This window comes from Acipenser ruthenus, chromosome 7, assembly GCF_902713425.1.
Source record: "Acipenser ruthenus chromosome 7, fAciRut3.2 maternal haplotype, whole genome shotgun sequence".
Classification (NCBI taxonomy): Eukaryota; Metazoa; Chordata; class Actinopteri; order Acipenseriformes; family Acipenseridae; genus Acipenser; species Acipenser ruthenus.
Window position 1 is genome coordinate 43,366,116 of NC_081195.1, and position 144,179 is coordinate 43,510,294.

The 144,179-nt window shown below is 37.5% G+C and overlaps 8 protein-coding genes across 21 annotated transcripts in view; 5 read left to right on the top strand and 3 right to left on the bottom strand.

Moving 5' to 3' along the window:
* The first annotated feature begins 2,455 nt into the window (after window positions 1-2,455).
* LOC117414927 (insulin-like growth factor I) lies at window positions 2,456-21,435 on the top strand. The gene is made up of 5 exons (XM_034024781.3): window positions 2,456-2,883; window positions 4,660-4,810; window positions 13,559-13,740; window positions 14,153-14,188; window positions 15,188-21,435. Exons 1-5 carry the CDS (start codon window positions 2,776-2,778, stop codon window positions 15,245-15,247), a joined length of 537 nt encoding a protein of 178 aa, XP_033880672.1. The 5' UTR covers window positions 2,456-2,775; the 3' UTR covers window positions 15,248-21,435.
* Window positions 21,436-24,205: 2,770 nt separating this feature from the next.
* pmch (pro-melanin-concentrating hormone) lies at window positions 24,206-27,689 on the top strand. Of its 2 annotated transcripts, XM_059027003.1 has the most exons (4): window positions 24,206-24,378; window positions 26,205-26,413; window positions 26,817-27,048; window positions 27,440-27,689. In XM_059027003.1, the coding sequence occupies exons 2-4, from the start codon at window positions 26,270-26,272 to the stop codon at window positions 27,487-27,489; spliced, it is 426 nt and encodes a 141-aa protein (XP_058882986.1). In that variant the 5' UTR covers window positions 24,206-24,378; window positions 26,205-26,269; the 3' UTR covers window positions 27,490-27,689. The 2 variants fall into 2 exon arrangements, with proteins under 2 accessions (XP_058882986.1, XP_033880593.1); XM_034024702.2 differs by lacking the exon at window positions 24,206-24,378 and having other exon boundaries at window positions 26,022-26,413.
* parpbp (PARP1 binding protein) lies at window positions 27,653-46,401 on the bottom strand. Its single transcript, XM_034026691.3, has 11 exons — window positions 46,285-46,401; window positions 44,313-44,470; window positions 43,317-43,550; window positions 42,619-42,732; window positions 41,421-41,582; window positions 40,439-40,593; window positions 34,803-34,986; window positions 32,243-32,424; window positions 31,711-31,792; window positions 29,050-29,221; window positions 27,653-28,558 (listed from the first exon to the last, which is right to left on the bottom strand). Exons 2-11 carry the CDS (start codon window positions 44,463-44,465, stop codon window positions 28,200-28,202), a joined length of 1,797 nt encoding a protein of 598 aa, XP_033882582.2. The 5' UTR covers window positions 44,466-44,470; window positions 46,285-46,401; the 3' UTR covers window positions 27,653-28,199.
* Window positions 46,402-46,448: 47 nt separating this feature from the next.
* On the top strand, window positions 46,449-72,210 carry nup37 (nucleoporin 37). Its single transcript, XM_034026692.3, has 10 exons — window positions 46,449-46,601; window positions 52,311-52,494; window positions 52,926-53,050; window positions 53,143-53,215; window positions 55,113-55,207; window positions 67,624-67,714; window positions 70,707-70,888; window positions 71,022-71,072; window positions 71,480-71,573; window positions 72,000-72,210. Exons 2-10 carry the CDS (start codon window positions 52,339-52,341, stop codon window positions 72,111-72,113), a joined length of 981 nt encoding a protein of 326 aa, XP_033882583.2. The 5' UTR covers window positions 46,449-46,601; window positions 52,311-52,338; the 3' UTR covers window positions 72,114-72,210.
* A 2,260-nt stretch (window positions 72,211-74,470) lies between these two features.
* On the top strand, window positions 74,471-81,232 carry LOC117414803 (WASH complex subunit 3). The gene is made up of 7 exons (XM_059027004.1): window positions 74,471-74,639; window positions 74,792-74,890; window positions 75,390-75,455; window positions 75,678-75,803; window positions 78,297-78,413; window positions 78,528-78,592; window positions 79,992-81,232. The coding sequence occupies exons 1-7, from the start codon at window positions 74,589-74,591 to the stop codon at window positions 80,080-80,082; spliced, it is 615 nt and encodes a 204-aa protein (XP_058882987.1). The 5' UTR covers window positions 74,471-74,588; the 3' UTR covers window positions 80,083-81,232.
* A 24,366-nt stretch (window positions 81,233-105,598) lies between these two features.
* sycp3 (synaptonemal complex protein 3) lies at window positions 105,599-118,123 on the top strand. Its single transcript, XM_034024339.3, has 9 exons — window positions 105,599-105,815; window positions 111,731-111,879; window positions 112,421-112,511; window positions 112,649-112,683; window positions 113,411-113,528; window positions 113,975-114,074; window positions 114,519-114,617; window positions 115,313-115,417; window positions 117,734-118,123. The coding sequence occupies exons 2-9, from the start codon at window positions 111,744-111,746 to the stop codon at window positions 117,785-117,787; spliced, it is 738 nt and encodes a 245-aa protein (XP_033880230.2). The 5' UTR covers window positions 105,599-105,815; window positions 111,731-111,743; the 3' UTR covers window positions 117,788-118,123.
* Window positions 118,124-121,076: 2,953 nt separating this feature from the next.
* Window positions 121,077-140,976, bottom strand: LOC117415823 (cholinephosphotransferase 1-like). The gene is made up of 9 exons (XM_034026667.3): window positions 140,504-140,976; window positions 130,242-130,389; window positions 129,594-129,735; window positions 128,522-128,606; window positions 126,315-126,446; window positions 124,026-124,184; window positions 123,005-123,130; window positions 122,694-122,801; window positions 121,077-121,347 (listed from the first exon to the last, which is right to left on the bottom strand). Exons 1-9 carry the CDS (start codon window positions 140,741-140,743, stop codon window positions 121,309-121,311), a joined length of 1,179 nt encoding a protein of 392 aa, XP_033882558.1. The 5' UTR covers window positions 140,744-140,976; the 3' UTR covers window positions 121,077-121,308.
* Window positions 140,977-143,935: 2,959 nt separating this feature from the next.
* Window positions 143,936-144,179, bottom strand: part of LOC117415822 (myosin-binding protein C, slow-type-like) — a 46,873-nt gene continuing 46,629 nt past the window's right edge. For all 13 annotated transcript variants that reach the window (XM_059027015.1, XM_059027014.1, XM_059027009.1 and 10 more), the window contains one exon: window positions 143,936-144,179. This exon is cut by the window's right edge and continues 1,874 nt beyond it. The gene's annotated coding sequence lies outside the window, so the exon portion shown is untranslated.

A 144,179-nucleotide genomic window follows, 5' to 3' on the forward strand; every position in this document is an offset into this window, starting at 1 on the left:
CTTTAAATGAAGTACAATGTTTCTTGCTTCTGCCCCTAAAACACCATCAATCTCTGTCTCATGTCATTCTAAAGCATGGAGGCTTACATCACCACATCATATTCTCCCCAGCAAGAGGGGAACTAAGCATTTTATCCCATATGGCACCTTTTGTTGTTCAGTTAGAATAACAGACTCTAAGCCACAGTATAAGGTCTGGTTGTTAGTTCTGCTAACCCTTTGATGGAATCTTGTAGCTATGAATGTACCAATATGTGTGTTTCTGTTGAGGTTTAAATGATATCCCTTTCCCACCCAGCTTCATGGTCCTATGGTATTCTGTGTGGGGAAGTGTGACGATGATATCACTTATAAAAATACAAGGGACAAGAGATCAATTTTTTCTTTGTTCACACACACACACACACACACACACACACACATATATATATAGCTCATACACTTTTTTTAAATCTCATTCGGATTTAAAAGATGACATGCATTTTGTTACAGGATTTCAAGAATCCTGCATTTAAAAATAGTGCCGACATCTGTATTTCTAGCTATGGACTGATCCCATATTTTATGTCTGTATGAGCTACTTCTATTTCCGAATTTCCGAATCAAGGGAGCAGTCAGTTTATGCATCTAGATGGTGTGGTAATGCTGCTCTTGTTTATTTTAACTGCATTCTAGATGATGATGATAAGAGTTCAAAACAAAGGCTGTCTAAAATATATATGAGCCTTGTACAATACTATAGCTACTCACAATTCCCCTGCGTGTTGACCCACTTTTTGTCAAAAGGTCTTGACTTCGTATTTCATCACCGGCAGCTGGCTGGGAAATCTGAACATGCTAGTGATGCAGCAAAACTAGCAGATCATGAGCAGATAAATGCTGATCCCCTGCTTCTGCAGCTCCTCTGACGCATACATCTGATGGCGAGAAATCCTCTGCTTCAAGCACCAGTTACATGGAAATCATCTCTCAAACAGATTCCAACAGCAGCACCTCTGACAGTTTTGGTTAAAAAAAAAATGCTACATTAGAATACCAATTTTAACACAATGCAAAAAAAAAAAATCTGCATTTTGTGTTGTCAAAAGCTGGTTTCTTTATATGGCAACATCAATGTAGGTTAACATCATTATTTTTTCATTGACTCATCGTTTGAAAGGATTTTTTTTTTTTTTTTTTTTTTTACAAAAATAGGGTTAATTAAAGTTAATTACTTAGAGTTAATTAAAGACTTGAATAATCGCTTTAAAATGTGTTTAGCATTATTGGTACCTCCTAATGGAAGGCACTGTAAATAAAAATAACCTACATGTTATTATAATATATCAGCTATAACAGCAGGGCTACCGAGTGCACAATTATCTAGTTTAAATCAGGCTCTCTGGCTTTATGTATTGTTATGTTGATGAAAAAACAAACATTATTTGGGTACATACTGCCCTGCCATCTATGGATGCTGGACCTGCCAACCTCCACCCTCCCCCATGTACCATCTGGCCCTCATTGATATCTTCCCCATGTTCTTTAGTCAGTGATGGCAGGCACTCAGTGCTATCAGTGGCACAGTGGTGTTCTACTCTCCTGTGCCTACGGCTAGCACAGAACAAATGAGATGATTCAAAGCTTACCACATGATCCTCTTATCGCATGCTGATCAGTACAAAGAAAATCAGAAATTAGTTCTGAGCCTCTTGTCCCACACATAGAAAGCATACAACCATGTAGAGTAGTCGTGAGGTAAGAAGTTCATCTGGTTAGAAAAAATTGAAACAAGAACACAGCCTGATACTGACTGAAAAGATGGCAAGAAGCCACTGAAGAGAATGTGCTAGTGCAGCCTTTTCCTCACTGTAGGTCATCTTGACCTGTTTTGCAAAGCCTCAAAGTCTAGTGTTATTGAGCCCTAGCAACGCCTAAAGCAAAGAACAAGTGTTGTCAGGATTTTAATTGAAAACATTATTCAGCAACTATTTTCTCTTTTCTCCAGCGCTAACCCAAGTATAATACACACCTTTTGGATGCGATTAGCATGCAATGCCCTTAAGATGTCATATTTATTTTGTTGTTGTGATGTGATCACACCTAAAATAGCAAACATAGTGTATGTTATCAATTATTTGTTTATGTTAAAATATTAGCTGCTTAAAATGACTAATAAAAGCAAGTTGCAGATTTATAAGAACTTTTTGGGGAAATATGTATTTATTACTGTTTATTTTTTGTTAACTGTATTTCTTTAGTTCAGTATTATAAACCTGCGTTCAAGTGTTTTGAAAGTTCAAAGAAACAAAATCAAGAGTTTTAATGGACGTTTGGTAAACAGTTTTTAAATGTGTTACATTTTTTCTGTGATCTAATATAAAAATGCAATAGTTATTCGTAGCCCGCTCTGGCAAACCTTACACGGAAATAAGTAGTTGCGGAGGAGCAGTGCGTTACCTTGAGCTCACTAAGATTAGTCTTTTACGAGATCAAAATTCAATCCCATTTTAGAAATGCGCTATGACGTTATTTGTAATTGTGCCCAAAAGTCCTTAATGAATAACTTTGCCAGAGGAGAAAGCAAATGTTCCCCCAGCTGTTTCCTGTCGAAAATGTCTGTGTAATGTAGATAAATGTGAGGATTTTCTCTAAATCCCTCTTCTGTTTGCTAAATCTCGCTTCCCTCTACAAAAAACAGAGTAGAAGAGTCTGCGCAATTGAACAAAGTCTGAATATTGAAATGTGACATTGCACTTCACATCTCATCCTATTTCGCGTTGGATTTTTTTTTTAATGACTTCAAACACATTTATTTTGCTGGTCTTTGTAGTTCTGGGATCCATGGGGATGTCCCGCAGGCATTCCGTCTTCCCTCAGTGGCACTTGTGTGATGTCTTCAAGGTAACACAACAGTTTGCTGTCTCTGACCTGTTAACGTTTTATTTTATTTATTTATTTTTTGTTTGTTGTGCTTTCAAATCTTTTTTGTTTGTGAAAAAAAGGCTGACTGTGTACAAATGTCGAGAAACCACAATTCCTATTTAGTGGGGTTTTAAGATTATTCAATAGCTGCAAAAGTTGTTAATTGTATGGCAATATTTGTTTTTATTATTTTACAGTATTTGTGTTATTGTTTGACTAGCATACATAAATAAAGCTAAAATATCACTAATTATGTGCATTTATATCGCAGGCATAAAAAAGTGAGTGAGTATGCATATTATAAATTGAGAAGATTTCACTTTATGTCATGTAACAAATTAATTATATGCAACAGTATTTTATCTTGTATTTCAAATGTGAGTTTTGACTTTGCCGTCTGCAGCATTACCTAATGAAGTACATTTCTGAGGTAATGAATTAAGAATCGCTTTAGTTGCAGGACTACAGGTTTTCATATGAAATAGCTGAGAGTGCATAATGACAAATAACACATTAACTTTTAAACAAAAAATAAAACGTTTATTTATTTATTTATTTATTTATTTATTTATTTTTACCTCAGATGCCCTTGCAAAGCTGGTTTGAAGTTCCAATTTATAACACTAATGTAGGCGGGCGCTAGTGTACATTTTCTTTATTATGTAAATTTGGCCAGTAGAGATTCCCTGGCTGCTGCTGGTGGGTTTGGCAGGTTTGCAACTTTCCATTCATGTAGCTCACATTTAAGCCTGCAAGACCGCCGTTCATCAGATTATGAGCAGTTTGGTGCTGTGAACCTAAAGTGATTGCTTTCTTATGTCACAGTTTATATTCCAGATCCCCCCCCCCCCCCCCCCCCAAACAGAAGTTAGCCACCTTTTGCAGATTAAAATCAAATATTGCTGTGAGAATAAGTATGGAATTCAAAAAGAAAAAGAAAAAACATCTATCATAATTAGTTCAGCAAAAAATTATATTTTGTATTTATCAAATTATTGAATTTATAAAATGCTACTTTGATCATATAAAGTGATTTGTATATATTTATTTACTTAGGTATTATTTGCACTCAAGCATAGTTGATATTTTTAATATCATTATATATTTGGCTTTCCATCTCTTTAATGCTCTTCTCCCTTTTTTGCAACTGATGCCAGAGGTTGGTGATGGAAAAGGTGGAGACATGTTTCAACTAATGATCCCTTAATAATTTTGCCATTTAGAGAATAATAAAATAAAGAGAATGATAATGAATGCATTTCAAGTTTTAAGAATAAAAAATTCAACTGGGCAGCTACATTAACACATCACAGCTGGGATAAAACACCTGTGGTGCCATCAAGCCTAATGTTTGGTCAGTTTCAAAGAAGATGCATTGGCTGTCAGTTGTAAGAAACACACTTTTTCCTATGGACTTGTGTATGACTTTCTCCACTACATACAACTTTATAGTTTGGGGGTGGGGGCAGTTTCATATTTTGGGGTGTTAAAAAGTTGATATGAAAGACTTGGTTGGTTGTTCACACATTCTGTTTCATTTATTAATATTTATCATCTGTGTATCTGTACACATATTCATTCAAAGTTTATAAACTATATTGACAGACATATCCAGCTGACAGATACAGAATACAAATAATGATAAAAAGACGGTATGTGTCACAAGTGTGCTCAAGGCTATAGTCCGAGTTGCACTCTACAAAGTTTTGGTGGTGTGCTATTAAAAGGCTTATCTCTCTTTCTTATTGGTTGCAGTTTAAGATGTGCTCTTTGTCCTGTACCCATTACTTGCTCCTGTGTGTTCTATGCCTGACTCAGGCTGCTGCAGCCGGCTCGGAGACTCTGTGCGGAGCTGAGCTTGTGGACACTCTTCAGTTTGTGTGTGGGGAGAGAGGCTTCTATTTCAGTAAGTTTGCTTTTTATTGTTTTGTTATACTTATTATGTTTCCCATCTTTAATGGCTTTCTGAGTTATTTTCTTTGCTGAATTGCAGTCCCGGGTCTGAATAGCCAAGCATTTTAAAAGCATCAGAATAACAATACATAGTAACACACAGTATCTTATTTCTGTAGCGTTTCCATACTATATCTTAAATTTGACACAGCTGAAGTCCATTTAAACTTTAGATTCTCTTCATGTGCAGCAGGACCTCATTAATGTAGCAAAGTGACGGTAAAGCTCATGATGCCTGCAATACGTGCAGTGTGAGATTTTGACACCTGCAGGTGAGATAAAGTTAGAAGTTTTGTGTGTGGTTGCTGGTTCGCTCCTAGCCTCTGCCCTGCTACACATATCAAATGAATCTGTAGTGCACTTGCAGGATAACTGAGCAAATGATTAAAGTGATGAAGGAATTGTGAGGAAGAAGTTATACTTGTTATTACCCAAAGCAAGTGAGATTGAGCCAGTACAAAAACAGGTAGAGCAGTGGAATGGTGCAACGTTTCCTTACAATGTAGTCAGTAACACACCAGTTACATCAGTGTCACATTGGTTTGTCTGTTTTACTGTGTATGGCATGCAGATGTGTTATTTGTGGCAGCAGTGTGGAGTAGTGGTTAGGGCTCTGGACTCTTGACCAGCGGGTTGTGGGTTCAATCCCAGGTGGGAGACACTGTTGCTGTACCCTTGAGCAAGGTACTTTATCTAGATTGCTCCAGTAAAAACCCAACTGTATAAATGAGTAATTGTATGTAAAAATAATGTGTAAAAAAAATAATGTAATTGTATGTAAAAATAATGTGATATTTGTAACAATTGTAAGTCGTCCTGGATAGGGGTGTCTGCTAAGAAATAAATAATAATAATCTTGGAGAAAGGAGATGGAAATGATAATCAATAGTGCATATCTTTTTTTTCTTCCTCTGTAAAAGAAAGTTTAAGAAAACTTTACTGATTTTAAGGTTTGGGTCACATATTTTCCATTAAAATCAGCCGTGCCAGACCAACATTTGAAATTCAGATGAATAAACCTCCCTCTTTAAACAGTACAGCAGTGTGTGTGACCAGTAGTGTATGGTTTAGGCAATCCGCCACAGTTGACAAGCATCCCACACCTTCCATCCCACAGCACTTAAAGTTAATTTGCTCTTAATATTATCTGGCCTCTCTTGTTTTAGTTTTGTGCCAAATAAAGATGATTAGATTATTCGTGCTGTTCCTCTTTATCTCAATCCTGGGCAAAAGCTCAAGATTCGAGTAGAAGGACTAATAGAAGATTTGCCAAACCAAAACGCTGCAATTTGTCATTTTATTTTTTAATCACTCAGATTATGCATTTTAATGGCTTGTCTACTGTTACAGTGGATAGAACAATAGGCACATAAAGGAGCATTTGGCCGCACCTGCCACTTTTACTTTTTCACTGAACCTTAAATACCAAGAAAAACCCTTGAGTGACGCCACTTTTGGCACAGCCCGTCTATTGGCCATTATGTTGCATGTTCCTATGTATATGCCTTGACATAATTATTTGCAGTTCAGTATTTGATTAACTTTGGCAATCGCAAATGTATGCTTCTGAGAGAGACCACACGAATGGACTAAAAAAGCGATTTTATTGAGACCTCCGGGCATTGATGCATATTATTATTCTTTAGTTACTTAACAAGCATCGTGGTGGTGTTTTGTAGTTAAGAGAAAAACTATTCTTCCTTTAAGATACTAGGATTAAATGAGTGCAAGCCTTGAGTGTCAAGGGTGTTGAAAACTTTCAGGCAGATGTTTTAGTGCTTGTTAAAGCTGATGGGTTAAAGGCACTAGAGACTACAGAACAGAGAAAGCGCTGATAAAGTGTGGGAAGCTACAGTGTGTGCGTTGCCAATCTGCCCCACCAGTGTGCTTCAGTCCTGCCCTGGAGGAACCACTCTCTTAAGGAGGTGAGAGTGTGATTCAGTCTCCATGTCCTGAACTGGGTTCAGATATAAAGTATAATGCTGTATAATAACTACAATTAAAACTATTCTGTAAAGTCTGCTTTTGTGTAGTGCACAATGCTCATCCATGTTCACACTGAGAAAACAAACAGAACACAGAATACCTTTCACTTAGGCCTCCTAACAACCTCCGTATTGAATTTTACAATCAGTTACAACATTGACTTGATTAGAAACTACTGGTGAAAGGTGTCACATCACCACAGTCAGCCCATTGAGCCACTGCTCCCTGTGCTGTGGCTTACCATAAGTTCTTGTATCAGAATGTTGTAACAGATTTATCATTCTGCTGCTATTTTTAAATTACATTTTTTGGGGGGGGGGGGGGGGGATTTTAGAGAACCAGGTACTAATAATCATGGAAAAATACAAAACAGCAATACATTGGAACCTTTGTTGCCACCTTATCCCTGATTCATGCTGAAAGAGGAAATCAGAGTATGCAATGGGAGTCCAGAAAGCTTCCTGCTGAAGTTTTCTCAGCGTATATTGCCAGAATGTCATTATGGTGGATTGTAGAGTTGAACTTTCCCTTTGAATAATGCCCTAATCAACTCCTGAGTTCTCGAACACAGGATGCCTGTGCTCTTATATACTTCCAGCAGTCAGACTGAGGAAATGTACTTTTTTGATTATAGCCCACAAATGTTTCAGGGCCAGGTTTATACAGGACAATATAAATGTACTGAATTAAAAAAAAAGAAGAACAAAAACCTACTCCAAAACATAATTTGATAGTTCCATTTCTTCATGTTTAAACAGGATGTGTCCTTTCACATAAAAACATCAGAATGGGCCTAAAATTGACATTTATTGAATTCCCATGTAATGTGAGAGTTCTTTTAGGATGTAAAATAATATTATATTTCTCTGACATAAAGTGAAACATTTTAAACAAGCATTTAGGATAGCAAAACCACTTTATGGTCACAATTTAATTAGTATCTTCAGGCAATCGTAGACACTATACTATATATTTTTTTAAACAATTAGACAATGTATCATGTTGAACAAAACAATTTCTGTCTTTTCCTGTTTTGCTTTGGGGTCATGGCATGGTTGAGGTATAAAGTACATGCTTGTGAGCTGCAATGTTATGACCTCTCATTACAACCACCTTAATGTTTTTGTGGTACCAAGAGTTGAATAAATGTGGTTTTCATATGGTGTGAAGGAATTGAGATTCATGGCTTCCATTTGTTACTTACACAAAGAGACCTTTTATTGGACTAACTAAACAAAAATTAATCACAAGCTTTCAAGACCTCAAAGGTCTCTTTCCTACTTTCACCTGAAGAAGAGACCTTTGAGGTCTTGAAAGCTTGTGATTAATTATTGTTTAGTTAGTCCCATAAAATCACCTTCTCTTTGTCTATCAACTACAGTCTTCTAGAGTATTGCACTTGTCTGTTTGTCCACTATATGACTGTCAGTACCAAGTTACTTCAGTGCACATATAAATAGACGATGTAGCCCATTGCAAATTATACAAATCACATTTTTTAAATCTAACATATTTTTGACATATTTCTGGTTTCAAATATGTAATGTTAACAGGCCTAGAACATACGTAATAATACAAGGGTTAATGCCTTAACATTATGCTGGGTGCACAGTTGTTTTTCTCTAATCACACACAAACAAAGTCAAAGCAGGTACAGTAGTGCACCCGTGCTGGGGGTGGTTAACCTGTGCTAAAGTGGATAACTCACTAGCTTTCTATACCTTCCACTTCTGGAGACTTGGGTTCGAATCCCAAAGTGAAATCAGTTATATGATTTCAACATCACAAAACCACTGCACAATTGATCATAATTCAATACTATTGGTCGTCTTGTTTGAGACTTAATGGCAGAGGGTGCTTAGGTTATGACTGAGAAACTTAGCAACTGCATGTGACTTGGCTTTGGCCTACAAGGATGCTGTTCATGCAAGGTCTCTGCTGCACGGCAAACTCTTTACCCATGAATTGCATACCTGAACAACTCTGTACAGTTTGTGTCCTTGTTCACCATGGCTGCTTGTAAACCTTGAAACAAAAAACCATGACATGGCCTGTAATTATGACTTTTACCTACAAAGCTTTGTCTGTGAATCACTCTGTGTAATATGTAAGAAGAACTGTGCAATAGGCAAGCTGCACAACAAGCCATCTGTTCTGGAGTTGGAAGAAATCCAGTTTAGTTAAAAATCCATGTCTATTAGAATAGTTTATTTTCAGGTCTATAGCTCTTTCATTGCCCCAACAGCCTATAAAAACAATGTGTATTCTAGATGTGATAACAGTAAACTAGGAGCACAGTTTTGCAGAGGAAAACACAATTACATCCTAGGTATTATGCTTAGGTAAATAGTTCCAGGTAGAACTCTCATTTACCTTATGATATCTCAGACCTTGACAGCATACATAAAAATAAAAATAAAAAAAATCTGTACAACAAAGCATTTCTTCTGCCAACAATGGGATTTTATTAGAAGGGACAATGACTTTCCAGCACTGGATTCAGACGCAGACCTGTAAATTGTGCTGTGCTGGCAAGGTGCTCACCGTCTTGAGCATTGTATTGGTCCCAGAGAATACATTCAATCATTTCCCAGATGTATTAGTGTGTTACTCAGTTAGGATGCTAACCCCAGACTGGAGCACATTTCTTTCCAGTTGCCTCCCATGACAGGACTCTCCTGTTTTACAGATGTCACCCTGGGCCTTGCAGAAATGCTTTCCATTCCTTCTCTACACTACCTAGACCGTTTCCATCTCATCACACACTTTCCACAGCCTCCATAGCATCTTAAACTAATTAGTTCCATTTGAACAGGAAGGGCCCCATCCTGACACGATGAAAGCTTGAATGACAGCTTGGAAAGATTCACTGGTATTATACATTATATATAAATTAAATTAAATACTCAGTGGGAGGTGGCCTGTGATTAAAACCGCAGATCATTCAGTTCAGAATCTGCAGACGTGTCAAGTCTTTACCCTTGAAACACGGTTTTTCACAATTTTGAGGGTCTACGTCCGTGCAAAGGATTCTTACGTTTTTTGTTGCCTACCCGGTTTCGGTATGTGAAAGGGCGAATGACGCGAGCGAGCGAACAAATAAAAAATAATTAAAACTATTGTTTTAAATGGAGTAATGCACACCACAAGCAAAGCGAGCGAATATAGAAATACATTTGTTTTATTTCTATTCGCACTACGCGCTGTTCGTGTCGCAATGGACCAATCAGAAATAAGGTCATAGGTAGTGGCTGTCACACTGTCACGGAAAAATATAATGTTCTTTATGATGTCCGTGGTTATAAAGACAATAAAAAGAAAGACACCGGATGGCATGTCGTATGGCGTGTCGTGACGTTCGCGTCGCTGCCAGTGTGCACAGCCCTTAACTCTAGGTCAGTGGCGGAGCTGTAAGCCACCAGCACCACTCCCCCCCCCCCCCCCCCAACCAAAATGTAATGGTCTAGGTTTAAGGTTTTTCAGTAGGGGTCTCATTGGTGTCAGGTTAAGAGCTGAACAGTGGATTTGAGACGTCTTTACATTGTGTCATAATGACCTGTTTATGCCTGAGTTCTTCGTCCCGATTGATTTGGCTAATAATAGCTGTACTATCACAAACTTTGCGTGGGTGTTCAGCAGCCAGCCACCAGGGGGAGTTCATTGACTTTGAGGCAAAAGATTTATGATGAGGAAGGGTCACAGCAACTAGGGAAGAGAGAGTCTGATCCATAGAAGATGTGGCTGAATTGAATTGTAATGGATCTTATACAGGCTTATTACATATTTGGATGCCCTTTGTCTATCCTTGCAGATGACGACAATAACATTTTAAAAACAACCAACGGTGCTGGCAGCTTGATGGATAATTTTGTAAGGGAAGGGTCAAGGCAGTGTTTCTTACATTTTTGGCATTTCCTATTGTTCCATATCTGAATGTAGTGTGAAATTTAATTTTCTAATGCATTCCTGGTCATTTTTTTTTGTCTAATATATACTTATGCATATCATACACGTACAGTACAGGTGAACAGCTTGGTTGGATTTTTTGGTATTTTGAAATAAACTTAGAATTGGGATAAATAATAACATTAGCCCATCTCTTCGGTCTTTATCCTTGGTTTGTTCTGCTCAAACAGTATATCCTCATGTATACACAGAGCTTCTTCTGGACAGCAACAGTGTTTACAACCATTTACAAATATAAGCAACAATCAACACAGAATAATCCAGGCTCCTGTACATGAACAGCCAGGATTAGACAGTTGTGATGACAAGGGTTTAAAAATGAAAAGGCACAATGAGAGCTCTGCCCTGGAGCTGCATGCCAATTCCATTAAAGTATTTTTCCATGTTTGTTTACAAAGCTCACAGCCACTACCCTTTGTTTATAGAGATGAGAGGCACTAATCCTTCCGAATACACCATTTTCCAATCTGTTTTAGCTGATTATTTTCTTGACTCCAGCTGCTTGTTCAACAGAATTACAAGTTGTTTTGAAAAACAGTGGGTATGAGTTTGAGGGACAGGTAGCAATGACCTTGATTTGTTTCAAGATATGTGATCGCAAAATATGTCTTTTAGGATGTTAATGTTTTAACCTTATGGTTTTAAACAGGCACAGGTTTAGGGGTGGCAGTGCAGTGAGACAGGGGGAATGTGTGTGACTGGGACTGAAGAAGGACCTGTGCTGGACTAAAGCAAGCAGGCCAGTAACATACATCCACAGCTGAGAATACAAAATTAAAGCTATCATTGTAATGAAAAAGTAAAGCACTGATCTGCATATAGAGACAGGTGCCTCTAAATACCCCTAAATTCTGTTATAAGCAAGTTTCCTTACAGTTGGATAAGTGTTTCTATACAGATTAAAGTCTAACGTACAGACAGCTGCCGCCATTATATCCCCATTGTTGGAGATGTGTCACAGCCACTGTATGACTTTAATTTTGTATGTATTTTTAATCAAATATTCAATAGGAGGTTACTGTTATAGTTTAGAGTAGAAGTAATATAGAGATTCATTACAGTTGTCATCAATGTCTGCCCAGGGACTGTCAATGGAAATTAGCCTACTGGCTAAATTGAAAATGCAATGCATCTTGTGTCATGCAAGTGACACTTATGTAATAATTGTATGTGCCCCTGATAAATAAATACAATGAACAAATTAACAAACTTAGAAAGTAAAAGAATTGTATTTTATTTAAACACGTTTTGCTGACAGTGTCACATTGTCAGGATCGAAAATGCATGACGTACGCTAAAACAAAACACGTGAATATTCCCAAAACCATTTTTCCCAAAAAGACTTGCAGTATTCACGTGCATTCACTGTATGTGCAGCATGCCGAGATGTGGCTATAAAAGTGGAGGGTTCTCAGCTTGCATGTCTTACTGGTGTTCGCTGTAGACACATTTGAAGTTTTGCTTAGACTTACCGAGGCTCAACGCCTACATCCTTTAGATGACATGTTCACCACTGCAACCTCTACAACATCTGCAGTACCAGGAGTGCATAGAATTTCCGACCAGACTGTCAGAAACCACCTACGGGAGGCAGGTATCCGAGCAAGAAAGCCAGTTAGAGGGGTAATTCTTATGCCGCAACATCATCGACTACGACTTCAGTGGTGTCATAATCACATAGTATGGCCCATACAAATAGTATGGCCCATACGTTCAGTGATGATTCGATGTGCAGATGGAAGAGCCCAGGTATACAGGCGACGACATGGACATTTTGCGGCCAACTGTGTGTGACAGGTTGACAGATTTGGTGATGGGAGTGTCATGGTGTGGGCGGAAATCTCAGACAGTGGCAGAACCAACCTTGTTCATGTTCAAGGCAACCTGACAGCTCATTGTCATACAGCCTCATGTGATCCCATCGTAATGTCATTTTCCAGCATGACAATGCACGACCGCACACAGCCAGGGCCATCACAGCTTTCCTCACTCAGAACAATGTTCAAGTGCTTCCCTGGCCGTCTCGATCACCAGATCTGAACCCCATTGAGCATTTGTGGGGTAAGCTTGATTGACGTGTGCGACGACGTCACCCTGAGCCACAGACGTTACAAAGACTTTTCCAGGCACTTGAGCAAGAGTGGGTTGCCATTCCCCGGCATGTTATCCAGACTGATTCGATCCATGGGCAGGAGATGTCAGGCCATCATCGATGCCAGTGGTGGGCACACCTGTTACTGATTTCTGTTGACCTCGAACTTTGTTTGACCTTTGAAAGTGACTTTATTGAATGTCTTATTGATTTCTGTATAGGTTAAGGTTCTTTGGTCTATTTTACTATGAAAACTGCCATACTAATGCTATAAAAACTAAATTCAAAACACCTATACGTTTCTTTTTTTGAAGAGTATACTTTAGCCAGCATATTCACAGGAACCACTTACTTACCGACTTTAGATAAACTGTTATTACATCTACTAGGTGTGATAGAGGTTGGAAATTAATGAGTTTGCAAGGTGTTCAGGAAATCATCAGAAAAACGTCATGTAGCCTAATTTTATAGATGCCAAATAACTTTTAATTTGAAAATAACCTACAAGTATTTATTTGCTTTATGAATCAATGCAAAAAAAAAGATGTTAATGATCTAAAGGGAACAAAAGTTGCTATTTTACAGAAGACAATGTTAAGGCCTTAGTGGCTGTGATGCAGTGTGTGCTAGTAAAGCCCATCTCACTGTCCTTCACAGACAAACCAACAGGCTATGGAGCCAGCTCGAGGCGGCCACACCACAGGGGCATCGTGAATGAGTGCTGCTTCCAGAGCTGTGACCTGAGGCGACTGGAGATGTACTGTGCGCCTGTTAAGCCAGCCAAAGCCTCACGCTCTGTACGTGCCCAGCGCCATACCGATATGCCGAAAGCACAAAAGGTAGGACAGAGCCAATCTGATGTTGCTCTTTCCATTTTAGGGTGCTTTATTGAAAGAGCCTGCCAGTTTCCAATGAAGCCCGATTTAGATATTGAATAAATATACAAAATAGATTTGTTTTGGGGGTTTAGCTGGGGTAGGATGCTACTGTATATTGTGATATAGGAGCATGGAACTGGGGTTCAGATTTTAGTTGCTTATGGTGGAATTGTCATGGAATAGAAATGTGTTCAAAAAGTAGGGTTATCATGGCTCAAAGTGCTTCACGGTTTAAGGTGTGTTTTGTTTTCTTTGACTCCACCTGGATTGCTACTTAATGCAATACTACCAGTCTTTCTAAATTATTGTGTTTGTGCATCTCTGTTGCTGAGATAGTTGGAAAGTATAATATATATTTTTAATCTGTTTACAGAAACATATATCTGGTAATAGCCAGCCATCTTGCAAGGTATGTGTTTTCAAGTATGATGACCTTTCATTCAGTGTTGCACGTTTTGCTTGTGATATTTTATGCAATAAAGTATGGGATATTATTAGGAAATGGAAGTTTATGAGGGTTTGCTTCTGCACGTCTGTGGTCAAAATTTTTGCATAACCTAGAATTTTTGGATTGACACATAATTTAAAAATTATATATATATATATATATATATATATATATATAGAGAGAGAGAGAGAGAGAGAGAGAGAGAGAGAGAGAGAGAGAGAGAGAGAGAGAGAGAGAGAGAGAGAGAGAGAGAGAGAGAGAGAGATTTAGAAATGTCACATTTTTCAATTTTTACGTTAAGTACATGGAAAACTACCAACCGGTATGTAATTCAATATACTAACTTAACATTATTCAGCAGGTTTCATTCAACTTTCTGAAGCAAAATTAGTTAATTTTATAGGGTGATGCAAAGCTTTTGGCAACAGCTGTAGATGTCCACGCAAAAGGCATTTCTTAGGTTAACAATTGGGTATATCACACAAATCAAGAGTAAAGTTCAGTGCATGCACTGTTTACTGTTTGCTGACACAGAACAAACAAAACAGGTTGGTGTATTCAGGCTTTAAGGGAAGACCCAGCTTCCCCTGATACCAACACAGAATTTGTTTGTCATTAAATTCAGAATTTCTAAACTCTGCATTATTAAGTGTGTTTAATAGTTATGGATGATATTTTAAATACACATCACCTTTATCACTTTATCAGCTTTATCTGGAACTTACATCACTATTTGTCTCACAGACTAAGATACTTTTTAGCTTTATTTAAGGTACACACTAACTATCCTCTTCACGCAGTTGGGCATTTAAAAGCAAAAGTATGAAATCACTACTAAAAGACTCCTGAACTCAACTTAAACAGAAAAATGTTTGCAATGGAAATGCTGTTTATTTATATAAGTGTTTTTTTTTAGTACTGAGGAAGATTAATGAACCCATTCTTTCTTATCTGTTCTAGGAGGTACATTCGAAGAATTCCAGCCGCGGGAACACAGGCAACAGGAACTACCGGATTTAGAAGAGCAAAATCCAGAGTAAAATTAATTATAATAATAATAATAAAAATAATAACAATTAAAAGATGAGGTGAATTTGCCATTGCAGAATGGTTCACTGTATTGTTCATGCAAACTGGTGAAACGTAATATAAATGAGCTCAGTAGTGGAAATGCAGGTGGAGGGCTTTCTGCTGTTTAACAGTGCAATGTGTTATAGGTAGGAAAATCACTTTACTAAAAATGTATTGAACCAATATAGCCACGAAGATCTGGGCTGTGACGTATGACCCCATGGCTGTTGGTTTCATTTCTGTGCACTAAGCCTTTTCAAAGCAGCTTCTCAGTGTCCTGAAGTTCATGTGGCTCTGCTTGTGCAGACCTTGATCAAAGTAGATTGGCACCAGAGTAGCAGCAATGCTGAAACAATGGATAAATGGACTTGAGGACAAAGAGGTTCAAATACAGCAATGGACTTTAAGATTTTTTTTTATTTGAAACACATATTGACAACCGCTCCTTCAGGAAAACAAAAAAATAAAGACAGTGTGACACTTTAATTCTGTATTGTCGTTATGGTAGAGTACAGCAAGAGCTCTAGTTATACGATCTCAACTCATTTAGCCAAAGAAGAAACGCTTGTTAGCAGTGTATCCATTTTACCTTAAACGATTTAGTTTCTTTGTTTTGTTGTTGGAAAAAACTATTTGACCTATTTCTGTGGGATTTCCAAATTAATGATTAAGACGTAAGCATGTAGTGCTTCAAAGTGAATTTGCACCCTGGTTTAGACAAACGTTTTGATGAGAAGTCTTTATTGTGTTTAGTGTTTGACTAGTCAGTGCCATTCTCCCTTCCCTTTCATCGACGCTAAATTCACAACCACCAATTGAAACTAATCTTAATCTGAAATTGGTACCCAAAATGCAGCAGGCTTGTACATGAGTAATGTTTAAACTATAATGTGATTAATGAAGATTAATGATTAATGAGACCTGGATTGCATTTTGCATTTGTTATCAGTTTCGATAAGAACCTTGGCACCTGTGACAATGACTTTGGGCACACATATCCCGGAAAGGCAGGTGTGATGCATGTGTCTGAGACCATGCATCGGGCCTCATTTATGAAAGGGTGCTAAACATTATGGCGCACGATAATTGCAATTGCTGTGCACATTAATGATTTCCGTATTTACTATTGCAATTGTATTCATTATCGCGCAACATAGTGGACATGTTATGGTGCACACTAATTGTACCATAATATGGTAATCATAATGAATATGTGAGTTGTATGGTAATACATTGTAATCTATTTAAATGAGGCACCCTGCTCTGAATAATGAGATGAGCTTCATTCACACCGTATTTACTAAAGGGCGATAATTGTGCACATTAAAGTGAGCGATAATTAGTTTGTTTGGACACCAGGCTTTAACCACTGATAGGCGCACTATTTAAACCTATTTTTCTGGCCTGAAAACTAGTGATGTGTAGTTTGATTCTTTTTACGGACTCGATTAGTTTGATTTATTCACTTTAGTGAATCAATTCAACAGATTTGGTTGTTTGATTCACTAACGCGAAATAAATATGTCTTGCTGAATTACTTGGTTATGAAAATTTGTTTTAACGGAAAACTCTTGTCAGCAAGGGCCATTTAAGTTAAGACTGTTCACTTGCTGGGCCGCACCATAAAAAATATATACATATACATCGTAATGTACGTGAACATGTCTATATAAATTGCATGTAGACCAAAATACTCAAATATACTACTTTACACAAAACACATTAACTAGAAGCAGCTTTCCTAGAACACTGATAAAAAAACTCAATATCACAAATGTAATATAATGGAGGAAATAGAAAAGTATTTTACTTTCAATGGAAATCTCAAACAGTAAAAAAAAAAAAAAAAGATAGTGTATATTAGAGTATATAAGGCTAAGTCTCAATATTTAACTTATATTCCAAAATATAATGTTTTTAACACCACTGAAAAAAAAGATACTGACAAGCTGTGAAAATACAAAATAGTAAACAGCACCACTTTGAAATTGGTGGTCACGGGTAAGTCTCTGACATTATCGTGCACATTAAATTATCGCTCACAATACATGTAGTGTGCACGGTATGGTATGTAAATTAGCCAAATACTGTGCAAGTATTTTAATGTGTTCTCTGTTAGTAAATGGGGCACTGCATTTAGATTTATCAAGCAGGTTAGGCTCACTACTTTACGTGCTCACTAAATCCAAATTTAGTGCCCTTTCATAAATGAGGCCCTTCGTGTCCTATCGGATAGTAAATACTCTAGAATGTCCCAGCTCTGGATTCTGCTACAAAATGCTGCAGTGCACTCTGGTTAACTCAGGTTGCAAAAGACATCCTGGTGTCATCAGTTGCAATTTCTAAGAATTATAATGTTTGCACTTCTGTACAGACTGTTTATTTTAAAGTCTCTGATAACACAGTATGTTTGCCCTTCTCAGATCTGCACAGTGTGACATATATAGTTGAACCAGTTTCTGTGAGGAGGAATAAATATTCTCTATGATGATACGTCCACCACGGTTAAGTAGACTAATGAAATTCATATATTTTAAAAATAACAAAAAGTGTCTATTTTTTCAAATATTAATGAAACAGTTAGCTGAACAGTGATATGTTTTACAAATGCATTATTAATACATGTAAGCTTTCTGAATCGCACACAGACCATTTTTGTTCAGGTAATAAGTTCATGTTGTATCAGTGTAATCAACCATATCTCCATATATTTTATTCTATACATTGTTGTACTATCATTGTACATATATATTTCAAACCATATTAAGAAATCCTATCCACTGTATAATGGTGCTATTTTGTAGTTTGTTATATGCAAGGGATGGCTAAAAACAGTAAAAAAAAATAAAACTGTGCACGATATAAAGGTTTTGCCTATTGCACTGGCCACACATGTTATTTGTAAATTATCAAGTGATTATATGCATATGCTTATGAATATACCAGACCCAAACTGCCACAGGGATAGAAATAGACATGCAAGTATAGCAGTAGGGATCTGGCAGGTGACATATACTATGTTCTGTATGTACTGTACATTACTGGAAATAATTATGGAACCACACAAACAAGAGTCCACCTACTGGCAAGCTGAACATGGCAGTCGACCCCCACAACAGATTCGATGAACCTCAGGGTTGTTATGAGGTTGGAGACTGGTGTGGTGTGGAATGGAATCAAACAAAAATAAGGATCCGTTTCTTGCTTACAGTACTTCTGTTTTCTAAAAAGATGAAATAATGTACCTAGTCCTTCCTTCCAGTGTTTTCATAACTGATTCCAGTACTGTAAATTTCGGTGAAATCTGTTGATGTTTGAAAAGAACTAACAATCATTGTTAGGTGACCCCAGACAAGTGTAATACACAGTTGCTCTTGTGTTTCATTTTTTATTATTATGACATATACAACACCATACTAAATGACTTTAAAAAAAAAGCACTGTGAAATTGTACTTACCTTTTTTAAGCTATTGTAGTACTTACAAATTATAAGCAACAAATCCTTATTTCTGCAATGTGTTTACTTACTGGTAGCTGCGCAATTAATGTAGCCTGTTTGAATCATGATGTGGTTGGAACAGTAAACACATTGGAAGTGTTGCCCGAGGTGAACATGTGTGCACATGTGAATTTTGAAAACTGATCGCATGTGATGTTAATGTTTGCACTGACTCACAGAAATGTCAACTTGACCACTGCATCAAAATGTACAAAATTGAGGCATTCGCTGTTCACATTGTGGGGGTTTAAAGTAAAAACAAATAAACTAAATTGTGCATATGTTAGACCATTACTTTTCATTGCATTATACATTTGTCTGAGGTTCTAGGTGAAGATTTTTTTTTAAATAAATTACTTAAGGAAACAGAGTGACTACATATATTATGGTAAAGGTGCATTATGAAAGTATTTAGTGACTGCAAAAGGCAAAAACACTGGGCAAGTCGGCATGTTTTGTTTGCGGTTGCCTAAGGTGGTACCATCTAACTCCATAGGTTTACAATGGAGTTTAAGAACACCATCCAATTTCAGCATCCAGGCATTTCTGCAGCTACTGTACATGTAAATACAGGAACTAAATATAAGTCCAACTTGTGTGTCTAAGCTTTATGAGCGTGTGTTTTCTTGGGATCCAATACAATCAGATACAATCACATCCACAGATACAAACATTTGGTGTAAAGGGAAAATACATTTTGTAAAGAGTTTGTACTTTATGTTTCCTGTTTTTGTCCAGAGATACTGTAGTGGTGCTAATGACAAGTTTGTTTTTGTGAAAACCCAAGAGGAAAAGGTTAGAAGTAATCCTCAAAGAGTTGGTGCTGAGGTGAGATACAAACTAAAGAGGATTGGTAGCCTGAACTTTACCCTCTACAAAAAAACACCACAAAGCAACATTTCTCGAAGTGGAAAACTGGATATTTTTCCCCTCACATCCTGGGAAGCTTCTTTATTCACCCCTGGGCAAGCTAGGAATGCTCATGCTCGGGCTATCCCATCTCTGTGGATTCATGAGCACCAGCTAATACACTGCTGGGATTTACCAAAGCTTGATATTACAGCACTGCAGAATGACCTTGAATTTCAAGGGAGCAGTCCAGGTACTGGTACTGTAAAAAGCTCTAAAAAATCCAGCAGTGGCTTATTCTGGCAGGTTATAGGTTGATCAGATCACGCCTGGCTCAAGCTGACATTGATTAACACATTTTGTCGCAAGTATTTTTTTAAATAAAGTTTTACCACCTTTTTGTAAGAGGTACATGTTGAGCCCACTCATTTAGCCTGTGACTTCAGCTGCATTCAAACCCAAGCTCCCAGAGGTGAAAGGAATATAATTCATGTTCAGGTGTTCTTCCACTAGGGTGAATTTATGAAATGAAGGTAAAAAAAAATAATGTAATGTATTGACAAAATGCTTATTTAAGAAATAAATAAATGTAACAGTTTATACAGTAAAAAAAATAAAAATAAAAGCATTACAGACTCTTCTGAAGAGTGGTTATGATGTTTTGTAACTGGAAATTAACCCCCTGCTTTTTTAATAGATAAAAATATGCTGTTTCCACACATAACATTTGATGTTCTGTATTTTACAGTACGGCAAATGAATAAGTCACTGAAGACATAAAGAAAGAAAGGCATATCTTCTTTGCTATGTGACTTATACTTGTGAAGCAATTGTGATATTTCAATGACAGTGAATTAGTGAAGGGCCCTTATACATTACAGTAAAATACTGTTAACATTGCTGAACTGAGAATAAACCAAATTAGTGAATTATCATTTTGTGTAATAACTAAGAAACAATGTATTACTTTACTTCACTACAACTAAAGGTTGCATATGTTTTTATGAGCCTTTCATTTGTTTTGATGCAAATATTTTTATTTCAGGTGTTCAGTTAAATTATGTATTGTATTATTTTCAATGATCCCCCACCCCACATTAAAATTGAAATCAATATTAAAACGCCAGGTGTGCAGATATTATTTTGTGAATTGCTTAGCTGAACGGTGCTTCAAATGACAGTAAAGGTGCATTACCCCTTTACAGTATCTACACAATGCTTGAATCTGGAAAGAGCAGTTTAACAAGAGAGGCGGCCATTCTGTCCATCAAGGCACCTAGTAGCTGACAAATCATACTTCAGCACTTTTGAGAATGATTGACACCATCACAGCCATTTCCCAAAGCTCATATCTCACATAAAAATGATTTGTACCCAAAAATATTTGAATGTGTCACTGTCCCAATTTATTTAACAAGCAATTCTGAAACCACGTTCCAAACTAGCAATCACAGTGCAGTGTACATCCGTAAATGTGTAGCTGTTATTCTGTTTGTTTTTTGCCTAAAATGATCATGTATTGAACTTTTATTTAAAGGCGAAAGAGTGTTATTAGAAAAATATTTGACTGTCTAAAAGCTTCTTTGTGTTAAATCAAAACAATCAAAATGGGGTCTAGGGATAATGCATCTGTATGACTAATCACAAACTATAATGCATCATTTGGTTTTCTGCACTTGGTAACAGTAACTACCAAGAAATAGCAAAAAGAAATGTAATGCATTGCTGTAAAACGGTATCTTAAATGTAAAAATATGTATATTTTATACCTCTATGAGGTCTAATAAAGTGGAAAACTTCTCATCAGCATCTGTGTTTATTTATGTAGTGTGTTGTTTAACACTTCTGTAATTTGGCATGTTGCTTCCAATATTCAAACCAATGACGCATATTTTGACGCTCAAGGCATGTGAATAAAAAAAAACCCATTAATAATAAATAAAAATAAGCAAAATATTTTTACGCAGAGGATATTTTAAAAGGAAGTATATTCTCTTATCTGTTTAAAAAGAGTCTTTAAAGTTTGGTATAGAAGGCTTTTTCCAGTTAGCCCTACTGCTACCACAACATGAACATGGCAGTTGGTGGTTATATCTGGGTTTAGTGGGTTAACCACTCTGGCTGTTTGCAGGGTGTAAACAAGTTATGCATCATTATGGAAATCCCTGTTGAAAAGACCACTTACTGTACACACAGTTTATTAAAAATAAAAAATAAAAACATGATGTTTTGTTACATTTTAACTTTACTGTAGTGGCTGAAGGTGGGGTACAGCTTTGCATTCTCGAAGTGTCCTAGAAAGCGTCATTTCTTTGCTGCTGTAAATTTACAGAGGGATGGTTACAACACAGAGTATTGGTGGATGTTTTCCTTGGAGAGCTACTGATGATTTGGTGCAGCTGCATTGTTCTGGGAACAAGAGGTTTGTTATTTAATAAATATAACCTACTTTAGCTGTGTCCTCTTCAGCAGGAGTAACAACAACAACTTTTATGATCGATAGTTCAAGCACTATTGGAATAGTGTTTACAGACAAAAATTCCACTTAAGTGCATTGTAAATAATGGAAAGAAAGTCAGGGGATTGTGTTGCATTATAGTTAGTGTTCCAGGAAAACAAAAAACCTTGTGAACTTATGTCCACATGTGTCAATTCATGGTATAAGTTAATTTACCTAGGTGGAAGTTCTAGGTCATTACATTGAGTGAGCAGTTTTTGAAACTGTGGGAACAATTGAGTAGTTTCCCATTTTAGATATTGTTAGATATTTAGATAAGTTCGAAGAGATCAAGGATTTACTTATGAACACCAATACTAGACACAAGAAAAGTTCAATTAATAGCAGCAATAATTAGATACAGAAATAGAAAAGAACAGGAATCATAAATCAGACATAAATCTCAAACATGTAATAATTAACTTTTCGATTACTTATCAAGTTTCCTTAAAAGTTACTTATCAAAAGGTATGTAACTCTAGTTAAGTTTCTCCGATTATGTTTCATGTGGAGAATGTGAAACAGATTATACTCAACAGTCCTGGGCAACACTGACTCATTCGTCATTTGGTTGTGGAACTTTGATTAAGTCCTTTCCGTGATAATTCTTCAATCCCCATCGGGATCAACAGTCTTTATGTGTGGTCCTCTTCTTAAATGTTTCAACCACAACTATGGTTCAACACAGTGTTTAGTTTTTTTTGTAGTGCAGTAGATTTAGACTATGTCTCACTCTGTTATGGTCTCTCTGGTTCTTTCACCACAGTACTTGGTCTCGCAGGCTGTCACCACTTCTTCCCTATAAAGCATCTGTGGCTGAGGTTTACGTCATAGTTTTCTTCAGTTGTTTTTTGGAGTTTGAGAGCATAATGCTCTTTTTTGCCTTTTTAAAAAGTATTTTACTTGTAGGGATCTATGGTGCCAACACCATATAAAGTAATTCAAGTTTTAAGAGTCCTTGCTCTTGCATGTATCACTGTCTCTTATAAATATGTTTTGGTTCCCAGAAAAAAATAACAAAAAGTCAGTCTAATAATCGGTTTACCAGGAATACCTTGTACAAAACCTTAATTTACTAGAACAGCTAACTCTACAACCTGTGTATAAGGTGCTGTATATAAAGGTACATGATTGCCCTCTAGCAGTTTCCAAGCATACTGAGTTAAACCTGTTTAAAAGAACACTAGGGATTTCCTATGTCACAATATTTTTTAATCACATGTTCAGCCAGTTTTATCCACTGGAATTCATATGTTCTTTGAATGAACTGAAGCAGATGTTTTCAAAGAACTAATGACAGAGTTGAAAAGGCTGATTTATTCGCTCCAAATTATAGAAGTAAAGTTACATTTGACTATAACCACCTTCTATTAGAGTGAGCAATAAACCCAGGATCAACTGGGTGTTTTGCAGAAACACACTGCTTAAGCGGCCATATGTGTGGTCCAGTGGTTAAAGAAAAGGGCTTGTAATAAGGTGGTCCCCAGTTCAAATCCCACCTCAACCACTGACTGATTGTGTGACCTTGAGCAAGTCACTTAACCTCCTTGTGCTCCGTCTTTCGGGTGAGATGTAATTGTAAGTGACTCTGCAGCTGATGCATAGTTCACACACCCTAGTCTCTGTAAGTCGCCTTGGATAAAGGCGTCTGCTAAATAAAAAAATAATAAGTACAGTGTATCATTTGTACAGGCCTAGGAGAGTTTCTTATTTTATTTAAAAAGCTTTACTCTATATCTTGTGTCACAGCAGAGAGGGTTGCCGTCTGCTGTAAAATTAGCTCTTTCATTAAGAATTCTTATGCTGCCTCAAGTGGAATGGGAAGAAACCGCTCAACCCGTTATAAAAAAAAAAAAAAGTATAAATGCAGAAATCACCACAACTCCCCCCTGGGGAAATGGTGATGTGTTTATTCTTCAAAATGAAGCTGATCTTGTTTTCAAATGACAACATGATAACCCTCTAATTAAGATCCTCTGTTGGAGTTTGACTCAAGGCAGATAACAATAGATAGCACAGGGGAGAAAAAAAAGTCATTAGGTGTGAAATATTAAAAGCAATACTCTCTTTAAAGGTTACAGAAATAACTGACACCTCAGGATATCAGCCCTTCACACAGCAAGTCCCATATCCCACTGGAATACAGATGAACATTTGGATTTTCTTTCTCATTTTGTGTGCCACGTATTTGGAAAGGAAGGGTGGCTAACACTGCCCAAGGAAGATAAGGCAAGGTAAGTTGACTCAGTAGCTGATGCAACTACAAAGACTGATTATTTGGCCGCATGCCAAATACAGTATGTTGGCACAACTTTTAACAATATTTGTGGATTTATGCGTGAATGTTCATCAGCATACTTCGCTGAAACTGGCAGTACATCCATCAGACAGACAGCAGGTTTTGACTTGGGGCTTTGATGCCAGCGTTCTTACTGTATAAGATAGCTGGCCTTTAAATACAACCAGTAAATATTACAAAAAAGAGCACTAAATAACTGTACAGCAGGAGTAGAACACATAGGAAAAGTATAGCTGAAAAAAAGAGAAATATTTCATCAAAATCAAATGTACAAATAAGCACAATTTAAAAATGTATTCGCTGTTAAATTTGCTCCTGATATAATAGAGAAAAAAGATACATACATATTAAAGATTAAACTAGGTCAGGAGTAAAGAGAACAGAAATATAATAGAAATAAAAAAGAGAACAGAAATAAAATGAATTTTGTGGATTTCAGATGATGTGAACACGATGTGAGCTAAAGAGGGAACCTTCATTATATGATTTCTATGAGATCAACTAGTAGAAAAAGGTCAGAGCAACAGCATTAGCAGCAGAAAGGTTCACATCCCATTACTGGAACAAGCTAATCCCCAGATACCAGTTCAGTCTTTCATTAGAGTACAACTTTCCAAAACAAATACATAGAAAATAAAGGGAGGACCATCCAAGTAAAATGATTTCAACCCCAGTTAAATTATAATTACTATTCATATGATAGCCCAATAAATTGTAGAATGACTAAGGTTTGATCCAATGCTTTTATTCTTATACCGACAGATGACATGATGTGCTACAAATGACTGAAACTGTTGGCACGCATTTTAATAAAAAGCCAGTATCTCAACATAAACACTTATTGAAGCGTTTGTCAATTGCTTTCATTAATGCCATATATCTTTTAGAGGGATGTGTACAGTGCATATTCAATACACCAGCCCAGTACATGTCCTACTTTACTTTAACATGAGATCCTCCTTGTTTTGTGTTCTTCACAGGTTTCCATTGTTCTACTACAATTCTGGATATGCAGAGCATTTTCAACTGCAACACTATAGACACTTTTTAGTATAGTACTGAAAGCACGTTGTAGGTCTGCATGTTAAAATAAAAACACACACAACAAAACACAAATCATGTCGACAACAGGACTTGGTTTGATGGAACAGTTGCTCAGATTAAATTCAATTGATTTAATATCCTTTGATATTCCAATCCATTTGATACATGTGGAGCTTTTATACAGACATCTGTTGTCTGAGTTACACAAGGTGGTTACAGGATGTCAGTTGGGACGTATAAAAGGAGTTATGGTGGGGGGTGTAGAATACATGCAGTTTCTTAATGAACCACGTACTACAGGTAAACAAATCTTTCATCTTGTCTTTGGTTTAATCCTTTAGAGAGGTGTCATTCATTTCCAAAAACACACCACTTGAAAGATAAACTGCAAATATATCAGCCAGTCAAACAAGGCCACCCCATCGTGCAATTCTCACTTATTTCAAGAACATAGCCATTAGGATTCTGTTAAGCCTAACTAGTTTTCCAAATATAAATACTACTCAGATAGGGGGTTTTGCCCTTGGAGAAAGAGCTCATGATTTTGAAGTGACTTTATTAGCATTTCTTTTTAACATCCTCGTATATAAGGTGGACACACACTTCCAAGACGCAGATTAGGTACCAAGAACTGATAGATCGGTTTCTACAAGAACTGCAAATTGCTGGAAATGGCCAGAAAGAGCATCTCAACTTACTCTGTTCTCTTTGCTTTAGCATTTCTTTCAGAGTCCTTAATAGCTTCAGTGGCAAGATCTCTAAACAAGATAGAAGAAACTAGAATGTTAAATGATTTCTTCAGCCCAAGTAAAGCACACCTGGATGCAGAGGGGTTGGACAAGTCAGGCGAGGCTTTCTCAAAGTATTCTCTTCTGGAAGGAACCATGATGGATGAAGGCGGCAGCTCAAAAATCATAGTCTTCACAGTAAGTTATTACTGTACATTGATGAAGGCACAAGCAAAAATGTTTGTCTGCTTGATATAATGCATTATTACCATTAGATCAATTACAAATGTTTTAAGTGTGCAAAAAGGAGTTTTAGCTATTTGAATTTTGGTAAATGAACTGCAAAGTTTTTACTTTAATACAGAACCAAGAAGTACAACTATACATCCCTTTGAGAAGTGTTTGGCTAGTACCTTTAGTATTTACACTAGAGGTGGACTTATCCAAAATGTTTGTCCATTTTCCTGATAGTTTAACCTGGATTTGAGTTTAAAGTTAGTTATTAGAAATGTCAAGGAATAGGGTCCAGGTCCTGTATTGATCGTGAACCGGAAGTTGAACACATTTTTTTTAAACAGATTGATTATTTTCTTCTTTTTAGGATTTAGGTGTCAAGAAGAATGCTAAAGATCTCCAGGACTTCCTTATTTCTGCAAACTCGAAACTCTTCAGCCCTGCATTGTCTGTAGATCTGTCTAACAGACACCTGCCTTACTTCACTGTCAGAGAAGCAGAGGCACCCCAGTCAGAAAGCCAAAGCACTGCAACAGAGGAACGCAGAGATTCTGGAAGGGATGATTCTAAAATTCCAGTAGGCAAAAGAGACTTTGACAGTAAGTACAATGGTCTCTAATGAAATTTCTGCTTGAAGAAAAAAAAAAAGAAACATTCTTGTATAACATAATTAATATATAATAAATACTTTAAGTACAAAATTACTTTAACCTATTTTAAAATGTGTACATTCAGATTTGTTTTTATCATGCACAAATATAAATACAGTTTGTGTTAGATTAAACATATGTAAGTGGGAGGTATCCTTACATTAACACTCCAGTACAACTCAATTAGATGAGCCGTCCAGCATCACACAATGTACATATGAAATATGCTATGGAAAAGTATTGTAGCATCGGTGATATATGTACAGTAATGGGCATTACAGGATTAAATGCATGGATCCATGAAATACAACACTAACAATTCAACGTTGTTTGTTTTTAGTGCTAAGATGTATGCTGGGAAGAGTCTACCGACCATGCTGGCAGGTCTAGGAATTGCTTCAGTCCTCCAATGAACAAAGCTGTTGAAATTACAATGATCTAGTTATTCACCTTTGTGTTACGCCTGCAAGGCTGTTTATGTATAAAGCTTGAAATGTCCTAAGGTTGTTCTGTGCCATCTGTTTTCTTATTGAAATCACAACAATAAGAACAGTAATGTATAAAAGGTTTATTAAAAGTATTTAAAAGAATCTGCTAACAATGGTTGATTGTGTAAAAAAAAAAAAAAAGACATTGCATATGAAAACATAGCAAACACTCGAATTATACAAAATATTAACATGTAATAAAAGTGCAATACCCGCTTTAAGATCGATACATAATCTGACAAACCATCTAGATTTTAAAATACTGAAGTCATCAATTTCCAGATGATATTCAAAATTGTGCCATTAGCACAATTTCATCTTCATCTTTCAAACTAAAATTGACATTAAATCAAGATTCTTCCTATGGTTCTTAAATAATAATAAAAAAAAAATAAATAAAAAAAAAAAAAAAATAAATAATAATAATAATAATTAAAAGCAGCCTAGCTGTAGTTCAGAGTTGAAAAGATCAACCAACTAGCTATGAACGACTATTAGAGGTAAACCAGTAGGTTTTGCTTTGCCACTTTTCTTGCAATATTGTCTAAACTCTAAATCATGATGGAATCAGACATGCTTGATTTGATGCAAGTACAGCCCACAGATAAAGTGTTACAATCTGAAAAAGTTTGTCAGCTTTCCCTGGCCTGCAATCAACTTTTTCTTGGCCACGGCCTTGCTGCCTTTCCCTGGTGCTCCTGTTTTGCAGTCCAATTTATTATGTGGTTTATCCGATACCTTGGGTCCCCCGGCGGCTCTCTTTTGAGGTGGCTCATTTTCATGACTGCAGTTAGCATTTTCACCGTTTACATACGCCTGTTTCCTCTTGCAGCTCTTGTTTCCTGGCTGACCATTTGCACTTCCACTGCCCTTTTTCCTTGAGTTTCCTTTCTGCTGAGTATTTCCAGAAGTGGAGCCAAACGCAGGTCTCTTTCTCTCTATTATTAGAGCTTCATTCTCAGTCACATTTGCTGCAATTGATGTTGGGTGTAAATTATGGGGGAGAAAAGTTTACAAAACTATCATTCCTGAAGAGCTGAAAATTAAATGTCTGTTAATGGAATGAACTACAAGTCTATTAAAAACTGATCAACTGTAAGCCTCCCTGCTCATTTTGGGCTTCCTTAGGCAACAACTAAATTGGAATTGGAGGCAGCGGCCATTATATGCTAGATAACGGACTGCAGCAATTGTTGGGTGCAATTAATGCAAGTTTCTGATTCCTGTTAGTTTTAGGAGACACCTCGTTGTGATGGCTCTATACTCAGAACCCGATTGGCAGGGGGGGGGGGGGGGGGGGGGGGACCACTATCCTTGACATGGAAGTGCAATTCAAATCAGTACTGCAATAACATCCTCCACCAAAAAAACACACATTCCACAGTGACATACATACACTTTGAGTTGAAATTGTGAAGTAGTGGATTGTTAAGTAGTACTGAGTGTTAGACATGCCACGTACCTGTTGAAGGTTCATCATCAAAGCAGAGAACTGGAACCAGAGCTTTTTTAGGCGCAGGATGGACACAGGTTGGCACTTGACTAAGACTTGGGAACTGCAGCAGTTTTTTGTTTACAAGGGGATCATCATGGTACGTGCAGGCAAATTGTGATCTAATTGGATTCCCTTTTGCCTGCAGAAAGAAAATGTCTGTTAACTGTAACTGTACACTATAATTGATACAACACAAGGTACCACACAAATTAAGGGACATTTTAGGCATTTGTACCACTTTGCACCACTGTTATATACTTGATCTGAGAAAGGGGATGATCTACAATACATGCTCAAAATATGTTTTTAAATTCAATTACTTGGAGCAGCCATAGATTACCATTAATGAGAAGGAAGAGAAGGAAGAGTTTTTTGGTAGTACTTTAAAATCTAGTGCTCATGAGTACTCAAACTTTTCAGCTATTATTTAATACGCCTGTATATTCACAAGCATCCTTGCTTATGTACTTATGAACATAAATATGAGCATACATTTAAGCACCTTCACCATATCCTTGTTGCCGGGGATATGCATCCCATGCAAGTGGATAGTAACCTCCAAAAACAGAGAAGACTGCAGCATCTCTGGTGCAAACAATATGGAGGACCCACCTTGGCAGTCATAATGGTCTGGTTCCATCCAAGGTAAAAATTAAACGTTTGAAAGCTTTTAACTGCACATTCAGACTAATCTTTATAGTTCTTTCTTGTATCCAAAGTCTTTGATGTTCACCCAGGAGCTGGATTATAGATACTGACATTTCTGCCTTTTAACCCACTAGCTAAAGCAAGAAAAACCTCAAAACATTTGTCTATTCAATACACCAGTGCAAAATGAAAGATCAAAGGACCAAGCAAAATATAAAACAAACCTTAACTGCACCTAAAACAATATCTGAAGATTAGAGGTGCAATCCAATACTGTATGCTTCAGCACAGGGAAGATTACTCTACTTCTGTGCAATAAAATTGAGTGCAAGACACAAGAGGCCAGAGGCCACAAGAGATGCTTACCTTTAAATAATTTACAAAGTGAATTTGTAACTTTGGTTTCTGTGCTGCAGGCCTGAGAAATGTATACTGGTAACTACTTTTGATTTAGGAGTACCATTAAGTCTGGAAACTTCTGATAAAACAATAGCCCCAAAGTAACTTCAATATACAATATCCATAGCAAATCAACTGTATAATTTCTATGCAGCCGTACATCATACTACGATTCAAAACTCTATATACAGGAGTCCTGTTATATCAACCCCCACCCCCAAGCCAAGCAGGTGCTTTCAATTACCTCACTATCATGAAAGTTAATGGTGGGCATAATATACAAAGTTAGACCACTATTCCAAGTGGCCACAACAAGATTTTTGGTGAAAAATGGGCAACCATTAAAAATTCAACAGGGATTATGGGAATTGCAATACCATTGAATTTCCTGAAATCATTAACATCCATAATTCGATTTGAGACTATGCTGTCTTAGGGGGAAAGAAAAAATAACAATTACTCAGCTAACACAGACAAAGAAGCAATCTTTGCACCTCTGTAATAGTAAGTTAAACTTAGTCCCTTGAAGTGCAATAACTGAGTTAACATAAAAACTAACAATCTATAAGGAGGATACTACATGGCAGCATGTGACTTCTCTACCTTTCAAGTTTCTTTTACAAGCATGTAAAAACATTACAGGACGCTGACCAAACATATGTAGACATTTGGCAACAAACAGGAAACAATAATACTGCGAGTTTCCATTGTTATTTGAGTAACTAGAGTAAGTGCTATAATGGGCTTTAAAATTTAATTGAAGCAGAATGCTTAACCAAACAAATTCAGGAAGCTTCTAATTGCACTGGGAGTATCTCATTCCACTGAAACTGCTTCAGCAGTAACATTTCTTGCGAATGGATAATAACCAAATTGCCATCTGGCAATTTAAATTGTAATCAAGGAGTTATTAAAAAAAAAAAAAAAGTTTTTAGCTTATCCTGGAAATGAACAAGACTTCTAGGAAACATCATTTCTCTTTCTTTCAACAAAAACAGGCTACACTTAAAACAGTGACAATTTTAAATTAATGTTGTATTGAGTTGAAATCTTTCACAACTTTACAATAAAACATTACAAAGCAGTTAGGGTTGGCTATGCTGCAAATGATTGATCTGTGAGACAGTTAAACAACGTGGATTTACTTTACACCCTATAAAAAGTACACTCTGAGAGACTAACCATTTTGATTAGTCTGTTGGGATAGTTAGTTTTGCATACATTAAATACCGTATATCCCAGAAATAGACTTCATGGAGTACAATGTATAATTTAAAAGTGCAAAACATAATATATTAAGTGCAACTGGATAAAACTCTGGTTTCATTTTCACTTTATTTAGGTTTAAGTTCATCCTCTGAATATAAAAATATATTCACCCTTTGATAGTTACATTTTTACAAACAAATTAAACTAACCAATGTTGCCATGAATTGTCATTATAGAGTCTTCATCTTTCAATTGTCCCTCAAGTCTATAATACATTTGATTAGTTATATAAACTGCATTATGAACATGCTTGCAAGCTTCCTTGCAAACTGCACGCTCTAGATCAGATAACTGATAAATAGGAATTTGTACCTTCGGTGTCGTTTTCCCCTCATGCTCTAGTACACGATATCGGAGTGACTTTGGAGATGACCCAGTTGATGGCTCAGGGGACCTTAAAAACAAAATGCACAACATGTTTAGAGTATTACATGGAGAACACTGCTGCTAGTTAATTCAGAAACCAATACTAAATTAACTATCAAGTTAATTTCTAAAAGCATGTTATGGTAACAAGAAAAAAGAAAAGCCTCTTTGGATTTTTGTAAATGCACAAATATGAAAAATGGAGATGTATTCTATAAAAGCTCAACCAATCAAGTGTCATTACCAGGGTTGGGGTCATGATGACCCACATTCACAGAATGTGAAATAAGCCAACTTCTTCGAAAATAAATTTGAGTTAAAACCACTGTTTAAAAAAATAAATAAATAAATAAATAAAAAATAATGATCCCCCACCCAATCAGGAGCCAGTAATCAGACAAGTGGTCCCAACATCACTCATTTTCTTTATAGGTTCTTCTACTTGTCCCTCAAGTCTTTAATACATCTGAACAGTTACCTAAACAGCGTTAAGATGCAGGATACTCCAGCCTCAGCCATATCTCCCTCATCCCCGTACAGCAAGTCAGCTTTGTTTCTACTTGGGGGACTTGTTGCCTCTTCATCCAACAAGTGAAGTAGGACCTTCACAGTCTCTCTACCACCATATGCTGTGGAATGGTTTATGGCATAACATTTGGGCTAGATGGAATGAGAATTAGTAAAACAGTACATTTTAAAGTTCAGCATATTTTGAATTTAATTGACAAAGTTAAATTAACATAAACCATATTAAAAAGTCACATCTATTGCATTTCTTCAAGGACCAGCACAGCACATTAGAGCTCTTTTCTGGGCATTCTGACCTCAAACACTCAGGACATCCCAGGGGTTTACTTTGACATGGGCCAAAACATTTGTTTTAAAATCAGCACCTATTTAAAATCTGTTTTTGATAGTGTATTTAGTGTTTTTGTATATAAGACATTCATTAAAATACTCATTGGCTTGAAATCAATGGTGATCATTGTGCATCCAACAGATTTATCCAATATGCATATCTTAAATAAAAAAGGGTTCCAAATAAGATCCAAGGGCAGGTAAATTGGAATATTACAACGAAACCCCAGCTCCAAATAAAACAAAAATACTATTCCCTGATCATCTGCGTCAATTCTTTCCAAAGCAGCTTTTGTGTACTGCTTTAATATGAAAAACGTTAATTCTAACTTTCAGCTATTCATTATGATTAAACTAGTGAGATGGTTCTGGTACTCTTCCTATGAGACACCTACAAGAATACCGCATTCAGAGGGTCATGAAACATCTAAAAAGAGGTACTAGGATGTATAAAGGAATCTTTAAAACATCTATGTAATACTCTTTGTTGCTGACCAACAGCACATTACAAACCTGTCATGACTAAAGGAGGAATAACTTACTGTTAATATAAATTATCTGATGAAAGAAAAACCTGCACTTCCATTTATATCAAGTATGTATGTATACTAAATTTATATTACACACATACATACACACACAGTGCCTTGCAAAAGTATTCAGACCCTCTCACAGTTTTCACATTTTGTTGCTTTAAAGCTTGCAGTCATGACACTTTGAAATAAGAATTAATGTGTTATATACACAAACACAACAAGAAAGTAGTAAATAGATAATTAATATGAAATAAAAATGTAAGTCACAATTGCATAAGTATTCAAACCCTTTGCTGTGGCAAACCTAAATTAATTCAGGTGCACAAAATGACCTTAACGAGTCACACAATTAGTTGAATGGCTTCTGCCTGTGTGCAATATTAGTGGTTCTCATGATTTCAGAATAAAAACACCTGTCTGTCAGGTTCCTTGGTCAGGTAGTGAATTTCAAGCAAAGACTCAACCATGAAGACCAAGGAGCTTCCAAAGCAAGTCAGGGATAAAGTCATTGAAAAGCACAGATCAGGAGAAGGGTACAAAAAAATATCGAAGTCTCTGAATATACCTGTGAGCACAGTCTACTCAATCAAGAAATGGAAGGTGCATTGTACCACCCAGACACTGCCTAGACAAGACCGTCCCTCCAGACTGAGCAGCCAGGCAAAGAGGAAACTGGTGAGGGATGCCACTGTGAGGCCAACGACAACTTTGAAAGAGCTACAGAGTTCAATGGCTGTGATGGGAGAAAATGTGCATCAGTCAACAATATCCAGAACACTTCACAAAAGTAGCCTGTATTGGCAGGGTGGCAAGAAGGAAGTTATTACTAAACATAAGCCATCTCAAAGGCCGCATGGAGTTTGCAACAAAGCACCTGAGTGATCCTGCAAAAATGTGGCAAAAGGTGTTGTGGTCAGACAAGACCAAATTGGAACTTTTTAAAGTCTAAATGCCAAGCGTTACGTTTGGCGCATACCCAATACAGCACATCTCCCAGTCAACACCATCCCAACAGTCAAGCATGGTGGTGGCAGCATCATGCTATGGGGATGCTTCTCCTCGGCAGGGACTGCAAAGCTTGTTAGGATTAAAGGAAAAATGGATGGAGCAAAGTACAGGCAAATACTAGAGGAAAACCAGTTTCAGTCTGCTAAAGACTTAAAACTGGGGCGAAAATTCACCTTTCAGCAGGACAATGATCCAAAGCTACACTGGGAATCTGTGGAAAGACTTGCTGTCCATAAGCAATCCCCAAGCAACTTGAGAGAGCTTGAGCAAATCTGCCAAGAAGAATGGGCAAAAATTGCACCAAGCCGGTGTGCAAAGTTGGTAGAGACTTACTCAAAAAAGACGGCTGTAATTGCTGCCAAAGGTGCGTCCACCAAATATTGAGTGGACGGGTCTGAATACTTATGCAATCAACATATTTCTGTTTTTTTTCTCTTTAGTTTTTGCTGACATTTACTGTAACTTCTTACACTTGGAAGGTTTCAGTTTGAGCATTCAAATTTTGAATAAAATATTCAAGTTTAAAAAAAAATGTGTATGTATCACTTTGTAATTTCACAAAATGGTACACCATAGGAAGGGTCTGAATACTTTTACAAGGCACTGTAGATAGACAGAATTAAAGAATTCCATTACCCGTGCAGGGCTAATACCGATGGCGCTTGCATTGGTCGCTTCTTTTTGAGAATGGATGATATTCTTAATTCTTAGTCTCAGCTCTTGTACCGTTTCCTCTGCTGCTGCACAGAGGGGATCCTCACTGCTTCTGCCTTTTAGCAAGCGTGCCTTAATTGTGGACATGATCCGACTCCCTGCAAAACTAGAAAAAAATAAAAACAAAAACACCTCTTAACTGCCCCCGGCTGATCTCTGTAATGTCACTGAATAAGAACATAGCACAATGTATATTATTCATGGCTCATTTCTCAACTCATTTGTTGCACACAGAGGCTCTGCTTTGATCTTTAAGCTCCAGCAATGACGCACTCATTTCAGACATTCCTTTGCCAGATGTTAGATTACATGAAAATCAAAAGAGGTATCTGTTAAGTCTCAGTCAACCTTTTAACATTCAACATCAGATCAGAAGATTTCTAAAGTGTTTTGTTAAATAATTTCAAGTTCAGTTCAGTTGTCCCCCCACACATTACCACCACCCCAGGCAGTGCTTGAAAATACTTTAACTCCCCAAATGCTTGTGGATCCCAAGCCCTGGTTTGAATCATGCAGTACACAGACTGGCATAGCTTAATAGCCTCCCTCACCATCTTCCAAGCAAGTTTAGTTCTCTAAAATTATCTGGTGGTGCTGGGATTTAGTTCTTTGAGCTGCAGAGGTTTAACACATTAGCACACTCTGTTTTAAGCCAATTTAGCAGCAAAACGTTTTTTGAAGTACAGAATAAAAGTATTTTTTCCAAATGCATTCCTGCAGAAAATAAACTTGCCACAAAAGAAAATGCATTTGCTACTAAACAAACAAGTGGCAAGTGTCTGCCTTTTAAAGGTAAGCGAACAAAGCATAGCTCAACTTTTAGTTGTTAAATACTTGGCTAGAATGTAATATTCATCCAAGAAACTTGAGGATAAACTCTTTTCAGCTTTATCCTACTTTTCTAAATGGAGAAGGCAATAAGAAACAAGAAACATTAGCTGATAAAAAAAAGTAACTGATGGCACCAGTACTGCCAAATACTAAACGGAGGCCTTTAATGTAGGTAATACAAAGAGCCCTTTGACGTAGGTCTCAAATTGGACAGCAGCAGGCTTAACATAATGAAAAACTGTATTGTATTTTATCGTAATTCTAGAGCACCAGATGCAGATACAGATTATTTGCCACATAGTATGAAAAAAGACAAGTATGTACTTGCTTTAGTATAGATACATGTTCAATCTAGCTTTAATGTTGTGATTGGAGATCATATAAAATGGGAGACCCAGCCTCATTCACTTTCACAGTTTCAGAAGACACATATTACTCCCCGTCAACAGCCTCTGGCTCTGCAACGACATTTTTATGATTTCGATAGAATGGAGTGGACAAGCTGGTTTTAAATTCTAGCTCCTGTAGCGCAGAGATTCAGAATGAGGCAAGGCAAGGACATAAGCATGTTAGACTTTGCTTCTGCCTAAATACACAGCAGCTCTGGGAAGGAGGTGGATTCTGTATATCTTTCACTTGACATAACTGCATTTATCTCTGCATTTAAATGCAACCAGCCATAAAGCCATTGACCATGTTTACAGCAATTTTACCTTAAAATTGTTTAGTGGACAAAATGTGTTGTATATCTTGTTACAAGTGGGTTCCAAATTGGATTAGGATTGGTTCATGGAAATCCTCCCATCTTAAACTACTTCACTGAATATGGACAGCTTTGTTAAAAAAAAAAATAGTACATTACAAGCCAAAAACAGATCTAATTCTAACAACAAATTTCCATAATGCTTTTAACAAACAACTAAATTATCAAAATCCTGTATGATTTCTAGTCCTAAGGGTCCTGCGTGATGTACTACTACCCCAGACATAACCCTTTAAATAAAAAGTGCCATCTTTAGTCCTCATTGTAAATAAAAAAAAAAGCACAGGACACAAAGGAGTTGTTTCTCTTGCCAAGTCACCTTTGGTTTCATAGGGTTCCAGCTGTGTCTTAAAGTAACAGATATTTAGATGTCTGCAACAGACCACCTTCGATTTAACTCCACAACTGTTTCTGGACAACAGACATTTATCAAGAGCTGTACTTTATATCAACTTCACAAGAAATTGCTTGTCTTATAGAGATGTACGGGTTTTTGTTTTAGTTGAAGATTATCTGAAATGTAATATTTTCTGTAAACATATCTCCCTTTACATGCTGACTCAATTAAAACAATTGTCAACCATTAATAAACCTTCTATACAATCAGATTATGTCCTTGTCTATCACCACATTATATATGCAGTTTTATTAAACAGATTATTCTACAAACCCCTATTTCTGGGAAATCACACACACACACACACACACACACACACACACACACACACACACACGCATTAAAAAAAAACAACCCTTGGTCATGGATTATTTTCAAAAGAATGTTAAAATATAAAACAGACCCTGTTCTCATTCAAGAAACAGGAAGAATACTTCAGTATTGTGTTTTTATAGTAGTGTCAGCACTTTCTCTTGCTTCTCCAATATCTAAAAGAAAAACTTTAAGGCAGCATATTCAATGACAAATGGAATTCTATAGTTTTTATGTGGTGGGAACAAATGGTTTAGGAAAGATTATAAACGTGTATTGTAGAATACTGGCCCGTATCCCCAACAGGAAAAGCCTTTAATACCAAATTTCATTTTATAACAAAAGCAGGGAATCATGGCAATTACTCAGCTTTCTCCCAATTAGGATAGATGTGTGCAATATTTTCTGTGCATCCCTGTGTCGAGAGTACTCACTGTGCCACCTTGTTAGATACACACACACACCAGCTTTTGATACAATCAGTTAAGTCCAATAGTCAAGAGCAATCCAACACTACTTTAGAACACACAAACTTAGTATAAGTTTGGTTAGAACAGAAGCACACAAGTTACTAAAACATGAAGATTTGTTTTACAGAATTAGCCTATACCATCAGTATATATTATATATCACTATTAAAAGTATATACTATCATAACAATCTACAGTACATTAAGCACTATATTCAATATATTTTTCTAACATATCTGTGGAAAGTTAGTAAGCTGTACTTACTCAAACTGTGATAAAGTTATGTGATAATTTGCAACCAATTGTCTACAGCACCCAGCTCTCAACCTGTAGGGCATTATATAAAGCACCGACGCCAAGCTAGTGCATCAGCTAACCGAAGGGCCTCATCACCAAAGGGCCTACACTGTGGTAGTCCACATGAGGACAGGCCAACGTGGACCGTCTGCTAAACTTTACTCAAGCTTCGAACTAAAGGCTCCAACTCCAAACCAGGTTTGCATAAATTTCTGTCTTTTTTCTTTTCTCTTATTTAATGCTCTCACTCCTCATGTACCTGCCTGTTTTCACCTCCCTCAGCACCACCTTCTCTGTATCCATTTCTACTTCCTTTCCTCTATTGCTCCCTACCATGACCATTTTTAATATCCCCACAATCCTCTCCCTCCGTCTACTCTCTGCCACCACAAATCTAACTTCTCTAAGATCAACTTCTCTAAGCTCATCAAGCTTTATCTGCTAACAAACATGAGCATGCATTAAATCGTGTCTACACTGATAATTAGAGATTATTTATGAGCATGTACTCTAGCTGCCTCACTACCAGTCTTAAGGGTTTTTGTCAAGTCCGCCAGCAGCCGAGCGAAACAGAAGCTGAGCGGAGGCGGGTTATTAATGTTGCTAATCTCATCAGGGCGACAGCGAAATTCAACCTGCTCAGGCCGGTTTAAAATCCAGTGTGGACCTGCCTTTTGTGCTTGATAACAGTCATGCTGTGTGTAAAATGTGTAAGGCTCGAATCAAGTATTCAGTGAATACAACCAATCTGAGCGTCCATAACACCATCAGATCGACTGCACATCATCGCCATCACAGTTACAGACGCCGTCAGATCGTGAAGGTATAATAACTTGATGTGCACAACAAGCTACACTAGAAACTTTAAATCGTTCAAAACTATCTGCAACATCTGTGCACGTTAGCAAAGCATTGCCTGTGCATCCCAGGGACCAGTCTCTGCTGACGGAGTGTTCTCCACTGCTACAGATGTGGTAACAACACAGAGAAGTGCACTCAAACCAGGACTAGTAGATCACTTAGTGTTCCTCAAGAAAAAAACTCAAATAGAAAATATATATATTTTTTAAATGGTTTTAAAAAGAATCTGCATTTAGGAGAACAGATTTTTTTTCTTTTGAAAGTTCTGAATCTGACAAAAAAGTTGTTTCCAATAACTGTGCACATTTTTATTTTAGTATCATTATAATTATTTACAGGGCTCCAGACTGCAACTGAAATGGTTGCAAATGCGGCAAAAAAAAAAAAAAAAAAATTGTAAAAGTTTTTTTCGGGGTTAAGTGGATTGGCGCCTGTAACACAAAAATGCTGCCTCTCCCTTTAAAAGCATGTGTCAATATTCAGAACAAAGGCTCCCACAGGGTAGCTCCCACATGATAGTGTTGCATGCAACTGGTAATTTATCCTCAGCACACCTGCCACGTGATAATACCCTATGAACCTTTTGGGTTAGATTATTGCTGTGGTATTTAAAGTTACAGCCAATACTCCACAAACCTTAGGTTTAGGTTACCGTTATGAAATTTGTTTTAGTACCCAAATATATTACCCATATGTGATCGGGCTGTAGCATATAATGATGACGAGTTGCGCATGAAGCACTACCTTATGTGAGCTACGCTGTAGGAGCCTTCGTTCTGTAGCAATACCCTTCTGTCAACAATGACTTTGATATGAATTAATAAATGTCTCTGTGTCTTTTTGACTAAACTCTAAACGCTTTACAAACGTATTCGACGACATTTAATTGTCGGACGCCACTCGCTCCTTCACTCCGATTGCTTGAGATTCATGCAACTTGCTGAAAGACTAGAGCATGTTCTAGTCTTACAATGAGATTTCAACACGCTGTTGTATACAACAAGGGGGTTCACATGATGCAACATTGTTGAATTTGTACCGTGTGAACCTGCCATAAGCGCAGATAGGTGCTCTATTAACACCAGCAGAATACAGTAACCCCAGTTTCATGCAACAGTGGTGATGGTGATGACCAAACATTGTAGACAAATTTATTATTAAATATCGTAAATAGCTGAACCAACTTGCGGCAATTTGAACTTGTTTTTACGTAAAATAAAATGTAATCATAAGCAGGGGCACCATTTCATATTTCAGTAGGGTGGGGGGCCAACTCTAAGCGGGGTTCCAGCGGCCGCTTAGGAAATGTTTTTGGAAGGCAAATACTTTGATTGAGCATCTTTTTTCACCCTTGTATTGAAAAGCTGGTCGCCTTTTGAATCGTCTCTGTCGTATCACTTTTACTAACCACTTATGTCGCACATTGATACAATGTTAAAATAAAATCTTAAACACAAAACGACAGACATCATTCCCCATTATCGACACATCGAAAAATGCTGTCTCACAAGTTTAACAAGCAAACCTGAAAATAGAAATTATACATTTATTTGTTTGTGTTGTGCAAATTTAAATGTCTTTTAAAGAAAAACAGAGAACGTTTTAAAGAGGTCGAGACAAAGTTTACCTCGGGTCAGGAATTTCTCCAAGTAGTTCTTCTAAATTGTCTGTGAAGTGAACAAAGTCTGAAAGTCCTTTCAAATGCTTCCTTAGTGGATCCGTCTCTGAAGGAGCATAACCTTTTCCGCCAAGCTGTATGGCTCTGATGAATGATGTTGCAGCCTATATTCATAAGGAAAGCAAAAACGTTTAAGCAGAAATAAGAAGTCTATTTTTATTATGGTACGATCCCCCTCTTCCTTCTTTATTTGAAACCTGTAGTCAATATACATGTATCACAGCATCAAATGAACCTCATATCCCTGGTTGAGGTCAGCATTATCTTTAATGTCCTTAAATAGGACAACAATGTTTTGGCATATAAAATGCCCTTTTTGTTTCTTCATTTCAACTGAAATCATGTGACGAAAATTTGTGGTGAAGTTCAATGTGTGAAATATAGTTTATCTTTATGGGTACATTCCTGAATATACAAATTAAAACACAGAATGCAACTACTGTATGTTCAACTTCATTGTTTGCGATTGGTCAGTCCCCATTTTCTTGCTACATTAGTTAAACTGTCAAGTTACTGCCTGCTTGCTTCTCTGCTATTTTTTCTCTTGTGTTGTCAACTTGTTTGCGCTGACTTTTTGCTAGGAAAGAACACATGCACACAAGCAGCAATTTGAAATATACTTGTCATTCATGGAGTACTGTAATACACAGTACTGTGGAAACATTTGCTTTAGCAAAAAAACAAAACACTTCAATCTCAGTTTTCAATAGACACTCCATACAACTTAAAAGCAGGGATCGTTTTTATCTGTCACTCACTTACAGCAATGTAAACAGAATGTTATATCAATTATAGTGTTTCAGTATAGAGTTAGCATGCCATGGGCCATTTCCAAAGTCAGTCACTTTGTTTGTGAAGCCAAGAAAAATCTTTTAAGCTACATAGCTTGTGACAGAGATCCCCCCCGCCCCCACCCTTTTAATTTTATTACCAAAAAAAGGGACGTCTGCGTGTTGTGTGCTGCATGCTTTAGATCAGTGAAGGCGCCCCTTCCAAGACCTCGGTCTGGAATGTTTAGCACATGGGCCACGGCCAGATCATTCTTGGAGTTCACCAACAACTTTAAATATGCACAGATTACCACTGTCGGCAACTGCATTGGAAAGAAAAGAGAAGATACAAACAGGTTTAGCAATCAGTCTGGATCAATTAGAAATACGATATATTAGAAGCTAGAACAGAATTGACAGTCACTTCTATTATCTCAGAAGATTAAAATAAAGGGAATGCTGGACTGCATTTAAAAGCCGTCCCTAAGTTTTTTTTAATTTTTTTTTTTATGATGCTTGGAATCATTATAAACGGTTCTTAGTTCTGTTGCTCCAATATTCCGATTATCATTTCTCTATTGCTCAATATAAATGCTGCATACTGATGTCAGATAAACTTTTTGGGTTTTTTTTTTTTTTCTGGTTCATTACAAACCATGTGCTATTTAACCTTTTTTTCTATACCATACCATAAAGGTAACATCATCCCTGTTTTGCTGCTGGTTTAAGCAGCTTGTTGTGTTACAGAAGGAAAAAAAAAAATTACAAACTACTGTAATTCTTTTTTCAGAAGAGATGAAATGCTTGTGCATTAAGCCAGTACCTAATCCCTATGTTTTTTTTTGTACGTAATTTACAACAGGTGGCTTGGCTTACTGTAAGATGTTATTATCCGATATGCTTTGACATCTTGAACAGTCTTGATGTTAACTTTATATTAGCTCTAGAGCACAGTGTTCTCACATGTGAAATTCTAGGACTATTACTAGTCATAGAGGTTTATTTGCCCCAGACATGTTAGATCTGGGTGGGTTTTATTTGAATTTCTTTACTTATTTATGGCTGCTCTTAACTTTGGAAAATACTGGAAGCTTAAAGTGTATTAGCAGTGAATAGGGTTCAAATGCAGTTGAATGGGCATGGAGATTTAACTGCTCCCTCTATGTACATAGTATTTTTGAGGCATGCTTGTAGGGCAATATGGAGACACTGGCATTAGACACTCTTTTTGCCATTGTATCTCCAAGGTTGATATTTACCAGCCATCTTTAATACCATATTGTTATTGAAGAATGCAGGGCATGTTTAAACATATGGGGTAATACAGTATAAAACCAACACATGTTGTACCACAAGTACCTTTGAATGTTTCTGACTTTGCCTGTTGGATGGTGTTGCCGGAACTGGAGGAATGACAACATCAGCCACATTACAAGAATCTGAATTTCCAGAGAGAAACTCTAATAGCTGCACCTGGTTAAAGCAACATATATTATTCAAGAGTTATGAAATATGGTGCTTAATTATCATCCAAAATGCATGCACTATAAAGTCAAGGTACTATATTTATAATACCATTATATATTTTGTGCTTTGCATTAAACTCAGAACTCCAAATGGTGCTTTTCCATTGCCCATATAGTGTTGCACAGAACAATGCCCAACAAGAACACACCTAAACTTGGCAACACTGTCTGGGCAGTTGAGCCTTAGCTGAAGATTCTTGCTATTAAGCGAAATTCACTATTGCAGAATTATGAAGTCAAATACCTTGACCACATACCCATTTCTAAATGTAGAGGCTTTGATGTACTGTATGACAAGGGAAATATAGAAGTTATAGCATGAACAAAATGTGGTCCCTGAATGGCATTTTGAAACAGGAATTTTAACAATTAAAAGGCAAACATAGCTACAGTACACAGAGCAAAAATGTGTAATCATAATACTGTGGGACATTATTTGCTGTAATTTACACATACATATTGTAACAAATGCCAATCCCACCTAGTGAATTAGACAAGATAATTTCCAAATACTGTACAAAAAATACTTACAGGTGTGAGCAATTCTTCACAATCTCTCTCTGTTTTAAGTGTATCATACATTTCATAGACATCAATTAAGTCTACTATATTACTGCTCTTCAGGAAAGAATTATACATTTTCCTTATAGCATTGTAATTCTCTGGAGCATCCGAAGTTTCATGCAGCAAGTGCAGTTTATCCTTCATCAGGTGTTGCCAGGTTACAAGTAGATTACTCAGCAAAACTGTAAATTCTCCATTTTCCTAAAGAAAAATAATAATAATAAAGTAGTATTTTAAAATAGATTGGCTTAATGTATTACAGACATATGTAAATTAAGAATGATTGCTCTAAACTCAGCCAGAAGAGCACTGGAAAACAGGTCTAAAATTGATGAGCAAATTGGATAGTACATTAAAAAAAAAATGCCTAAAAACGACACACCATCTATAGTTTTGTTTTTATTAAAAAACAAACCAAAAATGAAGTGTCTATTAAGCATGTGCTTGCTGTGTGCAAGGAGGCCAGTTTGAGAAGACATGTCTCTTGGATTTCCACAAAAATGTAAAAATAAAAGGACGCATTTACAAAACACTCACTGTAGAAGTTACTTACATTAGTAAACAACAGCTCATCTACTGGTGTTAAAGTTGTCATTAGAATTGTGGTACAATGCTCTCCTTCCTCCCTCCACAAAATCCATTTAAACTAAACCTTTCATTACCAACAATGACCAAACTACCTCAACCATGTTTTCTGCCCAAATAACTAAACTATACATAGTCATCATTACTCCTTAACTAAAGCACTGTTCCAATCTGCAGAATTAGGCGTCAACTAAAACTTATTTTTTTCCCCCAGTAATGTTGACAACAAAAATAACAGATAAGAAAATAGCTTTAATTAATTTTTAAATGGATTTCAAAAGGGTCATGTGTCTACCAAATCCAGCTTTGGCATGTAGGTCCTACACATTTAAAGGATGGCCACTGAACTGATCAACTTAAAACACAGCTTTTCCATACCTCTTTGTTTATTTCTGCCATAGACAGCTGTAAGACCATAAGCATCTCGTCTGCACCACAGATAGTGGTCCTTTGAGACTCCAAAACTCTGTGACATTCTCTTCTGAACACTTTTACCATTGTTTGTAGATTCTGCTGAAGGGACGTCATCATTATTCCTGAAATTGAAAACAAAACCATTACCCCTTTAGTTTGGCTCCGAGTCCAAGGAAAGCTTTGTTTCAAGCATGAAAGCACATACAGTTTTACTGTAGAGAATACTGTATTACTCTATTTACTATACTGACGAAGAACTAACAAATAGGAAGCTGTGTGGTCCAGTGGTTAAAGAAAAGGGCTTGTAACCAGGAGGTCCCTGGTTCAAATCCCACCTCAGCCACTGACTCATTGTGTGACCCTGAGCAAGTCACTTAACCTCCTTGTGCTCCATCTTTCAGGTGAGACATAGTTGTAAGTGACTCTGCAGCTGATGCATAGTTCACACACCCTAGTCTCTGTAAGTCGCCTTGGATAAAGGCGTCTGCTAAATAAACAATGTTGTTTACTCTGTTAAAAATTGTGTTTCGGTATGTTTAACATACCTTTGTTAAGAGAAAGTGTGTTTTAACACAAACAGGCTTTTTGATACCATGGTAACCACACATTTATTTATCTTTAAATATAATGTCTTTGTGATGTCATTCAATATGTAGCTAATAATTAGGGCTTATGTTTTTCAGTTTTTATTAATTGTATTTTTCGGTGGTTATTTTATTTTTTAGCTTATTTTCGAGTTTTATGTAAATCGTTTTTTTCGGGGCTTTCGTTTTTGATATACTGTATGAAACTGCTGTTTTAGGTTACTTTCCAAAATGCTTGAGCGGTTTTTTTCTGTCAATTTGTATAGTAACTCGACAGTACTTGCACACTTAAACCTTCTTTCGTTTGCTGTCTTCCATAACGAAATCCCTATGGTCACGGGCACATTCTTCTGGAGTTTTTGTGTGTAGACATTTTTCTTTACATTTCGCCACAATTCTGTTTTAAATCCTCCGTATTTAAACTGTAATACAGTTTTAAATCCCGCTAACACGCCTCCATTCCTGATTGTAATCTCATTTTAAATCTCGCAAACGGAGTCTCCAATAGAATTGTAGGAATGTGCTGTCACTCAGTAGTTGGGGCGGGCTTAAAGTATTCAGAACGAATCAATGATAGATACAAGTCAGGAAGGCGGGACATTGCTCAGGAGCACTGGGAAATATATTTATTATTTTTGTAGTAGGTTTTACTTTTTAATGGGAAAAGGGTAAAGTCAACGTGAATTGATGAACCATTTCCACAGTTTTGCCGGTGTTTATTTATTTTTTTGAACCGCGTGTGTTTTATCGGTTTTAACCGAAAATCAGAAGCCGTACTAATGTAACGATCTAGTACTGTTCCTTTCTATTTAAACCTTCAGTCATCATGGTATCTCGTCTATTCATCAATTTATTTTCTTTTATTCTCCTGTATTATACATTGTCCATTTTTTTTAAACCACAAACTTTAGGTCATCCATGGCGTGTCTGTTCCTTTTAAAGTGCTGAACTATTGGTTCATTTTCTTTTTTTTCTTTTTTATATTTGATCAGTGATTGTGTATTCTTTTATATAATTATGTACCTGTCTCCCCTACATATTTTATTTTATTACATTTTATGCAAATATACGATATACAAGGCTGGTGTACTTGCATGACGGATTTTTTTAAGACTGAATATTTATTTTCTTTATTTGTGATTTCACTTTTATCTTTACCAATATATTTCCACATTTTACGTGTGTTTTTACAGGTTGCAATGTCCTTAATGTATCTATAACTCCTTTGTTTACTGTGGACTCAATTGTCAGCTAACTTTGCATCCTTTCTAGTTCTAAAAGCTACAATCAGTGCTTTCGAAAATATTTTTTTATATGTAAATGCTTCCATATATTAAAGAAAACATCCTTACCTTTTAAAATGCTCCCTTTTCAAGCCTCGCTGCAGCAACTGTCTCTGAAATCTGAGTTTGCTATTTAAAATTTAAAAACTTTACTCAGCTCCGCTTTATCCAATCACAAAGCAGAACCTTTGAACCGGAGATGAATCGGGAGAGCCAATCAGTGTTGGGGGAAAACAAAAGAAGACGCGCGTAGTGGAAGTGTGCGTTGTGAGGCTGAGCATTGCAACTGAATATTTATACGTTATAAAACTAAAACACACCACCACTCTCCTATTTAGAGCACTAAGTACATTAGTTTGGATCCAAGCAAGACTGTCTCCAAATAGGTAAGTCAGTTCAATTTTTTGTTTATAGTACCGTTATAAAAATAACTGGGGCAATTTAATTAAACCTGGTTTTGATCAATTATATTTGCTGCAAATGTTTAAGCTTTAAACACTAGACAAAGCATACTAGTAAATATTTTTTAAACCCAGTGACTTCCCATATGTTCAAATTTTGAACATCTGCTTTGCCCCAGCCAGACCTGCGTGTAAACAGCAGCTGGAAGCTACATTACAGCTCCCCCGCGCCTCGCCTCGCCCCGCCCCCACCCCGTTCCTAGTGCCGACTCTATCTACAATAATTATTAGTAAAATGTTTGAGAGACGTTAAGATTAAAATAGTTCATTTTAAAGAAAGACAGATTCTAAGAAACATATGTATCAGAAGTCTTTCTCTCCAATCGTTTTACACACACACACACACACACACAAAAGGTGAATTTGTATGTTATTCCCTAGGCAGATGTAGTAAAGCTCATTTCACATGGTGAACAAAAACACGCATCATTTCTTTCCTGTCAATCAGCTGATCTCTGACATCTGAGTGAACATCATAAAGTTCTGTGGCATTCATTGCACCCTTTTCAAGAATATAGGTTAACTTCTGAAATATGGCCACGACCGAATGCACAAAAATACCATGTTTACATGATGCATTGATTACTCGATATGCAATTACATCGGTCGAAACCTAGGTTATTCACAACATCGGTTTATACATTTCATAACAGACTCAGATTGTTCATCTGGCTCTACATAAAAATCCAAAAGGACCTCGTTCAATTCATTTTAAACATCAACAAAGAAGCAGCCAACGGGACAAACTTACTGTTTCCTTAATTTGAAGAGACTAGCAACAGCACAGGAAGAACTGCTTGGGTACGTGTGGCGCTTATCGATTACATTTTACGAACGTTTCCTAAAATTGAAAATATATGTAAATAAATGTGCAGTTTCTGAAGTGTGTTTTGTTCTTAGGAGGTGCAGAATCTCCGATATATCCTCGCCACTCTCCATTGGTGATTTTGTTTAAATTTGTTCTGTAACTAAAGCGTTGCACTCGTTCTCCTACCGACTCGCACCTCTTCACTCCAATGTGGCAAGGGAACCTGAATGTCTGAGTTTATAGGAGGACACATGGTAGCGGAGCCGTGAATTGATTGATAGATGCCGATGATCGGAATCCGCTGTCGCGTATAGGTTAAATTGGGTAGGCATACTTTTGGAAGCTTTGGATGGACAAAAAATACATAACTATATTGCACCCCTGTATGATCACTGTGCTTAATTGTCCCAAGTGGGGAAACAAAATACACATTGAATCATTTCACTGGCAACTGGCAAGGAAGTGACAAAAAACGGCCAGGCCAGTTAAAAAAACAACCTACCATGGTAAACACTTAATAGCTGACGTGCTTTTTCAACACACCACAAAGTAGCTTGTTCCATCAATGGAAATTAAAATTGGGATTCGAGGGATTGGCAATTCAGAAGCTCAGAACACTGTACTGTGGAATAACTGGGAGATTTTTTTTTTTTTTTTTTTAACATATCATGATGTGAAAGTTGTTGACAACTTAATTTCTGTATTGTCTTATATATATATATATATATATATATAAATTATACATACATACACACACACACACACACACAGACACACACACACACTGCTGTGCAAAAGTTTTAGGCATGTTGCATTTTTCTACTCTGATGCATTATGACAATCAACAATTTACTTAAAGCCTCCACCAGTGTTTTCTACTATTATACCAACCTTGACTTGCATAAAGAAGGCAAAACATTGAGTGAAATAGCTTGCGTCACTCGATTTTCAAGGTGAGGTATCCGAAGCATAATCAACAAGTACAGAGAAACATCATCTGTAATTGACAAACCCAAGACTGAAAGACCCAAAAAGCTGCCTAACAGGGATAAGCAATACTTGAAGATAATATCCTTAAGGAATAGAATGAAGACAAGCATTGAATTGACAACAGAACTGTCAGAAGGCACAGGTGTCATTGTCCATCAAATTAACAGTATGAGGTCACTCTTGAAAGGGGAACAAGACTAAAAGGCTAAAATATGCACAAGAACACAGAAATTGGACTATGGAACAATGGTCAAAGGTGCTTTGAACTGTTGATGGATGGACAACGACACCTGTGCCTTCTGCCAGTTCTGTTGTCAATTCAATTTCTCTGTACTTGTTGATTATGTGTCGGATACCACACCTTGAAAATAAAGTGATGCAAGCTATTTCACTCAATGTTTTTCCTTTGTGCAAGTCAAGGTTGTTATAATAGTAGAAAACACTAGTGGAGGCTTTGAGTAAATTGTTGATGCTCATAATGCATCTAAGACTTTTGCACAGCATATATATATATATATATATATATATATATATATATATATATATATATATATATATATATATATATATATATATATATATATATATATTATACAGGGGGTCACATAACTGGTACGCATGCGCATCAGGCATATTATCTGGTTGTGACCCACACCTGCCTAACCTCCCAATTTTCTATTGCGTCTCAAGGTCTCTGGGATCTGTCAACCATCTCCAGGTAGCTGAGCTTATTATCGCTGACCATAATTAAATACCAGTCCTCGTATTTCACTTAAGGCCGGAGGGTTCCAATTCACTAAAAAGTCCATCCCTTTTAGTGCTATCATTGGCTGCTTCAAGGATTATAAAAATAAAAGACAGTGATAAGTGGAATCACTCATTCAAACATCAATCATTTTCTTTTAATGGACACTTGAAGCAACCAATGATAGCAGGGATCTTGATTTAGCTGTCCATTCAGAGAAGAGGGATGCAGTTATGGGGAGTGGCATTGTGGAAGCTTGCTGACACTTCGCTTCCCAAACTGAGCGCGGATGAGAGGAGGTGTCAATGTTTGAGAGCCATTGCATTTAAACTTGAGTTTAAAAAAAAAAAAACATTTACTTAATTGTTTAACTTAAAATAGTATTTTTTTCCTTCCATTATATCCTTCTATAAATACAGTTGTGCTGTCAAGCTAACATGTTCAACAACACTAATAAAGTTAAGAAGTGTTTTGTTTTTTTGCTTTTTAATCCCCAGGGCTGGAATTTGGTGGTAGGCTATTGAAATAAAGAGACTGTGTGATGATTTGTTACATTGTAATAACCAGCAATCCGGACTCCTACTTAAACATTCATAAACTATTGTTGTCTTTGGCACTGCCATTAAGCAGTGCTGCTTGTGAGCATGTGTTTTCACAAAAGAAAATATATATCAATCACACCTATCAGCCTCAGTTCTTTCTGCCATGATGCATATTCATATGTGTAAGATGACCATTGAAACCTTTGCTCCTGAACCCAACATCATTGACGGGTGCAATCCTTTTGAAAATTGGTGCTAAACTGTTTTGAAAGTTTAGCACTAGGGATCCTACTGGTGCTAAATTATGAAATACCGCCCTAATCAAACCCCCCCCTCACAACTTCCCACAGGACACAAAAATTCTCTCCTGTGTATGTGGATGAGTGGGTGGGTCATTTGAGTAGTCCCAGACCCAATGAGAAAGTAGTGGTGCCAGAATTTAATGTCGCACGTGCTTTCTGCAAATTTGCACCCCTGATCCTTGACATCCCAGTTGTTTGAACTGTCGGATGAGGTGGAGCAAGATAGCGACTTGGATGATGACCCCTAATTAGTTATAGTTATACAACGAATTAAACATTTTATATCGCACATCTTTTACAAACAACAAAGCATGTATTCATGAGTAATCTTTGTTCCAGTTCATTAAAATTAATATATTTCTTTAATTCATAATGTCAAAACACTCAGAATTCCAAGGTACTTTAAACAAGAGAGGTACAGTAGGCATTTATTCTAAAATTCCAATTTCCCAGTATTGAAATTCACCATTCTGAGCTTCTAAAAAAAACTCATCTCTGATTGTGGGCTTCTATAAAAATCCCCGATCCCTGGTTCTGAATCCCTAATCCCTAATCCCTAATCCCTGATCCCTGATTCTTGTTATTTCCATGTGGTTTCACAGTCTACAACGCATCTTTTCAGTTTCATAGACCCAGATAATCAGGGCAATGCAAACCAGACAGAGTATACTGAATATGGCAGCAGTGACAAATGTACGTTATTTTTTTATTTATTTATTTTTTTTAAATATTGTTCAGAAGCAGCTGGAAATATAGACTGATGCTACCAAATCCATGTTGCCAATTCCCTGGGGTAAATGTGTAAAGAGGGTGGTCAAAAGACTATGTTCTAAGGTCCTGGCACCAAGATCATTTAGTTGCTGTATGCAAGCACTCACAAAAATATATCATTATAATGTAACGTTTTTTTTCTTTTTTAATGGGGGAAAAAATATATATCTTGATGATTTCTGCGTTTTGAACAGCAATTTCTACTACTGTGAATGGCTGTACTGAATAGTTCTCCAGTCTTGACACTGAGCTGCCAGTAACATGCTTAGTGCTGGGATGAACATATTTTTTAATATTAGAATATTTGTTGAAAATTCAATATATAAAAAAATCTATACTTGGTACCAAGTTAAAATAAATTACCCCCCAAAAACTTGAGAAACAGATGTCATTTATGCTATGATTTCCTTTGCATGATATAGTTTTCATGCAGTGATTAATGAGGTCTGTTAAATGCATAAAACAAACATTACTATACCATTTAAGATTTGTATTTACTGTTTAATCTTTTACAGTCCTAGTTGTTACTTTACACACATCTGTTGCCTCCATTGTACAGAAGAAATACTGCACTTACCATCCAAAAAGTACTGTGGCTAATCAGAAAATGAAATACTGTACTGTAGGTCAGCCATTGATGAAGCAATCCCCTTGCTGTTTCTGTGAGCCAAGATGTACATGACCACCTGGGCTGGAGGCTTTTGCAGTGGTTAAACCCTATAGTCCCCAGAGCATTTCTTTGGACCATAGGATTCATATTAAAAGAGGAGGATTATGAAGTGAATCACAATTAAACCTGATCTGAAAAGTATTACAAGCCCAACATGGTCATCTGAGTTTAAGGGGGAGATCTGGTCCAGCCATGTGATAGCTTTAACATGCTCTCTTTTAAAGTAGAAAGGGTGGGGTGTCTATTTTATATTTAAATGTCCAGCAGGAAAAGGTTTTATATATTTGTGTTACTTAAATCAAAGCAAAACACGCACCAGTCATATCCAGACCATCTGTAGTTCCATGCACCACACTGTTGCTCCGAGAGTAAGAAATAGGAGAGGCAGATTTAAACATATGTTTTGAAAACGGATAAAGAAATAGGCAAACTTTAGTGTTGACCCCGTCCATTGAGAAGGTGTAAGCCTAAATAACGTTGTTAAATTCAATACAAATATTAAACAATCTGGCCTCGCAAAACATTTCAAACCTGGAAGTGCAGCATTTGTTGCAATAAAACCCTTTTATTAAATACATGGCTAACCCTGAATAGCTAATCATTAATTCTTTAAAAATTAGTCTTAAAAATTTAAGCAAGCTGTGCAATTTGCGCTTTTATTTGTTACAAGAAGAAAAGAAAAATGTGAAGGATTGTATACCACCAGAAAAATAACTTTGTACCATTACTGTACCAGCCAAGTGAATGATTTCCAAAATTTGTTGTAAGAAATTTTATTTTTTTTATGTTTGTCTTTTTTGTTCTAGACTAAGTTTGGGTGAGGAGGTGAAAAGGATGAAACAAGACGCAGTGCGAAGTGCCAGTTACACAGTGGAGTGTGAGGATTATGTCCATGTGGTAGAGTTCAGTCCCTTTGAAAGTGGTGCTGCAGGTGCCCTCCTTGCCTATGGCGGAAACCAGTATGTTGTGGTGGGATCATGTAGATTCCAGGTTTGTAACGTACTGCGCTTTTGTGTCTTTGTCAGTGTTCAATAGAAATAAACACCTCAAACATGGCCTTATTTAAACCAAGGTTATGGTGACGGCATAGCTATGGAACAGCCATAAACTTTGATTTATGTGTGTATCATTTAAAAAAAAAAACACTTGTATTCACTTTAGTTGCTTGTTCCCATTGCTGGTATTATTTCAGGCATTAAGTCACAATGCTTTCAGTAAAGTGCACTTTGCTGTATTCCATGATTCTATTTCAGCGAGAACCTCATTTTGACTAACACTGCTAACGCTTGTATAACAGGTGGTGGCTCGACAGGAACAGACAACCATGCAGTCTCCCACCAATTTCTTTCACGAAAATAAGGGACAACCTCGGCATACAAAAACTATATATTTTTTTTTGTCTCTGGAATTGCACCATGTAGGAGGAGGACACAGAAGTGGATGGGATTGAATACACAACTCTGCGTGTGTTCCACCATGGAGTTCGTGTGGATGCTATTGCTTGGAGCCCAGAGTCAAGATTAGATGCTCTTCCTAAACAGATCAGGTAAAGATATTGATACTTTTTAATTCTTAGAAGATTATACTTATTTTATTAAGAACAATCTTAATAAAAAAAAAGCTTTTGTTTTTTTTCAGGTTTTGTACAGCATCTGCAGATAGAAAGCTGAGGATTTTAACATCTGATCTTCAGGACAGACATGAGGTCAAGGTAACCAGAGTAGATAATAATATTAATAATGCAACTCTGAGCTTAAACATGATTACCCTTGGAAATGTTTTAAAACATTAAACTGAGATTTAATGTGGAAAACTTGCATTCTCCAACTAAACGTACCTGTCTAAAACAGATGGACTGTCAGCAAGGCCAATAAAATAGAGTGCTTATTTAAAAAATTGTCATGAAAGAAAATGACAGTTATTGAAATGGAAAATCACTGGGCCTACCCTGATCCATGATACGTTGTTGACCTCTTCTAACCAAGTTTAGTACATTTATTTTAATTGAGTGAAGGGATGGAAAATATTAAGTTGGGTTTGCTTGCCAGATTCTAAATGCCTGAAAAAATATCTAGCAGTACCCGATGTTTCACGCTTCAGTTCCAAGACCTCCATAGCTTGCCCAGTGTTTCATGGTTGTTGTGACAGGTCCTTTCGATTGAGATTTGAGTGGTTCAATGAATTGACTCTGGGGACTTCAGTAGCAGAAAACAATCTGTTCAACTGGCCTGCTGCCTTTCTGGATTAAAGGAATACTCTATATCAGTGGATTTCAACTTTTTTTAAAACTACCCCTTCTGTCTGGAGGTTTCAGCTCAAGTATCCCTACAATTTTTGCTCTACTGAATGATATCACAGTTGCAATAAAAGGCAGAATAATCTGATTAACAAATACATTTTAAAAATCCTGTTTATTTTTAATATCTAATTTATGTCATAACAGTTTGGGACTGACAAACTGCTGGTTTAAGACAGAGTACCAAACAGTAGGCCTAATTCTTAACATTTACATGCACAGAATTAAAAGACAGTATTTGGGAATCTCTTTGGAAACACATGTATTTGTTTTCTATTCGGCAAAGATATTATAAATAATCCAAAATACTATTTACTTACCATCTTATCATCCTAATTGTATGCCATTTAAAATGTTTACAACATTAAAAAAACATTAACCTCAAGATAAAACTATAATAATGAACAATGATACACTTTTTATTAAAGCCAACAAAAAAGCTATCCAAAGGGACTCAGGATAACTTTCTGTTGCTTTGGCTTTCTGTAGACTCTGTTGTGTTTTATTCTTTTGTTTTGGCTCGAGAAACGATACACAGGATAATCTGGATGTACTCAATCAAACACCGAAAACAATTCAGCCAGCTGCTATTGCTGTTACTAAAATGCAGCCGTACCTAATAAATAAAACAAAAAAACGTCAAAGTATGAGTACTGTGATGGTTATTTATATTTACCGGAGCATTTATACTTCTAGAAAAATGGAGAAACATTGTGCTTCACTGATTAGTATTCAATTATACGACAAGTTGAAAACTGCAGTTCATGAGCTGCACAGAGCGCTCTCCATAGTCAGAATCGCCAGACGCCTGGTTCACCTCCCCTAACATCAGAGTGGAAATCAGCTCGATCGAAATCACACATGTGTAGAGGTGGATAATAATTTTGAAACTATACTACACTAACCCATGAGCTGCTAAACAAAATTGAAGTATTTATACATAGCGGTTTAGAAACCATATATAATACTGTTAAAAACAAGTCAATTCAAGATCATTATATTCTTTTATTTTCATGTCTATTTTTGCATTTCTGAGTCTTTCTGCGTACCCCCTTGGTGTTTTGTGTAATTATAAACTGCTGTTTCTACTTGGATCATTATTTGTGGTGTTTACTAACTATTCCAGTAAAAGAAATGCTTCTGAAAAAGGCTCTTCAAGGCTGATTTGTGGTTGGTGTTTTGTATTTTTGTGGACTTTCTTAATTTTAATCCTGGGTCTTGATTAGGGGAACCTCATCGTGGCAGGAGTTATTTAAAATTTTCTGTGAGAAAAAATGTAATTTTTTTTTTTTTTTTTTTTTTTCTTTTTAAGGTAATGGACGGTCACTCTGATTATATCAACGACTTGGTCTTCGATCCAAAAGAGGGTCAGCAGATTGCTTCAGTTAGTGATGACCATACTTGCAGGTATGTACAAAAAATGAATTTCCAAGTGTAGAAGCTTTATTCATATATTCATCACAGTGTTATCCGACTAAGTAAGTACCTGAAAAAACAACTTGAAACTTGGTGGAAAGTCCAATACAACCAAGGTCCACAGTTTTAATAATTGTAGTCAGAAATAGGAGACGTCTGTTAGCGACACCCAACGCTAGTTTATTTCTTTTAAAGTAATTGTAGCTAGCAAAATAACAATAAATATTAGCCATTTTGCACTTCGATTAGTTACATAGGTCTGAAACGTGCAGTTTTAAAATAAACACATGTAATAGCACACATGTATATTCAATTTAAAATATGATACTGGATACCAATGAATGAATGTGCATGGCAGACACATTTTATGGAACTATTTTGTTAGGTACATTTACTTTAAGATGCACAGCCTGGCCACTTTATTAGGGCTTGTCTATGCCATTGGATTTGGCATTGACCTGCTTAGTGTGAAGAATGTTCTCCGGTGTCCCTTGATTGCTCTTTAATGCTGCGGTTTAATTAAGCATTGTTGCAGGTCAAGGCTACCCAACAATGCTGCACTGGTAGAAGTGGCTTCTTTCAAGACTATAATGCACCATCCACTGTGCCAGTATTGTGCGTGAGTGGTTTGTGATACATGACAGAGACGTCAGAAATCTTCCATGGCCACCAGTCTGATTTTGCATGTTTGGCATGAACTGGACCAACGCTTTCATCATCATGATCCTCTATCTACCTGTCTGTACCAATTGCGTGACATTTTATTGACTGTATGGATTAACATCCCTCGAGGCACCTTCTAGAATCTTGTGGAGTCTATTGTCCTAATAAAGTGAGCAGGCAGTGTATGTTGGGTATACAGAGAGTTTAACATAACACAGTCCTGTATGGCTAATCTTCTGCGGGTACCAATAGAAAGGTTTCTAATTCCACATTCCTTGTTTGGAATGTATATCCCATTCAGAAAAAAGGTACTTTAAAGAACTGCAAGAAACACAAGTACATGCGTCTTTGATTTTAAAGGTGATCTGGAGGTTATATTGCACTTAAGGCAGGGTGGGAAAACAGGCAGATTTGGGCTTTGAATGTTTTCTGTTCTTTCTTAATGGTGCAGAAACCACTGACACAGCTCTTCCAATATGAAATTTAAAACTAAGCATAACACCTACAAACGATAAATGTTGGATTTGCACAAGTGCGCTGGAAGTTAGTTTTTCTAAGTAATTGGTTAAATGTGGTCATCCAATTTACCTATTCATCTTACTCAGAGTTTTTTTCCTACAGGCTTACTAGCACACCAGTTAAATGCTGCATTGTAGTTAAGCAGAGTGGAAAAAGAGCATATACTGTAGCTGTTTGTAAGTGGGAGTCCATTTATATTTCCTGATTGCATTTGGTTTCTGTATTAAGACTACCTGATAGCATTAGCAGGCATTAATAACCTATAACAATACTGGAACAGCTGACGTCTAGCTTGGCTGTTCCTTTTTGTATAGATCAGCTTTCTATACTGGTTTACTTAAAACAAAACTAATGATTTGTTGCATTGCTGTTGTAGGCAAGTAGCCCAGCATCAATGAAAAGCTCTTATGTAATGGTTTTTGACACTTGTCACCTGCTAGGAATAGAAATGTACTGTTGTGCAGCCTAACCCTGCGGTTTTATTGGTGCTGTAGAGTTCGGGCAAGTGGATTAAAGCAGAATAGTTGTGTGTGTGTTTTTCTTTTTAATATGTTAGATGAAAGCAGCCTGGTTTATTGTTTTTGATTTTATAGATGCAGCTTCATATTAGCAGTATGTAAATAGGAAAATCTAACCCATTACTGCCTTTTCCAGACAGCATAAATGTCAGCAAACTGCATTTGCACATGGACATACAATTCCCTTTAGTGGATTGGCTCATTAAGAACATCTGGTAAGATGACAGGAACTTAAAAGAACATAGAGTTAACAGAATAATTCCAGTAAATCTTACCTAATATGAATGACGTTCACTTGTAATTCTCACATTTTCCTATGTAAAAGATGCAAACAATATGCTTAACATATATTTGATTTTGTTATTAGTACTAATTAACCAAATTCACTGATCACATCTTCCAGGTATTTCAATGGTGCACTTCTGCCACATCCCTCTCCTGTCAGAGGCCACATGAAAATGTGCTCAAGATCTGTTCCAGGATGACTTGCTGCAAGATGGAAGAGTAGTAAAAATTACATGGAAGGGAACAGTCAGTGCATTTAGTTCATTAGTAACAAAATATATATATATATATACATGTACCATTAGGAAACCAAACACATTTACCATAGCATGTAATACATAATAGTTAAGATGTCCTGGAATTATCTGACTTCAGAATGTTGGAGGTGGCAGTGCTGTAACTGCTGCATTACGTTACACTGTGTGTGTGTGTGTGTGTGTGTGTGTGTTGCGGGAGAGCCTGTGCCAACCTGCTGCTTCCTATTTAAAAACATATATACATAGATTAAGTTTTTTTTTTTTCAGCTTTATCTTTTTTTTAGACTCAAATATATAACCCTCCTCACATTGACACACTGTCCATCTGTCCTTTTTTTTCATCTAACATATGTTGACATTTAATTATTAAAGTTGAAAATGGTAAGTGCAGTACATCTGAATCAGCTCAGACGAAGAGTGCCGGATTTGAAAAACTACTGCAGAAATATTTGTGTTCAAATCAAGATAGGGGTGGTGCCAAAGAAAATGCGCAAATTAAAATCTGCATGAAGATATGCAAGTCTGTCATGTTGAGATTAATATGGAATTCAGGAAAAACAAAAAAAGTTAGACTGATCAAGTTTAAAAGAAAATGCTCTATGCAAAGTAAAGTTATGCCAGAAATGTGGCCACATGGATAGAAGAGGAGATGCAAACAGTAGGCAGAGGTTCCATGTACCAGCTATTTTATGGAAATTAATTTAGTTAAATGTGATAACTTTGTGTTTTTCTGGTGATCCAAATTGTATTCTGATTTGAAAAAAAAAAAAAAAATGTGAAAGCTTCTCACAAACTTAACTTTTTTGTTGACTTTAGAAGTGGTAATCAAGCACAGGTTCCACACTAAAATCCCAGTTGCAAACTTTGTTGAGTCAGCGATATTTTAATTGAAAGCTAACCATGTGAATAATTAAAGGTTTCTTAATGTGTCTTCATTGGGATTGTTTGCTTCGAAGTTTGGACAGCGTGTCAAAAAAATCCTTCAACATTTGGCAAAGAATATTTTTGCACTTATTACTGAGGGGATCCATGTTGTCTTCTTACTCTTTATCGACACAAATGCATCTCCAATGTGGGAATTCAGATTAGTTCCAGCATTTACCTTTCTCAAAGTTTTTAATTTTTTTCTTTTTATAAATTTAGTCGTCGCCAATTATTTTTACCCCGGTTTTCACCCCAATTTAGCATGCCCAATTATTATCTGTATCCCCGGCTCACCGCTCGCAACCCCCCCACCGACTCAGGAAACGGAGGCTGAAACACGCGTCCTCCGAAACGTGCTCCTTCCAAGCCGTCATTTTTCGCACTGCAGATCCACAGCAATGCTACCAGACCTATAGTGCCGGAGGACAACACAGATCTGGCGGCTCCGCTGCAGAGCCACAGGCGCCCTATCGGCCACAGGGGTCGCTGATGCGCGGTGAGCCGTGGATTCCCCTGCCGACCTAAGCCCTCCCTACCCGGGCAGCGCTCAGCCAATTGTGCGCCGCCCCCTAGGAACTCTCGGTCACGGTCAGCTGTGACATAGCCTGGATTCGAACCAGCGATCTCCAGGCTATAGGGCACATCCTGCGAGGAGCGCCTTTACTGGATGCGCCACTCGGGAGCCCATTTTCTCAAAGTTTTAAAAAATATATTTACTTGCATCATAGCTACTAATGGTGCCCACTGATATAGTGAACTTTTCAGCCAAATACTTTCTGTTGGGACGGTGTGGGATGGGGGAGCGAAAGAAAAAATGATTACAAGCACAGGGCTGATGGATGAAAGGTCATAGATTTGGGTAAATATTAGTTACAGTTCATTCTCCATCCAGCAGCCTGTCCTCTTGAGTGTCAAACATTGAGGTACAGGACATAGGTGCCCCTGTATCAGCTAAGTTCTTCATTCACTACACAGCAAAGTGTTGCCTTTTAAATCCTGCATGGGTTAACTCATATTGCCAAATATTGCTGTCAGGATTATTTGTTTTACATGTGGTAATTTGGTTTTCAACTGTGTTGTTAAGGTGTAGCTGTAGCTGTGGAGGAGTCCAAAACAAATGTTTGGGGAATACAGCACAATTTTGTCAATATTGGGTTACCTGTTTTTTTTTTTTCATAACCAGTCTATCGTCTTAGTTATCTTTGTAGAGGATTTGAACTGTCAGATCATGTTACTATTGAGCTATTTTTTTTTTTTTTTGCGTTCTTAAAGTTGAACAGCTTCATGGGAGGTGGTGCAGATCACTTACCAGATTATGTCAGCTTGAGTACAGGTTATTTAAGGTCAAGTTCATTTGGGTTCTTTCAAAGAGGATGTACTGTATGCTACTGAAAAACCTCATAGCAGCTGCTCTAGTTATGACATGGGGCCGGCAATGGGAAAGTGATTTGAAGTTCTCTCTTTCACATTTGGTAACCCAAGGCTGAATCCAGCATTTATTCCAAATGAACTGTTGCCCACTTTATAAAACCACTAGACACTGTAGCTCATAGGCTCAGTAAAGTATATACAAGACGGCCTGGACTGAATTTGTGTGGAAATGTAATTTCTCTGTCCGGTCAGTTAAGGCTGTTGGTAAAGTAGTACAGAGAAGCCCTGTTTTTGCTGCACCTGGTCTGTACAGTAGATTGGTGCGGTCAGTGCTGAGAAGTGCCTGTCTTCTGATGGTCCTAAGCTCTATAGATAGTAATTGTTTCAAATGTTTTGTACAACCACCCTACCTTGTTCTAGTCACAGTTCTGTATGTGAAGTCAGTCTTTTGTTTTGTGTGTTTGCATACTGCTTTAAAAGCTTAGTTTAGGGGAAGACTGCTTCCAGCTGCAGAAACCTGAATGTGAATACAGTATTTTCTTCTAATTTTTATCAATATCCGTATTTATATATACTAATTGATCTAAGACTTAGTTGACCCTAGAGTTTGTATGTTCAAAATTGCAAGAGGATGAGCAATAAAAACTAAATAGCTCCGCACTTGCTTTTAATAATAGTTTCCAGATTAGTTCAGTGGTGAACACTGGCAATTCAAACTGGGCATTCAGTATTGATTCTCAAATTTTGTCTAATTTTGTTTTTAAAGCAGATTTGACATTAACATAAAACCTTGACATCTGCATAAGCTTTGAAAGGATACCATTTCAGGGCAAAATTTGAACAAATCTTCTACATTAGCTAATCTATTAGCATTTCAAATAAACCACTTGTGCTATTTATTAACTTGAGAAAGCTGCAAGCGTCTCATTTTAGAGGGCAGCATGTTTCTCCAAGAAAAAACAGTGTTATGGTTTTGGCATGGAATGGTGAGCTTGTCAACTACATATACCAACTCTTACAGTAGTCCTCTTTAATTTGTGCAATACTGTTCATCTGTTGAAAATGACTTCATACAGATATGTGGTTTAAATCAGACTATTGAAAGTACTTTTTGATGAACTGTGTTCCCTCTTTTTTTTCTCTGAATAGTGTCGTACAAACTATGGTCTATATAGTCTAAAAGTTACTGCTCCTTAAATTTGAAGTAGCATTTTCCACATGGTATATCTCTAGAGTAGTCCCAGTCCTTGGCTTGTAAACAATTAAATTTAAAGGCTACAGGGCATAGTTTCAGGTTTTCCATATTAATCCAGTAAATTTCAATTTTATTACTTTGGGAAATTGTTTAGAAAAAAAAAAGCAAATAGGAATAATTAACTCTGAATGCTTCACAGCAAATATTGCCCTTTGTTCTTTCTCTTGTCAGCAGTACTAGTCAAGTAACAAGCTGACACAGACTTAATTGCACAACTGTGCGTTTTACTGAAGAATGAGTTATTGTTAGTAAAGTAAGCTAGTTTTGCTGTATTCCCAAATTAACATGTAAATATGTGCATGCAAATGTCTGCAATTCAAATTAAAAGTACCTTGTCCTAATATACAGTATACAATATCCAGTAACTAAGCACAAGATGTTTTATTGTATTACATTGCTGTTACAATGAGTGGAGTTTTATGAATTGCTTTACAAATTGCTAAGGGCTATGAATTGGCTACAACAATTTTATGATTAAATTAGCGGAAATAACGTTTTTTGTTTTCATAAAGCTGCCAGATAAAATGTCAAGGAGTTCCTAACTCTTGAGAGAAGTAAAATTATACATGGAAAATTAGAGTTGATTTGTGGTGCCGTGTTAGACATAAATCAGTCCCGATCACAAATTAACGTAATATTCATAATTGAACTACCATAAAAAATAGACATTTAAGTAGACTAACATGAAATACTTTTGTGTCATTTGGATTTAGAACATAAGAACATAAGAAAGTTTACAAACGAGAGGAGGCCATTCGACCCATCTTGCTCGTTTGGTTGTTAGTAGCTTATTGATCCCAGAATCTCATCAAGCAGTTTCTTGAAGGATCCCAAGGTGTCAGCCTCAACAACATTACTGGGGAGTTGGTTCCAGACCCTCACAATTCTGTGTTAAAAAAAAAAAAAAAAAAAAAAAAAAGTGCCTCCTATTTTCTGTTCTGAATGCCCCTATATCTAATCTCCATTTGTGACCCCTGGTCCTTGTTTCTTTCAGGTCGAAAAAGTCCCTTTTAGAATTTGGAATGCTTGAATCAGATTGCCACGCAGTCTTCTTTGTTCAAGACTAAATAGATTCAATTATTTAAGCCTGACTTCATATGACTTGCCTTTTAAACCTGGAATAAGTCTGGTCTCTCTTCTTTGCACTCTTTAGCAGCAATATCCTTTTTGTAGTGAGGTGACCAGATCTGAACACAATATTCTAGATGAGGTCTTACTAATGCATTGTAAAGTTTTAACATAACTTCCCTTGATTTAAATTCAACACTTTTCACTATATATCCGAGCATCTTGTTGGCCTTTTTTTTTTTTTTTTAATAGCCTTCCCACATTGTCTAGATGAAGACATTTCTGGGTCAACATAAACTCCTAGGTCTTTTTCATAGATTCCTTCTTCAATTTCAGTATCTCCCATATGATATTTATACCACACATTTTTATTGCCTGCGTGCAGTACCTTACACTTTTCTCTTAAATGTCATTTGCCATGAGACTGCTCGGTTCTGAATGCTGTCTAGATCATTTTGAACAATGTTTGCTGCTGCAACAGTGTTTGCCACCCCTCCTATTTTGCATACTGTACCAGAATCTAAGTCATTAATGTAGATTAGGCATAGCAGAGGACCTAATACTGATCCCTGTGGTACTCCACTGGTTACCTCACTCCATTTTGAGGTTTCTCCACTAATCAGTACTTTGTTTTCTACATGTTCACCACTCCCTAATCCATGTGCATGCATTTCCTTGAATCCCTACTGCGTTCAGTTTGAGAATTAATCATTTATGCGGGACTTTGTCAAAAGCTTTCTGGAAATCTAAATAAACCATGTCATATTTGCAGTTATCCATTGTCAAAGTTGCATCCTCAAAAAAATCAAACAGGTTAGTTAGACGCGATCTCCCTTTCCTAAAACCATGCTGACTGTCTCCCAGAATACTGTTACCATATAGGTAATTTTCCATTTTGGATCTTATTATAGTTTCCAAGTTTACATATAATAAAAGTCAGGCTTATTGGTCTGTAGTTACCTGGTTTGGTTTTGTCTCACTTTTTGTTTTAATATAACATCCGTTTCTATTTGTAGGGCAAAATCTTGTACCTGCAAATTTTTTTCAACCTCTGTCAGATTAAGTTAGTTTTTCCAGATGTCCCTCATATACTGCATACACAGCCAGTGGCAGTTAGCACCTCGTTATTCTGAACAATATGCAGCCCATAATAAAGTACAAACAGAGACCTTTGAGCTAGCCTGGTGATTGTAAATGGAAATGTGCTTGCTGCTTCTGTCTTTGAGATAGACTTACTGTATATTGAGAACAAAGTGGTTTTATGTAAAAGATTGGGTGAACATCTCTTAAGAGTATTAAAGCTGCCTTATTTGGACCAGAAGTACATGATCCAAAGTTTAGAATGACAGCTGAATATCATGTATTTCTTTCTTTTTTTTTTTTTTTTTAATTTAGTCGTTGCCAATTATTTTTTATTATTTTCTCCCAATTTGGAATGGCCAATTATTTTTAGGCTCAGCTCACTGCTACCACCCCTGCACTGACTCGAGAGGGCGAAGACGAACACACGCTGTCCTCCGAAGTGTGTGCCGTCAGGCGTCCGCTTTTTTTCACACTGCGGACTCACCATGCAGCCACCCAACAAATACAGCGTTGGAGGACAACGCAGCTCTCCAGCAGCTTACAGGCAAGACCGCAGGCGCCCGGCCAGACTACTGGGGTCGCTGGTGCACGGTGAGCCGAGGACACCCTGGCCGACCTAACCCGCCGTGCTGACGGAAATAGTATCTACAGATACTATCTACAAAACAAGCCAGGTTTATTCGCCTTGAAATCATAAAAAGAAAATTGACAGCTGGGCAGTGCAAGCCATCGGGAGATGCGTCAAAAATCACACTGGACATTTCCGTCAATGCTTTCCATAAGTTTACCAACTAAAGCATTGCTATTTTCTGTCAAATATTTACAATTTAAGATTGTTGGCATTAGGCAGTGTTTTAGCTGATGGATAGACAGTACTGTCACACAAAGTCACCAATAAATACCTCGGCTCTCTGCAATAAACAGTGGCTGTCCAGCAAAGCACAGCATTCTGACAAACTCATTAATACAGTCATTCTGCGCTTTTATTAAAGCGTGTGTAAAAGCCGCATAAGTGGATTGCGTGTCTCTCTGTTCACTTTTTTGTTTTAGTTTAATGTGTCGCTTATTTTTCAGTATGTTCTTTTATTGTCAGCGCGAACATATACCTCAATGCAGCAGTACTTGCAACGCTATGCATCCTCTGCCTCAACTGACCCACTTCTGCTATTTTTGCTTTTTGTATACTTCGAAACATTTGTTTTCTTTTGAATGTTCAGAAACTGATTTACACTTTCTCCCCATTCCTCATCCTCTAAAAATATTATATTTTCATGTACGTATTTCAATTTAGTTTTTGATCAAGCTAGTAGTTACTACGCCCAGCAATTGTCAGCTTCAACAACATTACTGGGGAGTTGGTTCCAGACCCTCACAATTCTCTGTGTAAAAAAGTGCCTCCTATTTTCTGTTCTGAATGCCCCTTTATCTAATCTCTAGATACAATGTCGGAGTCGAAATAAAACAACATTTTAATCAAAATATTGTGTATTTCTTAGAAAATAGTATCAAGAAAATATTGAATAGTCAAAAATCAGGTATAAATCAGTAAAAACTGACGTCCTGTTAAAAAAGAAAAAAAAAAAAAAAAAAAGTCCTGTAATTTTTCAATAAAATTCGGAATTAACCTTGTACGTCTCTGCAATTCAGTTAATTTAATTGAGATTCCAAAAAGAAAGACCAAAGCTCTAATAGATCTAATCAGAGGAATACATAGTGTACTACATATCTGGTCCACTTGAAATCTCCTTGTACATCTGCCCCCTGTAGTCATCGCTTTATTTAAATTAATTGTTTGGAATTCCTTGTACTGTCCTTTTTTCTATTTTTATAATTTTTTTAATTGTCACATAAATTAATTAGCTTTTGAAGTTTTAATAAAAACTCTTCCTTGATTTGTGCTTTGTAGTTTAGTTTTAAGCTATTTATAATACATATGACATATTGCCAAGTGATCATCTTTCTCTAACTTATAGGAGGCTCTCTTCTTTGCAAAAATGAATGTGCCTTTCCCAAAACAGATTGGAGATATATATATATATATAAAGTGCAGTTTCAATAAACACATGCCACAAATGCTCCCATACACAAATGCTCACATACACAGCACAGGCTGACAAAGTAATGATTCTATTAAAGTAAGGTTGACTTTATTAAAATCTGGAAAATGGAAAAAAGGGGTCAAATACATGACTGTTAAAAAAATAAGTCCACATATGGTAATCGCTTTAACTAGAGGATATATCAAATGAATTTACTGTATCAACTAGTGCGGGGACGAACACAAGATTTTCATGTTCGAATATTCGCTCATAATTTAAATATTCGTCAGGATATCCGTTCGTTTTGAAAAACTTTAAAAGCCGTTATATTGTCCAGAACGCAGGCAGAGTCAGCACAGCAGCAGGGGCAGGGGGCGTGGCCCCTGTGTGTGCCTTTTTATTACAGCAAGACCTTACAATATGTGACACGTTAAAGTAGAAAAATATCCCAGCAGTAAAGAATACGTTGTGTAGGCCTTACTTTGCCCAAGTGAATTCACTACAAAACAAAGAATGCCAAATAGCAGTTCAAGTTAAAAGTAGTTTTGTTTAATTCCTGAAATATAGTACGTAAAGTTGACGCTGCATTTGATTGATTTATTTTTTTATTTTTCATTCCTTGCCATTGCCGTTTTTTCGGAGTAAACAATGGCCATAGACACGTTTTCATAAAGTAACAAGGTTTACTTGTGCCTTTTTTGTAGCTGAATACATAAACAAAAACTGAAATTTAACTTTAAACACTTCAAGTAAAACAAACGTGGAAATGGCATTGTAAAGTGAAGGGGAAGAAACTCACCGTTTTGGTTCTTGTTTATTACATTCCACATAACAGAAAGTCGCAAAAAATGACGACCTTGCCTTTTTTCTGTCCCATGAGACTCTGACTCACTCTAAAGCAGCACATTTTTGACCCAGATGGCCTTCCATAGAGATCACTGTGCTTGTACATGCATAATCTGGTTTGTTTACTTTTTGCTTTCTAAAACTTTTAAATAGAGGCTCGAGCTGCTGTTTTGCTGCTGTTTTGCTCCCTGTTTTTTTTTCTTTAATTCACACAGAGCTTTTTTTCATTTGCCATTTTTGAAACTCGTGCAACTTCTGGTGAGGTGGTAAATAAGTGCAAGGTATTTTTGTCAATTCTAGCGAATACAAACATCTGATTTTTGTATCTGAATATAAATTGTTCGTTTATATGGATATTTGTCCCAGCACTGTCTCCCGTTCCATTTGGAAGATCTCTACACTTGAATTATATTTTAGCTGTTGCTTATGTAAAATATATTGTGACGAAATGGGTGTTGCTGTGGTATTATTTTACTTTATCCTTAAACGAACAATTAAAGTAGGAATCTTTGGTATGTAGTAATTATTTGCAACTGTTTTCTATCTTCACAAAATCACTGGACCAGACAGGCACAATTATAGGTATTGTATGGGTAATATAACCTTCACTGGCATGTAGTCTTTCCTAATAAACAGAATAACAGGGTGGGCTTTTCAATTTAGGATTGATTGTTTATCTTAGCAATAAGTATAGTGATCCAAGTGCACACCCTAGCGGTCAGTTAGCCTCATTCAATGGCCACTTAAGTTTACGGTTTTGATGGCTAGTCAATTCAGGGAATGGTTACACTCTCTCTCTCTCTCTCTCTCTCTCTCTCTCTCTCTCTCTCTCTCTCTCTCTCTCTCTCTCTCTCTCTCTCTCTCTCTCTCTCTCTCTCTCTCTCTCTCTCTCTCTCTCTCTCTCTCTCTCTCTCTCTCTCTCTCTCTCTCTCTCATATTCATATATATATATATATATATATATATATATATATATATATATATATATATATATATATAAACACAGCAGGGAAGGGGTTAATATCCTCCCTGCATAAAACATGTGCGTATGCACATTTTGTTTAATTGTTTTGTTAATAGTTTATTGTTTAATTATCACCCGCACCTGGTAAATATTGTAAATTAATGCCAGGTGTAGGGTATTTAATCTGAGTAGAAGGAAGCAGAGGAGAAGTGCTCTGCTTCCGAGCAGTCAAATATGAAGTAAGTGCTGTGTTAGTGTTTGTGGTGACAGGTAAACAGCTTAGCCGTCCTGCAAGTCAGTCAGGGGAATAACCTGTTTAGTAAGTACTCCAAAACGGAGTTAGGTTTTGTTTTGTGTTTGATTGTTTATTAAAAATAGCGCGTAAGTGTTTAAAACTCAATTTCCTGTGTCCTGGGACTGCTTTTAAAGGGGTAAACGAACGACCGTGAGTGTGTGTATATATATATATATATATATATATATAAATAACCATTATACGTCTCAATTTATTTTAATGTTATTGTTTTTACAGACCTAATTTCACGTGGAGTAAAGCGACTGTACTGTGGTCTGTTTGTGTCTCATGAATTTGTCTTTCTTTATTATTGTCCTTAGGATCTGGGATTTAAGTGGAAGTCAAAAAATATCGTTTCTACTCCGCTCTCCTGGAATGAGTGTCTGCTGGCATCCAGAAGATGCTTTTAAGGTTGGCAAATAATGTATCAAAGTAAAATGTCCCTTAGAATAAGCACCTTGGTTTCCAATGGAACGCAGACTAGGTAGCTTAGGTATATATTGTTTATGTTATTGCAGTGCATTTCTCATAGCATTCGAGTTTAAGTAAAACATTTTAAAAAATAAAATAAAAAACTTTTTAACTTCGTACAGATGAGATGGCGGACGCGAAAGAACAAGGTCCCGAAAAAACAAATATAAACCTACACAGAAAGCTCTGAAAACCTAAAATTTAAATTGTGGCATTTTGGATTTGATCTAAATTAGAAAAGGGATGAACTTGATTAAATCATACACGATTTGTTAAGTATACTGAGAATACAAGCAATCTTTCCAGCCACTTGAGAAGACGATGTCAATTTAGATTGCAGTGCTGCCACTGGAACAGAACAGAAAAATGAGACACAACCCCCAGCTACATTGGATTCCCTCATTGCCTTTTTCAACAAAAACTTGGTTAAAAATCTTGCATGGGCTACAGCAATTACTTCGTCCATTGCCAAGTTGATATGCAATTTGCAATGCTGAGCACAATGGCCATATTGTGTAAAGTAATGTGTTTTAAGGGAGGAATATCCCACACAATTGTGTTTTTTTTTATTTTCACATATATCAGGAAGGGTACCTTATCGACACATGTTGGAAATATCAGCTCTGTAGGCATTTCATGTATAGGTATTACTATAACAAAAAAGTTTTGGTAAAAAAAAAAGGCATTGAAAGATGTATTATTTTGGTACATTTTAGGGTGTAACACACTTTAGTGAAGAATGAGCAATATATTAAGTCCTTGTGCTCAATTGTAAAAATAATTATTTATATTTATGTTTCATGTTCATGATTTTTTTTTCTTTACTGTTAATGAAGATTGAATTATACATGTTTCATTAATAGATTATAATTAAGAATAACATGTTTTTGCAGAAAGAAACTTTTGCATACAAAAACAATGCTGGTCTCATTATTAGATTGCTGTACTGTAGGATAAAATGTATCTTTTCATGAAGACCACAAACCAGTGGATGTATTTCAGCATCTAATCTCACATTTTAATTGTATGCACTTCTTAACATTACAGTACTACAATAAAATCACATTTCAATTATGGTACAATGAAAAGTGATATTTTAAAAGTACTGTACATTTTATTGAAAATACAGTTGTAAAAAAAAAGTATGCATTGCAAATGAACAGCACTTGAAATCTGCATGTCCCAGCTGCTGTGCTAATTTGTCATAGTGGTCCCAGACACAGGCATGTTCTGATCACAGGCATTTTTAAACCACAGACGCAAACCGTCCTGAGCATCAGGATATTGAGCAAATTGGACACACTGATGACTTGAGTCCAGTTTGCAGTTCATAGGCCTGTATTATTGTATCCCAGTTTTTCAGAATGTTTGACAGTGTTCACGGGAATGTTGAAATCTGCAGCAACATCTTTCTTTTTTTTCTACGAGGGTGCATTATCTACAGTTTTCAACACCTCCACTTTTCTTTGCAAAGATAATGCAAGTTGTTTTGCACTGGTCACTCTGCGGTCCTTCATGGAAGTGTTGATGCATTAGCACTACGGCAACTCAAACTATGTCTAAGGTAACTCGAAATGTATCATAGCATCAGTAGTCCCAAAACAGCACTAAAGTACAGTACAGTGGTGCTAATCTGGGTGCAAGTTAATATATTTCCCAATATCCTTTACACTCAGCTGTTCAGCAGGAAGGTATATGATAGATAATCTTTATGTTACCAACTCCAATCAGTGTATGGCAAATACTTAACAGGCTTCTAGGTGAGTAGCTGTATATTTAAAAATGAAAACCTTTCCAAGTGCACACGAAGTTAATGGGAAATCCAAATAAACCTTAATGTCAGAAACAATTGAACTGTGGAAAAGAAAATGCTAAATTTATTGTTCTGCTTAGCACTTATTTCTGGGCGCAAAGCAACTTTCCCTTCAACAATGTGGAATCAGCAGTTCCCAGATTATGATTGATGGAGGCAAATGCTGGGTCAAAGTGAAAACATGAAAGAATATTTCAGGTCTGGCCCCTTAGCACTACAGAAAGCTGAAAATATATTTTGGAAAGAAATCAAGCAAAACTGTTCCATAACTAAAAGCCATTATTATTCAAAGTGGTGCTAATTTATAAAGAGAAGATTTAGAACCATAGTTAAGCGGCAGCCAACAGTACAACAGACTAATTTGGCACTTGCCCTACAGAGCCTCTTGCATTGGAAGAAAGTTCTCTGATTGGGCCAGGGGATGCTTCCATGCCTTTCCAATCTGTGGCTCTTTTGGGCTAACGGATGATTTCTGTAATGTTTTTTCTTTTTTTTTTGTTCTGATCACAGAGGACTGAGCTGAAAACCACTGCACACATTTATTGTAGATTTGAATCAAGACCCCTTTTATGTTGCTAGAACTTTACCAATATGTTTCTAGTGTCACGTCCAAGGTCTTGGGAGCCTGCTAGCTGGAAAGAAAAGTCCCCTAAAAAAGTAATAGAAAAAAAAAAAAGATATTCTAATCTTAAAATGAAAAGCCCAATATCTGAAGCACTGTATGCAAACACATTAAAAGACAACAGGCAGGGGAGAATGAGGTGATACTGACCTCTTGTGAAGGAGTCTGGAAATGTATCCTTCCCTGGGTCTGTCAAATCTTGCATGTTAAAATTATTATTATTTTTTTTAATTTTCTGATTTTATGTGTACCATAAAATCAGTCTATATGAAAGTAGCACCTATACGTCGTGCTAAACCCTTTTGGGTTTGTAATTTTGCAAATACATGTCTATCTATTTTATATTTTTCTTCATTCTAAGTTGCAGTTTAAGAAACAAACAGGCAATACTCAACTTTAATTCCTGCAAGGGCATAGAAAAGCCCTCAAACAGGTTAATATATCAAAAGCTTAACTTCTGCATCACTTTCATTGAAATGTCTTTTTCTTCTCTGCAGCTAATGGTAGCAGAAAAGAATGGAATGGTGCGGTTCTATGACCTGATTACCCAGCAGGCTATCCTCTCCTTGGACTGTGGACTGACGCCTCTCATGTCAGCAGACTGGTGCTTTGCAAACACGATAAAAGTTGGAGCAGTTGCAGGAAATGACTGGGTTATTTGGGACATCACTCGTTCCAGGTATGTCTACCAGTATGTTAGTTCTATGCACTGGGTTTAAATCCAGTTTGAATAGATCAAGTCTGATTTTGAATGGGATATGTTTTTAAAGATTTTCTATAAAAACAAAATATCTGTAACATTGTTTCTGCAGCTACCCTCAAGAAAAGAGACCTGCTCATGTGGATCGTACCAGATTGTTCAAGTAAATGGATTTTAATCTTTGCAATGGTCTTCATTTCTAAGTGTCTTCTGATGTGCCAGTATGAGGATGGGTCTCAAACTAATATAAAATTACAGTAAGGTTGAAGTGGGAGTACTGATTATTCTATACACGTGTCAGTCAAAATGTTTGTAAATTATCTTTAGAATAAAAGAACTAAGAACATTTTAACTTTGCCTTTTATCTACTGTATATGTATGCCGTTTTTAATATGGGATATTATAGTTAAAGCTTCTTCCAGAATAGTCCCCTTTGAAGTCCATTGTGTGGCCAACCGACTGCTTTGTGTTAATCACACGTGGCATGGGTGTTTTCATATGGCACAGATAAGCACATTTTCGTACAGTACACATTTTATGTTTCTGTATATATCCTGTTTTGTTTTTCAGGTGGTCCAAAGCAAATGAAAATATTTTTGCAACCACTGGATGCCCAGGGAAGATCAACAGTCAGCTGCTGGTACATCACTTGGGCCATCCTCAGGTAACTTTACTACAGTACCTTTATGGGTTATTATTTCTACCTAATTTCTGCTCTGAATGTATTATACAGTAGTGTATAATACATTCAGCAGCAGTGTGGAGTAGTGGTTAGGGCTCTGGACTCTTGACCAGAGGGTCGTGGGTTCAATCCCAGGTGGGGGACACTGCTGCTGTTCCCTTGAGTACTTTACCTAGATTGCTCCAGTAAAAACCCAACTGTATAAATGGGTAATTGTATGTAAAAATAACATGATATCCTATTTTACCTTTTTTAGTCCTGTGACATGACTTGTATTCCACTTTACATTGCAGTGTTATTTTATTATATACATTATTCAATTGTATTATTTTATTTTCCTCAACAAAATACGGCTCCCTTGTTCATCTGTAGCCTTCTTAATTGAACTGTCAATGTTTTTAATTGCAGCCCATTATGATTGGATCAGCCTCAGTAGGGGCAGGGTTGAGCTGGCACAGGACCCTCCCACTTTGTGTAATTGGTGGAGACCGCAAGCTTTCCTTCTGGATGACAGAAATGTGAACATGCACCTGTTTTGCTGCTGTCTGTTGTGTAAAAAAAAAAAAAATGAAGATAAACCTATATTGTGATTTAAATAAAGACTTGTTTTTGTACATTTTGTATGAACCTCTGTAACTTTGATTTACCTTTTGCAACTTTCATTGCTGCTGTAAAACAAATAAAAAAATAGATGCTTTTATTTAAAAAAAAAAAAAGAAATGGCAGGTATTGTTCGTATAATACCACATGTTTATATTTTGACAGAAGTAAATGATAAATAGTTTGGTTAAATGTCAGAATATGGCAGGAAAATCAAGCATTTTAAAAGATGATCATTTTATGAGTTTAAAGCTGGGTGTGTTGGAGGAAAATGCAGCACTGCAAGAGATTTTTATAGAAACAAACTGTGACCAGGAACCAAAAACCAGCAAATATGTAGAACTGCCAGTAGGGTTTTTAAAGAAAAAAAGGAAACAAATCAAATGCATATGGTTATTTAAATGTGCAGTGTTCCTCTTTGTCCTTGAACCCTGGTCCCTGGTATAATGTTTCAAGTCCAGTTCTGGGCTGGACAGTGGAGGTATTTTATTTCATAATTAAATGTAGTGACTGTAAACACTGACATAAATGAAAGTTAATTGAAAAAAAAAAACTGATCCTGATCCTTGTGAAGAGGTAGCTACTCCATTGTTCCATAAAAACAATGACTGATCCTGATCCTTGTGAAGAAGTAGCTGCTCCATTATTCCATAAAACAGGAACTACTGTCCTGGGAGATTTGTCAAATACTGTAAAGCCATAAATATTTGGTGAATCACACCCATAAAACCTATTTTGCTCCAGAAATGTTGGCAACCTGTTGCAATATAGGAAGTATGTATTAGTGGAATTTGATTTCGTGCCAAAAATGTTTGAGGTTTATTTTTTATTTATTTATTTTTTTAATAGGTGAAAAGTACTAAAGTGGTTGTAGCTAAAAATAAATAAATAAATAAAACATTTATCTTACCTGTCATGAACTTCCAATCAATATATAGGCTTCAATTAAATGTGCAGTTTTTAAAGAAACTGGTATTACAAACATGTATTTTCCAATATGTTATCAGTTTGCTTGTCGTGTCTTCCAGGAAACTCTTGCACTTCTTGGGGCATTTCCCATAAGCTGTGTCTCTGGATCAAGCATCTTGCTGGCTACAAAATGTAACAGTGTCTAGGGGAAGCAGCTGATTGGTTACTGACAGGAAAACAGAAGTTACTGAGGGGTGGAGATAATTTCACTCTCCAGGTGGAATAGCCTTGAAAGTGAAAGACTAGCTGAACGAAAGACATACAAGAGATTTCTTCACATAGTTTAGTACTAGATATGATAAATAAAAATACATTTCAAAATGACACATTGGAAACCTATATAGTGAATGGATGTGCATGACGTGAGACATTTATGGAATTAATTTCTTATCAACAATCACTTTAAATGTCTTCTGGTTCTGCTGGGAACAGCCCCTTGCATTTTCTTAGAATGAAAGCATCCAATGTTTAATTCACATTGTAGAACACATTTATGTTGATAATTTGTTTAGGATTTTTTAACCTGTAGATAGACTGCACTAAAGCTTTATTAAATGATAAGTAGTAAAATGTTTGATGAAATTAACTTTCCATAATAGAAAATATGTCTGCCAAACAGATCATTAATTTAAATTAACAGTAATTCTAACATGAGAATTTTCATAAAGGAACATATTTGATGAATATAATGCCACCTAGTGGATTAAAAACAAAATACGCAAACAAATGCCCATAAGGGAGGAGCAGATAAAAACCAGGAGCAGGGAGATTTATTTTAAAATAACAGGAATAGTTTCAGAGCCCAGCCTATTCATTTTATTTGTTTGAATCATATAGCTCAAAAACGCCATGAAGCAGATTCCCAAAAGAGTATAACGAACAATTTCTAATCACATCTTCACACACTGACAGTACGGCAATGCCACCCGAATAATGTAGTTTTCCTTGGGGGATTTGTACGGGAAAACTTGCCTTTCTCCCATCGTTATTTATTTATTTCTTTATTTATTTTTGTATGCACCAAGCCAATGAAACATTGAAACAATTATGTGGGTAGCGCCAACTAAGAAAACTACAATACCCAGAACGCACCGTTCTATAATTCTACAGTTTTATCGCTGTTTCATTACAAACTGCAGTTTTCAGTATATTTTTACATTACGCAAGCCAGCTTTTTCTTGCATCAGTAATATATATATATATATATATATATATATATATATATATATATATATATATATATATATATATATATAAATAATTTTTAATTTTATTATTTAGCCTAACGCTTCCTGGTCATTGCTCTCGGTATCAAATCATGTGACCAACATTTGACAGGATAGCAAGTATTTCCGCAAACAGTCACAATTAATACTTCGCTTTTGCTGCTCTAAATTTAGTTTTGATGTTATTCACATACAAAAAGACATGGACGAAGATGGATTACCAATTGTAGGATCTGGAGTAGATCTGACAAAGGTTTGTACATTTCAGATTTAAAGGAAACATTTAGCGATAGCTGCTAACTAACGACGCCTATCGGTACTGCAGTGTTAATGTTATATTCGTTTTACAGTTTGTATTTGTTCTTTAAATGATTTCTTAACAATATATATTTTTTTTAATATTAGGTTCCTGCCATACAGCAGAAGAGAATTGTAGCATTCCTAAATCAGTTCATGGTGCATACCGTGCGGTTTCTAAATCGGTTTTCAACAGTTTGTGAAGAGGTGTGTATAATATACTTTAATATAATAAGCATTTTTATTGTATACATGCTTTTTAGGGGTTAACAGATTCAATGTATGTTGCTTATCTGATACTGGGTTTCACATACAACTGTACTACCAGAGAATGGAGGAGAGTATTGCAGTCTGTATATCATGCCAGTCAGATTCAGATTGCTGGTAACGTAATGCTACTACTACTGGGGCACTTTGTATACAAAAAATAAATACTGCTCAAAGGCGGGAGGTGGGTGGAAGATTAAGTCTAAAAAGCCCTGGTTGAACTGTTGCTTGAGTTCCACTGAAAGAGAATAGCCGCGTAATGGACACGTGTATGCAATGCATTTGTGTTTCTGTATGTATTATTTAGCTATTGATATACTGTGATGTAAATCGTGACAATACAGTAATATCACTACGCCAATGCATGTCTTGTCTTTATTCTTTTCTTTTCTTTTTTAATGTAGGCCTACATTTATTATTTTGTACTCTTTGTTTCCAGAAACTAGCAAGTATATCCCTCCGCATCCAGCAAATTGAAACCACTCTGAACATTTTGGAAGCCAAGGTTGGTCCTGCTAGCTCAAATGGTACATTATACAGTAATACAATGGGTTAATTACAAATCTAAATAATCAAACAATGCATATCTAAAATTTGAAAAAATAATTTTTAGTCTAAAGCAAGCTTTTGTTTAGAAAAATGCATACCTTATTAAATATTAATTAAATAGTGATGTACTGGCCATACAACGATATGCACCTTGATATACATTGTTTTAAATTTTTAGTTGTCATCTATCCCTGGTCTGGAAGATGTAAAGATTGAGGGTTCAAGTCAGCGTCAGACTGCTGTAACAAACAGTCCAGTGTCTGATATAAACCAACCAGAGACGCCAGCAGCAGCTACAGCTCAGGTAAAATATCTTTTGTCTGTGTGTGTGTGATTATTGTACAATTAATATTGTAAAACAAGATATTTTTTGCGGCAACTTAATTTCACGGCAAGAAATGTTTGCGGTTTGCGCCTGTAGCTTAAAAAAATCTCTAAAATCAATATCTCAGTGTTTAAAAAAAAAAAAAAAAAAAAAACTTATTGGCATATTAAAATCAAGTAATGTACAGTAATGCAAGTGTTTATTGTTTCAGATCTGTCATTATCTTGCACAGTATCTTTGTAAATAGCAGTACTGTAATTTACAGTACAGTAATGTCACTGCACACAGAAAGATAAACACATGACATGTTTAAACAGATAGGCTGTCTGTATAACAGTTAGTAACAGCAGTAAAACATGTCTTGTCTACTCAAATTATTTTCAACATAAAAATTCAACTGAATAACATAGTTCATTAGTAGCTGGTGTATTAAACTATCCAGCAAATAGTTTTAACTGAAAATGAAAGTCTGTATGTAATGTGCATGTCTTTTTATTTTAATGAGAATAAAGAAAGTGCTTAAATAACCAACACCAAAACAGTCAATATCATCAACTGATTTAGAAAGCTGGACATGTCAGCAACATCAGCAGTCTAATGCAGTATTACTATTACTGTAGTTTTTTTTATTATTATTTTATTGCTCAAGTGAACAAGCATCCATAATGCCTGTTTCACAAAGCCCATGGTAACTTCTGTGGTCATCTCCTGAAATTTTAGCAAAGTATTGATGAGCCATTTAGCATTCAGAGGACGGATAGCGGAAGTGTGGAGGTCTGGGTGTACCTCCTCCAAAGGAATGCTCTTTTTCAATGCATCACAAATAACATCACTGTACCACTTTGTGAATTGGGCTTTCATTTCTGTTTTAATGGCAGCATTCCCAGAAACACCCAGAGGCTGGAGTTCACTTGTGCAATTTCCAGGAACAAATACCCGACATATATTGTTCTCAGAAAGTTTCTTCAGGAAGGCTTCAGTTCGCTGAGCTGCAAAAACATCAGATATAGCTAGAGCTTTTTGAGTGTTTGGCAACCCAAGCTTCTGACGGACTGTTTCAACATATGGAACAATAACTGTGTCTACATAGTGCAGCATGGTTTTCTCTGTGCTCCAATGAGATTGGCTATGCCAGATATCCTACCCTTCAGAAAAAGGTACTTTGGGGTGGACCTGCTCTGTTTTCCCAGCATAAATGATCTGGGGACACAGCATCTCTCCAGAACTAGCCACAGCAAGGAGGAGAGTAATTTCACATTTGTCCAGCAGCCCTGTAAGTGGAACTTGTTTTGATCACTCCACCTCCATGGTCCACTCACTAACTGGAAACATCCTAATACCTACAAAAACAACAAAACATTCCTAAATTTAGAACATTTAGTACATGTGTCAAAAGCATGTCCAACATTTTGACCAAATCCAAAGTACAATACTGTACTCTACCATAATAAGCACTGTATAAAACATTTCATAAACTGGAATACAGTATTTTTCAGAATCTAGTACAGTACTGTTTCTGTGTTTGACATCATGTAAAATACTGTACTATCATACTGTATTTAGAAGCAGTAGTACTGTAACCTACTCTAACTCTACACATACTGTACTGTATTAATGCTACAAAGCAGCGCTGTGCTCCAAGATAATGTTCGTACTCTACAGAGGAACCAGTACTACAACATGCAATAAATGGGATCAAACCCCCCCCCCCTTTTTTTTTTTTTTTACAAAAGTTTAGTACTGAATAATAAAATATAAGCTTCCTACTGCAACAGTGCAGCACGATAGCTATGTAATTGTTAGCTTAAATTAAACACATAATGTATTGTATTAAAGATCGCAACTAAAATAAACACTGTATACTGAAAATGAGCAATCACGGGATGTACAGTGAACCGTATCCTTGATTCTTCTAAAAAACCTTCCCTTCAATTGTTCGAAATTTGGCGGCAGTTTTTTAGCAGCCTTTGTTGCCTTCTCTTGACAGATCCCATCCGTATCTTGAGAGACATGGCCCGGGCATGACCAATATCAACTTCACTTAAGAGGCTTGGTTTCTTGTGTTTTAAAATTCTAGTTGCTGCTGCAATTGCAATTGATCGATTGACTACGCCTGTCACGTGGTTACTGTACTGAATAATACGTCGCATGTATTTAATTAATAATATATTTCACAGGACATTAATTTTGCTGATTTAGATGAAGGCAAAATTAATTTTATTATTATTTGCAAACAAAAAAAGAGGTTCTACATAAGCTTTGTTACTGATTCGGGATGGAAAAATGTGACACAAAAAAGAAGCATAATTTGAAGCTCTGAAAATATTTCTCCTTAATAATTTGAAAGTATTATTGTATAAGACTAATACTTATACTGAATTCTAAAATACTCTTTTTTTTAACAAAACACATTGTTTGCATGTTTTGGTAACTGTTGAATGATGTTTAATGCCATACATTTTTATTTTAAAGCCACCACAAAGTACCACAGACACTCCAGGCTCTCAAAAAGAAAACCCAGTAAAAGGAAATGTTATGACAGTAGCAAAAGATCCAAGATATGCAAGATACCTGAAAATGGTACAAGTGGTAAGTGTTCAATCTTTGAAAGAAAACCTTCTTAAACTTTGGTTCGTTTTCCTTTCTAGACCTGTGTACAAGCGTTGAAAGCGCTAAATTGCTGATATTCAATTTGTCTTTTAGGGTGTTCCAGTTATGGCAATAAAGAACAAGATGATTGCTGAAGGACTAGATCCATCTTTGCTTGAGTAAGTTTGTTTCAATCGCACAATAGTGGTGTGAACTGTAATTAACTAAGTAATTAGCCCATAACTGAGTCTTTGTGTATTCGTTCCTATATAGAAAGAGTTATTCTGGCACTTACAGTGGAACGCTATATGATAGCTACCAGGGGTCGTTACAGCAAATCAGTGATGGTAGGCTTACTGTAAATCAGTCTGTTTAGAGCATTTGGCATAACTCGTATAAGCTGAAGAGCATGATCTTGCATATTTACTGTTTCATGGGGCGTTTGTTGAGGTTGTAAGGATAGAATAGAGGAAGCAGGAATTAGCTTGTTAGTGGGAATGAGGCGGACAAAAAGAGCCCAGACTTAGGAGAGAAGGCGAGCCGATGGCCCGGACTTTGAGGCGGGCTTGGAGGGGCCCGGACTTGAAGTTAGGATAGGAAGAGATCCCCGACCGATGAGCCGCCTTTACGTAGGACCAGGCTTGGTTGAAGACTGAAGCCTCGAGGTTCTGAAAACACATAAAAACACTTTCGGGGCGAAGGAAAGTTCGATGTATCAGGACCTGAAAGGAGAGATAGAAAAAGGTTCCCTGACTGATCTGGTGCTGCCCTCGGACGAGGTGAGGCACAGGCCTCCGAAGCCGGGAGCAGAGAGGCATCCCGCAGGGAACCTGCAACAAAGAAAGATGGGTTAGTCTGGGACTCGGCACTGAGAGCGTAAAGCGGGCCACGTCCCGAGGGAAACAGAAGAGAGTCTTGGGTGACTAGGTAAGATTAGCGCATGAGCTGCGACAGGATAGTGTGGCCGGGGGTCCCCTCTGACTCACAGTGGTGAGAACCAACCAGAGCGAGGACGAGGTTCCTGAGGTTGGGGAAGTGAGACTCACTTGCCCCCCAAAGAATGGACCCTCGACTCCCTGCAGAAACCCCACCGTGAGACAAAGAGGAGACGTGCCTGGGTATAACATAAAAGAAATAGCTGGAAAAGACGGGAAAGGAAGGGACATACAAGACAAACAGTAAGTTTGCAGGCTTCTGAAAGACCTCCACAAACTGAATTGGTATAGCAGTAATATGTGATTAATTTGTTTCTGCAAGCAGAATCCTTAACTGTTATTTATTGTCAATCTTGCTCAGCTGCCTGAGAGGAACCCCCCCCCCCCCCCCATTGGTTATACCAGCACTGACTCCTTAGCTAAAACAGATACTGAACTGACAGACAGCAGCTGTTAAACATCTGGCATCTGAACCAATCCCACATCATTCAGCTTACATTCTTATTGGGTTCAGTAACGGTTAAGGAGATACCCTTTTTTTGTTGCAGTTTTTAAAATTGTATTAATTTTAAACTTTCTTAAAAAAACCTGTTCATTTTAAACTTTCTGGAAGGTATACATTTATTTTTGTATCCCCTTTTAGCACCCCTGATGCCCCTGTTCCTGACAGAGGAGTTAAAGAGACAGAGGAAGAAAGTAACAGCTCTGGTAGTGAATCCTCTTTCAGTGACTGACACTGTCAGCCAATAAAGCTAACATGCTTCTACTTGCCGGAAGCTCATGGTGATGAGACTGACATGAAGTGTGTAAAATGCCTGTTTAACCCATTATAGCATTTGTGATGAGAAGCGAGCAGAGGACCTCTCAGCAAACCTAGAAACCATGGCAATACATCTCCTTTAGCCCCCCATAGTAGACTTTCTTAACCAATGTTTCTGAATATACAGAAGAATCTGACATTTTCAGCCCTGATTGTTATGGGCTGTCATATGGGTTGACCCTTTTGAATAATACTGCTGTTTATATTTTGAAGCAAACTTTGAACTGGCACTGGAGATACTTCCTTCTTATCTTACGCTGTGATGTGGTCCTGTGGGCTATAATTCTGCAGCTTTATATATATATATATATATATATATATATATATATATATATATATATATATATATATATATATACACACACACAGTATACTCTGAACTTTTGTAGAGTGCTGCATTTATTCAACTAACTAGCCTCCGAAGGGGGCAAGTGGGTTGTTTAAGCCCATCTTTAATAATGAAATAAACACAGCACAACCTACACATTTAACTGGGGATTATCTTGTGCAATAAAAAAAGAGTGCTTTTAGCCTTATTAAAAACGACTCTAGTGACCAGTTTTCTAATTATAATTACAGAGGTTGGTGATGTATAACTACTGTACCAGAAAATAATAATGACAAAGGAATGTGGATATTTGCAAGTGATTCAGATTAAAGGCTAACTGGAAGAGTAACTTTAACTTTGACACTACAGTACCTTAAAAGTTAAGTGAAGGCCGATTTTCCAAACACAAGCTCAGTACAGACAAGAAATGCATCGCCCCAATGATTTCTAAGTCAGACTGATGAGTGACATACTATAAAGTGGAGCTACTTATTGTTTATAGTTGCACAGTTCTGTTCCTGTATGTATTGGAAACCTCTGAGTGACCACATTTGTGGATCTAGGGCCTGAAGTGTCGACTAAGATTGATATTGCTTGGAGGCAGAAATCTGTTTTTCAAATATGACACCAAATCCAAATAACGGAGCCTATTTGGTCATCTTAATTGTGTTTGAAAGAAAAGGTCACATCACTAACTCTGTATGATACAATAAAATCTGGTATTTTATAAAAACAAGTGAATCGGTGTGTTCTCTGTTTTTGCTTTTTCGGAAGTAGGCTGGTAATTAATTAAAGCTTCCTGAATGATGTTTTCTTTTATAAGACTCCTCAAGCAGAAGTATTTTCTTTAAAATGTTACAACAACAGTGTGCTGTCACAGACAAACAAATACAGTGGGCTGACCCTGTAGTTCTTCTAATAAACACAGAGAGCTAAAGCATAATAACAGATACCATCTTTGAATCAAGATTAGAGTTCCTGCATGTTAATTACTATTTTTTTTTTTTTTGCTGTTCATACAATCTGCTGTATTGATGACTTAAATGTATCGATCGCTTAAGCAGCAGAATTGTTACCACAGATATTGCTATATAAAATAAACTCAGAGTTAGATACACAGGTGAATAGTATTTTTTATGAATAGTTCAAAAGTATCATAATGCTATTTTTTCTTTGTATATTTAAAAAGGAATACAGTTAAATACTGAATGGAGGTGATGTGCAGTATTACTTTGTATGAACATTTCCTGTGTTATAGCTGATATACATTTCCCTTCATTTTTATTTGTGTAAATGTATTAAACTGGATTATCCTAAATGTGTCTTCATTCAGTAGTTATTATTTTATGCCTGTAAAGTATAACAAAGTATTAATGTAGTCATTTCCACAATATCATTTACTTTAAAAAATAGACAAGAATGATCATTCTAAATACAGTACATTATTATTATTATTATTATTATTATTATTATTATTATTAGGGGTGAGTTATAGTAGAGTCCTTGAAATAAAATCATTATTGTAATACTTTAAAATCTTTTAACAATTTATTAAATTAATTTGTACACAATTGCCAGAATGCGCTGGCTACAAACAGCAAAACACATTTTCTTTTTGGGCAACGTTGTCCACGCAAATCATGAGTTGAAGGAGCTCAAAATGTCAACTCATTCCCCCTCAATACCCCACTGGTTGTATTCTGCCTGCCTGAAACTAGCAGGGTGAGGTGTCCCCTCTCACACTCTTATTATATTTTGTTTTAGTTTAGCAAGAATAAGGCAAAAATCCCTGTCCCTACATGGAAGTTGGTTTCTGGCAAGCCATGTAGGAGGAGCTGAACTGAGACCAAAACCCACTCTTCCATGCTGCACTTGCCCCATAATATCACCGATTAGGAGGGCAGCCTTTGCAGCCTTTTTCTACGGCTTTCTTTGCCGCCCACTTTCTTCCAGTTTTCAACACACGTGCAGCCTCCCTTTCGCATTTGTCGCGTGACTCTACTAATGTCATTTACAGTAGGACCTTGGCGCACTTAAACTCCTTGGTTAGCGCGGAGACTGGTAGCTGCAGTATTCCTTTACCATAAAGTCCCACTCTGCTGAGGCAGCGTGGAACTCCCAACCATTTCCTGACGTATGAACTGATTAAAGCTTCCAACTGAAAAAAATCAAATGCTGCCCAAAGAAGTTCATGTGGCACTGAACCATATGCATTAGCCAAATCCAGGAATGTCACATGGAGCCCCTTCCTCTCCTTTTTAGCTGATTGAATTTGTTGCCAGATCACGCTGATGTGTTCTAAGCATCCTGGGAAACCTGGAATGCCCACTTTTTGTACTGAAGTGTCAATGAAGCAGTTCTTTAATAAGGAAGTTGACAATCTCTGAGCAATAATGCTGAAGAAAATCTTGCCTTCTACGTTTAAAAGGGAAATAGGGTGAAACTGACTGATGCTTGTAGAATCTTTCTTTTGGTATAAAGACTCCACCTGCTTGGCGCCATGCTCTTGGTACAACCTGTTTTTCCCATGCCACTTTCATCAATTTCCACAGGATTCCTAGAACTCCTGAAGCACTCTTGTACACTCTGTACGGAACTCCATTAGGCCCTGGAGATGATGAAGCCCTTGCTTTTTTCACAGCTTGCTTTACTTCTTTCCACTTAGGTGCACAGTCCTCCATTTGGTATTCTGGTGGATTGATAGGTGGGATGTGTGAAGGAATTGACATAGGCTCCTGCCTTTTTGAATCTGTATGTTTCCTCCAAATATCTCTCCAGCTCAGTTGATTTTAGTGTGCCATTTTTCTCAAGGTTCTGAATTCACCCTGCCCATGTTCTTTCATGTTTGTTTGGTTACTGGTGTATCTAGATAAATACATATTATTTATTTGCAACAGGGATCAAAAGAACATTCTTTCGTGTGCGACGATGTTTTATTCCTATATTATTAGTTGTAAAACTATGGGTGTGATTTATATCTCCTGCCCCTGTGGCAAGGCTTACATTGGTAAAACTAAGCGTTTCTTTAAATTTAGAATAGCTGAACACCGAAGCTCAATTCGTTGCAGAAATACTATTAATCCTGTTGCTGCACATTTCATTGACTCTCGACACCGTATCTCCTCTTTACGTTATTGGAGAAATGAAAAAGTTAATTTACCTAGGAGGGGTGGGGATTTGGATAATCGTTTGTTGTGTAGAGGGGCCTTTTGGATTAATTATTTGAAAACTTTAGTTCCTTACGGTATGAATGTGGAATTTGATTTGAAATGTTTTTTCTAAAAAAAAAAAAATTAAATTTAGTTTTACCACTGCCTTGTAAATTTTTTTAAAATTTTTTTAAATGTCTGAATCATTTTTCTAGCAAAACTATCACCTAAATATTAAACAAATACATTATTGTTATTCAAACAACTGCATGCTGTATATTACCTAAACCTGCATAACCTGTATTCTTATTATTTATTTATTTTATACATTTAGTCGTTGCCAATTATTTTTATTATTTTCTCCCAATCTGGAATGGCCAATTATTTTATTATGTTCAGCTCACCGCTACCACCCCTGCGCTGACTCGGGAGGGCGAAGACGAACACACGCTGTCCTCCGAAGCGTGTGCCATCAGCCGACTGCTTTTTTTTCACACTGCGGACTCACCATGCAGCCACCCAAGAGCTACAGCGTCGGAGGACAACGCAGCTCTCCGGCAGCTTACAGGCAAGCCCGCAGGCGCCCGGCCAGACTACAGGGGTCGCCGGTGCGCAGTGACCCGAAGACACCCTGGCCCACCTAACCCTCTTTGACCCCTATGGCCTACTATAGATTGTCTTCCATTGTAACAATATTTTCAGCGTGTGACACCTGTTGGTGAACAGATGCATTTCAGTTATAATTCACAAATTCCCAGTTTCTAGACACATAGCGCCCTCTAGTGTGCATAATACATAATAGCTGGTCAAACGAATCGCACATGGCATCAACCTCAGTTTTGCCTCAAATTCTCCCTGAACATGTGTATCCCACCATACACCAGCTAAGGGTTTAAATCAATGCTTTCCGTTCTTGATGATGGTTTGTCTTGTGATTATAGCTGGGGTATTACAATGAAATCCAATAGCTGTGCATGCTGTTTAACTTTAGAACAGCTGTTTTTTTTGTGGCGACCTGCCAAGGCTGTGCAAAGAAAGGTTAATGTGGTTATTCCAACCTTCTTAAGTCACTGTCTCTGAGTTAACATCTTGACAAACCCTTGCTTCGATAAAGTGTCACCTGGGGCCATGGTAAGATGTGCTGATGAAACAACGTCTTGGGTCTCTGCAGCAAAATAACTTTAGATCAAAATGCCTAACAGTACACTTAGGACCTAAAAGGTCCCTATGAGAAACCATCTTATTTAGGAACCGAGGCTGTAACATTATCAATAAGCTGACAGCCAGGTTAGCACATATTTGTCCCATTGTTATAGAGAGGTGATCATTCGTCATTGATTGGGGTGGGAAATCTGCAGTGAATGTCACTTTTGAAACTGATCCTTGTGAATCAGTCATTTGTGCAGTCTGAAATGCAGAAGAAACTAAGACTTCTAAATTTAGATTTATTTGAATGTTTGTGAATTGTATGTTTGAATGGCTAAGAGGGAGTAATAACTCAAAAACACGTGTGCCCCAAATTGCCGGTGTATCTAATTTGTTGTCCAACAGCTGTAGGTGTGTGTAATAGAGGTGTTCTGTTGCTGTGTGGGTATCCGCTCATAGACGAGAGAGACACAGAGGTTGAAGTTGAAAACGCAGCTCAGGCGTCCAGGTTTTATTGCAGTTTACAGGCGGCCACCACTAAGATACCAGCAACGGTAGCCCTAGTGCGGGAGGGTATACACCCAAGTGTACCTGAAAATAATACAATACAAAAAAAGGCAAAACAGCTGATGAAATAAAACCTGGCAAACACCGACCATAAGGGAGCTCCCGCTCCAGGAAAATTCTCCCTAACACACTCTAAATACACAGATTAAAATCTCCTGAATGAATCCCTTTGCGGAATCCCAAGGATCCCAGTTACACACGGGGCGGTCCTCGGTTTTGGTTCACTCACTCTGGATTTACATGCAGTCATGAGGCTTTCAGCTGGTAAACAAACGACTGGCTTTTCAGCTCCTTTTTAAAGGCATGTGGCCAGCGTTAGTTGATAAGCTGCACATGAAGTTCAATTAGACAGGGAGGGAATTCTAACCTCCCAGCCCTGCCATATCTAACACAAACTTAATTCCCCAAACTTTCAAATTAAACACGTTTTCTTTACAAACCAAAAAAAAAAATAATAATAATAATTAGTGTAAACATAGTTTCCTGGACTGTATTTGATTAATGCATTCTTGATAGTACCTTACTTATTACAAAGTTGCAAAAAATATGTCATATACTAGGCTAACACTGTTGTGCAGCCCCTGTTGTCTGTTGACTGACAAATCAATGTCTGAGAGATGACAAGCAATTTGGAATAAATCTACAGTACTATGAAAATTTGATACTGAATTGGTGTTTTATTTTTTTTTATTTTTTTATTTTAAATATTTCTGGGTTTTGTACATGTTGAGCTTCCAAGTACAATATTATATTTAATTTTGTAGTTTATGCATACAAATATTAAGTACTTTATCAAGTGGTCCCTTCAATTGGTGTAGAATGGTGTCCACACCATAGGTAATTCCTGTTTCTGTCTGAAGACTAATATACAATCTGAACATTGCCTAAATTGAAATGTATTTCCTATGAGTGCACTACTGTATTTCAATAAATCAGAATTAATAATTCCTGATAGTAAGCTGCAGTGCTGCTGGGTTACAATAACTTCATGGCTAATACCTGTTTGTTGTATAAAGCACACTCCCTGTGCAAAAGAATTTGGCAAGTTTTTGTTTAGAACGCTATCTCCCGGGGACCCGACACTACATTTGAAATGCCATCCCTGCTGGTATTTCTGAATTGCAGTATTGCTCATCAAACTATGCCCATGCTTCTCATCTTTCATTTGTTCCGGCTGTCCACATGGTACTGTATTTAGAGACATCATTAAACTGAAAGTAATGTTGATGAAGCCTGCTTGAGTTGTACTGGCAGGGCCCACCCACTCTTATCTGGTCTCCATGATATTCACATTGCTGTGATCGTTAATATCACTTTGTGCAATAGGTGGTGCTGTGCTACTACAGCAAAAATGGAACCAACACGAACTCGCTCAGAGCATGCAAGGATGTTACCATTGCTTTGCGTGCATTCTCAAAGATATTTTTCTATTTTTTTTTTTTGGGGGGGGGGGGGGGGGTTGTGAATACAAATTAATATTATTATTTGTTTATTTAGCAGACACTTTTATCCAAGGCGACTTACAGGGACTAGGGTGTGTGAACTATGCATCAGCTGCAGAGTCACTTACAATTACATCTCACCCGACAGACAGAGCACAAGGAGGTTAAGTGACTAGCTCAGAGACACACTATGAGTCAGTGGCTGAGGTGGGATTTGAACCGGGGACCTCCTAGTTACAAGCCCTTTTCTTTAACCACTGGACCACACTGCCTTGTAAGTTATTCATTTCAACTATGTGATCCAGCATCTTTAATCTCATCATTAGTGTGGTGGTATCTTAGGAATCTTGACAGTGTAGGGCCCATCACATTTCCATAACCTAAATAAAGTGCAGGGATCAGTGAAAACACTTTCAGAGCAGTGTTAGGTGTCTTTAGCTGCCTGGTCCCTGGGGCTGGATGGCGTCAGACACAACATTACCTCAGCCTCCTCGGTCACTCTGCCATTAATTTTTCACATTCTCCCACACACACACACACACTATGCTTCCCTGGAAGAACTGGCATTGTCAGTTCGAGGGAAACAGTGTTTGGTTTCTTGGCACCAAAATTACTGGTGGGATTGAAGCTTAATCCGCTGACACATGATTTATGCCCCTGACAGCTGTGAACTTTTACAGGCAGGACAGCTGCAGGTCATGAGCTTTGTAACTAATGTTTATATATATATATATATAAAGATTTCTTTTTTCAGCTGTCCTTTTCTTGCATTGAAATGGAAAGATGTTCTCAGATCTGCCAAAGGTAAAAGGATGCTGCTGCTAAACCAGAGGCTGGTTATAAGAGTTGTCTCATGGGGAAATCCACAGCTGCCAAAAATCCTTGTTTGTTGATCAAAATATTAGTCATTCAGTTTTTACTGTCCATCCATCACCCCCCAGGGGTTACAGCATATGTCTTACTGAAGCAGCCATTAGGAATAATTTTCCTGCAATTAAAATGACATGCTTCATAGTATTTAAAGGTACTGTAGACGGCTGGGCTCCACACTTGCCTTTTCCTATGATGTTGTAGAAATCTAAAACATACACTTTTTGTCCCATGCAGTTGCAGCTGTATTGTGAAGCTAATATAACCCCTCTGATGCTAAACAGTCCCAAGGACTTCTCAGAACTGACCCAACAAGCAAAGAAGAATCTGACAATAGAAGGGAATGAGCTCACCGTCAGTCTTACTTATTTGTTCTGGGATTAAGTGCTATCAGACCGGTACTTTTTTGCATGATTGTATTTTTTATCCCAGTGATTGATCATCAAGCAGATTCAGTGGGCAGTATTCATTCAGACTCATGCATGCAAGTAGTAATTGCTCTGGCTGTGTGTGAATCTGTGTTTTAAAAAACAGAAGGCTCAGCCATCAAATGCAACACATTTCCTAGGGAAATGTGATTCGTTTTTAAGGCCTTTAACATTTGCAGAGGTTGTAGAATTATGTGTATTACAGAGTAGTAAATACTGTAGGTATTTTAGATGCAAGTAGGATTTTTATTGGCAGTTGTTCTGTCAAATAATGTACTATTTCATGGTAGCATAACATGAAGCTGATAGATTTTATGATGTGTGGGCGTGAAATCATCTGTCTGAAGAGATGAGTTGTTTTTAGAATAGATTCAGTCACTGAATGCATTTATTCAACCCTTCAACTAAATTAGCTGTTACTATGTAGTCTCAATATCAATAAAAAGGTTCTGAAAAAGATCATTAACATGATCAGCTATATTCCGTGTACTGTAGCTCCTACAGACTAGTCCTATTAAAACAGAGTTTAAGCATGTAACTCTTTAAAAGTCCAAGCAGGATGAGGATATTTCTGTTAATCGATTCGAAGGCAACGAGGAGCTGCTATACTCCCTGAGATCTGCAGAGAGACACGCCACCTGGGTCTGACACATCTTCATTGTGACCAATGGGCAGATCCCTTCCTGCTGAACCTGGACAACCCCAGGGTTACTATGGTGGCCCATAAGGTAACCATGACTACACACAATCCTTGTGTACGTTTTTAATAAACACAAACATTGGATTTAAATGTCTTACAAATAGAGGCCTTAATACAACAGTATCAGTATCCCTACTGTGTATCATATTATGTATGCATTTCTTCACCTTCCCATTAGCAAATGAGAGAAATTGTGAATTTCTACAGTAATAATACCTGCAAGTGTAATTTATTTAATTGGCAGGGGATTTAAATATACCTATCTTATACCTATACCTATCTGAATATACCCATCTTCTTTTTATATGTTTGTTCCATTATTTTCCATTCCTGACCTTACAGGATATTTTCCAGAATGAAAGCCATTTACCTACCTTCAACTCCCCAGCAACTGAAAGTCACATACATCGAATCCCTGGGCTTTCCCAGAAGTTTATTTACCTAAATGATGATGTCATGTTTGGTAAAGAGGTATGGCCAGATGACTTCACTGTCAGTCCAAGGGACAGAAGGTATGTAGGATTATGAAAAAGATGGATCATTGTCATATATAATAGAAAGAAACATTTAGTAAAAAAGAAAATACAAAATTGTTCTGACTTTTGGTGACCCATAGTGAATGTTTCTCTGTTGCCAGTAGGGATGCACCGAATCCAAGTTTTTGGGATTCGGACGAATACCGAATCCATCTCAAAAGAGCCGGCAGAATACCAAATCCATCTCAAAAGAGCCGGCAGAATACCAAATCCATCTCAAAAGAGCCGGCAGAATACCGAATCCATCTCAAAAGAGCCGGCAGAATACCAAATCCATCTCAAAAGAGCCGGCAGAATACCAAATCCATCTCAAAAGAGCCGGCAGAATACCGAATCCATCTCAAAAGAGCCGGCCGAATACCGAACCGAATACCGAATCCTACAAAAACTGTCAAGAAAACTGAAGGAAACTGTTGAATGAAAAACAGACTGGCAGCTACTAACAAGGGACGCACACAAACTATAGTTTTGAGTCTTTTATTTAATAGTATTTTTATTAACAAATGGAAATATATCCCTGAATAAGATTTTAGTTTGAAACTTACACAATTTACCGTTTACTTTACCTTTACAAGAAAGGAGAGCTGCATCTTTGCCATAACCCACTATTTTCTTTAATGATGTTTCAACCTGTGTCACCTGATCTGAGAGCTATGAAGAAAAAATTACCATGAGTGACCTGAATCTCCCTGCAAAATAAAACCCACGTTGATTTAAATGCACTGTGTGTGTGTAACACCTATCAAATAGGCTACGAAATAGTCTTAAAATTATTTTAATAAAACACAGCAGTTCCCAAATGGTTCAACTTGTATTGGCACATTACAATAACATAAAGTGTCATTTACTAAAGCATATTGTTCAACAACATCTTGCACATCTGACAGTTGTAAAGTTACAAAAAATATATATTTCTGTGCACCGAGTTTTTTTTATTTTTTTTTATCTGAGTATGATCTCTAGAACACGTTTCAGACAAAGCCCCTATGTATATTTGTGCGCTGTTCATTATTATTATTATTATTATTATTATTTGTTGTATTATATATGACGGCAGAAAGCCTGTATTGTTATTATTTCCAGCACGGATTAAAAGTCACCGCCATTTGTATTGTTTATTTTGTCGTACCTCTCGTGAGAATGCGTGACTGTCGACTAAGTAGTTATTGAATTGGCTGACAGTCACGTAGACTAATTTAAACCAGTGTAGAATGCGACCATCTCCGGATTGATTGATTGTTGTTAATCTGGAGATGATCAAATATAAATGAAGACCCACGGCTTTTGCAGGGGAGTTCAAGAGTGGAGAACGAGACTGCCCGCTGCTTCTTCCTTCGCCACCAAAAGGAGAAGCCCCACTGCTGTTGCCAGCACAAGAGGGAGAAGCTCCAGCAACAGAGGGAGAGCTGCACCAGTCTCCAGTGACCGTGGGAGAGCCGCACCCGTCTCCAGTGACCGAGGGAGAGCCGCACCCGTCTCCAGTGACCGAGGGAGAGCCGCACCCGTCTCCAGTGACCGAGGGAGAGCCGCACCTGTCTCCAGTGACCGAGGGAGAGCCGCACCAGTCTCCAGTGACCGAGGGAGAGCTGCACCAGTCTCCAAAGATAAAGGGAGATTATCTGCCACTCCCGCATCCACCGCTAGAGGGGGACTACCTGCCACTCCTGCCTCCGCCACTAGGGGAGGACTGTCTGCTGTTCCCGCCTCCACCACCAGAGGGAGACGACTCGGAGGAACCGTTGCTGGCCCGAAAACCAGGAAGAGAGGAGCAGGAGCTGCCTCTACCTCCACCACCAGGGGGAGAGGAGCAGGAGCTGCCTCTTCCTTCAACCGAGGAAGGACCAGGACATGATGCTAGGCCTGCAAAGCCTGCACCGCCTGGGGCTGCCGAGCCTGCTTGCCGTCGTCTGCTTGCCGTCGCCTGGGGTCGACAGCTCTGCCTTGCCTGGGGGGTGTTTGTTTAATATCGGTTTGTTTTGACCATCGCACCTCTTTTGTTTTGTGAAAGTCTTTTGCCTTGTTTAAATATTTTACTTATTAAAGCGCAAGCAGTGCATGCATACCCCAGTGCTGTCTGTGTCTGTCTTCCTCCGGGTCTCTGACGTCACCATACAGGCCAGCCTGCCACAGTCCCTCAGCACACGTTCACACCTCACTGCTCGCTGGTACTGGAATACTTTTTAATTTTATTTTTTTATTTAGATTGTATATACCTTGCACTAACAGACTATCATTGCCGTTTACGTCAGCACTGTTTAGCGATTTGAGACCAGCACGGAGGCTAACATAACAGAACTGAGTAGCCTACTCTTCACAAGCTGAATTATGCACTGAAGCATACAATCTGTTTTTTTTCTCCTCTTGGTAAATTTTTGTTATGAAAAGTAAACTAGACCCGTTCTTTAAAACTACAATTTTAAAATAATTTTGGTCACAGAAACAGGCCCACCCATTGCATTAAAACAAAGAAAGGTAAGTCTACAGTTATTCTTAATATTATAGTGATTTTTTTTTTCTGCCTAGTTGCCATTCTATGTATCTTCTTGTCCAATGATGTATTTTTTGTAGTGAGGTGACCAAAACTGACCACAGTATTCTAGGTGGGGTATAACTAGAGCATTATATAATCTTAACATAACCTCTCTAGACTTGTATTCCACGCTAGACCACTTTCCAGTATGCTCTAGTTTGTGATGGTAAACTAAATATTCTGTATGAATGTCTCCTGTCTTGTGCCATCTAATGAAGCTTGATTACATTTCAGAGGTTTCTAATTAGTCTTTCTAATTATTATAGTTCTGGCTTCTGATTTAATGATAGCTTGATTTTCAGAATCAATTTGTTGAGACATTTATTTATTCAAGAAACTTTGTACATAACAGCGTTGGTGATTTTTTTTTTCATTAAAAAAAATGATTTAAATCAGATTTTTTTAATTTAAATCGATTATTTATTTATTATAAAAAATATTATTATTTTGTTGTAGCTCTACAGTACCTCCAAACTGTACATTTAAGGATGTTGGAAATGGTGGTTTGTGAATAGTTACATATCAAACTAAATTACTCAATCTTAAATGAATACATAAATAAAGCAAATTATTTATCATTGTGGTATCCGCTAAATAAACCTGGTTTCAGTGGGTCTGAACAGTGCTCAGTTGTCTATTTGGGACCCCATTGCAGACATCAGACTTTACGTTAATGATGATGCAGGCGCTCTATAACGGGACAAGACATGTCTTCAGAATACCAATTCAGTGCAGTATTTTATTTTTCCTTACGTCTTCGCTCCATTTATGCGCCACATAATTGTGGCAAGCACCGTTCACGCTTGCACTCGCATTTGAGTTGTGATCAGAATACAGCCCTGAGAGTTTTAGTTTAAAGACAGTAAGAGTTTAAGATGTTTGTGTTAATAAAAAGGTTTTTAAAACATACTTTTCATGTATTTTCATTGTGAAACTATACAAAATAGGTAGTAAATTAAAAAAAAACTATGCATGTTTCTAATATTTCCCTTTTTTTTCATGGTACTGACGCCCAGAGACAAACTCACCTATGTTTTAAATGTAATTCTGTATTAATGTGGGTGAAGCAATACAATACAGAGAAACTGTACAGTATGCTGTTGAATTTTATTAAGGCAAAAACCAAAATAAATAGGTATCATGATTTGAACTATTTTAATTTACCAGAAGATCATCCAACAGGGAAAAATATTAAAGCATATTGCACCATGATATATTACTTAGCAGGAGGGCTTTTATACTACTCATAATCATTGTGCCAGCATCTTAAATTTGACAGGATTAGAAATAGAAACCATTTAAATCAGATTAACGTACTAAAAAGGGATACAAAATTGCAGTAAATCTGCTTTATTATTTTTTCTATAAATAGATATTATACACTAAGGGCACAGTTTTCATTCTGTTTGCAAAAGAGGACTGTTATGATATAAAATTAGAAAGAAACTAGAGATCTGCAGTCAGTTTTCTTGGCTTAGTGGTGATTTTTCTTTCCTTTCTGAAGATGCAAACATAAGACAATGAATCCCTGTATGCCTGTTTTTGGGGGTTGTTTTTGTATTCTGTCTATTCCTTTATATGGAACTTCTGATAATGTAATTTCAACACGTTATAAATGGTTAAAGACAACCACACAAACATGGTTCCTAATGTGTTGTTTACAAAATTACTGGTTATGAGTTAATGGTTAGCCATTTACAGCAGTGAATTCCACCCTAAACTAAATTTTATGTATTCTGTTTTAAAGTATCTTCCATTTGAAATGTCTATTTTTAATTGGTTGTATGTACAGTGCCCAGATTTGTAGAAAAAAAACAAACTGTAATTTGTTAAACTCAATGCAGAACTGAAGTTTTTATTGGACGTGAGGGTAGCACAAAATCAGTAATATATAAAGGGGTCAGACAAGAAGTGCTAAGCTTCACTTCTATCAAAGATGACAAAATGCTAATTCACCACCAGGGAGCGCCCTTTACACATCCACAGTCTAAAACTCATTGAAGCTCCTGCCTTTGATGGAACACACAGTTTCAAATGGCCGCATGCAGAAATTGTGGAAAGACAAAGCTCAATTTGTTTACTTATTGTTGAAAGTTTAATCTCACAGTATTTGGGCATTTTAGTATTTCCCGTCAACCTGATTTCAAAATCAAGTTTTTGAAGTGGAGGAAATAAAAAAAAAAGCATGATTGTAGTTTTTCCTATGTCGTGTCTTCACAGCCTCCAGTGATGAAAGATTTAGTGATAAACTGCAAGCCAATTGCTGTTCGCATACACAAGGCTTACAAGGATCCGAACAAATACAAGTATGTGTGTAACCTGCTTACAAGTTGATTAGATTTAGAGTTAGAGGCAAGAAGACTTTGTTAAATGGCTGCTTGAACTCTGTCATGTTGGAATAAAGTTGTGTTCTACAGTTCCAGCCATCCAGAGGAAAACAACCAGCACTACTGTATATATAAAAATAACAACTGTAAACACTAGATGTATGACAATGACTTCCAGTACTAGAAGGATTCAAAATGTCTTTCCTTAATATTCATATAGCACATTTATTCTGTTTTTTTGTGTGTTTACTTTCATTGCATAGTCTTACCAGTGAGGAATTGTCCTTAACTAACACATATATAGTTAGTATATATATATGTGTGTGTGTAACTTTGTGTAACTTTAAACCGGTACGTGTATCTTGTATTTTGCACAAGGTTTGAAATCATGGGTGAAGATGAAATCGCCTTTAAAATCGCCTGATACTTTTTTTTTCAGTAATGTTTTTATATTTTCTTGCAATTTTTATTGTAGTTATTTGTATTCCATGTTTAACAGAAAAGTCTCTCCTGAGGTTGTAGGCTCCAGGGTTCAATGTTGTCACTGTTTGTACCCAGGGGGGTGGCAGGGCTAGTCCTTGCTTAGCCCCACTGGACTTAACACAGATACTCACTGACAGTAAGATATGTGCATAAGAAGCAAGAGGTTCAGGAGTAACATTGTCATATCAAGCATCCACTACACAGCCCAACAAAGTGTGTCCCTAATGAGAAATAAGGCTGAAACAGAACATGTTTTGGGTACTGGTGTGTACTGAGAGAGAGAGAGAGAGAGAGAGAGAGAGAGAGAGAGAGAGAGAGAGAGAGAGAGAGAGAGAGAGAGAGAGAGAGAGAGAGAGAGAGAGAGAGAGAGAGACTTTAATAAATACAAAGATACAGAGAAAAAAAACTTTAAAAAAATGTATATATAATTCATTTTCTTCACTGAGTTAAAAAAAAATGCACATTTTTGGGGATGAGTGGCTTATACAATGATCTCCAGGCAGGAGAGACAGACAGGTGTGCTCTCCAGCTAGTGTCAACCTGATCTTTTAGCTGTTTAAACACGTACACCTTCACACACACACACACACACACACACTGTACAGTTGTTTTTTCTCTAAAGTTTTAAAACATGTATTTCTAAAAATCCTTAAGTCAGCAGCTTCCCTGTCTCTTCCCTATCCTAGCAAACCGAGGGAGTCACTACCAGAGAAGGGAACATTGGCTGCCTCTCAGGCAATTGCTGCTTCACTAAAAATAGGGTTAAGGAATGTAAAACCCCAGGGGAAAGTGAGGCTGTAAAATCCAACACAACCCTTTCAATGAACCGAACCGAGTGGAATCCAACCTAAAACCTCGCCTGGTTTCCACTGAACAGTCAAGGTCCATTAAATGAGAAAGCTTTGTCACTCCTGCTTTTGTAAAAGCAGAAAACAGACTACTGGAGGTAAAAAACTGACAGGGGACAAACAGGTTAAAAAATAAGGGCTCCTCCAAAATCCAAAACTCACCCAGCGTCTCTATCGGTGTTGCTTTGAAAATGCTCCAGGCACAAAACAGGTTCTCATAAAAGGAAGACATATTTAAAAACACACACACACACACACACACACAACAACTCAGTCTACTACTATCGAGGAAAAACAGGAGACTATCAAAACCCAGTCTCCCTACTGTACGGAGGATGGAAAAAGCAAAGTGTCTCCAGCTCACACTGTTTGGATAATAAAGCAGTTTTTGAGCTGCCTGTAGCTGAAAAGCTGCCACTCTGCTAACCAGGTTAATCAGCCCCTGCCCCTTTCATTTAACAGCAAGTACAGCAGAGCAGACCTCAGCCAGTGAAAACCACCCCAGAACAAGTCAACGATACATTTCTGAATCACTTCTAATAACCCTTGAGGTGGATCCAAGCACATTAGCCAATGCCATAACATAGAGGCTACCAGGTTATTAATAACCAAAACCCACCCCCTCAAGGAGAGCTGGGGCAGGAGCCACTGCCACTTTTGCAGTTTACCCTTCACTTTCTCAATCACACCCTCCCAATTCACTCCCAAAAAAACACCCAGAGCCTTGATCCCCGTCCTATTCCACTGCAACTGTTGTGGAAGCAGTGGAGGCCCAGATCCCTGCCACGCACCTGTTAGCTAGCTAGGTGTCACATTTTTCCCCAGTTAATACGGGTCGAGGACCCTTTTTCAAACTTGTGTAAGCAGGCTGAAAATGCTTTTACATCACGGTCATTTTTAACAAATACAGTGATGTCATCAGCATAAGCGGTTAGCTTGACTGATAGAGAGTTGGGAACTCCTGGCAAAATTACTGGTTATGAGTAACACATAACCACATAACACATAAGAAATAAATGTCTTTATACATAATTCGGGGGCCTGCATGTGCATATTGTTCACTTTGTACAGTACATGTTGCCTCCTCAACCGCTGCAGTTCAACTGAGCTTAAATAAATAAATTAAACAAACAAAAAAAATCTATTCCAACAACCCTTGCCTCCGGGAAACAAAAAAAAAAAAAGAAATTGGCTTAAACTGAAAAAAATGGGAGAAAAAAAATAAAGCAACTGTATAAACATACCATGACCCAACTGCATATAGTCTGTTTTTTTTGTACACGTCAGCTAACTCGTAAAATAAATCTGATATTTTTTTTGTTTATCTCTGTAACAGGGCGAGCAGCCCTGTACATTGTTTATTTATTTTTAGATCGGGGTCTCCCCCTCCGCCCCTGTGCAGTGTGTTTATTTTGTATTACTTTTATTGTATTATTGTATACATGACGGCGAGGGCCGTATGTTATTGTTTTGTTTATTTTTAAAACGTGTCCTGGCAGAGGCGAGATCGGTGCTCGTCCTCTGCCAGGAGTAATAATTAATAAACCCGTGCAGATTGTGGCCGAGGGGTAATAGGATGATTTACTAATTAGTTAAACCCCTCGGCCATGATATAAAAAGCCTGCAGCTCTCGGCACTCGGGGTGGGTGTTTTAGGTGGAGTGTTTAAGAGGATACGCGAGAGCGAGAGGAGATACATTTATTTAAAACGTACGGATCAGTGAAGGCAGTTGCTCAGCCTGACCGTATTTATTTTGTATTCGAGATTTATTTTTGTTTACTTGTTTTATTTCTGCTCTGCGAGCAAGTGTTTATTTTTGTTTAAATATTTATTTTTGGTTGCTTTAAATAAAACGGCGCCCACGCCACTGCATCATACCTTTTTGTTTTTGTTGTCCCTTCTTCTGCCGTGACGTCAGACCAGTCAGCCATTCCTGTCACAATCTCCCTTCGCCATTTTATTTGATTTATGTTGGGGTTCCTTCTTGTGGAAATTTAGCTCAGGCAGTCTTTCCCTGATCATATCATTTCTATTGATAGAAGCTGTTCCATGAAGTAATAAACTGATCTGTCATGAAGACGAAACACATTTTGGGTCAGTGGCCTTGTGACAGGGTGACTGAGCGGTGACGTCAGGGCAGAAGCAGGGACGGGAAAAAATACTGACACCAGAGACTGCAGTTTTAAAGTAAGACGCGGCTGGCCGTCGTTTTTATTAAGCCAAACAAATAACAAAAATAAATAAAAGGCTTGAACAAAAAACACTGTGCTCACAGAGTGAAAATAAAAGGTTTAAACATAAACAAATCTCAAACACAAAATAAATAAAACACAGGTCAGGCTGGGCAGATTGCCTTTACTGTTCCTATGTTATTTTTAAGTTTCTCTCTCTCAGTTCTCTCCACTCTCGCTCTCTCCGCTCCTAAAACACCCACCCCGAGTGCCGAGAGCTGCAGGCTTTTATAACAGGTGACCATCAAATTAAATTAAATCACCTAATTAATTTGGGAGATGACCACCTTCTGCACGAGTTTTTTAAAATACCATGTGGATGGGGCTTCCCATCCACGTTACTAAATAATAACAAAGGTTACGCCGTCAAATAAATTACAATACTAAATTATAATAATAATAATCAAATACAAAATAACCCAGGGGCAGAGGGGGACCCTGTTCTAAAAATAAATAAACAAAACAATGTACAGGGCACCTCGCCCTGTTACAGGCCTGTACACAGTTCAGATCTTAATGTTACAGGAAAATAACTAATGGTCCCCACTGTCAACACCTCAGTGCAGATAAAAGAAGCTGTTAACGGCGGACATCTGTAGTGTAACAACCTGGCTAAGGGCCACTGTGTGAGTTCCATGAGCTTCTGCAGTGTCAAAGACCAATGAATAAACTAGAAAGAGTCATGTAGGATGGTGGTGGTCCAACAGCCAGCTGGCACATTGCCCAAATTTCAACCATCTTATAGGGGCTATACATTTCAAAACCAGTAGGAATGTTATTAATTAAAATGCTTCCCCATAGTAAAAGTAATTAAGAAGTGATTATCTGCACTCAATCATGTATATATTTGTTTGTTATATATTTATTTCTGTCTAATTAGAAGTGCAATCAGGTTCAAAATGTTAACCATGCAGCAGTTGTTAAAGTCAATAAGGCTAGGCGACTGGTTCTCTACGGTGGATTTAAAAGACGCTTACTTTCACATCCCAATAAAATCAGGCCACAGGACGTCCCTCAGGTTCGCTTTCCAAGAGACAGTGTACGAGTTTCGGGTTCTACCGTTCGGCCCCTCTTTAGCCCCCTGTGCATTTTCAAAGTGCATGGAATTTATTCCGGCCCCATTGAGACTCTGGGGCACCAGAATGCTCAATTACCTGGACGATTGGCTTATTTGTGCTCAATCCCCAGCGCAGGCAGGGGCTCACATGAAACTCGTCACAGATCACCTGTTCCTGTTAGGTTTGTCAGTGAACTATGCAAAAAGCCAGAGCACACCTTCACAAACAGCATTTGAATTCCAAGACCACGTGGTGCACTCTGTCGGAAGACAGAGTGCAGAGAATAACCGCTTGTCTGAAGCTTTTTCAGCTCAGCAAGAAGCTCACAGTAGTGACGTTTCAGCAGCCTCTGGACTTTATGGCAGCAGCTTCCCAGACCCTCCCCTTGGGTCTTCTGCACATGCATCCTCCCCAAGGCTGGTTCAAGAGCACGGTTTTTCAACCCACATTGAACCGCGGCCGTCTGCTGACAGTGCCTCGGCACTACCTGCAAGCCCTATCCTGGTGGATACAGCCTGCTCACCTACGCTTAGGTATAGCACTGGGCAGTGTTACCAGGAGAGAGGTTGTCACCACAGATGCGTCCAGCCTTGGCTTGGGCGCCATGTGGACCGGCAGGGGAGAGCAAGGAGTATGGAGATCCCTGTGGCAGGGTCTCAATATAAATATTCTGGAACTGCAGACAGTGTCTCTAGCCTTGCAGATTTTTTTTTACAGGAGGTGCAGGGCAGATATGTGCTTGTCTGGATGGGCAACGCTACTGTGGTGGCATAGATAAACCACCAGGGTGGCCTCAGATCCCCCAGTCTCTACCAGGTTGCCCACAAGCTGTTGCTTTGGGCGCACCATCACCTGGGGTGATGAATTGGGCAGCGGACCTCTTTTCAACGAGCGTCCCCAGTGCCTCAGACTGGAGGCTTCACCCAGAAATGGTGAGCCTCATTAGGAAACGGTTCGGGAGAGCACAGGTGGACCTGTTTGCCTCCCAAGAATCAACCCATTGCCCCCTTTGGTTCTCAATAACGGGAGCTGGTGAAGTGCTTGCAATAGATGCCTTGGCACACCAGTGGCCGAGGCAGCTTCTGTATGCCTTCCCTCCACTCACCATGCTCCTGCTGTGCTTAGAAAAGATCAGGCAAGACTGGGGCAGGGTGTTATTAATAGCCCCTTATCGGCCCAAGAGACTGTGGTTTTCAACCCTGATACAGCTTCTGAGATGCCAGCCGTGGTCTACCGAAACGCTGTGACCTGCTCAGTCAGGCGTGGGGGACGCTGTGGTATCCCGACCCATTGAGCCTGCAGCTCTGGGTCTGGCCCCTGAACTGCACCATTTGAGCCGTCTGGGGCTTTCTAATAGAGTCATTGACACTCTACAGAATGCCAGAGCGCAATCCACACGTATGGGTTGTTCCCAGTATGGGTACAAGTGTGGCGTTTTTCAAATGTGGTGCCTGCCTAAGGGATTAGACTTTATAACCTGTCCCATAGCAGTTATACTGCAATTTTTACAGGACCTATTTGATGAGGGGAAATCCCACTACTTTAAAAAGGTCTATTTGGCAGCCATTTCAGCTAGTCATATTAAAATTGATTCAGTCTCCCCAGGAGCTCATTTCCTGGTGGGGCAATTTTAAAAAGGAGCTCGGCTGCTTTGGCCACCTATGAAGGACATTGTCTCTCGTTGGAGGCTTAATGTGGTGCTGGAAGCGCTTATGAAGTCTCCCTTTAAGCCCTTGCATTCAGCGGAGCTGAAATATTTATCAATGAAAGCAGCTTTCTTGCTCGCCATTACATCTGATTCAGGTTAGACGGTATCAAAAGAGTAATACCCATGAGGTAATGGTTACATTTCTATTTCAGGGAACACTTTCAGCTACTTTAGTTTTTTTCTGTCACAATACGTATAGTAACTCGACAGTACTTGCACACTTCAATAGTACCTTATTTCCTTTGCTTTCTTCCACAACAAAATCCCAGTGGTCACAGGCATATTCTTCTGGGGTTTGTGTGTGGTTAGGCTTTTTTTTTTTTTTTTTTTTTACATTTCGCCACAATTTGCAATTCTGTTTTAAATTCCACGAGCATATAAATACTACCTATGGAACAGTAATATAGCTTTAAATCACGCGAGCAAGAACAATCCTCAATTTCTTGTAATCTCGTTTTAAATCTTGCACGTGTGTTACAATCCTCCAATAGAAGTGTAGGGATTTGCTGCCACTCAGTAGTTGGAGTTGGTTTAAAGTATTAAGAACGAATCAATGCAAGATACAAGTCAGGAAAGAGGGACATTTTGTGGGTTATTTTATTTTTATTTTTTACAGGGAAAGGGGTCAAGTCAATGTGAATTGAGTAACCATTTCCTTGGAAACTATGTTGTGTTTCTGAAAGGGGAATCCACCCACTAATCACATACGTAATCAAACTGTTCCTTTAATTAGGCCTCTCGTCTATGCCTCCTTGTTGTTTATTTGTTTGGTCCTCCTCCCCTGCCTCCACCTTGCAGCGAGCCTTGTCTAGGGGGAAGGTGGCCCAGAGTGCCACTTGTCCTGCCCACTGGCTTTAGTTATCATTCAGTAAATATACACTACATCAGTTTGGCCAACGTATATGGGCGGCTATTGCACGCCAATGGACAAGGCCATGGGCCAAGTTATATTATGTTTCATTATGAGCATGGTCATTTGTCAAATGCAATAAATAATTGTTAATTTCAGATCCTTTCTGAAAGTGTTTTTTCCGGGGTTTACTGGATGTACACAGATTTCATTTTTTTTTTTTGTATTGGAGGAGTTTTTATCGGGAAAATCAGAAGCCCTAATTATAACCTAGTTATTTCATCAGGTACTTACAGTATAGGCTTTTACCTCCAGTTACTTTGAATGAATTTGGCACCATACTTGATACACAACTGTGTTCCAATTCCCTAGGTCAACTTGAACCCTTTTGTAGCAGTAATGTTTTAACATACTCATTTTATATTGTAAGTGTGTCTTTGCTGAATGTTCTTCCTGTAGATTCTGTATGTACTTAAGTATTTTTTTTGTGTGTATTTTGTTTTTCCAGGAGACTGTGTCTTTGTGACCCTGGTTGCCTTCACAACTTTCTCCCGTTTTCCTCAGCAGGTAACTAGTTTTACCAATGGACATAAGCATGTCTATCATTATGTGATGGGAATTAGTACAGTCCATGTACACAATATTTACATTTTAAAAATGTGATAAGGCTGTGTGGTCCAGTGGTTAAAGAAACAGGCTTGTAACCAGGAGGTCCCCGGTTCAAATCCCACCTCAGCCACTAACTCATTGTGTGACCCTAAGCAAGTCACTTAACCTCCTTGTACTCAGTCTTTCGGGTGAGATGTAATTGTAAGTGACTTTACAGCTGATGCATAGTTCACACACCCTAGTCTCTGTAAGTCGCCTTGGATAAAGGCATCTGCTAAATAAATAAAAAAAAGATTAATAATACTTGCTTTGTCTCTCAACTACTTAATCCCCCCTCAGTGTTTTATCATACTGTAAGTCTACTCAAAGTATGCAGGACAGTAACAAGACAGTTTAATCCCAAAATGTCTATCGTATAAAGACATTTAAAAAAAAAAAAAAAAAATGTGACCAGATCTGCAAAGCAGTGTGATGGTCCAAGTATTCTGGCAAGTGAATAAACAGTGTAGGATCAGTCTTCACATTGATATTCCTTAGCCTTCATGTGCAGAAATTCAAAAAGCAATCTAAAAAAGCTTAAAAACAAGAGACTTATGGCAAACTCCTAAGGCAATCGCAAAATACTTTTGCAAACAGTTAGCGCACCAGAATCAGGCGCATATGTGATTCAGCAACTGTGTTTTAGTACCCACTCTGCAAATCAACGTTAGCTCTGGACATGAGGACACTCCTCTAAAGTTCAGCCCATTTGCATAAAAATGGAGTGCACACTTTATTAATGTCACACTTTGTAATGTGATACTTTGTTCTGTGATTTTGTAACACTTGTAAGTTGCCCTGGATAAGGGCGTCTGCTAATAAATAAATAATTTTTATGTGGCCAGACAAAGAGAGGAGGAGACGTCCCCAAATATTTAGAAGTCATCTGTCTTTTCTGAGTCTGTCTGACACAATGTATGCAACAATTTCGCCTCAAGAGACAAACAATCACCGACATCTGCCAACTGCTTCAGGCTGACCTGGAAGGAGACATGCAGAGGCAACACACGGTTTACTTGTAGCACTAAGGTACGCGCACCAACACAGAATAGGCACCTTTACATAAATCGTATGGGGACCTATTCTGTCAAAGTACAAGTAGTCTGTGATGCCAACAACTACATCACAAATGTGTATGCAAACTAATCGAACGTAACCGTACCTTTAAATGTGCTCCTACTGTAATTGAGCGAACATTTCATTTTTGTTGTTTAAGGCACAAATGTGTACCGTCAGTATATATATATATATTTTTTTTTAAACAGGAAAACATTTATAAAGTCAGTGACAGTGCTCACAGTTTGAAGGTGACCTATACATGCCTAACTTAAGGAAAACTCCTGATTTTAACCCCCCCCCCCCCCCCCCCCATTCGCTCACTCAGCAAGCGAAACAGATATAACTTAATTTTGCTTATAGATCACTTTTTTTAAAAATTTCGTATTCACGCCCCCATCCAGGCTGCTAAAAAAATGTGTAGCCTTGCTTGAGGGGCTTGGTCATCTTCTTCTAACGTAAGCAAACAAGAACTATTCCTTCTTTTCTTATTAACAGTAACAGTTTTTATCCCCAGCTTTTTTTTTTTTTTTTACTAAAAACACAAACTCTTCCCAAGACAAAGACACAGTAAGGAAATGGGCTTAGAAGGAGTTTGCTTCATCCACCTCTGTTTCCAGAAGTCCATCCTGAGGAAATGGCTTACCAGACAAGACAGCAGATTTATAAATGTGTAACTTTGGGGGTAAAAAAAAAAAAAACTATCACTGCATGATGTTCCTTTGATTGGCAGTGATCAACATTATGGAGTATGCAGTTTTGGATTGCTGACATTTTATCCTGCAATAAAAGTGGATGATTGGACAAAGGGCAGCTGCCTTGAATTTAGAGCCCTGCCAACAGGGTGTAATACTGGAAACCTGAGTTACCAAGGGACATTGAGCAGGATTTGTCCCTGTCCGAGCAATCCCAGTCATTCCTCTAAAGCTTGCAGTCGCAGAGCCAACAATGCTTTAGAGTTGCTGCTTTGAAATCGGGTTCTGGGACAGATGCAGTATCAAAAATAGATCTTGCAAATTGGACTGGGAGCGAAGGTTTACAGAAAAGATTAAAAGAAATAGTCACGTTATTAGAAGCTGTTAACAACTGTAGTGCACTCCATAGTTTGAATCTGTAGGGTAGGGGGATTGTTACTGCCTTTAATTAACTAACTTCTTGTTACACAAGTGCCTATTCTTTGATGTTTGAATCCAGTGAAAATAGCTCCATAAAACCACATGGGCATTGATTCATTTTCTATTTTTTTTTTTACATGTTCTTGTTGTAAAACATTGGTGGCACTCATACAGTATGTGTTGTATTAACTGGTATTTTAAAAGTTAAGGACCAATGCAGTTGGCAGTTTAGTAGGTGAAGAAATCTTCAAAAAAAAGATTATATTAAGATTAAAATATTGTGTTCCTTTTTTTAAAAGGAAAGCATACATTTGTAAAATATTACTTGGACTCTACTGGATAAAATATTTCTTGAAAGACAGCACATATCTTTACAGTAGACTGGGTTTAATGTACTGTAATACCATATCCTACCACCTGGCTTTTTGTTTTAATTTTAGGTTCCTGCAGAATCACTGTTTTGTTTTGCATGATTTCTTTCCTTTAGAAATGCCATCCATGTAATCACTCTGCCTCTTATTCGTAAAGACAGTTATGTGTATGTTCAGTAGCACACAAAACAATAAGGAGGCTCTGTCTTTCGGGTGAGACGTAATTGTAAGTGACTCTGCAGCTAATGCATAGTTCACACACCCTAGACTCTGTAAGTTGCCTTGGATAAAGGCGTTTGCTAAATAAACTAATAATAATAAGCCTGGCAATCAGAACTGCTAATGTTAAATGTAAGAGTTTCTGTTCTTTCATTGCTCTTTTTTTTGCCATGGGTCCAAACTGAGCCCTTACACATGTGGATGAACAGTTGAGGTTAGATGTTTAAATGGTTAGTTGGTTTGGTGGAAATCTGATTCTGTTTCAAAGATAAAAATGCTGTTTTCAGACAAAAACTGCCAGAAACCAATCATGGAGCCTGTTGGGGGGGACATTTATAATATAATTCCTGAAAATAACATTTGATAATATACTAGGGATGGGTCGAATATAGCGGTTCCGAATAATTTTCTTTTAAGGTCTCACTGAACCGACACATTTCAATTGAAAGCCGGTTAAACATTTAGATCGCACAATTAGGTTGTGCTGTGTGTATATAATCTCCAAAGTGCTTTCAATTAAGAACAAATTGTCACCTTTTAATCTGTAGACAGTTTTGTGTGGCCGATGCAGACCCACATAAACATAACAATACTGTGTAATGGCTTTCAATTGAAATGTGTTGGTTCAGTGAGACCTTAAATGAAAATTATTTATCCCATCCCAAATATATTGTAGCCATCTGCGCTATGAGGGAAACAAACTCAGGGAGACCAGATGGGATTAGAAATGGACTCTTAATTTCACTGCCCAAAATAATAGCGAATCCCTGTTTGGGCCGGGGTTCATGCCAAAATAATAACCTCCTCCCTCACTCTCTTCTTCTCTATTCTCAGGCACTTGCAGACACTCTGTCGGTTCTTCGTTTCTCTTTCTCAGGGTAGACCTTCTCTTTCAGCCTCACACTCTGTCCCTCACATTCACGTCAACTGCTCGTCTATCTGCTTGCACTCTCCCGCTTGCGGCTCCCCACGGCTGATGTTTCAGAGGACGCGTGTCCATCTTCGTCTCTGCCAGTCAGCACGGGGAGCTGGCAACGGTAAGCCGGAATAAAAAAAAAAAATTAATTGGGTTTTCCGAACTGGGGAGAAAATAAGAAATAATTGCAGATTCCAAATTTTAAAAAAGCTTGTTGCATTATCACCACAAAATTGTTTAGTCCAGTTCTAATATTCAAAAGATGTGATAAGTATTGCATAATCCTTTAACCTGAAAAGTATTTGATGAATTGAAAACAGCATTGCCAACAAGTGACTTGCTCTCGAAAAATTTGGACATCAAAAGGGCAGGACTGAAGCCTTACTTCACCACTATGTGTCCCTACCAGCAACAGCCGTCCTGCCTGACTCACTTTTCAGCTGACCCTTTCTGTGGCTGTTAGCCCACAAGGTATTTTTGAATCACTCAAGTAAAATGTAGATCATCTTTCCAATGTGTAAAAAAGGATCTCCACAAAGTCTTTCCAGCTTTGTACCTCTGGAGTCATAGATTATTTAAAGCAAAACAAATGACAACTGGGTGGCAGGCTTGCATCCTAAAGACAGTTGTGTACACCTTTTAGACTGGAATGAGTGCAACAACAAAACGGGACCAGCTAGATTGGTTTCTTGCATGTTTCCATCCAGTAAATAAGATCAACATCATCCTCGACAAACCTACTGTGTCATCTGTGCATGTATGTGTTGCCTCGGAAATGGTTGTAGGCTTTAGTTTTGCATGTTGGTGTAAATACTGCTTTCAATCGTTTTAAAAGCGTAACAATGTCATTTTTGTATATTTTGTTAAAGTAAACACTTTTGAATTTTATGGTGGTGGTTCTTTTAAGAACAGAAGAAAGTTTACAAACAAGAGGAGGCCATTTGGCCCATCTTGCTTGTTTGGTTGTTAGTAGCTTATTGATCCCAGAATCTCCTCAAGCAGCTTCTTGAAGGATCTCAGGGTCCAGACCCTCACAATTCTGTGTGTAAAAAAGTGCCTCCTATTTTCTGTTCCGAATGCCTCTATCTAATCGTCATTTGTGACCCCTGGTCCTTGTTTCTTTTTTCAGGTCGAAAACGTCCCCTGGGTCGACAGTCAATACCTTTTAGAATTTTGGATGCTTGAATCGGATCACAGCGTAGTCTTCTTTGTTCAAGACTGAATGGTTTCAATTCTTTTAGCCTGTCTGCATACAACATGCCTTTTAAACCCGGGATAATACTGGTCGCTCTTCTTTGCACTCTTTCAAGAGCAGCAATATCCATTCTGTAGCGAGGGGACCAGAACTGAACACAATATTCTAGATGAGGTCTTACTAATGCATTGTAAAGTTTTAACATTACTTCCCTTGATTTAAATTCAACACTTTTCACTATATATCCAAGCATCTTGTTGGCCTTTTTTATAGCTTCCCCACATTGTCTAGATGAAGACATTTGAGTCAACATAAACTCCTAGGTCTTTTTCATAGATTCCTTCTTCAATTTCAGGATCTCCCATATGATATTTATAATGCACATTTTTATTGTCTGCGTGCCGTACCTTAATGCTATCTAGATCATTTTGAATGACCTTTGCTGCTGCAAGTGTTTGCCACTCCTCCTATTTTTGTGTAATCTGCAAATTTATCAAGTTTGTTTACTATACCAAAATCTAAATCATTCATGTAGATTAGAAATAGCAGAGGACCTAATACTGATCCCTGTCGTACACCACTGGTTACCTTGCTCCATTTTGAGGTCTATGATTTTGCCATTTGTATCTCCTCTTTGAATGTTCTTTTGCTGTTATAATATTGGAAACATATTTTGGAATTGGTTTTAGCCCCCTTAGCAATGTTATTTCTATCTCTCTCTCTTGCCCTATCTAACTTCCTTTTTTACCTGCATTTGCAATTCCACGTACTCTTTCTGTGTACTTTGTTTTTGGTCCCTTTTTAAATGCTGTGTAAAGTGCCTTTTTTCGCTGATTCATATATATATATATATATATATATGAATATGAGAGAGAGAGAGAGAGAGAGATATCTATTAAACCATTGTGGCCAGATTAGTCTACTTTTGGGATGCAATTGTTTTGCATCTCTAGTACTACAGTAAAAAAAAAAAAAAAAAAAAAAATCCTTTTTCTGTGGATGTTTTCTCTATTTTATTTTTGTTTATTTCTTTTTGCTGGCTAAACGTAATACAATACTAAATAGATGAAATAATAAAATTAGACAAACATTACCTCAAGTATTTTTAAAGTTATGAATAAATCACAAAAGTTCAATTTCCTGAAGCCATTTATAAGCAGTAAATAATATTGGTTGGTTCGAGGGATGAGATGCAGAATTGGATGGGAAGATGTGTGTCAAGATTTTTGAAGGTTGGTAGAATTTTTTTATAGGTATATAGAAAACAAGTTTGAGTTACTGTTTAGTTAACTCTTCTTGAGAATTAACCTCCACGACAACCCAATAACAATACCACACGGCTGGATTCACAGCACTTGATTAGCACTAGTCTTGGGCTACTTTACCTAAATTTAACATCAAGTAGTCCAAGATTAGTGCCAATTGGGGACTGTAAAAGCAGCCATTAAAGTTTATACAAGACAGTTAACCCAAGGAATATACTGCATGGATAACAAAATAGACCAGTGCAACTCCACCATTGTCCACGGGGGGGAGATATTACATTGCATGTTGAGGATGAAACAGGCATTCAGGTTAGAACTAAGTTACTAAACCAATACATCTCTGTAATTAACATGTCACAAAACTCCGTCAGCAAAAGTCAGGCCCATTTTTCATTTTCAAGATGAATGGAATGAGTCCAATGTTCTGTGCAATGCTAAGCACTTCAAAAGATGCATTGGAAATAAAAGTACTTCCAATAAAACCCCAAACCCATGATGTAATATTTGTAAGTGTGTATACTCCATTTGTTGAGCTGGCTTGTTTTGTATTGAGCAAATGGTGTAGAAATAGGTTGTAGGGGTTTTACTATAAACTGAGGTGGTCGAATATTATCATCATCTCTCCAAAATGGAGCTTTGCTGTGCAATGGCAACACCAGTTTTAATAAAAAAAAAAAAAAAAAAAAAAAAAAGTATAATATATATAAATTACATATAATAATAATAATAATAATAATAATAATAATAATAATAGCCATCTGATCTAATCTCTACTACTTTCTAGAAAGTCACTACAGCTGCTATTCCATATATCTATATATCTATATCTATATCTATATCTATATCTATATCTATATCTATATCTATATCTATATATATATATATATATATATATATATATAGGGCAGCTGGCTCTTTGAGCCAATATATATATATATATATATATATATATATATATATATATATATATATATATATATATGCTACTGTCATGGAATAACAGGCAATATATTTGTTATTGTATTCCATTCATTTAATACAATATTACAAAAAGAAACAATATAATCCCAGTAAGACTATGGTGAGACTGTCACAGTGTAAAACAATCTAACGTCATTTTATTACGTGCAAAAACCTTGTACCTTTAACAAACATAATCTAACTATATACTTTAATTATTATTTAAGCCATACAGTACAATTTCATACCGTTACCACCAACTCCCCATTGTTACAAAAAAATTAAATAAACCGTTATTTGTAGGTCCACACTTGTATTAATGGTAATGAGGGCTCTTTCTCAGTTCCAAACAAACTCTAGACTGGTGACGCAATGCAATTCAAGTATATTTGCGCGGCAAAGCCAACGTCGTCTAGTTGTACCGCCTAAGTACAGTGCACGACTTTAGAAGCTGTGAGCCCTGAGAATTGCACCGTCAAATTAAATCGAGTCATCGACGGTTTTTTTTTTTTTTTTGGCATGTGAATTTTCATAATCCAATACTATAATAATAATAATAATAATAATAATAATAATATAAAAAGGCTACTGGTGTTTTTCATAAATGAATCCAGTTTCTAAACCACTGTCATCGTAATAAACCTAAGCGAAAGAGGCTAGTTTGAGTTAAGGTAAGTGTGACAAGATGTTTTTATTTTTGTAGCCGCTACGCCACTGGAGGAATTTCGCCTCCAGTCAAGATATAGTTTAGATTCAGCTTCTTTATATTCGGGGGAGCAGCACCAGTGTACAACCACGAAGACAGATATATATTTAGAAATTATTTTATTCCACATGCCAGTAAAACAAATTAAAAAAAGATAGCCGCCTGAAATAAATAAGACAATAAAATAACTAAAACTAAACCGTAAAATAGACAATAAGACAACTAACTACAACCAATTAGATATATATTAAAAATACCGGCCAAGTTCCTCAGCTGAGCGATGCTTGTCTTTACTCTTGGTTTCGCTACACATAGACCGCTTCTCGTCTCAGCAGGGACAGAGAATAATATTAAAACTAGAATACAAACAATAAAACGCAGTGTTGTGGCCTCCAAGAGTTTAAAAAACACACGCAAATAATAATTTAAAATCCAGTCTTAATTCATAACTGATAAAAAAAAAATTAAAAAGGCACACCTAACTTCTGCCAGGGAGTAGTACTAGTAAATACAACAGCTTCATAGAGCCCTGCTGCAGCACACCGGTCCCCCGACGCCTCACCTATCAGTCCGCCCGTCTGTCTGGCAGCTTCTCCGCAATCTGTGTGCCCGCCTGTCCAGTTAAAAATTTAGGTAACCGGTGTCGATCGCCCCACGTAAAACCTCTTTCTCTTTCGCTTTCGCTTTCGCTACTGCTACTGCTACTGCTACTGCTACTGCTACTGCTACTGCTACTGCTACTGCTACTGCTACTGCTACTGCTACTGCTACTGCTACTGCTACTGCTACTGCTGTGTTGATATCACTGCTCAGTTCTGTCTCAGTTATTGCTCTCCCAGGCGTGCTTTTAAAAAGGAGAACAGTCTCAGACCCAAGCCGCTTCAGGTGCAGGTAATTAGGGCAATAGTTTCAATGGTCAATTGGTGATTAGTTTCAGTTCTTGCGTGACAAGTCCGTTATACAAATTAAAGTGCAATAAAAGAACACACAATCAATTAAAATAAATAAATAAAGAAAATCAGTCACACGTGCAAATCATAATTGTCACACCTGTGACATAAGCATACTCATTGACATTTGTAAATAACAAATATCACGTGTTAATGTGTATTAACATAACTTAAGTTATGTGGCACCCTACTGTGAAGAGTTTTTATTGAGGCAAATGGGAAGCTTAGTTTAAAAAAAAAAAAAAAAACGTTTAGGCGGTGCTTAAATTTACGACTTAAAATTTACAACTTAAATTTATGTACAGTTAACCCAGAATTTTAAAATATTTGAAACGGTTAATGAAACTATAGTAAGCATATATCAAACTTTTTTTTTTTTTTTTACATAGGCATACAGAGACATTTGATTTTTAAATACGGCGAGCTTACTAAGAAGTATCCTACACAATTATATCCTGTTAAAAACGATTTAAGAAAACTTAAATGTGACATTAAACTAACTGTTAATTCTGTAATAATAAATGGGGTATACTGAAACCATTTTTCATCTATTTTGGAATTTTAGATTCTCCAGAATATTTTGCAAAGAGGTAGTTTCCTTAATTATTTAAATTACAAATTGGGCATGTAGGCTACTGTTCGGTTTCACAAATAGTTTTGTATTGATTATTTTGATGGCTAAATACCACCTTCATAAGTACATTTTCAAACCAAAAAAAGTTTAGTTTTTTTGTGGAAGAAATGCTTCAGTACATTAGCATTATTGAAATGTAACTATACTTTTTATCCCATTTAGTATTGAACGATGAATTTATTTTGTATTCTGTTTTATTTTGAAATATTGGATTTGTATTCTGCATTTTGAAAATCGGCACTGATTTTTCAGATTTTTGTTGAAATACGTTTGTAATTTTCAGAAGTATGTTTTTTTTTACTTGTTGCTTTTCCTGTTGTTTAAAGAATTCTAAAAACAATGGCAGCTGCGGGAAGGAAGCAGACAAGCAAGACGAGCAAGGGGGCCCAACAAGAAGTGACCGACGTTCCTGTGTACCGGTTCAATGAAGATAAGACTACGGGTCTTAGCGGATCGGAGGATGATATTTGGGAGGGTATAGTGTCACACCTTATTACTGTAGCTTGGCTATTGAAAGTTTTAGTAAAACTGGGAAACCTTAATCCTTAGGGGTGCCCTTCACAGACCTGGTGAGCCATTCCGCTGTAGGTTTTACAGGGGAAATTCTATATATATATGGGCGCAGATTTAATTTATTAAAAAATATATAATGTGGTTGGGAACAAAGTGCTGGACTGTAAGGGCCAACTTTGTGCACCCCTGAAAATGGATTGGAATGCAATGGTTTGCTTTCTGATGAAGGTTAGCGCCAGGCTAAACTACGTATGGACAAGCCAGTGCTTCAATCAGTAAAGGATAATTATGTGAAACACTGTACAGATTCGTTATGAGCAGTCTAACTACAGTCATTTACCTGAGGTATAATAGAACAACTGGAATGTAAATTTGGTTGTGTTTTTATAGTTTAACTTAATAGATAATTAGACTTTGAACTAAAGTTTAAAAACCGTAATTCTTGCGTTAGTAAATACGATTCTTACTGAGCATTTAACACTGACTTATTTATTTATTTTTAGAGGAAACGCCAGTAGTAGAGAAACACGGAAAGAAAAGACCAGTGATAATGCCAATTCATGATGTTCATGACGACGAGGAAGTTAATATGGGGTAAATGATATTGGCAATTCTAACAAGAACAATGCGTTTTGTTGTGTTGTATTGTTGTTGGGAGAAACGCATAAATCATTATTTCACATGTACTTGGTTTCTATCATGAAATGCAGAATATTTGTCGTATTTTTCAGGGGTGAAGTGCACAATATGCTTGAGAAGTTTGGAGGCAAGTATAGTATGCTGATGTAGTACTGTCCTTATCTTTTAAACTTTTTTGAAACGGGAGGTTTTTATTGAAAACATTTAAATAAACATAGTACAAGAGCAAAGTTTGCATCAGAACTGTCATCACATTGTCAAAAACAACTAAATGGACAGTCTGGTGTTTAGTACATGTACTTCGGTTTAAAGAACAGACAGGTACTTTGTGTGCAGTGGAGTCACATTCCACTACTGTTAATCAATTGTAATTCACAGTTTTGATCAACTGTGAATTAATGGGGTTTTTTTTGTTTGTTTTTTATGGGCTGAGTGTATGTTACATAGGTTAACTACATACAGTAATGCAATGCAGTTATTCATAATTTAAGCCATCAATGCCATTGCATCCTGCAGAGATTTACAGTTTCCAGTCCTGCTTACATGCTGTCAGTTCAAGCTTTGAACTCAGGTATGATAGCCTCCCCATGGAGGACACAAATCTATATTGTTAGTGATCATATATTCTATTTGTGAATGGCTTGACCGGATTTGAATAGGGCATATGTTAGTTCCATTGCATTTTTTCAGTTTGACTGAATTTCCTACTAACCAAATGGATTATGTTAGTAACTTTTGGCAGACCCAATACCATATGTCCACAACTCAGTACCATATTTATACATGGTAACTTTCTGGAGATGAGCGGATTATTTATACTTAAACTAATAATGGCTATTTTTATATTTTTACAGCTGACATTAGCAAGGCTATGCAAGCAAAGAGGAAACGTCTAGAGATGTACACCAAGACCTCTCTAAAAAACAGCAATCAAAAGCTTGAGAAGATGTGGAAAACACAGCAAAACCAAAGGTATATATATTTTTTAGAAATGGTAATTTATAGTTTTAAATACAGTTGACACATTTTTTAATTTAAGGTCATTGCGCTACACCTTAGTTCTCTCATTTTCATGAGAGACTTATTGCATGAGCCTTTTTCCACTGTTCACTTTATCTTCCTGCAAAACAGCTACAGTAAGGTGACACATAAAATAAGTGTGAATGTTAAAAGAAATAGTGATTTTTATACTACACAAAATAAGCCCCAGCAGGTCTTGTTGCAAAACAGATTAATTCCAGGTTCAAATGGGGATATGTTAAGTCAGTATGTTAGAGATATCGCAATAAATCTTTTTTTGTTTTTTGTTTTCACATACTGCTGGGCCTTCTTATTTGTATGAATGATATCACTTGAATAGTGTGTTTTAATTGTAAAATGTTTTAAACATATTTACAGTTGTTTTATTGTTGTTTTAGACAAAAACTTACCGAAGACTACTCCCAGCAGTTCTTTTCAGTTTTGCAACAATGGGAAGTTGATGTCCAAAAATCAGAGGAACAGGAAGAAAAGATGACTGTCAGTGTGCATTTTGTTATCTTATACCAAGTGTTTTGTAAACTGCAAGAATACTCTTTATATACAGTAAGCCAGGGAAGCTCTCTCAATTGGCATGGTTTTTAATTATTAATTATTCTTGTGTTTCACCAAATAAATGCATCTTTTCTCATTCCTAGCCTTTCTTAATCTCTTAATTATTGCTTTTTTTCACATAAGAATATATAATAATGGAAAAGGGATCTTTAGCTTCCGGAGCCATGGTTTGTCCCTGCGGGAACCAAAAACCTTTGTCCTGGTTACCTGGAACAGGTAATGCATGCCTGTGACACTGCATAAAGCGAGAGCCCAGCCGCGCCAAGGGATTTGAAGGGCTGTTGTAACATGAGATGCAAAAAAACAGTAAAGTAGCTGGTAAATGTTACATGTTGTATGTATGGGTAACCTTTTTATCTTTTTATGTAGAATTTGTTTCGACAGCAGCAAAAAGTCTTTCAACAGGCTCGGATAGTTCAGAACCAGAAGCTGAAAACCATTAAGCAGATGTACGAGCAGTTTCTAAAGGTACAGTATGATAGGCATGGGCTGCTCTTGCCTTCCTGACTAGGTGGCAGATTCAATCTAAATTCTGCAGGCGACCTTAGCTAAGACGGGATACAAATTCACAATGCCATCCCATTGCTTCGTATTAAAACAAAATTCCAAGGAGCCGTATTTAAGAAGGGATACATAGCATAAAATCAAACACGGTCAATGAAGGCTACCCAAAGACCACTAGGGGAATCCAACATAGCCAATGGATGCTTCAAAGGGGTTACATATTTTTAAAAAAATTAGGAAAAAATCAATTATTTTTTGTATTAATTGTTTTTGAGAACATGTAATTTGACCTATTAACACTAATGGTTGTTTGTTTTTCATTTTCTAATCACAGCAACAGCAGGAAATGGCAATGGCTTCTCTAGGGGGTGTGTCATTTTAACGTAGTATAAAAACACAATCATTCAGGCATTGTAGAACCCAGATTAATGCAGGTCCTTTTTTAAAGACCGCTTTGAAGTTGCTCTTATACATCACGCTTCAATACCACAACATATAAGATGGACATTATATCATACCAAAGTACACCAAACACAACCATAGTGTACAAGCGTAAACGGTAAAAAAAACCTTTTAAGAAAGGCATAGATTTTTGTACTTTTTATTGCGTTTTCATTATTTAAAGAGACAGTAACCAAATACTTTTTTTTTTTCTATAGAATATGGAAGATATGGAAAAGAATCAGGAAACTTTTCTGATGGGAGCACAGTCAGAACTTCGAAAGGAAATGGCTATGTTGCAAAATAAAATCATGATGGACACAGTAAGCTAAATAGCTAACCCCTTTACAGCCAAGCATTTTGTCATAGATGTTACCTCATAGCCAAGTATTTTTTGACCATTTTTACCATACTGCTTTTTAAAGTGCTATAAAAAACGTATTTGCAGACCCTTGCCAGAACACATACAGTATACCTTAGCTACTCTGGGGTAAACTAAAGGGATGTCTTTTCACAATTGAACATTTAATTTAATTATTAAACCCAGAGATATACTCAGCATAACAAATTCACCATATGGTTAAATAGTAAACAACTTCAATAAAAATGTTTAAAAAAAAAATGCATTTCTGCATTTGATTATTACATTATATGTCCGCCACAATACAGATTTAGAAGTACAAAGAAAAGATCTGAATCATTCATAGCGTCTCTTCCTACTTATATTTTATCCGTATAATAAACTTTGTCACAATCCTAACACAATGCAAAAACAAAATGCTGTAAAACAAATAGTTACTATTATTATCATCACAGATTATATAAAATGTAAGATGTAATAAATGGAATGAATATATACGGTAAAATACAGGGATGACTATACTTGTAATGTTACAGTTTATACAAGCATATACTTCCAATCAAAGCCATTATCGTCAAATTGAACAGCCTGTCAATCAAGCTGTGTAAGTAAACAGACGAGTCTGGCGGGTTCTCAAAGCGCTTGGCGAGTCTGGGGGGTTCTCAAAGCGCTTGGCGAGTCTGGCGGCTTCTCATAGCGCTTGACGAGTCTGGCGGCTTCTCAAAGCGCTTGGCGAGTCTGGCGGGTTCTCAAAGCGCTTGGCGAGTCTGGCGGCTTCTCATAGCGCTTGGCGAGTCTGGCGGGTTCTCAAAGCGCTTGGCGAGTCTGGCGGCTTCTCAAAGCGCTTGGCGAGTCTGGCGGGTTCTCAAAGCGCTTGGCGAGTCTGGCGGGTTCTCAAAGCGCTTGACGAGTCTGGCGGCTTCTCAAAGCGCTTGACGAGTCTGGCGGGTTCTCAAAGCGCTTGGCGAGTCTGGCGGGTTCTCAAAGCGCTTGGCGAGTCTGGGGGGTTCTCAAAGCGCTTGGCGAGTCTGGCGGCTTCTCAAAGCGCTTGACGAGTCTGGCGGCTTCTCATAGCGCTTGACGAGTCTGGCGGCTTCTCAAAGTGCTTGGCGAGTCTGGCGGGTTCTCAAAGCGCTTGGCGAGTCTGGCGGCTTCTCAAAGCGCTTGGCGAGTCTGGCGGGTTCTCAAAGCGCTTGGCGAGTCTGGCGGCTTCTCAAAGTGCTTGGCGAGTCTGGCGGGTTCTCAAAGCGCTTGGCGAGTCTGGCGGGTTCTCAAAGCGCTTGGCGAGTCTGGCGGGTTCTCAAAGCGCTTGGCGAGTCTGGGGGGTTCTCAAAGCGCTTGGCGAGTCTGGCGGCTTCTCAAAGCGCTTGGCGAGTCTGGCGGGTTCTCAAAGCGCTTGGCGAGTCTGGCGGCTTCTCAAAGCGCTTGGCGAGTCTGGGGGGTTCTCAAAGCGCTTGGCGAGTCTGGGGGGTTCTCAAAGCGCTTGGCGAGTCTGGCGGCTTCTCAAAGCGCTTGACGAGTCTGGCGGCTTCTCAAAGTGCTTGGCGAGTCTGGTGGGTTCTCAAAGCGCTTGGCGAGTCTGGCGGCTTCTCAAAGCGCTTGGCGAGTCTGGCGGCTTCTCAAAGCGCTTGGCGAGTCTGGCGGGTTCTCAAAGTGCTTGGCGAGTCTGGCGGGTTCTCAAAGCGCTTGGCGAGTCTGGCGGGTTCTCAAAGCGCTTGGCGAGTCTGGCGGCTTCTCAAAGCGCTTGACGAGTCTGGCGGCTTCTCAAAACGCTTGGCGAGTCTGGGGGGTTCTCAAAGCGCTTGGCGAGTCTGGCGGGTTCTCAAAGCGCTTGGCGAGTCTGGCGGGTTCTCAAAGCGCTTGGCGAGTCTGGCGGGTTCTCAAAGCGCTTGGCGAGTCTGGCGGGTTCTCAAAGCGCTTGGCGAGTCTGGCGGGTTCTCAAAGCGCTTGGCGAGTCTGGCGGGTTCTCAAAGCGTTTGGCGAGTCTGGTGGGTTCTCAAAGCGCTTGGCTGTCTGTATACAAAGTTTGGTGCAGTTTAATGAAGGAATGCCATAGTTACACAGCTAAGAAGGGACGCAGCATAAAATCAAACACGTCCAATGGAGGCTACCCAAAGACCACTAGGGGAATCCAACATAGCCAATGGATGCTGCAAAGGGGTTACACATTTAATTTTTTTTTTAGGCAAAATCAATTTTTTTTATTAATTGTTTTTGAGAACATGTAATTTGACCTATTAACACTAATGGTTGTTTGTTTTTCATTTTCTAATCACAGCAACAGCAAGAAATGGCAACAGTTCGCAAATCTCTTCAGTCAATGTTATTCTGAGATGTTTACAGCAATTTAAACTTCAAATGTTTATTGTATTTAAACTTTCTTTTATTGTTAATACAATTTGACACTGTAGCGTTAGTTGCCAATAGATTGTGTTTCATATAAAAAAAAAATGTATTAAAAATATCTATATATTCATTTATTTAAAACTTAGCAATGTCAAGTTTAAACATGAAATATATATTATATCAGTATATGTTTAAATGTACCTAGACAAGTATAACACATTTAAATGTTAGTATTACTATGTCTTTTACCTGTGAATGTAAATTTGCTGTAATGAAAATCCTAGGATAAAAACATTTTATTGTATAAGGTCTTTCACAGTGTCAAATATTATTTTGCTAAGCAGATTGACATTTTCTTGTAGGCTTCTGTTCATTTGTGGTGTTTTTTATCCTCCCAAAATTCAGGGGGCATTTTGAAGACTGAAATCTGATGTAATGATACATTATATATGTATTTAAGATTAGAAATGTACATACAAGAGAAGGCCATGTGGCAGATTGGTGCTTTTACGGCTCCCGGTGATTCAGTATCAGCAATATGCCTAGGTAACCCATTGCACACCCTCACTACTCTCAGTGTTTCCTACCCTCATTCCTAAGTCTCCAAAGTCCAAGTGGTCACAGTGTCCTCTTTGTATTCTTGGGACCAGAACTGAACACATTCTAAATCCAGCCCCAACAGTGTATTAAACAACCTTGTCATACTCTGATTAGTACGCCACACGTTTTTGACTAAATAACCAATAATTGTGTTTGTCTATTTGTCTGGTTTACTATAGAAGCCTTACACATCACCAATGTCTTTGTGTTGGTAGCTCTGTGGAATGTGCATAGATGATTCCTTCTGCAGAGCGCAAGTGTCCCATGGGGGTTTACCCTCACCCAAGCATAACAGCTTTCTCCTTCAATGGATGCCTGGATCTCCTCCAGCAGGCAATCAACTACTTGTTGAATAACTCCTGTAACAAACATGTCACTTACATCCCCCACCACAGCTGTAAATACAAAAAAAGTTATCAGTAAAATGAAAATGTAAATAACCCTGACTTACTGTACATCCTAAGTTTGACCAAACAGACGGACAGATGCCTCCTTCCCCGCACTCAATAACTTGTGCTAAAGAAGGTCCTTAGCAAGTTTCAATACAATTGGACAAATTGTTATCTTGATCTAGGCAAAACAGTAAAGTGTGACATGTATTTAACAAGCTAGATTTAGATGTATGTGTTTTCGTACGCTTTATTTCAGCTTTTGTTTTTTAGTTCAAAAGTGAGGTAAACAGTCCTGACACCCAAGCCAATAGCAAATAATGGTTATCTGGGAGTTTTCTTGAAGGTCCAAATGCCTTCTTTGCTTCTATTCATTACTCTTCTAGCTTGACCTAAAGCAATAACCTTGAAGTGGAAAATTTTAATTCCATGTCATGGTAAGACTAATGGCAGAGGGAAGGCAGTCCATTCTGTTGGTGCTTGTTGATTTCTGTAATCCGTTTTCAGGGAAGCCTAGCACAGTCCCCATTGGCTCATATTAAGCGTTTGCACTTTAGCTGGATCATTTTGTAAACCTGCAAATGGCATCAGGAGCTGTGGGGAAGTGTCATAGAATGATTAATTCATGGTATGCACTGATAAAATCAGATAGGCATTGTGCCAACAACAAAGATGGTGGTGGTTCTGTGCATGGACAATGATAACACATACAGTAATAGGACACATGACATGTTTTGGATAATGTTTCTATACAAGCAGTAATGACATTTCACAGCTATTGTTGAGAGTTGTTTTCCGACATGGTAGTTTATTAATAGTTCCATGACGATTATGTAAATCTTTTGCATTAGCTGGACCTGAACCCTACTGAGCCACTGGGAAGAGCTAGGCCTCCACCCCCCACCCTAAAAAATCTAGCTTAAAAATCCAGTACTTTACTAGGAATGGGAGCATAACTAAAAAAAACCTTGAGTTAAATACATCCATTAGTTAAAAAAAAAAAAATATATCACCCAATAGTTAGTACATACTAGACATATATCTGATTTATAGAAAAAAATAAACAAAAAACAGCAGCACAGTGATGAGAAAGACACTACCCTGTTCTTAAATGCATACAGTACAGTATGTACCACAGATTTCCCTGAGTCACACCCAATCCAGAAGGCATGCTTTGTAACTAAGAGCCCCTGTGATCATTTCTATTACACAATTTCCGACTTTGCAATGTATTTCGTTTTTTGTTTTCTCTATGTTTTAAGAAATCTGTCATAGTTTTACAATCCCTATGTCATTTGATTGTGAACTGTAGCTGCCTTTGTTTTTTTTGTTTTTTTCTGTGGGCACAGACAAGCATCCCAGTACAGATTTTACCACAAAGTATCTTTGTACTATCAGATTATTCCACACACTAGGACATTATGCTGCCCCATATTAGTGCTTTGTTCTCTTGTGACACTTTCTGAGAGGCTACAGTAAGAAATAAGATTATAAATCACTACGGTATCATCCACAAGCATTTTTCAAAATAAACCAACTAAACTATTTTTTAATAATTCCACAGGTTAGAGCAGCTGATAAGAGTTAGGTCAGTACTTGTACTACGACACTGCAACTGGAGTTGTGTTTAGTGTTAAAAGAAGGTAACAACTTTCTTTTGAACCGAAAACTACTACCAGCAGGCTGTCTCTGTGACAAGGTACCCATGTCTAATACATTTATATTTGAATCTAGTAGAAAGACGTCTAGAATCCCTGCAGATGTTCAGTAATAGTGGAAACACCCCTTACTCCCAATCCCCTTTTCATTGGAATTCGTTTCAAGAGCGACTTTGCGACATAAACCAAAAACCTTTACTTATTTGCACATTGTTTCTAAAATGTAATATTATATATATATATATATATATATATATATATATATATATATATATATATAAACAAACAAACAAACCTGGTGATGTTGATGTAACAGTATGTGTTCCTAGGTTGAATAGTTTGTAAGATGACCTGTTTGTTTTTCCTGAACAAAAGCTTTGTAAATCTGATACTTGTTTGTATCAGCTACTGTACAGTATGTGTACTGAGAAAAGTTACCATACAATTCTTCTATGTTTTGCTGTTAAAACAGGTAACCGTTGTTTATATTATTCTGGATGTTTTTAGTTTTAGAATATGGGAATTATGAAAAAGAAAAGAATAAGGACACTTTCCTCATGGGAGCTCAATCTGAACTTAGAAAGAAGTTGCATAAAAAAATAAATCATACTGGACACAAAAGGGAAAGTAGTTTTAAAATATATATTTACAGAACTTTAAAATGATTAATTGCTGAATAAAATAGAACAAAACATATTTAAACTTTCATTTGAGAGCTCATGGTTTCTCATGATCTTTTTCATGTTAAAAATGTGCAGAATGTGCATTTGACCTGTCATCCCCGATACTGTATTGTAACTGAGTCAAGTTTTTTTCCATGCCTTCATTGCAGCAACAGCGGAAAATCTCTTCTGTCCATGTTATTCTGAGGGGGTCACAGCAATCGCAAAACCTTCATCCTAAGCAATATAATATAGTTAAAATGTTAATGGTGTTATTTCAACTTTTGCTTATATTACTCTATTGTTAAATGTGTTTTGTATGGCATAGTTGCATTTGTGTATATATAAAAAAAAAATCCTTATGAAATAATACATTACAAATTATAAAACCAAAACAGACTGCTGCAACGGCACTTTGCTACAAGACTTCAGTTTATTCAGAACAGAAGAACAGATTTTTACCACCTGTTTTTTTTTCTTTTAAACAAACATTTTCTACATGGATTGTAAAATGATCAGTCCCTTTTTAAATTAGTGCTTGATCCCTTTTTTCTCATTGAAAAGCCCAGAATGGATCTTAGATGTTGCTTAAAGCAACAAGATGCTTGATATCTTGCTTATGAAGCATACTTGCCTTAGCCACGACAAAGCCACACATTCACGAATCAGAACATCAGTTACACAGTGGACAAATGTCTACTAAAACTAAATTACTGACCCTAGAAATTAATTACAACAGATGCATTGATATAAAGCTTCTAGTTATAATCACCTAATATGTAAAATAATAATAATAATAATAATAATAATAATAATAATAATAATTTTGACATTAGACAGATTATGCTGTGAAAATATTTGAAAAACTTTGTTAAAAAAATGTTTACGGTGAATAATGAGTCTTTAGCGCCTTCATCCATACAAATAATTTATATATAAAATAGAAAAAAATGCAGTTTAAGTCTGTTAACATAACAATTCCATACTCAATCATTTTTTAATTTGCTGTGCAATATGCCCACCAGGAGGAGGTTTTAAAAACACAAACCCTTTTGTACTTGCAGTCCTTGAAGATGCTTATTGCATATTGTGTGAATCTCCTTAATCAAAATGGCTCCCATTGGTTTAAAAAGAATATGGTTTTATACCATGATTCTATTTCTTTGTTATTTTGGCCTGATTTAAATGTAGTGGATGGTAAATTAATAAGAATGTTTCATTTTTTTTTTATTCATTCTAATCAAAATAATGATACATTCAATCAAGAGCCAGTATTAAACAAACTACAAAATATTCAGTCAGAAAGGTACCTTTCACTTGGTATCTGTTTCAGATATGATAGAAAACCTTGTAGAATTGTATTTTTTATTTTTTGTCAGTCCAATGAAAATAGTAGTCTTTGTTATTGTATTTCTAAATTGTTATCGTATTTATTTAATACTGATTACAGTGTCAAAATGTATTAGATTTTCATTTTGGAGATCTTCTTGGACTGCATCTGGATCTGCTGTATTTAAAAGGGGTTCCTGTAAAATAATCTCCTCCTCCTTTTGGGCTATTAGTCAGTCATGGTGGTTTTGAACCTGCTCAGAAACTTGAGGCGTGATTCTGAAGACTTGAATCTGAAGATGCGATGCAATTTGTATGCATACGCCACTGCAATATCTCACCAGATCAACCAGAGAGATGAGCTAGATGAAAAAAAAATACAGGATTGAAAAGGTGAGAGAAAGAGCTTCCATTCTATTTCAATACAAACAGCTGCTATTAAACATACTAAAAAAAAAAAAAAAAGGAGGGACAAACAATTATAAAATACACATTGATTATATAGTCTGGACTAGGGAGGGTACAAGTTTGGTGCAGTATAGAATACATAAAAATTAATAATTACCATCGCTATCCAAAGAACAAAGTATTCATCAATAAAACTGTTGAAGTACTGGTTCAAAAACAGCAGCCCTGGTCCAATGAATGCTGTATCCTGTAGATGAAGCTCACTTTTTGCCATATGTGCCACCTAATATATAAAGAAATACAGAATACAGTATTACAGAAACAGTCCTGCAAGGGGTTTAGCATTCTAGGCCCCAAAACCTGCTGTAAACTATGTGCTTAACTTGTACTAAAGTTGACCATAATTATTTTGTAAGAATTAGTGTATTCGATACCTAGAAAGGCTGGCAGTACAAGACTGGTGTCACTACGTCAAAACTAACTGGCAACTGAAAACAGAATTCACCAATCAGCTCCAAACTTACTCCCTTTACCCTTGCCAGTGTTAGATTGAGATGTGATGCCGGAGGCCTGTGCTGTTACTCACAGAGAGGACACAAAATATGACCTTTCAATTGAATATATTAAAAGTGGTCTTGTGACAACAGTCTGATCAGATAACATTAAGTAATGCACTTGAATTCCAATGCTTAGGAGAATTTTTTTTTCTAAAAAAAGGGTGTTCAACCCGTATGAAAGCAGAGCTTGTTTTGATAAAGTTGAAATATTTCAATCTTGTCATTGTACGTGGTACTGTGTGTGTACTTCTTTCAATGTGATAGACATTTTCCCTGCTTAGGCAGGTAGCAAATTTAAAAATAAATAAATAAATAAAAGTAGAACCTGTACCCTAATCGCATGCAAGATCATGTTTCTTAAGATTCCGACCTACTCAAACCAGTCCAGGTACTGTACTGCAGACCATAACATTGAAGTGTTTGTATATCTCTGGAAATGTTCAATTGTCTCATAGGGTTAACTGGACACCAGTTGCGAGAAATAACGTTAAAAGTAATCTACTTAATATTCTTACAGAAGCTTAATTGCACAAATACCACTTAACTACCAAGTGATTAATTATTTATTATAACGACAGGGCACAATAAAAAGAGACATGTATACCAAAAAATTAAACTTACAACAAGTTTATTGGCAATCTTGGCAAACACACATCCAAATGTTAAGATGTACAGGCAGGAGTGGTTTTCAAAAAGCTGGCTGGAAGATTTCTTGAAGATCATGACAGCCATTGTTAAGATAAGACCTATGTGAGTGCCTGGGGAAAGCACACTGGTGTCCTGTGGGACAAAATAAATAATTAAATACATAAAATAAGCAAGAAACAGGTAAAACGATCAATTGATTTAAATACAGTGCCTTGCATAAGTATTCACCCCCCTTGGACTTTTCTACATTTTGTAGTGTTACAACCTGACATTAAAATGGATTTAATTTGGATTTTTTGTCACTGATCTGCACAAAATAGTCCATAATGTCGAAGTGGACCAATTGTCTTTATAAGTCACATAATTAGTTGAATGGAGTCCACCTGTGTGCAATTAAAGTGTCACATGATCTCAGATTAAATACACCTGTTTCTGGAAGGCCCCAGAGTTTGTTAGAGAGCATATCTAAACAAACAGCATCATGAAGACCAAGAAGCTATCAAAACAAGTCCAGGATAAAGTTCTGGAGAAGCACCAATCAGGGTTGGGTTATAAAAAAATATCCCAAACTTTGAACTTTGGAAAGAATATGGCACAACCGCGACTCTGCCTAGAGAAGGCCGTCCACCAAAACTCAGTGACCAGGTAAGGAGGGCATTAGTCAGAGAAGCAACCAAGAGGCCAATGGTAACTCTGAAGGAGCTGGAGAGATCCACAGCTGAGATGGGAGAAACAGTTCATGGGACAACTATAACCCGGACGCTCCACAAAGCTGGGCTTTATGGAAGAATGGCGAGAAGAAAGCCATTGCTGAAAAAAGCCCATATCAAATCCCGTTTGGATTTTGCCAAAAGGCATGTGGGAGACACAGCAGACATGTGGAAAAAGGTTCTCTGGTCTGATGAGACCAAAATTGAACTTTTTGGCCTTAGCGCAAAACGCTATGTGTGGCGCATAGTCAACACTGCTCATCACCCTGAGAACACCATCCCCACGGTAAAGCATGGTGGTGGCAGCATCATGTTATGGGGATGCTTTTCATCGGCAGGGACTGGGAAACTGGTCAGGATTGAGGGCAAGATGGATGGAGCCAAATGCAGGGAAATTCTAGAGGTAAACCTGTTTCAGTCTGCAAGAGACCTGGGACTGGGGCGGAGGTTCACCTTCCAGCAGGACAATGACCCTAAACACACAGCCAAAGTTACACTGGAGTGGTTTAAAAACAAGAACCTGAATGTCTTAGAATGGCCCAGTCAAAGCCCAGACCTCAATCCGATTGAGAATCTGTTCTGAAAATTGCTGTTCACCAAACGGTCCCCATCCAACTTGACAGAGCTTGAGCAATTTTGCCAAGAAGAATGGGCAAAAATTGCAGGATCCAGATGTGCAAAGCTGGTAGAGATTTACCCAAAAAGACTCACAGCTGTAATTGCTGCCAAAGGTGCTTCTACCAAGTATAGACTCAGGGGGGTGAATACTTATGCAACCAACAATTTTTTTGTTTAATTAACTTTTGTGTCACAATAAAAAAAAATATTTTGCACCTTCAAAGTGTTAAGTATGTTGTGTAAATCAAATGGTAAAAATCCCAATCCAAATAAATCCATTTTAATTCCAGGTTGTAACACTATAAAATGTGTAAAAGTCCAAGGGGGGTGAATACTTATGCAAGGCACTGTATCTAAGGTCTGCTGTTATGAATATCAAACATCTAACTGTGCAAGTTAGTCTCTTTAGTTGATTTCTAGATGTAAAATTATATAAAAAAAACATAGTGGTATGCTACGTGAAGAAGTACACTGTCAATGGTGTCCACACAGACTTTATTGGGGTTTGGAATGTGGGGAAGGCAGATGCAGAAACACAATCAATGTATCTGGAAAGGACCATAATGTTTATTGTATCTGGTTTTTTTGGACTAGCAAGTTTCAAAAGGTAATAGTCCTAGTACCACGATTTTGTTAGTTTCTAACCCTGTATACACACACACATATATATATATATATATATATATATATATATATATATATATATATATATATATATAAAATAAAAAAAATCCAACACTGTTTAAATTATTAAAATGGAGCCCTTTACCTTTTACTAAATGATATAACAGCAATAAGTTTTACCAATACGGTGTTGTGCAAGAAACTAGGATTACAACATGGCAGATGTGAAGACCATATAAAACAACGGTTTCAGTTTTTGTGCTGTTAACCATCAAAAAAGTTAATTGTGTAAATTTTAAATATGACTTACTGCTACTGTGGACCCATTCTTGCCCACACCTCCACTTAAAATGACTTGGAAGTAATTGGAACAGGAAAATAGCGCTCCGCCCATTATGCCAAGTAGTGGAAAGGTTTGGAGTTTCCATCCTAGGACTGGAAGCTTTAAGGAAAAACAACAATGAAGAGGATATTGGATTATTTATCAGTGTAAACATTCTTATTAAAAAGTCACACATGCACAGCTGAATGATTACTGAAGCCAGTGTAACAGGAAACAACATCTGCCAATGTAATGCTTCTTGTCCATGGTAGACCCAGCGTCATGAAGATATTTACCTTTTAGTCATCCCTGTAGCAGTTTATTCAAGATTCCTTGGGCAGCAGTAAAAGTGAAACAAAAGCTCTTATTGAAATATTTGACTTTGAACACTCCTTCCCTTCTACCTAATTAAAAAAAAAGTGTAGCAGTGTACAGCACACTGTACAGTACTGTATTTCTAATGTGTTACATTGATACACACAAGAAAAAATAAACAAAGACTTCAAACTGAAGCAAGTGCTTATCAAGTACAGTACTAGAAATAATAATGAAAGACTCAAACAACCATTCTGGCCCGTGAATTTGTATTCAAGTGTTTCTCTACCGTACAATAGCTCTGTGTGGCTGCCATTGTTCTATTGTAGGCACGTTTAAAATTGAATTGATACAGTAAATCAAAGACTGACAGCTTTATCTTGGCTAACTCAGGTCACAACAGTGAGATGATTGAACATATTTTGGCATCCATATGAAACAGGTAGTCTATTTAAAACATAGACTTTAAACTTCATATTAACAGAGTTGTGTTGCAAGGGGCTTATGTTGCCTTCACAACACGATATGTTAGAAACGAGTGGTTAAGAACAAGTTCTTGAGCAAATTGATAAATCTGTGAAGACTCTATCAAGGTATCTTTTAAGGTAGTGTTACATTTCAAAAGTTTCATTTACAACATTTTTAGTTTTCAGAACTTTGCATTCAGAACACCAGCAGCTGGGACCTATCCTGGTATGGTTACAACATACTGTATGTAAACAGCTATCAATATCACAAGCTTCTTGAAATAATTAAGATAGGTTGGCATAAATGATCTACACATTCAGATGACTGTTACGGTATTGTAGTTTTGTTTTTAGAAATCCTTAACACTTTATGATATGTTAAAGGAATTCAAATATAAAATACAAATATTAACTTACCCAATTAATTTATTAAAGTGGTTGCAGCTAACAAAAATTCCATACATTTACCCCACCATGCACATCCATTCACTATATTAATCTCCAATGTACATTTTCCCCCAATTTGGAATGCCCAATTGCTTTTTCTGTCATTGCAGCAATTGGCTCAGGAGTCCTGAAGATGCAGTGGGCGTCCTCCGATCCCATGAACAAGTCAGCTTCCTTTTCCACCCAGCGGATGTCAGCGAGCTACCGACCTCTGGAGGACAAAGGCCAGCCCTGCAGGTTTCCGTCTTCGAGCTCACTGGGCACCTGGCCAGCAGGGTTCATTGTAGCATGATGAGCAGAAACAGTCCCTACTGGTTTTGCCTCCCTAACTCATGCGAGCACCAGAGCCAATGCAACGCTCCCTTCAGAGTCCCCAGCAAAAACCGGCCTACTTTGCACAGCCAGGACAGGGACCTGTGCTGTACGATTCACCTTGCACATCACGCTGCTGCGCTTCTACCAGGTGAGCCACTGGGGGACCCCAATTAAAACACATTTTAACAAACACTGTTTTTCATTTTTAAAGATAAAGAAATTTGTTTGTAAGCCTTTCTTTCAGATTTCCTTGCACTTTCTTGGTCATTTCACCTGCTTTGTCCCCACCCCAATTGCCGGTCAGTAACCAACCAGCTGCTTCCCCCAATGATTGACATGCTTTGCAGACAGTAAGATGCTTTTATCTGCTGGGGTGAAACCTAGGAAGTAAATCAGTAACAGACCTTTTGGAAGGCAAGACAAGCAAACCGAGAACTTTCTTTAACCTAGTGTGGTACCAGATGAAAATGCACGTTTATATTTTGTTTTCAAAACTGCACATTTAAGACCTATACAGCGAATTAAAGTGAAAATGATTTTGTTGACTACAACCACTTAAAGTCCACAAATGCTGATTTTAACTCTTTATAATATTTTGTTAGCAATTGCAGGTTAAAATATGCCTATTGGAAGTATGCAATACTTTATTACCCTGTAATCCCACAAGCCGGTTCCTCCAAAGGCTGTCATCAAATAGATTATTGTAATGGAGACCTGGACTTCTGTCACATCAATTCTGAAAACCGAGGATGACAAAGAGAAATATTCACACCCAAATCAGCAGCACCACATCAATCCCATTGTTCCTCAGTACATGGGTCTCTGTCTTAGGTCTGTGTAACAAGGGTAAACCAGACAACAGTGATAGCAGCAGCACAGCGAGGCAGCATGGGTGACTTCCCTATGACATTCAATCCAGTGCAGAAGGGGAACAGACAACTGTCAGGCCCCTGCTTGAATTGTCACGTAACTGAGCTGAAATAAAACTGCTGATGTGTTAATGTTCTACAAGTCCACCAGGAGACATGCTCTTGTGTCCTGTGCTGAACACTTTGCCTTGCCATTTTGTTTGCAGTCAGTTTCACTATAAATACATTTCACAAAAACAGGATTCCCATGACTGAGGATTACACTGCACTGGTGTAACAAATACACTGTTTGTTCCAGTCTTTGTGCCAAGGCACACACACAAACAAAGGATAATATTGCATGTTTATTTAGATAATATTGCATGTTTATTTAGTTCTTAGAACAGACTAACAGACTACAGACACTTTCATTTTGGTTCCATAGCATGTGCAGCCAAGTCAGGGTTTTATATAGTGTACTAGGAGTGTCTAAGTGGCTAATCCAAGCTTATTTTTTGAATGAATAATTGAGTTTGTTAAAACATAAAATGCCCCACTTAAATTACGTAAAACAGTGATTGGTCTAAATGCTGCCAAAATAAATAATAGGATCCAATGGTCTAGCTGTAATCAGGCCATAGACTGAGATAAATAAAAGTCTTTACACATACTGTATCTCAAATGTACTGAATGCATAAAAAAGTCACATGACAAAAAGGGTTCCCTATGGGATTTTAAAGAACGTGTGGTACTTTGTATCCCTAATAAGTGCATTCAACCTTGGAAGTTGAAATACAAACACTGATGCAGTATGTACTAATAGCAACCAGAATGTACAGACCCCACTGACCCCTTTATAAAGAGAGTTTACTTACAATCCAAATCTCAGTGTTCCAGAAACATACGTCTGCCAGTGCGCGCAGTAAAACATGAACATGCCAATAAAACCACAGAAGAACATCCAGTTAGAATCGGTTCCCATGCGCACAGCTATACACGTTCCTATAGCAACAAAAACTTGAAAAGAGAAATACACAGTTAAATAGAGCATAGCTGAATCAACACAGGATTAAAGGAATGTGGTTGGCCAACTTAAAGTAGTGCAAATCAAGGTTTTAAAAATAATAATAATTTTGCATAAGCAATATTATCAGTGGTCCCTATTTTCTGTTGCTGAAGATCCTTAGTGTCTTTACTTTTACTCAATTTGCCACATGGAGGTTTCAAAGACAACACCTAAGAATTAAAGTCGCCTCCTGGTACAAATTCACTCCCTGTACTGCAACTCACTCACAGTGACAGTGTTGCTAAAGCTGATAAGGAGGTAAGAAATTGATTTTAACCTAGACGAGCAAAATGATTATTCTTATATATATATATATATATTTTTCAAAAGATACCACCCAACTGTACATAGGTTTTCCAACAACAACAACATACTGAGCATGTCTACCGTTTTGGAGAATTACTTTCCTCATCTTCTGAATCACCAGCTGTGGCATGAAAGTGCTGAAATGAATTACCTGTTGAGACAGCGTCACAGCCGTGATCAAACAGTTCCCCAAGTGGAGAGCTGCTGTTTGTTCTTCGAGCCTGCTTTCCGTCGATTGCGTCCAAGGACTGGTAGATGAAAAGACCGAATGCACTTAACAGGAATGCCCACCCTGGCGCCTGAAATAGTAAAGGAGGCCAATTTAAATACCATGTGCTATTGTGTGTTGTAAACCACAAGCAGAGCATTTTCTTCATGGTACATTGCATTTATTTCTAACAAAAGTTATTAAAATGTTGATTCTGCCCTGCCTGCAACAGATTCATGTTTGCTTCAAGTTTTTATTTAACCTTAATTCAATTAAAGTAGTTAAAGGAAGGGACCCTTTTTTAATGGTGCACCATAACACTGCTGGAGGGCTCTGCAGAATCGATTATCAGGTAATACCTTTAAAAAGATAACATTTTTAAAGACCACTTCTCAGGAGGTCATTTGCACATGGAAAATCAGGGTTTTCCAATTAACAAATGGCTACATAATCTCCATAAGCCATTTAGGTCAGTTCAGCATTTGTGGGCAGCATGAGCAACCACAGAGCAGCAAACGTGCTGTGGAGGGGAAGAGCTGTGGTCAAGGCTAGCAGAGAGAATAGCAGAGGCAGGAGGCAGGAGATTGCAGTTCAAAAAGAGCTTTTATTAACAAACAATTAAAGAAACAAAAAAGTTTAAACAAACAAATGAAAACTAAACCAAAAATAAACTAGCACCCAAGCAAAGGCTATCTCGATGCAGGACAGACAGCACACCCTGCTTCTCTCAACTGTTTGTCTTAGACCTGCCCAGGGCCACAACCATATTTAGGTCTGCAACCCCGTTCACATTTGCGTTTTTAAGTTGCCTTTAAAACGTGGCGAACTGCTTTTTTCTTTTTATGGAACGATAGCCTGCACTCAGAATGGAAGAGCTACTGGGATATACAGTAATCCTTTTATAGCAGATGTTTCTTATTAATATATATTTTTTCAATGCAGCACAGTACCAATTTTATGGTATATATTACAAAAACATATTGACGATTTTGACTTACTGTTATGGTATGTAACAGGGAGACGGTCTGAGCTGACCCCCACCCACAATCACATTATTCTCTTAAGAACACAGAGATATTTAGAAGGCGGGAAACAGCAACTTGCTAGTGTTGACAGGTACAAATATTTATTTTCGTAATGGACACTTCACTAAGATTGCAAATGACTATCAGGTTGTACACAATGACTGACATTCACAAGACAAACTCACGACCTACCACCTAATAGTACTACTGCTCCCTCCTAAGGAAAGACACGGCATTAAATAATGTTAAATACATTACACGTGTTTCTTCTCATTTATACGTATTTGTTTAACCTGCATAAATACCGTCTTTGTTTACTCTTTATTATTACCATTGTCATTATTATTCTCTAGTCCCTAACCATTACCAGTAAACACTGAACATTAGCATTACCCCTTCTCTTGGAAGATTACCGAACATATGGCTATAACAAAACACTGGTCCCACATGTAAATGACAACTTCATTAAGGGAATCACCCTAATCTAAATACAGCAATATGCCATCACATATCAAATACACTTTGCTCAACAACATGCATGATACATAATAAACCACTGCTCTAGTGCCAGTAGAGTAACTTTAACAATAATAATCACAAAAACAGGCATTGAAATATTACAGTAAGAGTCTCACCCTCACATGGTGCATCAGCAATCTTAATATTTGTGACTGAGAACAGTATTTTGTGTGTGTGTAAAAGTAAGCAGCTCAAAGAAATGATTGGCATTTTAATGTAAAGATGCACACTTCTGTAGCTATGTATATCGTTGCGTGCAAAATAAACAATGGTGGCTGAATATGCCAAGTCGCCAGCACCATTATTGATCATTATTGAGAGCCACAATCCTGCAATTTTTATATTTATCGCTAAGTTACTAAATGTAGGAAGAAAATGTAATTGTGACAAATTAAGCATAATTATGAATGCACTGTAGCTCGTATATTATAGGAAAGAAACAATCTGAACGTTAACCTGCTAGAATTTGCCTAGCACAGCATTCAGCTTTCTATTTACCTTTCGCGCGTGGGAGTATTGGAGCGGCTACTGAGCTGTGCAACCACATTGGTCATGTGATACGAAAAGGCCGGCCCTGAATCTGCTTTGCATTCATACATATGTAAAGACCGGCCATGGTCCCGGATTGCAGTGACTACATTTAGGCCAGCCCTGGGTTGCCTTTTCTTTTTTGGAGCTTTCACATATGAGAAAAGGCGGCCCTGAAGCGGCCCTGGGTTGCCTCAAATCGCAAGTGTGAGCTGGGTCTAAGGTCCTGTCCACGCCTCAAGGGGTAGTCTGGTGCCCGGTTTTAAATTAGATCTCATTAGGCAGTGCGGTTTGTCAGAAGTGTGAACGCTGTATTACATTTTTTGTGTATCCTCCGATATCCCAAAATGCTTTCTGATATGTTTTGACGCGTGGACATTATAAATACAGTACTCAGAACAGGCGCCTGAAGTGGTTGAGAACGACTATCAATACTGCTGTACCTTTTTTAGGCTTATGTTGTAAAATGGTGAATTGTGGAGCGACAGAATTAAATTCATATTTATGGTGAGACCTTTGCTGCCTTCTCCCTCATTGATACCTTGTTTTCAAGAAACAAACCCATAATGTTCATGCTAAGCAGCGCTATGTCTTCCGTGGGCATAGGCTGCATATTTGCAAGGTTGTAAACAGACAGTACATGGTGGAATACTATCTTATTAAGTCCCGCGGTCCATGACACTGCTAGGAACTGTAACAAAACTATTTTAATACTGTGTACGCATTAAGCCTGACTTTAGTGTGGACGCTAAACTAGCACTCAGCCCCAGAACAACTGCTGGCATCCTTTTTACACCATGTGGCTGGGTCTAATTGACTATGAATTAATCAATTAGGACTGACACATCCTGCACATGGATTTTGCAGGAATGGGATTTTAACCCCATCCCTGCCAAAATTATGAAACTTATAAAACTATTTAAAAACAAAACAAACAAACAAAAAAAAAACACACACATGCACACACACACACACATACTATTTACTCTGTGCAGGGCCACATAATATGTTCTGTACTACACTAAATCCCCTTTCACACACAAATGTCACTACTGAGGAGTCTCCGAGACGTTTTATATATTTTTTTTAAAATACCCATTCACACAGCACGAATAAATGTGTTGTGCTGCTTTAGAGCGAGACAGAATCTCATGGTACTGAAATGCCTCGCTGTCACAAAGACGGCCGGAGTGGGTGGCGTCAGACCAGAAGCAGGAAATAAACAGACAGAGGTGTGTGGTTTGGTGAAGCTGAGCGAATGCTTTCGCTCAGCATTTAATAAACAGAACAGAAAATAAAAGGTTTTAACACACAAAACACAGGGCACGGCACTTGAGGCCAAAATAAATAGACGAACAAAACGGACTAGACAGACAAACAAACACGGTGAGCAGATACTTTAACTATTCACTTTTATCATTCACAATTACCTCCGTCTCCAATCCCGTTCTCCACTCACCGAACACCCAACAACCCAGAGTGAATGAAAATGTGTCTATATATACTGTTGTGCTGGGATTCAATTACGTGCAACCCCGTGCTCACATATTACATTTAACCAGCACGTGAAGTGATTTGTGCCCTCCTCGTGCCTAAATACAAATCTACATTTTTAAATACACGTGAAACACAGACCCGTTTATATCCCGTGTACCAATGACTATACACCAACATTAACACACGCAACATACAACACTTAACACACACATGTACACAGGGGCGGGGCACATTGCCACACTCGCTTAAACAGTACCCAACTTCCTGAAAATGTTGTGTAGTGATTTTTATACAGACTGTATATATCAGTGTTCTCACCAGCACTGTTGATCTTAACGGGCCGTTACGTTGTTACCTGGAAAAATGACGCTGTATTCAGGCCGTTACGCTGTGTTTTCAGTTTGGGAATGACCAAAAAATAATAATAATGCTGTGAAACATTGCTGATTATTGCTTTATCTGAGAAATTTGAATATTAGTAGGATTGTACAGCCACTACTGTGTTTAAAAAAATGTTTTTTTTACCGTATTCTTTCACCTGTGACTACTGACAGTAATATTGCACCGATTCTGAGATTTAAAAAAAAATCAATAAATCAGAGTGAGATGAATCATTCTTTTTAAAATAATAAATGTGTTTATTATTTTATTGAAGTATTCCTCTTTCGAATCCAATCTGTTACTATTTCCAAAATATATTTCAACACATTTTAAAGAGATAGCAAACAACAGGGGGGGAGAAAAAAACAAAACAAAAACTTAGCTGTGATCTTGAAGCTGCGTGTTTCTGGCATGCCGTATGTGAAAATGTTCTTTCGGGACCAGAGGGTATGTTTGAAACCATGACTGCTTCACCTCCCTGTGACTGGGATCACGGTCATATTTTAGTCGTGTGTACATGGCTGACTGGTATTCCTTGGGCTACATCTCTCTGAAGATAATTCTGGTAATTGGGCTGTACAATTTGTTTTATAACATTTTTTTTCCATTTGGATGCCATGTGTTTTTTTTGTTTGTTTTTTTACAAGCAGCGCCGTACGCTAATTAGAGCCTCTGTCCTCCCACCAAACACAACGTTTGTGGCATGCATATGTTACGTGATCAAGCTAAAGAGCTTTCATTGGTCGTTGAATGTGCTGGCAGTCTTACACAAGTACATTTTTCAAAGCCTTCGCCACCGTGGCGAACTTCGGGAAAAATAGTTGAGCCACAAGGGAAAACGTTTCGCTTGTGGCGACGTGGCGAGCGGCTAGCGGGAACGTAGCATGACAAGCTGGGTTAAATAAATAAATCGTTCAGATGAAGAACACCAATGTGTATTCCAAACAGTTTTGAGATATTCAATCTTTTTATTTCAAGGTCTTTAGAAAAAAATCCAAAGTTCCACAATTTTACAATAATCCTTTTGCATGACTTCAGTTTCCCATAGATAGATTTTCATATAGTATGTAGGTTTTAAAATATAAAATGTGGGACTCAGTACAGTTTTACTCCCGGTAAGTGGAAAAAACATTTATGTTGTATATTCCTTAACTATGGAACAACAGTGACAAACAGCTGTTCCACTTATTCTTGCAAGCACACGTGTGATCAAGTGTAAGTTACGTCTTTAATGGTGCAGCAACCATATATAATCGGAACGACAACAAAAGCAAAACCCCACAATCACAGTTTTTTTAAAAGAAGAATAAAAACAGCATTAATTATTTCCACATAATCGTAGGCCATTCTTAATGTTCTGAGAAGTAAAAACAGGTTTCTCAGTCGGACAGAAACGATAACACTATGGCAAAAATCTAGTTTCCCATCCGTGGAATGGCATCCATGCGTTGCTAGGGAATACGTAATCCTATGACGCAGACTCTGCCTCTACCTACTGACAACCATAGATATAGAATATTATATATGCGGACAACTACTTCCACAAAGCGTAAGCATGTGCATGACTTGTCCTGCCTCGCCTGCAGGGGGTTTGCAAGGATCTACAATTCATGTAAAGGCACAGATGGTCCAGCAGACTTTTGAAGTCTCGAAACATTGGGTAAGAAAATCACATGATCCACTTCTTTGGACTGCTTATCAGTAGTGTCAAAGAGTTGTTTTAGAAAGATGTGTGCCACAAACAACAGGGTCGCTATTTTGGATCTGAAACAGTATTTCAAGGTCACAACTAAAAGCAGAATTTTTTTGATATTGTAAAACTGTATGTCTGGTTTCACAGACCCCAATAACCTGTAATCTAGGACTCTCTTACATTAGGTATTGTATCATCCAAAATAAGGGCTAATTAGGGTCTGGTAAACAAGCTGTAAAATATCAACAGCTATTGGAGATGATATTGGATGGTTACATAAAGACTATATAACAGCAAATTGCGAGTTTAAGGAACTTCTAACTGTATCTTACTGTCCAGTAATGTACAGTACATGGTATGTAGGTACCCAACCCAAAGTGGAAATTCTCTGAAAGGCTGACTAAATGTATGCTGTAGAGAATGAGTGAAACCTGTTTTTCAACATAACATAAGTGCACAGAAACCTGTTCTGCAGGGAACTGGGCAAAATGACAAACCCATAAATAAGCCTAAATCTTGATTAGAATACAAACCACAAGACACAATATACAACTAAAGTACAATGCAGTCAGACCACCCCTATGACATCTCTCCCTCTCTCTCTCTCTCATAATAAATTGAAACAATTTGTAAGCAATACTTTATGTTGACACAGTGGTCTCAGATACACAACCATCTACAGTAGCTGTCTGAATGAAATGTTGATCAAAAACCTAATTCAATTTAAAAGTCTTGCTCCTACACTGACCCTATTTCAGTGTATTGTATTCAAGTCTGGATGTATCAAGTCTTCTAGACTACTTGTCACTAGATGCTGCAAAAGTCTGGGAGACATATTTTGCTACTCTTCTCAACAGATTGGGTTTAAAAAGTGTTAAAACCTCAATCATGCAATGCTTTATTACACTCAGAAACTGACATGTTAAAACATGTTGTTGGTGTATTTTTAACCACTGTTGACTCACATCAGGAATTAACTTTTAAATCCATGCGGTTCCTGTGTTGCCAGCATATTGGCTCCCTTTGTCAAAATTTGACCTTAACTTTACATCACCAGTAAAACATCACAATCTTTAGATTTATTTTTTCCTGACTTAAGTAAAAAGAAATGGACGCTGACACTGTCTAATACAGTCAAGTTTTTAACACAAGTATCCTGTGGACTGAAACAGTCTAACCATCCAATTTTGTAGAATAATTTTATAATTGACCCACCACACAACCAACCACTGTGCACCATATTAGGCGTATATACTGGCGACAACAACTTTTGCCAACAGCAGCTGGTGATGATGAAACACAGTGGACATATTAAACTTGACACAGTCTTCCCATGAACCCTTGGAAAACAGTACCCATGACGAGATCTGCTTTTTAACACCTGCTAGCAGGATCATACACTGAAACATACAGTACATTGTGTGTATTACTAAGTGAGAAGTTGCCAGGGCTGTTCAGTGACTCAAAGGGTAAAAAGGCCAGTTTGTCATTTTATAATAATAAACAATACATATACTTTATTGGCAGCATTTCTTTTTTTGTATGCACCATTTACAGATGGTTTGTGGTCTTTAATTATAATCAATAAGCAGACTTTGTTTTGTAGGGAGAATAATAAAATGTATTTCTTTGTTAATGTTATACTGTAGGCTATACAGCATAAAGTACAATATTTTACTGCACAAAAGGTAAAACTCACACAACTTGCATGGGCTGGGCAGTCAAGACTAGGCTGACTTAACAGGAATTAAAGCAAATTCTGAGTGCAATTATCTTCCCTATACCTGTATGGCCTGCAGTGTTGCAAGATATACCTTGGTTGTACCATTTTTTTTTGGGGGGGGGGCAGACCACAGTATAACCACACTATGTGCAGTATGAGCACCAGCACTCAATGAGGCTACGTACATACACACTGCAGTTGGCTCGACAACTGTATTTACAAACAGCACTCTCTGAAGGCCGTGTTTTTGTTTATGCTTTTGGAAGGACTGTGTGTAATCGATCGAGAGCTCGTCAAGCACAGCTCTGCTCTTTTCTGTAAAACCAGCGGAGACGCCGTTTTGCTTTTTCTGCAGTGCTAAATACAGTGGCGACGATCTCCAGTACCATGACGGTAGATCGAAACATTTGGGTGATCTTCCGACCAGAAGGCTGGTGGAAACGACTTGAGTGGTTTCCAAATGACTGGATAAAAAATGTACATGTCTAAGGAGTCGTATATGCATCCAAGCAGCTGTTTCGTCTCTTGTTTCAACTGGAATGGTAAATTAGCCCAATCAAAACCAATGACTCTAACCTGTGGAGATCTTGATTCGAATAATCAATTCATGCAGCTCTATTCTTGAGTCACCAGAAACCCACAAAACAAAATCAACAAGTGTGCATTATATATCACACCACTGGAATCCAATGAAGAATAAATGCACTACAAGGACACCAGTTATGTAAACCAATTACTTGAGCCATTAAAGTGTGTTAAGTAACTGTAAATTATTTAAGTCACTCGTACTGTGGGAAGTGGGATGAATCTCTGTTTTTTACTACTGGCTCTGTTATGCAATGTTTAGGGTTAACTGTTTTGTCAAAGCCTATTTCGTAACCCCAGAAGTCCCTTAATATCATTGATCCCACTGAAACAATACCAGATTGTAAAGCCTAGCCTGTCTGTTGGATTAAATGTAAGAGCTCAAATCTACTGGAATAAAATCTGGGCAAACCTGTTGATTTAGATCTTAATGCTTTAGCCATTAAGTACAGTAATCCATTATAATCTATTTATTAACCAAACGTATTATTCAGACTTGGACTGTTCATGTATTAGAACTACTAAACACTGCCTGCAGCTCAAACACATACTATACAGTAGTTCAGTGTTGGAAAATACTCAGAAAACTATTTAGTCAGTTTAGGTAGAAATATATTGCATTCTATTCCAATAACATATCTGTGTTTCTAAATGCAGTAAATAGACTCACACTCATAAGCAGTGCAAGTGGACAGCCTTTGTGATCAATAAAAACTACCTGTGTGTAAAGCTGTCTTGGGTTCAGTGTAAAGGTCACATCACATGCACTCCAACACTGCCCACTGTATCAGTTTGCAGACAGTTAAAAAATATGGCAGACATGCTTTTAACAATATCTACTTAAGACCTGTTTCTTTTACACCCATTGTGCTGCAAAGACACACAGCAGCCAGACTGGTCTGTATAATTGTCCTTGTAGGTGGATTAATCAGTGCTCATGAATTCCAAACGGCTTACTGTAAGCACTGCACCCCAGTGCTGGAATGTCAGATACCTGTCCTGTGTATAGGAATGAAAGCCCAAGATAAAATGTTAGATAAGAGAACATAGAAAACAACTAGTTTTAAGACATACTGAATATATGTAACACTATGTATGTTCATAACACCATCAGAATAATTTAGTTTAAAAGGTGTAGTAAGTTTTACAATATAAATTTTTAGCTTCAATACCCTTCTGCAGAACTCCCATGTTTTTTTTTTTTGTTCATTCAGGTTTTCTTAACATTTCAGGTAATAACACAGCAACTCTCTAACCCTCTTTAAAAAAAACAACAAAACAAACAGTTAAACTGTAAAGCTGTTACGATTCTAAATCTAAAGAAAGATAAAATTAATTTAAATTTGAAAGACTGGGTAATTGAAGACAACATTCATACTGTTGCTAAGTCATTGAATAACATTGAGCCTTTTTTAATAATGAACTCCTTACTTGCAGTTACTAAACTGTGAGCAGTCCCAATTACACACAAACTACTTAATTAACTACAGCTTGGAATCATTTTATTCACTATACCAATTTAGTTAAAAACAAAGAGCAATGAACTTGTGTGTGTATGTGTATATATATATATTAGTAGCTATAGAATTTAAAGCTCGTTCAGTTTTGCTTTACTTCGGCATTTTGCTTAACTATGACATTTCTGCCACATCATTCTGAACATAATGAATGATCCATTCATACACAACCCGATTGCTGTGAAACCAGTCCGCGTGAAAAAACCAGTCGACCCACATTACCGATGTAAACAGGCTCAATTGTGTTATATTAGAACAAACAAACAGACACACACACAGTATTATTAATAAACCCGGACTGATAAAATCACTACCTTTCATTCCCATGTAACCTAACCTAAATATGCAGCCCGCATTGGGTGTTTTTTGGTTCCACACTTGGAAACTAAATTATAAACCTGCCTGGTGTCAAATTACTCCACAAGCGTCGCCAAAACATTATTCCTGTAGGGAACGTGAAGCTTTGATGGTAGTTACTTTTTAACTTATCCCTACTTTTACAACAGAAAAGAAAATTGTGAATAAACAGTACCGGGTAATGAAATAATGATAAAGATACCCAACAATGCACAGTAAAGTACAACTGTAAGCTACCATAAATCTCTCACATTTGATTAAAACAGCAATGTGTAAGCTATGCATTTAGAGGCACGGCAATGTCTCTGTAATGTACTCAGAATGATTAAGTTACTCTGTGCGTAGTACCCTTTAGACCAGTTTTTTTTTTGTACTCTTACCTCCTCTCTGGCAGAGGGACAGTAGCACAGTAGGATAAGTGTAGTGGCGACATTAATAAGAAGTCCAATTATAGTGAGGGTATTGGGGGCTACCCAGATTGGGATCTGTTGAACCAGCCAGTTCCAATAGATCTGCAGCGGCGGCTCGAACATAGATCGACCCGAAGAGCTGTATTTATGTTCCTCCAGTCGCTTCAGCTGTGGAGCTGTCAGGGGCTCTGGCCACGTACACTGTGCCATTGTTATTTTGCTGTAGGATTTAACAAGGGTACCCCTTGAAAAACACGGCGATTTTGTAGACAGTCTGATATTTTGGCTTCCACGAGCGATGTTTTCAATTATTTAGTCCATGAAAATAAACTCGTTTACCAAAAGAGCCCCAGAAGTTGCTAACACTGTTCTGTATCCCCGTGTGTTTGTGCTGCTAGAGCAGGAAATCAGAGCCCAGAAGGCAGCACAGCCGGGAAATTTAAAGTGAGTGCTATTTGAACTACAGGCAGTACATAGTGAGCTACCAATTTCCCTGTTGCACTGTTTGCGGGTGTTGCTACATAAAATATACATTTAGTGCAATGCACACAGAGTCCATACTTTATTATGGAATTTTGTTCAATGCGTGGATGTTTTTATTTATTTTTTAATACTTTATATCCTGATTATATACATGGATTTTTTTTACATATACTGCAGTTATCTTTTACTATTGTACGGTTTTCACTGAGTACATCTGTATACATCTATTTACCAGAAAATATTAGAGATATGGATGGGATTCCAATTGACATCGGCATTCAGTCGCAGTCAAAAGTATTGGCACCCTACGCTTATTATACTGTTATTCGAGGTAACAGATTAGGAAAAGCATTTGGTAAACTTTGACCAATTGTTTATAAAATAAAAACAAAACAAACAAAAAAAACCACACAATGTCTAATAATTTAACAATTAATCTCTATGTTCTTTTTGTTTTATTTAAAGTGTTCATTCATGACAGAAGTATGGCACCTGCTCTAGTATTTCATATGTACTCCTTTTTTTCCATTATTACGACGTTCAGGCGTTAATGATAATTCTTAACCAGAATGTTACATCTTGTTGGTGAGATCTGGACCCATTCTGTCTTGCATATTTCCTTCAGCGTAGACAGAGTGGATACATATTGCTTTGCTACAGTTTTTTCAGCTCAGTCCAAAGCATTTCTATTGGACTGGGATCTGAACTTTTATCCTTGTTTTCTTCAAGAATTCCAGTTGACTAAGCCCTATGCTTTGGGTGAAAGATAAACTGTCTGCTAATCAGCCTACAAGCAGATGTCATCATTGTACTTTGTAGAATGTTTTGATAGCCCCTGAACTGCTAAACACCCCCCCATGTCATGATCAAACCACCTCCATGTTTAACTGTATTACAAGGTTTTCTTCAATGAAGACTTTCCCCTTTTTTTTTCTCCAAACATTTCTGGGGAAAAGTTTTATTTTAGTCTTATTGGACCAGAGAATTTTGTTAAAGAATGCTTCAGATTCCTGTTGATATTTCTTGGCAAATTGTAGACGGTTAAATTTTATGAATTTTCTTTAAAAGTGGTTTGCAGCGAGGTCTGCGTTCATGCAACTCTTTTGTGTTCAGGTGCCTTTTGTACAGTTCTTTCATGCACTATTATGCCTGATGCTTCTAAATCTTTCTTCAAATCATTGGCTGTTAATCTTGGATTTTTTTTTTTAGCCGCTCAGACAATTCTCCTAGCTGCTGTACCCGATATTTTCCTTGGACTTCCACTTGTTCTGTGGTACTTGATTATTGCTCTTGTGGATTTTGGGATTCCATATTTGTTAGATACTGTTCTGTAGTCATTTCCTTTGTTGTAGTTTGCTACAAGTGCTTTTCTCAAATGTGAATCCAACTCTTTTGTCTTGACCATCATCTGCTATGTTGACAAAACCTTCTTCTTCAATAGATGTTGGAAATAATTACCTATTTTTTCTTGCTATTGACTTAAAAATGCAGCTTAATACTGTGTAATGGTTTTTAATCAAAGAATGCATTTTTCAATGAGTTCCAATTACATTTTTACAGATTTAAGGTACCAATAGTTTTGTCATTAACAAATAATGTATTTGAAATTTCTGAAATTGTGTATTTTGGTCTTTGTCATATTAATTAGTGGCTAAACTTATATTGAGTCGAGGGTACTTTTGTCTGCGACTGTACATTTTGAAGACTGCAGCACATAGTGCTTACCTTTCTATGTCTATGTCTGTGAAGGAGGTGGGTTCAAATATTGTCTACTGGAATGTGGAACTTGACCTTTAGTAGGACATTTTCTTTTTGGTGGATGTCACTCAAAAACTAGCTGCTTCCAGGTGAAGTGAACAAGGAAATCTGGAACTATCCGTTTTCTTATCTTTACTTACAGTATAAGTTTAAAGTGCAAATGTGGCACAGCCAGTGTATATATAGTATTTTATTTAATAAAGTAGCGGTAACTCTAAATTACATTAAGAAAGCACTTGAAAGGCATGCGTTTGACATTCAAATCAAGGTGAGTCTAATTGTTTGCCTTTTCATAACACAAACAAAACAATTTATGAACAAAAGGTATTTATAAAGAAAAAATAATGTAACGCACATGTGTAGTGGGTTTTTAATGGTGGGAAATGAAGACGCTACCAGGATATTTATTTGGCTCTAAAAAGTGCCGTTTAATATTTGCTCTTTCAGAAAAATGGGTTTAACTCTTTTATGCTCCCAGCAACAATAACCCATTGCAGTGCGCGGGCTGCGCTTAATATAAGCTTATCCTCACTGCTCATTGGTCAGGCTACAGTAGGCGATTTGCATAACTTTTCACCACTCACACAGCACAGCGGGCCTGCAGGGGCGGTGCACACACACAAGGGCAGGCAGAGACACACAAAAGAAAGCAACACGTAGCAGTTCATACAAAGACAGCAATAAAAAAACAGTGATAATCACAACCCCGCCAACAAGTTCAGTACAGAACACACAAAGACCCAATTCTCAGTCTCATTTGACCCAGCGCTACAATAACATTGCAGTTTAATGAGTCACCAGAATTGTAAACTTGGTTGATTTTCTGCAAGGAGAATCCGCCCCTAACCAACATGTCATCAGCAAGTGTATAAAAGCTCAGTGTGTTATTCTCTCATGTTGCTTCTTTTGTTTCGGCTGCTCAGTCAAATGCTGGGAAGCCGAAATGGAAGTCGACCGCTTAGAGCCCGGAGGAAGGGCTACCCTCAGCCATGGATTCCCTGAGGTTTCCCCCTAAAAAATTAAAAATATGTGAGTAGGGGGTTTTTCCTTACCTGAGTGCTGAGCGGTTCATATTTAGTTTTGCGGGATGCGTGGTTGGGCTCGAGAGGCTGGGCTCTCTCCCCCAGCGCAGTCATGCTCTGGGGGAAGGGTCATGTGTCAGCTGCTCATTTTCATTAATTTTTCAATATTTTGGGGGTAAGTGGCAGTGCGCCACTGTGGGGTGTGTTAATCATTTATTAATTTCCATTCATGGTTTGGCAGTCTCTTTTTGGGGGGAGGTGGCCCAAAACCACTTCCTATCTGTGGCACTGGGATGCATGTAACTGTTCATGTTTTTCCAGCCAGCCTCGCACAGGTAACCGTCGGGCACCCACGGATGAGGACTCCGACCAAATTTAACTTT

What these genes read in the sequence shown, in the direction of transcription:
- LOC117414927 (XM_034024781.3), top strand. Translation starts at nt 2,776, where the DNA reads ATGACTTCAAACACATTTATTTTGCTGGTCTTTGTAGTTCTGGGATCC. An exon ending in ACTTGTGTGATGTCTTCAAG is followed by an intron (nt 2,884 to 4,659) that starts GTAACACAACAG and finishes TATTGGTTGCAG; the next exon opens with TTTAAGATGTGCTCTTTGTC. An exon ending in GGAGAGAGGCTTCTATTTCA is followed by an intron (nt 4,811 to 13,558) that starts GTAAGTTTGCTT and finishes TGTCCTTCACAG; the next exon opens with ACAAACCAACAGGCTATGGA.
- pmch (XM_034024702.2), top strand. Translation starts at nt 26,159, where the DNA reads ATGGCCAGAAAGAGCATCTCAACTTACTCTGTTCTCTTTGCTTTAGCA. An exon ending in CAAAAATCATAGTCTTCACA is followed by an intron (nt 26,414 to 26,816) that starts GTAAGTTATTAC and finishes TCTTCTTTTTAG; the next exon opens with GATTTAGGTGTCAAGAAGAA. An exon ending in AGGCAAAAGAGACTTTGACA is followed by an intron (nt 27,049 to 27,439) that starts GTAAGTACAATG and finishes GTTTGTTTTTAG; the next exon opens with TGCTAAGATGTATGCTGGGA.
- parpbp (XM_034026691.3), bottom strand. Translation starts at nt 44,465, where the DNA reads ATGATGACGTCCCTTCAGCAGAATCTACAAACAATGGTAAAAGTGTTC. An exon ending in TGGCAGAAATAAACAAAGAG is followed by an intron (nt 43,551 to 44,312) that starts GTATGGAAAAGC and finishes ATTTTTCTTTAG; the next exon opens with GAAAATGGAGAATTTACAGT. An exon ending in AGGGGAAAACGACACCGAAG is followed by an intron (nt 29,222 to 31,710) that starts GTACAAATTCCT and finishes TTCTTTCTGCAG; the next exon opens with GCAAAAGGGAATCCAATTAG.
- nup37 (XM_034026692.3), top strand. Translation starts at nt 52,339, where the DNA reads ATGAAACAAGACGCAGTGCGAAGTGCCAGTTACACAGTGGAGTGTGAG. An exon ending in ATCCAGAAGATGCTTTTAAG is followed by an intron (nt 67,715 to 70,706) that starts GTTGGCAAATAA and finishes TCTTCTCTGCAG; the next exon opens with CTAATGGTAGCAGAAAAGAA. An exon ending in GATCGTACCAGATTGTTCAA is followed by an intron (nt 71,073 to 71,479) that starts GTAAATGGATTT and finishes TTTGTTTTTCAG; the next exon opens with GTGGTCCAAAGCAAATGAAA.
- LOC117414803 (XM_059027004.1), top strand. Translation starts at nt 74,589, where the DNA reads ATGGACGAAGATGGATTACCAATTGTAGGATCTGGAGTAGATCTGACA. An exon ending in CTGGAGTAGATCTGACAAAG is followed by an intron (nt 74,640 to 74,791) that starts GTTTGTACATTT and finishes TTTTAATATTAG; the next exon opens with GTTCCTGCCATACAGCAGAA. An exon ending in TGAACATTTTGGAAGCCAAG is followed by an intron (nt 75,456 to 75,677) that starts GTTGGTCCTGCT and finishes TTAAATTTTTAG; the next exon opens with TTGTCATCTATCCCTGGTCT.
- sycp3 (XM_034024339.3), top strand. Translation starts at nt 111,744, where the DNA reads ATGGCAGCTGCGGGAAGGAAGCAGACAAGCAAGACGAGCAAGGGGGCC. An exon ending in AAAACACAGCAAAACCAAAG is followed by an intron (nt 113,529 to 113,974) that starts GTATATATATTT and finishes TTGTTGTTTTAG; the next exon opens with ACAAAAACTTACCGAAGACT. An exon ending in AACAGGAAGAAAAGATGACT is followed by an intron (nt 114,075 to 114,518) that starts GTCAGTGTGCAT and finishes CTTTTTATGTAG; the next exon opens with AATTTGTTTCGACAGCAGCA.
- LOC117415823 (XM_034026667.3), bottom strand. Translation starts at nt 140,743, where the DNA reads ATGGCACAGTGTACGTGGCCAGAGCCCCTGACAGCTCCACAGCTGAAG. An exon ending in CCGGCTTGTGGGATTACAGG is followed by an intron (nt 126,447 to 128,521) that starts GTAATAAAGTAT and finishes TTTTCCTTAAAG; the next exon opens with CTTCCAGTCCTAGGATGGAA. An exon ending in AGAATGGGTCCACAGTAGCA is followed by an intron (nt 124,185 to 126,314) that starts GTAAGTCATATT and finishes TTTGTCCCACAG; the next exon opens with GACACCAGTGTGCTTTCCCC.